Source organism: Caretta caretta, chromosome 3 (assembly GCF_965140235.1).
Source record: "Caretta caretta isolate rCarCar2 chromosome 3, rCarCar1.hap1, whole genome shotgun sequence".
Taxonomy (NCBI): domain Eukaryota; kingdom Metazoa; phylum Chordata; order Testudines; family Cheloniidae; genus Caretta; species Caretta caretta.
The window spans coordinates 131,921,022-132,027,246 of record NC_134208.1 but is presented as its reverse complement, the minus strand read 5'-3'; the positions used below and the strand labels follow the sequence as shown (position 1 = coordinate 132,027,246).

Sequence of the window (106,225 nt, the reverse complement as noted above, 5' to 3'; positions counted from 1 at the left end):
GATGTGGATAAATTGGAGAGAGTCCAGTGAAGGGCAACAAAAATGATTAGGGGTCTGGAACACATGACTTATGAGGAGAGGCTGAGGGAACTGGGATTGTTTAGTCTGCAGAAGAGAAGAATGAGGGGGGATTTGATAGCTGCTTTCAACTACCGGAGAGGTGGTTCCAGAGAGGATGGTTCTAGACTATTCTCAGTGGTAGAAGAGGACAGGACAAGGAGTAATGGTCTCAAGTTGCAGTGGGGGAGGTTTAGGTTGGACATTAGGAAAAACTTTTTCACTAGGAGGGTGGTGAAACACTGGAATGCGTTACTTAAGGAGGTGGTGGAATCTCCTTTCTTAGAAGTTTTTAAGGTCAGGCTTGACAAAGCCCTGGCTGGGATGATTTAATGGGGGATTGGTCCTGCTTTGAGCAGGGGATTGGACTAGATGACCTCCTGAGGTCCCTTCCAACCCTGATATTCTATGAAAGTCAATAGGTACTTGGTTAGTGAAGAGGCAGTTACATTCACAAAACTATACCCCCCCCCCCCCGCATCTTCTGTCTGTACCACTGTTTAAATCAAAAAGAAAAAGGAGTACTTATGGCACCTTAGAGACTAACCAATTTATTTGAGCATAAGCTTTCGTGAACTACAGCTCACTTCATCGGATGTATACTGTGGAAAGTGTAGAAGATTTTTATATACACACAAAGCATGAAAAAATACCTCCTCCCACCCCACTCTCCTGCTGGTAATAGCTTATCTAAAGCGATCACTCTCCTTACAATGTGTATGATAATCAAGTTGGGCCATTTCCAGCACAAATCCAGGGTTTAAACAAGAACGTTTAGGAAAAAACAAGGGGAAATAGCCACTCCCAGTATGTATTCAAGCCTAAGTCATTATGCAAGGTAACTTAAGTTAATTGTATCCAATTTGCAAATGAATTCCAATTCGACAGTTTCTCACTGGAGTCTGGAGTTGAAGATTTTTTGTTTTAGTATTGCGACCTTCAGGTCTGAGATCGAGTGACCAGAAAGATTGAAGTGTTCTCCAACTGGTTTATGAATGTTATAATTCTTAACATCTGATTTGTGTCCATTTATTCTTTTACGTAGAGACTGTCCAGTTTGACCAATGTACATGGCAGAGGAGCATTGCTGGCACATGATGGCATATATCACATTGGTGGATGTGCAGGTGAATGAGCCTCTGATAGTGTGGCTGATGTGATTAGGCCCTATGATGGTGTCACCTGAATAGATATGTGGGCACAGTTGGCAACGGGCTTTGTTGCAAGGAGAGGTTCCTGGGTTGGTGGTTCTGTTGTGTGGTATGTGGCTGCTGGTGAGTATTTGCTTCAGGTTGGGGGGCTGTCTGTAGGCAAGGACTGGCCTGTCTCCCAAGATTTGTGAGAGTGTTGGGTCATCCTTCAGGATAGGTTGTAGATCCTTAATGCATTGGAGGGGTTTTAGTTGGGGGCTGAAGGTGACGGCTAGTGGCGTTCTGTTATTTTCTTTGTTGGGCCTGTCCTGTAGTAGGTGACTTCTGGGAAGCCTTCTGGCTTTATCAATCTGTTTCTTCACTTCTGCAGGTGGGTATTGTAGTTGTAAGAATGCTTGATAGAGATCTTGTAGGTGTCTGTCTCTGTCTGAGGGGTTGGAGCAAATGCGGTTGTATCGCAGAGCTTGGCTGTAGACAATGGATCGTGTGGTGTGGTCAGGGTGAAAGCTGGAGGCATGTAGGTAGGAATTGCGGTCAGTAGGTTTCTGGTATAGGGTGGTGTTTATGTGACCATCATTTATTAGCACTGTAGTGTCCAGGAAGTAGATCTCTTGTGTGGACTGGACCTGGCTGAGGTTGATGGTGGGATGGAAATTGTTGAAATCATGGTGGAATTCCTCAAGGGAATCTTTTCCATGGGTCCAGATGATGAAGATGTCATCAATATAGCACAAGTAGAGTAGGGGGGTTAGGGGACTAGAGCTGAGGAAGCGTTGTTCTAAGTCAGCCATAAAAATGTTGGCATACTGTGGGGCCATGCAGGTACCCATAGCAGTGCCGCTGATCTGAAGGTATACATTGTCCCCAAATGTAAAATAGTTATGGGTAAGGACAAAGTCACAAAGTTCAGCCACCAGGTTTGCCGTGACATTATCGGGGATAGTGTTCTTGACGGCTTGTAGTCCATCTTTGTGTGGAACGTTGGTGTAGAGGGCTTCTACATCCATAGTGGCCAGGATGGTGTTATCAGGAAGATAACCGATGGATTGTAGTTTCCTCAGGAAGTCAGTGGTGTCTCGAAGGTAGCTGGGAGTGCTGGTAGCATAGGGCCTGAGGAGGGAGTCTACATAGCCAGACAATCCTGCTGTCAGGGTGCCCGAGATGATGGGGCACCCAGGATTTCCAGGTTTATGGATCTCGGGTAGTAGATAGAATATCCCAGGTTGGGGTTCCAGGGGTGTGTCTGTGTAGATTTGATCTTGTGCTTTTTCAGGGAGTTTCTTGAGCAAATGCTGTAGTTTCTTTTGGTAACTCTCAGTGGGATCAGAGGGTAATCGCTTGTAGAAAGTGGTGTTGGAGAGCTGCCGAGCAGCCTCTTGTTCATATTCTGACCTATTCATGACGACAACAGCACCTTCTTTGTCAGCCTTTTTGATTATGATGTCAGAGTTGTTTCTGAGGCTGTGGATGGCATTGTGTTCCGCACGGCTGAGGTTGTGGGGCAAGTGATGCTGCTTTTCCACAATTTTAGCCCGTGCACATCAGCGGAAGCACTCTATGCTGTTTCGACCTTTAGGAGGAGTCCACCTAGAATCCCTCTTTTTGTAGTGTTGGTAAGGAGGTCTCTGTGGATTAGTATGTTGTTCAGAGGTATGTTGGAAACGTTCCTTGAGTCAGAGACGTCGAAAATAGGATTCTAGGTCACCACAGAACTGTATCATGTTTGTGGGGGTGGAGGGGCAGAAGGAGAGGCCCCGAGATAGGGCAGCTGCTTCTGCTGCACTGAGAGTATAGTTGGATAGGTTAACAATATTGCTGGGTGGGTTGAGGGAACCATTGTGACCTACTACAGGACAGGCCTAACAAAGAAAATAACAGAACGCCACTAGCCATCACCTTCAGCCCCCATCTAAAACCCCTCCAATGTATTATTAAGGATCTACAACCTATCCTGAAGGATGATCCAACACTCTCACAAATCTGGGGAGACAGGCCTTTCCTTGCCTACAGACAGCCCCCCAACCTGAAGCAAATACTCACCAGCAACCACATACCACACAACAGAACCATTAACCCAGGAACCTATCCTTGCAACAAAGCCCGTTGCCAACTGTGCCCACATATCTATTCAGGGGACACCATCGAAGGGCCTAATAACATCAGCCACGCTATCAGAGGCTCGTTCACCTGCACATCCACCAATGTGATATATGCCATCATGTGCCAGCAATGCCCCTCTGCCATGTACATTGGTCAGACTGGACAGTCTCTACATAAAAGAATAAATGGACACAAATCAGATGTCAAGAATTATAACATTCATAAACCAGTCAGAGAAGACTTCAATCTCTCTGGTCACGTTATTACAGACATGAAAGTTGCTATATTACAACAAAAAACTTCAAATCCAGACTCCAGCGAGAAACTGTTGAATTGGAATTCATTTGCAAAATGATACAATTAACTTAGGCTTGAATAGAGACTGGGAGTGGCTAAGTCATTATGCAAGGTAACCTATTTCCCCTTGTTTTTTCCTACCCCCCACCCCCCCAGATGTTCTTGTTAAACCCTGGATTTGTGCTGGAAATGGCCCAACTTGATCATCATACACATTGTAAGGAGAGTGATCATTTTAGATAAGCTATTACCAGCAGGAGAGTGGGGTGGGGGGGGGGGAGTATTTTTTCATGCTTTGTGTGTATATAAAAAGATCTTCTACACTTTCCACAGTATACATCTGATGAAGTAAGCTGTAGCTCACGAAAGCTTATGCTCAGATAAATTGGTTAGTCTCTAAGGTGCCACAAGTACTCCTTTTCTTTTTGCGAATACAGACTAACACGGCTGTTACACTGTTTAAATCAGAGTCTAAGCCAGTTAACAATCACTCAGTTTTATTCACATGTACAAGTTGACATAGTGTTAAATACAAATACAGAAGCTCTAAAAACAAAATACTGTTTAAAAACATTCTAAAAAAAGTCACATATTGCTTCAAGCTTAGATGGTATTTTCCCCATAGTTCTTAAAGTGAATTCAGTGCTCACAAAAGCTAACAAAACAGCATGAGGCAGCTTTCCCTCCTTCTACCCCTATTTTTAGAGGAGCTAACTGTAGAGTTGAGGGTCAGGCTCCATTTATGGCTTTGCTGTTGAGTGATCTAGGAATGGACTGAAACCAACAATTCATTGCACGTAGATCCTCAGATTAACAACTTGTGGTCACTATAACCATTTGTCCAACTCAGAGAGACTTTCAATGCTGGTGCATTACATTATAAAATTTATATATTTAAAGACAGATGTACTTTTGCCAGGATGAAAAATTGGATGGTGTACAGCTGCTGCCTCAATTAAAGTGGATCAAAACAAGTTACTAGGAATACAAGACTGTTCATTATAAGTCAAATTTGGCTCTACAGCTAGACAACGTACCTTTCAGCATCTTAAACTTGGATATTTGTTACACTGAAATTTAGATAATTACAGGATGCAAGGAAGATGTGACAGCATGATTCAACACAAGCATGCTACTCTATTGTATAAAGCCATTCTTTTACAGTTTTCATTGCAACACTGTACACAAAGTACACCAAACTAGTCTTCATAGAACTTGTGAAGTTGACAAACTGCAGCATTGTATTAGTGAAATCTATTGAGTGTCACATAATGCTGTTAAGTATCTGGTGAATGAAGGGACACCCTTCAGAGTTTTAGTGAAGACTTAGCAAAAATACTATGAAATATTTACCACAAAGTATAATAAACACAAGTCTTGTCTTCAAAACGAGGGTTCATTAAGCTGGTAGATTTACTTTTTCTTTAAAATCAACTCAGTGCAAGACAAGCTTCTGTCTCCTCTAAACAGAGGGTTGGGACATTTAGTCTAGCTAGATGTTTTTAAGTTTCTCATCTAAGAGAGAGTGCTTCAGCGAATCCATCTCTAATGCAGGCCGCAAGTGTTGTGACTGATGTGTTTATTTTCAAAAGGTTATCTTGAAGAGTCAGAGAAGGATCAGCAGCTTTCCCAATTAAAAAAAAAAGTCTTCAGGAAAAACCTGCCTCTCAACTCAGGCTTTACCTGAGTTACCAAAAAAGTCAGTCAATGCACATAATTCAGTGCCGTTTTTAGCCACAGCCTTGTACTGCAGAACCATCCAACTGACAGGCATACGACCTGATTTTGTGACACTACTGCCTTTTAGCAAGTTAGCCAACAGCTGTTCCTGTCAAAATGAACTTGGCCAGAGGGTGAAAACAGAACAATCCCTTTAAAAAAAAAAGTCAACGAAGAGAAACTGATGCTGTAGCTTAGGTAGGGCATAAACCTTATATAGGATATTTAAACAAATCTACTGAATCTTTAAATACTAGAAGACCAAGGCAGTAGTTTGGCTGATTTGATATCTGCACTGAAAGTATGGAACAAAAAGACTAAACATTAGGTACTTCAGAATATTCCAGCAAAGCCAGAGATGCACCCAATGTTCTGAGTAAAAGCAGTTTTTAGAGAAGGCAGTGGAGAAACGGGCACCACCACTTTTGTTTATCCAATGCAGTTGTTAGTATAGGGCTATTGGAGCTTCTGTGCTGCTGTCTGCGGGGAGATAAATTAACCCTGAGAACAGAAGAGGGCATTTGGAACTAGACCATGTTTTCAGCAGATGTATCTTGAGGGAAAGTAAACTAGGCCCCAGATAGTGGAAAGATGTCAAGTTAAGTTAAAAATTTGACATGCAGTGGACTAGGATGGCCTCAATACTGCGCGCTGATCTGGAGGAAGGGAGATCTACTAAGCAGCTCAATTTTAGTCAATGTTACTGGCCACAAATAAAGTTACAGAATATTTTCAATTGTAAGCAAATGGTCCGTCTATTAAAAAACCCTTTAGTGACTAGTTTTAGAAGGCGAGGCTTTTAGAAGGTTGTATAAAATCTATTAGGTGTTTTGATTCCTTTTTGTAATTCTATTGTAAGTGAAAAGTTTTTAAAGCCAGAAAATGAGGCCATGTCTTAGTGTTATTAAAATACAGGAGGATTTAATAAGTTAGTTTTAATTATCTCTGGCCTCAGTGACATACAACTTTCAAAATATTATTTAGCCTAATAGTAACCATTTAAACTTAAATATTACTGAGCAAGCATGGCTTTCAATTTGGCTAGTTTCAGCCAGCCTTTCATTGAGGAAAGCCTGACTATTCTAGACTGAGTCACACCAACTCCTATATTACTACTAACCTTAGATTTTTGGATTCCAGTTTACTTATTGCCATTTGTTTACTTTACTTTCTGCATTTCACTACAGTGAAGTTAAGCAGACTGCTCAAATGCATTAAGCACACAGTTACAACACTTCCAATAATAGGGGCATAACATTTCTCATAACAGATTTTAAAAGTTTTGTTTAAAACAATCTGAAATGTTAAGTGTGATCAAGCTATGTCAAAAGCGGTCAGTGATTCCAAAGCAGCCTGTAAAAGAATGAACCTCAGAACTATTACATTACCACCACCGCACTTCAAAGAGATCTCAAAAAGCGTGCAACTATTGCAAGGATCTGTTTAAGCTCACATTTACTACAAAACTAAAAATTCCATTTAGAACTACTGAGTAAAGAAACAAATTGAGGAGCCAACCTCAATTACTGGCAGTCCTACATTATACAAAAAACAGATCCACCAAGTAAAAATAGTCAAGAGATTTCATTAGTCTCCAGTTACTAAGGGGTTTGTTTTCCTTTCCCCTTGGTAGGGAGTTACGAATGCGCCTCCAGGACAGATATGACCCCATGAAAACTTCATTTGCAAATGTTTATCAAAATTGTTCTGCAAATCTAAAACCTCAAAGTATTATTAACCATACTAAACCAAATGGAATGCATACCAGTGAAATACTCTCTCCACTCTCCAGATACAAACGTTAAAAATAAACAAGACTAATGAATCGGCTGGTGTCTGGTCAATGAAGTGTATTTTGAAATATATACAGTCTTCATTGAGAGGCTGGTATTGAAATAATTAAGCACAAAATGGGTGTTTTTACTAACTCAGTATGATGGTATCAGGTCAAGACTGGTACAGCAAGCAACTGTCTATTGACCAACAGCCATCAGATAATGATTGTCAACATCCATCATTTGGTGTAATAGTCACAGTAATCGCAAATTAATCCTGTGACTTCTCACTTGGAAATAAGTCACCACAATAACTAGATCATATTAATCTATTCCACTGACATTTTAAAAAACAGCAATGAAACTCAATTGAAGAATATCTGCATGATTCACTAATTACTGAAAGTTTAGACAAATATCAAGTATTTAAAAAAGTCTCCACTATATAATAGACAATCCCTAACAGCTGTTTTCATGAGCCCAGTATTCATTGGGTCTCAGATTATTGTGTACCAGAGCCACTAGCTTCCAGGTTAGATATTGGAGTCTACATGGTATTTTGGACATGTTGAATCAAGTATTTTAAATAATGCAATGGCACATACATCACACCCTACGAAAGATTTCCAACACATCACTATGATCACATGATTTGGGAGTAAAAAAAAAGGGGGGGGGGTCTTTTTATAGGGGCAGTTGAAAGTTTGTGAAATGAACCAATTCTATAAAAGATTTTGTAAAAATTCACTTAGACTTTCAGTATTTTGAAATGGTCTCAAAAGGTTCATTGAAATGCCTCTTAAAAAGACTTCAGAAAAGGAGAAATATTTAAAAATTTAAGGAACTATATTTAAAAACCATCTTCAAATGTTATGGCTCCAGCTCTACGCTCTACTGATGAGGTAGGTAGCCAAAATACAAACAAACATTGTAACAGACTGCTGGAAACCCCCTATAAAAACCTTGCATAAGTAGTTTGCACCAATGTCCTGATTTAATATAAATATTTGAGAGATGTCCAAGCAAGGTTTGATTCACCGAGCTCTTGCCGAGTAGCATCTCATGTACTCTGTCATCCAGGGATTATCTGGCGGGGAAGGCTTTACTCTCCAGGTTCGATCCACATCTGTAGAGTGCACTCGCCTTTGAGACAATTTCCTTTTCTCCACTTGCCTTCTGTTCTTTGCTCGTAGTGCAGACTCATGAATCTATCAAGAATTTAGAATTACAGTCAATTTTGTGGAAAAAGTAAGAAGTCTAATTTTTATTCAAGAAAACAAAGTTGTTTAAAAATTTATCCTCAACCTTCACTCCCCAAGCCAACAAGGGAACAATCTGATTCCCCATTACTACAGGATTCCAAAGAGATTATAGAACAGCCTGGGGTAAATATGTTGCTGCCACTAATCACAAAAGGGAGGTATTTTAGTGTTTGTGGTCTCAGATTAGATTAAACTGAACTTTACAAAACAATTGGGATTTCCACCCTCACTCTTTTTCCTCCCTTCATGATTTCACTCCAAGGTAGAGTTGAGGTTGCTTGGTAGCTTTGAGTTTGCATTTCCATACCTTAACATGTTTGAATCTGTGACACGTAATCCTAACTGAATTTCCTGCATTTGCAGTGCTTGTTTTTTTTTTAAGAATTACAACACCCCTGTAATTTTATCTTACCCTTAAAATACAGTTACAGTCGAGTACATCTTTAACTTAATTTTCCCCTTCCTTTTGGAAATTTTGGTTTTTAAAAATTCATACGTAAACACCAAAACCCAAAAGAATGCAATCATAAGATATTTCTATTGATCTGAAGATGAATTAACAAGCTTATTTTTATTTTAATTTAAGGGCAGCTTCACCAGTACACCACAGCAGTCCTTAAAATTCAAAGCATACTGTACTTACAAAATTGATCCTTAGTTTGCAACTGACATATTGGTTTAAAGGGCAGTGTTTGGGAGACCAAAAGTATCTAAGTGAGAGAAATGGGAGTGAGCCCCCAAGTCCCAACATCTGGGCCTGCACTCCTTCCTCAGTTATCCCAACAGTGCTCCTTCTGTGCATAGCAGAGCCCTAGGGAACCTTTCAAACACTGATGCCCAAGTTAGTAGGCTGTTGGAGAACCTTGAAGGAGGAGGTGTCAAGTCTCCCTCATACTAACGAGTCAATACAATCTATAGAATGATCGCATGCAAGTAAACTGTAGAGTAAGGCTGACGGTTGGCTTGAGTTGCGGCCAGTGTGAACGGCCCCACTTCAGAGTCCCTTGAGCTGTTGAACTGACCCTGTAGAATCATAACAGTTAGATACGGTAATTAAATGTAGCTTAATTACAGCCTAATTTCTTCAAATATAATTATGCACAAGATTTCCATGAGCTTTAACTATATGGAAAATTAAGAGTGTTATTCCATTCCTAACATCATTCAGGAAAAAAGAAAGACTAACAGTGGGTCCTAAGAAATTTTTGCTGTAGTTAATTTTAAAACTCTAACTGATTTGCTTGTACATTTTAAAAGAATGTCATGGTGTACTTGAGTGCTATAGGCTCAGAGCATTTTTCACAAATCAAAGATAATCTCAGTGTAAGAGCAAGACAGAACTCAACCTTAACTATGGACTCACAACCAGCATCTCCATAATTTGGCCAGCATCCATGAGTACCCCAAGATTAGCCTAATAAGGTTCTACATTCTACAGGATAGACTAAGGAACATGCTGTAGAAGAGAAAAAACAAGCAAGCCTTTTTTTATATTAAGAATGATTAATATGTGGACTTCCAAAAAGTTGATTTGGGGGATCATGCAGGCTGCTATGCAATAAAATACACATTTGCACCTATTTTCAGTGGCATTGGTCATAGTCAGCCTCCTCCCCATCCCAAAAACCTGTGGAACTATGGTTCTGGAACACATGTATTCAAGAACAAAGTGATACCGTATCCCAGCAGATCTAAGTGGCAATAGTTACACCTAATTAAAAGGCAACATGACTGTACATAAAGGCCTTGTATGTAGAGATTATGCAGCTGCACAAACCACTACCCACTTGCAGCTGTTTGATCATAAGCCTTCAGAAACATCTGCTTTTTCATGAAGAGTTCTGGAAGAAAAGCTAGTCATCCCAGGTCTGCATGATGTGATCCCACCAATCCGTGCTTGTAGTCCTGCTCCAGAAGGATCAGCCTACATATGGGTAATCTGCGACTATGACAATAGGCATGAGCAGCTTCAGTCAGGTTGCAGCTGCCATATCTGTGACCCTCTGCCAAGAGATGCCATCAGTAGGACAATTACCGCTGCCAAAACATCCATCAGTGTATCTCAGATACTCTGCCCAATTCCCAAAATAGGAGAGAGTGTGAGCTGGAGAAGGTCTTCCTCCAGTGCTGGATCCAAGTTGCAGACCCAAATGGCTTGCCTGAATGCATTGGTAGGCTCCAGTCAAGTTCCACAGGATGGGCAGAGACGTTCTCCTGCAATACATAATGACCCAAGCCCTAAGCCCTAGAGTGTCTGTAGCTACCTAGGGTGCTGAGAAACCTGGGATATGCCCCAGAAACCTCAATGTCTGACTCTGGTCTAACTCTGGTCTCTGTATGCAGTGTGGATGCATCAGCATGCCTGAGAGACTCGCATAGCAATGCAATGTGGACATTTGCGTGAGAGCTTGGAAAGAATGGGTCCCAAAGACCCAGGTGTGCTATGCAGCATAGCCATACCCTTGGTCCACTGTCATGGGACATCAGGACTTGACATACTATGATGATGTAAAGCCTAGTCTTTGTGCACCAAAAAACACCCGTTGACTTGAGCAGGAGTTTTGGGTGAACAAGGAATAAAGGGCTCAGGCCCAAACAAGGTCAAGGTCAGCCATTCTGTAAGATAGTGTGTTACAACAGTCAGAAGTGTCACCATTTTGGAATAATGAGTTGTTCTTCAGACATAATATTTTACTATCCAGCAATACTATCAGGTTCAACATTTACAACTTCATAATGTTACTCAGCTTCCAAGGGACTGACGCAGAGGGATTCACTCATCAATAGCTGAGCCACTTATTCCTAGGCTTGAGCTTGTCTACCTGTCTGTTTGCTTTGGGACACTTGCTGCTAACTGCCCACTTCTGATCGACTTTCAGTTATGGAGTTCAGACCGTGGGGGTACATTTATTTCATCCACTTTGTCTTATTTCAGCGCTACTGGAAAAAAAAAAAGAAGAAGAACTATGCATTAATCAGAGGCTGCACCAAGGGGTCATTTAGTCTGGAACCTTTCAAAGTGATTGGCAGTTTAGAAATTAGGGGACATTTAAAGCTTCTATCTGCACATCTATGTCAGTCAGGGGGTGTGAAAAAACCACACCCCTGATTGACCAGATATGCAGACAAAAGCCCTGGTATAGACACAGCTGTACTGACAGAAGCGTGTTTCTGTTGGCATAGCTATCATCATTTGGGTGGGGGTGTTCCCATACCAGCATAAAAACTTGTCAGCACAGGCTGTGTCTACACTCGGGTAGGCTGCAGCAGTATTCTTAGATCCAACCAAAACCAGCTACAGATTTAGTCACTAGTTTTCTTACAGTAGAAGTAATCTGTTTGCTTGAAAAATTAGTGATGGGACCAAAGTATTGGTCCAAGTTCATTTGGATTCTTCAGACAGGAGACTGATTCTTCATAAGCAGTTGCTCTCCCCACCCAAGTTCTATAATGAGACATTACCATGTCCAATGACAGTTGGATAATTGGCATCTACATAGAGAACAGGACCCCATCTTCAGCATCTCACAGGAGCAGGCCCTTAATGAAGAGGGGAAGGGAGGGGAGGGTTGGGATGGGATGTGCATTCACTATATTATTTGTCTAGGAAGAAGTTTATAAATTATGTACTGTATGACAGAGTGGCACAACCACTACAGTTAAGACCAAAGCATTTTAGTTCTTGTGGTCATCACTGAAATAAAGCCTTGATTGTGAATTTGATTTTCTTCAGGGTAGAATTAAGGTAGGTTGTGTTCCTTGTTTGAAGAGTGCAACCTTAACTGAATTTCCTGGAGTTTTTTAAATTCTAACATTCTTTAAACGTACCGTGCACTCAAACCATTGGTATGACTCCAACCTTAGAGTTTGAATTGAAATGTATATAAAGAATGTATGCATTTACACACTGGGGCAAAAGGTGAAAGCCAATGAAACGAAAGGCATCTATTAGAAGAGCCATTCTGATGTCCTTAGGACAAGATTTTCCTAAAGCAATCAGTGATTTTGGGTGCCTATGTTTTTAGATGCCCAGTTTGTCACCTCAACAACCTGAGTTTCAGAGGGTGGGTACTTAACACTACCTGACAGTCAGGCCTGCAGGATGTGCAAGTGGGCACCCAAATATTTTTAAGAAGTGACTGATTTTTTGCTTCTTAAGCCTTAACGTTGCATTCATAGGGCAGGGGACACCTACTGTTTAACTGAAAGAACACGTTACATAGAACTCAATTTTCCTAAACTTGGAAAAGATAAGTCCAAGTGAGTCCTGTAGGATTCAAGCCTGGAGCTCTAGAGAATTTAGGTATTTCAAATCTAGTGTCTCCCAGTCCACCACTCCCAAAGTGTCATTCCTTCTGACTAATACAGAGTGACAAAATAGCATAGCACAACTAAGCAAGGAAAACTTTTCAAGACACTAATGCCCCAAAGAAGTCCTGGATGCAGGTTAAAGAAGATTATAACATTGGTAACTAGTAACAATAAGAGGATAGTGAATTTTATTTATGGATAATCAGTATTATTCCTCTTTCCCTATAGACGTGGGGGGAAACTAAACTGTAAAAAAATATTTGAATGTTTTGCTTACTTCATGTGCTGAAGCAGAAGCACAGACGTTGTGAGTTTTCTGGCTCCCTGTATCTGTACGTTTTTCTCCCCAGCCATATAAAGCAAATGGATGTTTATGCTCCTTTGCTGCATCTGTCCTTTGAGGACTTTTAGCTGATCTTCGATCTTTCTGACTGGACAAGGCACTTCGACTTGGATGTTGTCCTGTACAGCTGGTTGATTTGTCAGTTTCTTTTACCAAAGTCTGTTCTGCATCTTTTTCTTGGTTGTCTCCCTCTGTTTCTTTCTCTAAGGAGAAAAGAAGAACGCAGTTTGACTTTAAAACATTTAGCGACAAAGACTGCATACATATACATGCCTGAACAACAGTTAAAAAAAATCTCTTCTTGAAGTTGTATTGAAAGATAAAAAGGAACAGTCCGCAGTTGCATGACTGCAGATACACCCCCATTAAGTCTCATTTATACAAAACATCTTCCCCTCATTAGTGTCAGACTGGCATTAGGAGTATGCTAGTCATTTTGTAGTTTTGGACATCAAGTATCAAATACTTAAAACAAGTGCATTCAATATAAGCGTGTGACCAAAGCCACCTAGCAGCACTTGACGGCTGTCACGGTACTCAGTCTATCAGCAGCATTTCCACCGACTCCCTAGCCTACCTATTCCATCATCTTCTTGCAACTTTTTTCAAGTAGCTAACAAATATGTGGACATATGGCATTTAAACTCTACCAGGCACACTGAAGATAGCGACAGATTTGATCAGAGTATGTGAAACAGGACCTCACGCTTAATTTGGGCTTCCTCATGTGAAAGCTTTCGTGTTTCCCGATTACACACTTTTGCCAACTGTATCCTGCTGATATTTCCATGGGAAAAAACGCTTCCCAAAATAGCTTTCTGTAAGTGTCCCACTTAACACACTGTGCCATGCTTGGCGCAGAGCCTATAATACTGCTTTCTGCAGATTCCTTTCAAAACCCCAAAAGTCAACAGGGTTATATTTTTCCCCAGGTATTTGAGGGTTTGTTCTCTTTTTGCTGATGACGTTTTACGTAAATTATTTTACACAAGTGTACTTAATATGGAATCAAAAGAATGGCCAGCAAATTCAACTGTCCAGCACTGCAGGACTTCAGTGTTAGAGAAGCCATCTTGCTCCTGAAAATCAAGTTTTATTTCATTTCACAACCTGCCTTTGCAAGAAAAGTTAGACTATCCCTTGCCTTCAGATTACCTGAGCTTAGTTAGAAAGCCTATGCTCATTCTCCCCTACCTCCATCGGATCACGAACATTCAAACTGAGCCCCAGCCTCCAGCATGCCCAACTGTGTGCACTGCTCCATCATACTCCACTCTAATTGGCAGCTCTGCTCTGGTGTTCGCCTCATTCTTCCACCTCCACAGCTGTTTATTGTGCTCCACTTCCACTCAGACATCCCCCACTCAGACTGCCAACTCATTGCTGTTGTCCCTGATGTTAACCATCTGTTGACCATGCACAGTGGGAAGGAAAAGTGACACTTTAGAAAAGCAGTTCAATACTTGTCCTGAGTGGACACTAGGATTTCTCCCCAGCCTGGTCAGCACAGTTCCAAAGAGCGTTCTACGTGCGTTCAAGAAGGGCCTTTCAAGGTTCTATCTGTGACACAGACCCCTGGTTCACAGTACACAGATGAATTAACTGTTAGAAAGTTTGCTCAAATGTCAGAAGGCTTCCCTCTTTCTTGTAAGAGAACAAAACCATTTCCATCCCAGAAAATGAACCCTCCCCCCCCAAAAAATCCTTGTGTAGTTCTCCCTGCCTTGAGTTGTTATATTTTGCCCAGACCAGTAACAAATATGTATAATGAAAATTTCTTTGAAATTTACAGTAAAAGCCAAACGGTTTTAAAAGTTAATGACAAAAATATTAGGGCACAAGAGGAGATTATGAAAGGACCTTAGAACAGACTATTCTGCGAGTTCTACTTTAAATAAAAGTCATTTTTCTGTTATGAAGACACAGTGATCACAATGTAAATCAAAGTACTGCTATCCTGCTGGTGGTCTCTATGCCCAAATGCAAGCTAACCCCCTACCCCCAAGCATCCAGTTTTAAACTCCACAATGGCACCTGGTGGGCAGCGGCACATACATCCCTCACCCCAAGACTCATGAACTTATGCCAGGTTTGCGCTGTAGAGCAGACTGGGAGCTTGCCTTCCATTCCCGTTCTCCAGATGCCAACACTATGCACAGAGATCTACCCTCAAATCAGAAGGTGCGAGCAAGCCAATAAAAAAAATTCATCGAGATCAGAAAATTTAATGGAGTATTTTGGCTTTAAAATGTGTATGGGTATCTCTTTACCTTCAACCATAGTTTAGACAGAGCTCCTATTGGACCCAACTTTCAAAAGCAAGCTTATGATTTCACTGAGCATGTAAACTCTAGTACAGTTTGGGTACTTAGCTAGCGCAGGAAAAGGCAGTCACGTAAGAGGAAATAGTCAACGTTATTTTTAGGCTTGGTGGTTTTGGCCATAGGTTGTCACCACAGCTTACCAGCTTTTTCAAAGACACCATCTGCCCACTATGAAAATTAAGAACACAAATTCTGTAGCCAATAGAGATGAACTGCCTGGGAAGTGGGATAGCATATACAAACATATGGTGTTTGATTATTACTATTTCTTAGCACTTTTAAACACCATGTGAAATGGGAAAATTCATCTAGCTTGAGGATGGAGTAGCTAGTGGACTGGAGAAGTCAATGGGGGTTGGGGGGTGCGGAGGGGGAATTTAAGAAAGTTACCAAAAGAAGAAACAGATTCAGTAATATACTTGCCTGCAAAGCTTCACAAACAAAAGGGCAGCATGGAAGACTACAAGAAGGTAGGGGTGAGAGAAAGAATATCCTCCATACACATGGAGTACAGGATGCAGAGTCTGTAGAGTGCAATTCCCACAGTCAACAGCAGTCATTCTTCCCTGCCTCTTCTCCAGCACAGTGCTATCATCAGGTCAACACCTCTTTAAGCCACTTGACTGTGAATTGGGTCACACTACAGCTACACAGCATTTGAATAATTCTCCAGCACAGGCCTTGTCTGCACAAGAACCTGCACCAGTAAAAATTACACTTAATAAAACCGAGTCCTCATGTTAACACATCCATATGTTGTAGGAGGCAACAGGGGATTCTTTAAGGAGGATGAAAAGTGAGCCATCAATCTGTATCCATCAGTGCCATCAACACCTCCACACCAGAACCTTGTTTATGACCTGTATCTAATGAGTCAGTGTGGTGCAGTTGCTAAAGTGGTTTATATTCTGGGATGTACTAAACAGGTGTGTGTGTGTGTGTATGTAAGACATGGGAGGTAGCTGCCTGCTTAGCACTGGAGTACTGTATCCAATTCTGGGGGCCACACTAAGATAGATATGGAAAAATTGGAGAGAGTCCAGAGGTGATTAGCAAAAAAGTGATAAAGGCTTTAGAAAACCTGACCTATGAGGAAATGTTTAAAACCTGGGCACGTTTAATCTGGAGAGAAGACAACTGAGTGAGGACCTGATAAGTCTTCAAATACGCTAACAGCTGTTGATCAATTGATCTCCATGTCCATTGAAGATAGAATCATAGAATATCAGGGTTGGAAGGGACGTCAGGAAATCTAGTCCAACCCCCTGCTCAAAGCAGGACCAATCCCCAATTTTTGCCCCAGATCCCTAAATGGCCCCCTCAAGGATTGAACTCACAACCCTAGGTTTAAGCAAGCCAATGCTCAAACCACTGAGCTATCCATCCCCCCTTGGGACAAGAAGTAATGGGCTTAATCTGCAGCAAGGGATATTTAGGTTAGCTATTAGGAAAATCTTTATAACTAGAAGGGAAGTTAAACATTGGAATAGTCTTCTAAAGGAGGTTGTGGAATTCCAGTCATTGGCGTTTTTAAATGAACAGGTTAGACAAACATCTGTCAGAAATAGTCTAGGTATACTTGATCCTGCCTCAGCACAAGGGGCTGAACTAAATGACTGAGATCCCTTCCAGCCCCACATTTCTATGATTCTATAGAACGTGTAATGTGGATGCAGACCATGTTAAGGAAAGAAACAGTTTTCAAGTTAGTTGACAAAGGCCATGCGGACGGAATCTTTATTTGGCACTCCAACTCTTGTGTTAAGTGGCTCCCTTCCAAATGAACATAAGCCTGTGTGACAACTTTCTATGCGATAAGTTGTAAGACGTGCACTAACCAGCACTGAAATCTAAATAGGACTTATTTCTTCAGGAAAGACTGCTACACAAAAGGACCAAGGAAGGAAGAAGCAGTAGTCCCCATAAATGTCGCTACAACAGTGAAATATTCCTAAATTAGAACAAGAAGTGCTAACCACAAGCAATGCACAAATCTCACAATAGCCATACAAAAAAAGGCACAAGATTTTTAGTACAAAATTAAACTAATGAATAAAGTTGCAGTCTTAGCTCTTAAAAATAAAAAAAGAGAAATGCATAGTACATGATAAACAAGCACATCTTCTTGTAAGACCCTATCATATAACTGCAGTGTGTGGGTGGATGTCAGTCACAAAGCTTGGAAGAGCTAAGTAAAGAAAATGCTGATATTTAGCTACCCACACAGCACTTCTAATTAAATTGTTCAAGAGAAGTGACTGGAAAGTGTAGATACTACCTCTTCATAAATTTTCCTCTCCTTGTGCTTTGAAAATACCCAGCATAACCGTTCACAGTATGACCAGAGAAGAGGGACTTTTCCTTAAACAAAAACAAAACAAAAAAAAAACACGCACAAACAACTTATTCTGCCTTTATTGAGATGCTAAAAATCTCATTTGAAAAATTATGTTTCAGATTCTCTTGCTAAGGCTCATGAGTGCATGAACAGTTGCCACAAAAGGATGTCATGTAGTCAGTCATGGCAAGTTAGCAGGAACCATAGGGGTGTGTTTTTCTGGAAACCGGTACATCTTGTGAGAAGTGTGTGTTGCTTATTTGCATCATGTCAGCCTCGTGTGACAGGTTGTTTTCATCACTCAAAAGCCCTCCAAGCAGTTTTAAGGTGATGGCATCTCAAAGTGTTGGTTCATATAGTTCATAGAATCATAGAATATAAGGGTTGGAAGGGACCCCAGAAGGTCATCTAGTCCAACCCCCTGCTCAAAGCAGGACCAATTCCCAGTTAAATCATCATTCCCAGTTAAATCATTCCCCAAAACATAAATTAGATGTTAATGTAGGGCTGCGTGCACCTCTAAATTAACAAGATGTGTATACCAACTTCTGCACTACATTGCAGCAAAGTATTCCATTGGAACAAATATCAGCGCTAGGACTGATGTTTGTAGAATATTTGCCTCTGCTCCCCAGGACGTTCCTGCTAGCTTCTGGATCAAGGCAGTGCAGGAGGAGATCTTTTCTTTAAGTGTTCTAGATGGGAACGATATGTTAGACTATGGTGCAATTTGACTCCTAAATGAGTGTCAACTGACTGGAAAGGGAATGAACAATCCTCAACACAGATTGTAAGGGGCTGATTGGTCTGATGATGGAAAGTTGTGGCCACTATTTTAGATTCACTTAGTGTAAGTAGCCAAAGCATTCATGTCCTGGCTAAGCAACCCTTGGATATCGTGTAGATCAGAGGAGGGAAAACTACGGCCCGCGGGCCACATCCAGCCCATGGAACCATCCTACCTAGCATTTGAGCTCCCAGCCGGGAAGGCCAGCCCTGGCCCCTCCCCAGCTGTTCCTTCTCCCCCACAGCCATGCCGCTGTGTGGACAGCGCTCTGGCCCACCGTGCCTGTAGTACTGCTTGTGCCCGCCCACATCCCAGGCTTTCCAATAAGCCCGTCCTGCCGCTCTGAGCGGCATGGTTAGGGGGTGGGAAGCAGAGGGAGGCAGGGTTGGATAAGGGGCAGGAGGCCCTGGGGGGCAGTCGGCATTTCTGCAGGGGGGGGAAGTGGCACACGTGCGGTCAGGAGACAGGGAGCAGGGGGAATTGGATAGAGGGTGGGATCGGGGGGGTGGTCGGGGACAAGGAGCAGGGTTGGATGGGTCAGAGGTTCTGAGGGCAGCAGTCAGGGGACGGGAAGTAGGAGGGGGCGGGGCCAGGCTGTTTGGGAAGGCACAGCCTTCCCTACTGCGCCATCCATACCGTTTCAGAATCCTGATGTGGCCCTCGGGCCAAAAAGTGTAGACAGTTACCCACATCAGCGAGGGAGACCTACATATATGTACTTATTCTGTCGCTCCCCTGCTGTGGGGAAAAACTCTAGCAGCTCCCCGCCACAGGGAAAGGCTCCAGCAGCTCCCCTCTACCAGAGTTTTTCCTCACTGCCTCCCCATACCAGAGCCTTTTACTATCGTGCGTAGGTACACACGGTAGTGTCAACACAGCCTGATTTCACAACAGCACATAGCTACACACACCATTGATGGTGGTATGTGGCATAGAGATACTCTAAAGATACAATGTTCTCAGAACTCCAGTAACTAGCATGTAGCTTTCCTTGCTGCTGCTTTTTGCCACAGAACCTGCTTATGTAATTATAAAGATACACGGATACCATAGCAACAATTTACATAAGTAGCTGTGAATCAGGAGAAGAGTTTGTTTCTTTAAAGATACTCCACAAATGCCGCAGTTACAGTTTCCCACTAGCCAGGGTCATCACAATGCGTGATTTACAGTCATCAATGTACCTGGTACTTCAGTACCATATTCACTTTACAAAAAATGCTGCAAGAAAAGTGGTGTTAAAAGGAATACGTGGAACTTCTGTGGTTAAAGCGTTTCGCCTCACAAAGCACTTAACAGTATAGATGCCCTAATACATCCATATACATAGTATGGCTGCTTATCACATCTTCTATTTTGAGTTTCATATTTTTACTTAATTTACATGTTAGTATATTGTATATCTGTCAGAGTCTGACTTTGAGGCACAGTAACTCCTCGCTCAACATTGTAGTCATGTTTCTGAAAAAATGTGACTTTAAGCAAAATGACGTTAAACGAATCCAATTTCCCCATAAGAATTCATGTAAATAGGGGGAGTTAGGTTCCAGGGAAAAAATTTTCACCAGACGAAAGAGACACATACATACACACAACAATTTTTAAGCAATTTAATACTGTACACAGCAACGATGATCGTGAAGCTTGGATGAGGTGGTGAAGTCAGAGGGTGGGATATTTCCCAGGGGGTGCCTTAGTGCTAAATTATGAACTAGCAATCAGCTGAGCCCTCAAGAGTTAACCCATTGTTGTTAATGTAGCCTCACAAACTACAAGGCAGCAGAATGAAGGGAGGGGAGACAGCATGGCAGACAGAGAGAGACACATACCATGTGAAAGAGATGCGCATTGCCCCTTTAACTACGCTGACTCCACTCAGTATGCTGCCTTTTTAAGTAGATCAGCAAGTTGAGACAGAAGCTGCTATCAGGAAGCTCTCTCTGTCCTGAGCCCGGTCCCTGTCCTGTCCCCACCCCTGCTCTATGGAAATGGGATAAGCTGGGTGCAGGAGCAGGGAGGAGGGGGACACCCTGACATTAGTACCACCCCCCCGCCCACACACACCCCCCAAGCAGGAGGCTCCAGGGAGCAGCTCCAAGGCAGAGGGCAAGAGCAGCACATGGCAGTGGAGGGAGGGACAGCTAAACTGCTGGCAACTGATAGCCTGCTGAGCAGCTGCTGCACAGGGAACTTAGGGGAACAGGGAGCTGATAGGGGGGCTGCTAGTCCACCCTGGTTCCAATCCCCCACCAGCTATTGCAAGGGGCTGCTCTTCCTGCAAGCAGTGGACAAAGCAGACAGCTGCCAAACGACATAAGGGAGCATTGCACAACTTTAAACAAGCATGTTCCCTAATTAATCAGCAACAAAACAACGTTAACCAGGATGACTTTAAGTGAGGAGTTACTGTATTGTAGGTGCCAGGTACCCATTCACTGCAATGGGAGATTCTAGTGCTCAGGAACTCCCAAGGATTAGGCCCTATGGTGTCTGCACGAAACACACTTGCACTTGTGTGACTGGCTAGAATACAATACAGTTCAGGAATAACTGAATGTAGTTACTACACAATGCTGGGTGACAAGAATTGGTAGTGGACAAGGGTCCACACAGCCGGTTATCACAACTAGCACCTGTGTTGGCAGTCTTGACAGAACATAAGCAATGAATGATCATGAGAATCAGCTGCACTTGCCCTAGAAATAGCCTCTCTGGGGTACGCAAGGCACATCAACAGGGCAGAGCAGGAAGATGTGCACAGGTGCTGCCCATATGACGCACAGAGCGCTTCAATTTCCAAGGTTATTGTGTTTATGAAACATACCAGACATTCGCTTAATCTGGAATTATATAATTCCCTGAGCTACAAACATACAATACAATGCAATTTAACATCCCATGCTGTTGTTTTTCATAGTCTTATTATTGCAAGGATAAACTAGAGGATTGTCTATACTTCATTATAGATAGGACTCAAAAGAAAAAGACAGGATTTTTTAAAGAATTATTTACAGTGCCACACCACCAAGATTCATTGTTTTCACAAACCAAAATATTCTCAATATTAAATAAAATCTCTCCACATTTCTAATTTTGGAGTTTTCTAAATATATCACAGTAGCATGTGGACACTGAAAATAAGGTAAAATGAAAAATAAAAGACTCAAGCAGACCAGAGCCTAGGGTACAGTCACTTATACTTGCACTTCCCCATTCCATCCCAAATCACCACCTCTGTTATCAGGAATAAACTTCAACATTGCTCCTGCACCAGGCTCTGAAGGTGGGAAGATTAGAATACAATCTGATCTTTGGCAAACTGTTCTACAGTAATGGATTAGCACCTAAAATACTTTGTCTCCAGCTACCAGTGGCTTCATTCTGGGTTCTTCCAGATCATTAACACAGGGGTCTTGGAGGAGAGTTGGGAACCAAGTGGCAGGCACAGAGGTAGCTTGGTCCAAGCTCTTTAAGAATTATAATTTAATTGAACTCAGAAGCAAGGGGAAAAGCCAGCAAGAAGGTGTGGAAAATTGGTACAGTGTGTTCTTTGGTTAGCCAGGTAAAGGGTATTGAAACCTTACGAAAGGGTATTGAATTAAGTAGGAGTCAACTGCTAGACCAATTAGCTTCCAAGCCAACAATAAGTTAGGAGGCTGCAAGTAACTAGAAATCGCTTGAGCCAGGGAGCTTAAAAAAAACACCTATTTGTGCATCACCCTTGGCAAGCAGGAAAGTTATGTCAAGTGGGGAGACCTACACAGGCAGTTCTTGTAGAATTTAAGCCTTACAAGGAAAAACGTGGGTCATAAAAAAGCCTTCCAAATGGGAACGGAGCATAACCAAAGCAGCATTATCTGTCTGAGCCTACAGGCAGTCCTCCCAACAGGCCCCAGCCAGGAACAGCTTTAAGAAGAGTGAAATTAACGAAACCTTCACATGGCAGCTGCTCTGGGCACCAAATCACCACATTCATGGGCACCAATTCACAGGAGGGTTGGGGTTGTTTGGTTTTTGTTTGCTTGCTCCTTGCACCTTTTGCGTGGGGCACTGAAAGCGCTTGCTGCTTTGGGTGATAAGGGACCCGGATCCTCATCAGTTTCAGCGATGCCTTGCGGGCATCAGCCAAGCTGTCAAGAATCACATGATTCTCCTGCTGCGGAAAGCGGTGAGCGACAGCGGAGACCACCATGGCTGGAGGCCCCACCACAAGAGAGACGCAGAGGGGACAGTGTAACAGATTCTCCGCTCCCCCACCCACGGGCGAGCAGAAAGGCCCGTGCCTTACATCAGCCAGGCCAGGAGCAAGGGAAGGCAGGAAGCGCCTTCCCCTTGCACCACCCAGAGCAGGGATAGCGATGGGGGATTTTAATCAGAAACCCGCTAGTGGAGGCTGCTATGGCCGACAGGGCTGCAGAGTCTGGCAGCTTCCCAGGGGCCGCCCGACGCGCCCAGGAGCAGCCCGAGAGGGGGAGCCGGGCGGTTTGACACCTGCCTCCCACCCTGGCTCTCCCGGCCCGATACCACGGGCGGGGAGCACCTGCCCACGGGCAGTCAGGGCGCGGCCCCTCCAGAGCCGGGCTCCCGCCGCCCCCGGCCCCGCCTGCTACCTACCCGCCGCGCTCAGGGGCTCCGCCAGGCTCGCCTTCCCCGCTACTCCCGGCTCCCCAACGCGGCTGCGGCCGCCGGGACCGGACGCGATTGGCTCTGCCGCCTCCTGCTGCTGCTGCGCGGCCGGGGGGCTGGTGCTGGGGGGCGAGGGGGAGCCGGCGCTGCTGCCGCTGCTGCCCGGCTCCCAGCCGTCCCAGAGCCAGGGCCGGTGCGCCTGCTCCAGCAAGCGGCGGCTGAGGCGGTAGCGCAGCAGCTCCCAGTAGCAGGGGCCGCACGACTCCCACTTGGGCTCCTTGAAGCGCTTCATGTACTCGCTCTTCACCCGGGGCCGCGCGGGCACCATGCCGGGGCCGCTCCCAGGAGCCCGCTCGAGAGACCCCGCTCGGCTTCGCCGCCCCCACCTCCCGCCGCAAACAGCGCCTAGGCCCGCCCCTCCCGCTGGAACGTTTAAACCCAAACAGCGACGTTCTGTGCCCGCCCCTGCCCTGCTCTGGCCAATCACCGCGGAGGCAGAGCGTCACACTCTCTCTCTCCCCCCCCCATCTACGTCACAAAGGGGCCCCGTGGAACAGGGCGGAGGGAGAACGCTACAACCTGCCTCTGGCCCCGCACGTTCTCCCTGCCGGGGCTTCCCTCCCACTAGGGCTGTGATGGGGGCTGCAGACACTGTTGTCCCGGCGGGCGTCGGGGCGACTGGGCCCCGTACGGGCTGGAGCGGCGCATCCCCCCATTCCTCCCGACGTCACAGGCGGGACTGTCCTTGGACGACGGTCACGGGCAGATGCCCCCCCGCTGCCGATCAGGGGCTGCCCCTGAGCCTGAAGGGGCAGCCAGGGGCACTAGCAGTTGATACTGCTTGATAGCGGAGGGGGCTGGAGCTCAAAGTCGGATTAATGCACCAGGAGACAAAAGCGAAGTACAGCTGGCAGCCTGGCTCCTCCCTGACCTGCCCCTCTCCCTCCAGGGCCATGGGGTACAATCTACAGCCCCCCTCCTTTGTGTCTCCCCATCAGCCCTCTTTTAACATACTCTTTCATTAACGCTAGTCCCAGGGATAGAATTGGGCCCAGGTCAGCAACCCAGTGCTTTAAAAAAAATGATGCCAACCTCTTCTCCAGAATTTCAGCTTTCACTGGAATAATAATAATAATAATAACGAAACCCTTTAGCCCTCACGATTGCAATGAAAACCTTTACAACTTGAACAGCATGTAAAGGATGCAGTGATGTCTGCCTGAGTCTGCAGGCAACCTGAAACAATCGCTCTGGGAGGTTTAAGCTGCTCCATTGACCTCTTTGAGATAGTAACTGAGATGCCTTGCCTTTAAATGTCAACAGTGTTGACTATTTCACTACTGTTCAATGCATGTCAGACAGGAGGGGAACAATGAAATGAAGATCTGCACAATCTACAACTCAGTTTGGTGCCATGAATGAGTGGCACTTGGGAAAGTACCATTTCCCCCCATCAAAAAAAATTGCCCTGTGGGGGTCAAAGGGAAGGACTGGAGCCCAGGAGGGCATCTAGTGAGCCCCACTAAGTAAGAGCCGATCCTGTAGAGTCTAATGGGATAGCTAAGTCCTCCTCAACCAGCCCCTTTCTACCTCCTTAGAGCAGTGAGGGCCTAGCCTGCCCTGGGGTTGAGTGTGGAGCTATACAGTTTCCTTTCTGGCTCAGTGGGCGCTGTTCCTGGGTGCCTTCAGACTCAGGGGAAAAAACATTATGAACTTAATGTAATTGTTTTCAAGCCATTTTTTTTGCAACCCTGGAGACAAGAAACAATGATGCTGTGAGTGGAGACCCTAAAGCATTTGCCTAAAATGTAAGTCAGGTCTACACTGAAAACTTTTGACAGCACCAGCTAAATTAGTCACAGATCACACCCCTTACCAAAATAGCTAAGCTGGCAAAAGCCCCTAGTTTTACATTCAGTTATACCAGAAAAACTACACTTTTTGTGGTATATCCTATTTCACTTGGGAGGGGTGTAGTGTATGCTATACTAGCAAAAAGGAGTACTTGTGGCACCTTAGAGACTAACCAATTTATCTCAGCATAAGCTTTCGTGAGCTACAGCTCACTGCATCCGATGCATCACGAAAGCTTATCCTCAAATAAATTGATTAGTCTCTAAGGTGCCACAAGTCCTCCTTTTCTTTTTGCAAATACAGACTAACACGGCTGCTACTCTGAAACCTGTCATTATACTAGCAAAAGCACAGTTTTGCTGATACAAGCTGCATCCACAGTAGAAGTGTATGATTGCTGGTATAGTATACCCCTATGGTTATTCCAGCAAAGTGCTCATCGCACAGGCATAGTCTTAATTGGGCTCTGCCTAGTATCAAAACTCCATTGAGGAGAAGCAAAAAGCCAACAGAGCACAACTGAGCTTATTTTGAATATCTTCACAATCTTCTGAGTGGTGTCTCATTTTAGTGTCTGCGGTAGGTAGAGCTTGCTTTAGGGGTGGAGTTTGAGGAAAGTACCACTACATTTTTTTCCTTCCCAGTTCAAGCCCTCACGACCTATCAAGTTGTGGAATAACCTAGGCTCACTGCTTGTAGCATTTTAAAATGGATTGGTCTAAACAATAGAAAATAAACCATAGGGCAGGGGTCTCAGACTCAATTTACCTTCGGGCCAGTGCCAGTCGTCAAATCCTCCCAGTGGGCCAATAATGTCCCCCGTGCCGCCCAAAACTCCGCCCCCCACCTGCCGAAGGCTCTGGGAGGGAGTTTGGGTGGGGGAGGAGGTCTGGGGTAGGGGATTGGGGTGCAGGCTCTGGGAGGGAGTTTGGGTGCTGGGTGCAGGCTCTGGGCTGGGGCAGGTGGTGGGGATGCAGGCTCGGAGAGGAAGTTTGAGGGCTGGGGAGGTGTGGAGAGGGTGCAGGCTCTGGGAGGGAGTTTGGGTGGGGGAGGAGGTCAGGGGTAGGGGATTGGGGTGCAGGCTCTGGGAGGGAGTTTGGGTGCTGGGTGCAGACTCTGGGCTGGGGCAGGTGGTGGGGATGCAGGCTCGGAGAGGAAGTTTGAGGGCTGGGGAGGTGTGGGGAGAGGGTGCAGGCTCTGGGAGGGAGTTTGGGTGGGGGAGGAGGTCTGGGGTAGGGGATTGGGGTGCAGGCTCTGGGAGGGAGTTTGGGTGCTAGGTGCAGGCTCTGGGCTGGGGCAGGTGGTGGGGATGCAGGCTCGGAGAGGAAGTTTGAGGGCTGGGGAGGTGTGGGGAGAGGGTGCAGGCTCTGGGAGGGAGTTTGGGTGGGGGAGGAGGTCTGGGGTAGGGGATTGGGGTGCAGGCTCTGGGAGGGAGTTTGGGTGCTAGGTGCAGGCTCTGGGCTGGGGCAGGTGGTGGGGATGCAGGCTCGGAGAGGAAGTTTGAGGGCTGGGGAGGTGTGGGGAGAGGGTGCAGGCTCTGGGAGGGAGTTTGGGTGGGGGAGGAGGTCAGGGGTAGGAGATTGGGGTGCAGGCTCTGGGCTGGGGCAGGTGGTGGGGGTGCAGGCTCGGGGAGGGAGTTTGGGGACTAGGAGGGTGTGGGGACGGGGTGCAGGCTCGGGGAGGAAGTTTGGGGGCGGGAAGGGGAATATGGGGGGGTGAAGATTCAGGCTCTGGGAGAGGGTCGGGGTGTGCGGCGCCTTCGTCGGGCTCCAAGGCGGGTCGGGACTGGGCGCATCCCTGCGCCGCTACGCCCAGGCACCGCCCCCACAGCTTCCCATTGGCCGCAGAGGCGCTCGGGGCGGGGGCAGCACGCGGAGGCACCGCCCCAGGGCCGCAGGGCGGGGCCGGCAGCCACTGGAGCGAGCAGGCAGAACCCGCTCAGCTCCGCTGCGCTGCCGGAGACCCTAGCTGGGGAGAGCCCGGGGCGGAAGGTGGGGCCAAGGAAGAGACCTGCCCCCAAAACTGCCACATTGGGGAGGTTCATGAGCCACAGATGGCCCGCGGGTCGGGAGTTTGAGACGCCTGCCATAGGGGATAACCCTGCAGTGGCAGAAGGATGGATTGGATAATACAATACACTCATGAATTCAATTCAAACTAAAGGGGGAATTTAAGGAAGCAGAATGTTATTACCTACGTGTTGCACATTCTCATGGGAAAAAAAGTTTGTAAAGTGCTTTGAGAGCTTCAACAGGGCACAGTATTGCCCCATTACGGAAAATACTGTAGCAAAACTGAATGTAACATAAATGGAATGAATTAGTTTTACAAACGTGAGGTTAGATGGGAAGTGGAGACAGCTCCTTTGCACTGTAGGCCTTTCGCTGCTAACTTTTTAAATTGTGTTTCATGTTTATTTAGAACCTTTTATTGTTAGTGAATGCTGGCTGTATGTTTCAAATTTAGTTGATTTAGCTGGGGTTGGTCCTGCTTTGAGCAGGGGGTTGGACCAGATGACCTCCTGAGGTCTCTTCCAAACTAATCATCTATGATTCTTCTATGAAATGCCATTTGTAAAGGGACAAAATTAGGTTAAAAATCACATTTAAAAGTACTTTCTTCCCTCTGCTACTAACACCAACTTAGATTAACAAAAACCGAAAAATTTTCAGATATAATTTTCTATTTAACACTTATGTGCTAATAAGGACTGGGCTAAATGACCCAAGAGTTCCCTTCAAGTCATATGTCCCATGGTGTGTGCATTTTGCCCTTCATTCACCATAGACCATTTTTTCTGTTGTTACATCATGAAAATGTTTCTTCTAAAATGTGTGTTTGTGATTTGGGCTAACAAAGCCCATATTTTTGGCCTTAGCCTGACAAGCATCCCTCTCCACAGATGTAGATCATATGAAAAAGCATTTTTTTTAAACCATGAAGTCCTATTTATTCACTGAATAAAAGGATAGGTAGAGAAGCAGAATGATGATATACCATCTTGCTTGTTTAACTTTATTTTATTTGCTCTTGAGTTAAAATAAAACTAGAAAGGCTCCATATTTTCCCATAAGAATCCTTTGCAAAATATACAACTGGGAAATAAAATGTTGTTTTTCTACAGCTTAACTCGCTATCATGAACCTGCTGTTGGAACCAGAACACTTTAAAATTTACCCACTTGAGGTCCTCAGGAGACTTTGCGTTTCTTTTTCCTCCCATCATTGTTTCTACATTGAGTTGCACAGACTATGCAGTAGTACTTGACACTCAATATTTATAATGTAAATTATGTTACAGAAAGTATCATAACTAGGTATCTGTTTCTTCTCTACTGAGTTTCTGAAGTAATATCCACTTAACCATGGTCAATAATTCATTGTTTCTCCTCTATAAATGACTTTAAATATCCCAAAGCTCTTTTGGATATGTCTGCATGAAAGGTACTATATAAGTATAAAGGTATTATTTATTATTCTTAGATTGGAGTAGGCATCTCAGTTGTCCAATACATTTATATTCAACTGTCTTGTCTGGGGTTCTTTTTTGCTGAGCAATGGATTGTTTCTCCTCTGCTGGCACAAAATATTTGAAGTGTGGGAATGGCAGATTTCTCATAAAAATTATTCTAGATAGAATAGTGTTGTTGTAGCCATGTTGGTCCCAGGATATTAGAGACGCAAAGTGGGTGAGGTAATTTCTTTTCTTCAACCAATTTCTGTTGGTGAGAGAGACTGACTTTTGAGCTTACACAGAGTTCTTTTTCAGGTCTGGGACTGAATAGAGACACACAGAGCAATATCAGTATAACCGTTGCTCAGGAGTGTGAAAGATCCACACCCCTAAGTGACATAGTTATACCAACCTAATCCCCGGTGTAGACAGCATTATGTCAACGGGAAGGCTTCTTCTGCCGGCATAGCTACCGCCTGTCATGGAGGTGGAGTAACTGTGCCAACGGGAGAAGCTCTCCTGTCGGTGTAGGAGTGTTTTCACTTAAGCACTACAGAGGCACTACTGCCTGGAGTAGACAGGAGATATTGGATCTCCTGGGCCTGTGGGGAGAAGAGGCTGTGCAAGCATAGCTCCGAACCAGCCATAGAAATGTGGACATCTAGGAGCAGATTGCTCAGGGGATGCAAGAGAAGGGCTATGACAGGCACCAGCAGCAGTGCCTTGTGAAAGCCAAGGAACTGTGGCAGGCGTACCAGAAGGGTGGGAGGCCAACAGCTGATGTGGGGCTGAGTCGCAAACCTGCTGCTTTTACAATGAGCTGCATGCCATACTTGACGGAGACCCCACCACGGCCTCACACACCACCGTGAATACCTCCAAGAAGCCTGAGTCAGAGGCCCCTGCCGTGAACAGCAAAGAGGAGGAGGTAGACGAGGAAGAGAAGGAAGAGGAAGACAGGCAACTGGGGAAACCTGCTGTGTAGTGAGCCAGGAGCTGTTTTTGATTCTACTGCAGTCCAGCCCATCCCGCCACTGAGCACAGCTGAGCCCGATGCAGGGGAAAGAACCTCAAGTAAGTGTAAGCAGTGTCAGGATGAGCTCCACCCTGACATCTGGTGGTGAGGTGTGGCAAGTTGTGGAAAAGAACTTCAGGGGCCGATCTCATTTGCATAGGCACACCCACCCCACCTAGAATGAGACCATAGCTGCCCAAATGGTCACTTTGGCTGCTGTGGGGTCCCCAGTGTCTCTGTTATTGGGGCAGGAAGAATAAATTGTTATTACCCTGATTATGGGAACTGTGCTTGGAACTGTACGTGGCCTTTTGTTATGATGGAGGGATTCACCATCAACTAAGTAGCACTCGCTAGGCAAGGGTCATGGGTTCCAAAACTGTGTGAATGGAGAGAGGCTGGGGACAAGTATTAATACTTGGTGGCATGGGCCCCTTGGTGAGGGCCTTACATGCTAATTGCACTTCCTCCTCTCTCCACTGTGGAATATCAGAGCTAATTTTGATTTCATTAGAAGTCTAGTTATAGGCTGCTGAGCTCACTTTGGGCTGACAGTGCACCAGCACTGGGGCTTCCCTACTACAAGCTGAATTCACCTAAGAGCTGAAATCACTGAGTGTTGTGTTAAGTAGTGGGGGAGCCTGAAGATATATTGTGGAGCAGTTTGCGGGACGGCTGGTGAAGCAGTTCGACGCGGAGCAGTGTGTGGATGGCAGGAGTGGCTTGTGGGCCGTGGAGCTGAGTGAAGGAGTTCGTGGGGCGGCTGGCGGAGCAGAGCGCAGCTGAGTGAAGGAGTTCGTGGGGCGGCTGGCGGAGTGGAGCGGAGCGAAGGAGTTCGTGGGGCGGCTGGCGGAGCGGAGTGCAGCTGAGCGAAGGAGTTTGTGGGGCGGCTGGCGGAGCGGAGTGCTGCTATGGAGCTATGGGGCAGTCAGCTTCAGATCACGTAAGGTGCCTCTTACCCCCGTCCCATTTCCACCCAGGTTGGGAGGTAAAGCTCCGCAGATAAACTTTCGAACTCTGGGGCTGCCCTGACCAGGGACAGAGACTTTTGGGGCATTGGACTTTTGGGACTTTGGGTGATTTGGGGTTGCTGGACTCAAGAACCAAAGGGAAAAGGGCATGCCCCAATTTGCCTGGGGTGGGTTCTTTTTTTTGCTCATGGGTTGTGTTATGAATCCTGTTGGTGGTGTTTCCCCAACATAATGCCACATTGTTTCTCTCTGTTATTAAAAGGCTTTTGCTACACTCAGACTATGTGCTTGCGAGAGGGGAAGTATTGCCTCTTGGAGGCACCCAGCAGGGGTGGTATATATTTGTCCCAGGTCACTGGGTGGGGGCTCGAGCCGGTTTGCATTGTGTTATTGGAATGGAACCCCTAGATATTGAACCCGGCCCTTGTTGCTGCCAACTCTGACGGGCAGAAGGGTTACATAAGTGTGTAAATAAATTTCCCATTCCAGGGATGGCACCCACAAATTAGCACGACACAGGTTTTGACTTTTCATTAATTTACTCGTGCTAGAAGAGGACGCGGTACAACCAAGAGTGGTAGCGGTGCTATCTGCTTCTCATATGGAACAGTTTGTTTATGGACACAGGGATGTCCCTTGAATCCTCCTGAGAGATCTTGATGAAAACTTCCATGAAGGTACACTGCAATCCATCTCCTCTAAGGATGGCAGCCTTATTTCTTCCTCCACAGTAGGGCACTTTCCCACGCTAGGCAGTGATCACTTCAGCAGGCACCACTGCAGTACACAGGCTAGCAGCATACGGGCCCAGGTGGCTTTGGGACGCCAGCAGCAGCTGTGCTCACGGTGCCTGTTTTACTCTCAGGAGTGAGATATCAGCGAACACCACCGTTGCCCGTGGAAAATGGTGCCAGTATTCAGTGACATTGCCCTATACGCACAGTTTCATACATCTGAGCAATACCCTCTTTGTTTCCTTTACCCCTGGTGACCACAGCTTAAGCTGAGAGTAGCACCAGGGATCAGGAACTCCAAAGCAGAAGTGTCAATGAGCTTGTTTTGTTTAACACTTTAGGAAGCAAGGGCAGGGAGGAGTTCTGAATCTTAAGTTTCATTTTCTGTTTCTACTATCCTGACAATAGTACTGTACCTTGCTGTGTTTTATCTGTAGCTGCGGCCTGGAGATGTACCCAGGAATGACTGACCCGGGGAAAGAGGAGGAAAAAAAAGGATGCAGGAGGACATGTTCTGCAAGATCCTGCAAGCCAGTGCCTCATTCGACCTTGGAGAGAAGGCCTGGAGTGTGAATATTGCAGACTGCATGGAGAAGGAAAGAGCACACAGGAGAAAGGCTCAGGAAAAGGAGAAGGAGGTGTGCTAGGACATAATAGGGCTTCTCCAACAACAAACTCAGAGGCTGAAGACTTTTATGGTCTTCTGGTTCAACAAACCCAGGCTCAACTCTCATTGTAGTCTGTGGACAACTGCAGCATAGTGCATCTCTATACCCCCCACCCTCAGAATCTCTCAGGGCCAGCATGCCCACACCTACCTCTCCACACTGGGGGGAAAGCATGGACAACCACAACTTCATGTACATTGACCTGTGAGAGCCACAGTTGATGTATGTGTAGCTACAGCGGCCAATGTTCCTTCCTCTGGTTTATTTATTAAGGTTCCTAAAAAATTTTTAAGTTAAAATATATTTACTATTATGTTCTTCAGGGGTATTTTTGGAGATGTTTTCGTTAGTGAATAAAACGCTTTTGTTTTGAAAGTGATTCATCTCTATTAGTTTACAACACATGGTGTATAATACCTGGGCTTGTTTAGTCTGCAGAAGAGAAGAGTGAGGCAAGATTTGATAGCAGCCTTCAACTACCTGAAGCGGGGTTCCAAAGAGGATGGAGCTAGGCTGTTCTCAGTGGTGACAGACGACAGAACAAGGAGCAATGGTCTCAAGTTGCAGTGAGGGAGGTCTAGGTTGGATATTAGGAAACACTATTTCACTAGGAGAGTGGTGAAGCACTGGAATGGGTTACCTAGGGAGGTGGGGGAATCTCCTTCCTTAGCGGTTTTAAAGGCCCGGCTTGACAAAGCCCTGGCTGGGATAATTTAGTTGGGATTGGTCCTGCTTTGAGCAGGGGGTTGGACTAGATGACCTCCTGAGGTCTCTTCCAATCTTAATCTTCTATGATTCTATGACCTGCTGGCAGTGAAAGTAATGCTCTTGTTCACTCACTGCCCATCAGATCCGTGCCAAATAATGCAGTTGTCACAAATGTGCAGTAAATCCCCCAACATTAATAGGTACACTATCACTGATATATGCACAGGTATGCACCAAGCACCACAAAATTCCGAACAGTTCCCCAGAATGCCTCCTCAGGTAGAACACAGCACATCACAACACATTACTGTGGCTCCCTGTTAAAGTGCTCTTTCAAAGCCTCCCTAAGCCATGTAGCACCACACTGAGCTCTTCTGATAGCCCTTGTGTCTGGCTGCTCATATTCAGCAGACAGCTACTCCACCTCCACCCCTGCGGCAAGCTTTCCCCCTTTGCTTCACAAATATTATGCAGGACACAGCAGGAAGTTTCAACCATTGGGATATTTTGCACACTGAGATTCAATCTGCTGCGTAAACAATGCCAGCACCTTTTTAATCTACCAAAAACACATACAGCTGTCATTCTGCACCTGCTGAGCCTGTAGCTGAGCCCTGGTCTACACTAGGACTTTAGGTCGAATTTAGCAGCGTTAAATCGATTTAAACCTGCACCCGTCCACACAATGAAGCCCTTTATTTCGACTTAAAGGGCTCTTAAAATCGATTTCCTTACTCCACCCCTGACAAGTGGATTAGCGCTTAAATCGACGTTGCCGGCTCGAATTTGGGGTACTGTGGACACAATTCGATGGTATTGGCCTCCGGGAGCTATCCCAGAGTGCTCCATTCTGACCGCTCTGGACAGCGCTCTCAACTCAGATGCACTGGCCAGGTAGACAGGAAAAGAACCGCGAACTTTTGAATCTCATTTCCTGTTTGGCCAGCGTGGCAAGCTGCAGGTGACCATGCAGAGCTCATCAGCAGAGGTGACCATGATGGAGTCCCAGAATCGCAAAAGAGCTCCAGCATGGACTGAACGGGAGGTACGGGATCTGATCGCTGTTTGGGGAGAGGAATCCGTGCTATCAGAACTCCGTTCCAGTTTTCGAAATGCCAAAACCTTTCTGAAAATCTCCCAGGGCATGAAGGACAGAGGCCATAACAGGGACCCGAAGCAGTGCCGCGTGAAACTGAAGGAGCTGAGGCAAGCCTACCAGAAAACCAGAGAGGCGAACAGCCGCTCTGGGTCAGAGCCCCAAACATGCCGCTTCTATGATGAGCTGCATGCCATTTTAGGGGGTTCAGCCACCACTACCCCAGCCGTGTTGTTTGACTCCTTCAATGGAGATGGAGGCAATACAGAAGTAGGTTTTGGGGACGAAGAAGATGATGATGAGGAGGTTGTAGATAGCTCACAGCAAGCAAGCGGAGAAACCGGTTTTCCCGACAGCCAGGAACTGTTTCTCACCCTAGACCTGGAGCCAGTACCCCCCGAACCCACCCAAGGCTGCCTCCTGGACTCAGCAGGCGGAGAAGGGACCTCTGGTGAGTGTACCTTTTAAAATGCTATACATGGTTTAAAAGCAAGCATGTGAAAGGATTACTTTGCCCTGGCATTTGCGGTTCTGCCTTTGCAAAAGGTTTCTGGGGAGGGCAGCCTTATTTCGTCCTTCATGGTAGGACACTTTACCACTCCAGGCCAGCAACACGTACTGGGGAATCACTGTAGAACAAAGCATTGCAGTGTATGTTTGCTGGCATTCAACCAAAATCACGCGGTGGGAGGAGGCAAAATGCGACCTTGTAACGAAAGCACATGTGCTATGTATGTAATGTTAACAGCAAGGTTTACCCTGAAAGAGTGTAGCCACTGTTTTATAAAATGTGTCTTTTTAAATACCGCTGTCCCTTTTTTTTTCTCCACCAGCTGCATGTGTTTCAATGATCACAGGATCTTCTCCTTCCCAGAGGCTAGTGAAGCTTAGAAAGAAAAAAAAACGCACTCGCGATGAAATGTTCTCCGAGCTCATGCTGTCCTCCCACACTGACAGAGCACAGACGAATGCGTGGAGGCAAATAATGTCAGAGTGCAGGAAAGCACAAAATGACCGGGAGGAGAGGTGGAGGGCTGAAGAGAGTAAGTGGCGGGCTGAAGAGAGTAAGTGGCGGGCTGAAGAGAGGGCTGAAGCTCAAAGGTGGCGGCAGCGTGATGAGAGGAGGCAGGATTCAATGCTGAGGCTGCTGCAGGACCAAACCAGTATGCTCCAGTGTATGGTTGAGCTGCAGCAAAGGCAGCTGGAGCACAGACTGCCACTGCAGCCCCTCTGTAACCAACCGCCCTCCTCCCCAAGTTCCATAGCCTCCACACCCAGACGCCCAAGAACGCGGTGGGGAGGCCTCCGGCCAACCAGCCACTCCCCCACAGAGGATTGCCCAAAAAAAAGAAGGCTGTCATTCAATAAATTTTAAAGTTGTAAACTTTTAAAGTGCTGTGCTTAAAGTGCTGTGTGGCATTTTCCTTCCCTCCTCCACCACCCCTCCTGGGATACCTTGGTAGTCATCCCCCTATTTGTGTGATGAATGAATAACGAATGCATGACTGTGAAGCAGCAATGACTTTATTGGCTCTGCAAGCAATGATTAAAGGGAGGAGGGGAGGGTGGTTAGCTTACAGGGAAGTAGAGTGAACCAAGGGGTGGGGGGGTTCATCAAGGAGAAACAAACAGAACTTTCACACCGTAGCCTGGCCAGTCATAAAACTGTTTTTCAAAGCTTCTCTGATGCGTACCGCGCCCTCCTGTGCTCTTCTAACCGCCCTGGTGTCTGGCTGCGCGTAACCAGCAGCCAGGCGATTTGCCTCAACCTCCCACCCCGCCATAAACGTCTCCCCCTTACTCTCACAGATATTGTGGAGCACACAGCAAGCAGTAATAACAGTGGGAATATTGGTTTCGCTGAGGTCTAAGCGAGTCAATAAACTGCGCCAGCGCGCCTTTAAACGTCCAAATGCACATTCTACCACCATTCTGCACTTGCTCAGCCTGTAGTTGAACAGCTCCTGACCACTGTCCAGGCTGCCTGTGTACGGCTTCATGAGCCATGGCATTAAGGGGTAGGCTGGGTCCCCAAGGATACATATAGGCATTTCAACATCCCCAACAGTTATTTTCTGGTCTGGGAATAAAGTCCCTTCCTGCAGCTTTTGAAACAGACCAGAGTTCCTGAAGATGCGAGCATCATGCACCTTTCCCGGCCATCCCACGTTGATGTTGGTGAAACGTCCCTTGTGATCCACCAGAGCTTGCAGCACTATCGAAAAGTACCCCTTGCGGTTTATGTACTCGGCGGCTTGGTGCTCCGGTGCCAAGATAGGGATATGGGTTCCGTCTATAGCCCCACCACAGTTAGGGAATCCCATTGCAGCAAAGCCATCCACTATGACCTGCACATTTCCCAGGGTCACTACCCTTGATATCAGCAGATCTTTGATTGCGTGGGCTACTTGCATCACAGCAGCCCCCACAGTAGATTTGCCCACTCCAAATTGATTCCCAACTGACCGGTAGCTGTCTGGCGTTGCAAGCTTCCACAGGGCTATCGCCACTCGCTTCTCAACTGTGAGGGCTGCTCTCATCTTGGTATTCATGCGCTTCAGGACAGGGGAAAGCAAGTCACAAAGTTCCATGAAAGTGCCCTTACGCATGCGAAAGTTTCGTAGCCACTGGGAATCGTCCCAGACCTGCAACACTATGCGGTCCCACCAGTCTGTGCTTGTTTCCCGAGCCCAGAATCGGCGTTCCACAGCATGAACCTGCCCCATTAGCACCATGATGCATGCATTGTCAGGGCCCATGCTTTCAGAGAAATCTGTGTCCATGTCCTGATCACTCACGGGACCGCGCTGACGTCGCCTCCTCGCCCGGTATCGCGTTGCCATGTTCTGGTGCTGCATATACTGCTGAATAATGCGTGTGGTGGTTAATGTGCTCCTAATTGCCAAAGTGAGCTGAGCGGGCTCCATGCTTGCCGTGGTATGGCGTCCGCACAGAAAAAAGGCGCGGAACGATTGTCTGCCGTTGCTCTGACGGAGGGAGGGGCGACTGACGACACGGCTTACAGGGTTGGCTTCAGGAAGCTAAAATCAACAAAGGGGGTGCCTGTACATCAAGGAGTATTTCAGGCAGGACTGCACGGAGGGTTCCAATAAGAAATGGTGCACCTAAGTTATCGTTGTTATTGGAACAAGGAGGTTAGCCTGGCCTCTGATTGATACATGGCTAGATTTACCTCGCTGCACCTTCTCTGTGAGTGACTGCAGTGTGACCTAGAGGAATGAGTCCCCTAGACAGGGGAGGAGGCAAATGAGTACAAAACAAATCTGGTCTATTTCTTGTTTTGACCCACTCCATCTATCTTTTACATCTTTGGCTGGCAGCAGACGGTGCAGAAGGACTGCATGCCATCCACATCTCATGGCTGCTCGGCAGAAGATGGTACAGTACGCCTGCTAGCCATCCCCATCTCTTGCCTGCCTGGCAGAAGATGGTGCAATACGACTGCTAGCAATCCTCATCTCTTGCCTGCCTGGCAGAAGATGGTACAGTACGACTGCTAGCAGTCCGTATCGCCTGCCTGCTCACCATAAGACGGTTCAATAGGACTGACTGCAGGACTAAAGAGAATGACCTGGTCAAGTCACTCCAAATTTAGTCCCTGCGCCCATGTCTGCCCAGGCGCTCCCAGCCGACGTGGCCAGGAGCACCTCGGACACGATGAGGACGACTACCAATCGTATTGCACCGTCTGCTGCCAGAAGGCAAGGGGTTGCTGCTACTGTGCAGCAAAGCCGTACCGCGTCTGCCAGCACCCAGGAGACATAGGGTGACGGTTACCTGAGCGGGCTCCATGCTTGCTGTGGTATGGCGTCTGCACAGGTAACTCAGGAAAAAAGGCGCGAAATGATTGTCTGCCCTTGCTTTCACGGGGGGAGGGAGGGAACGGGAGGCTGACGATATGTACCCAGAACCACCCGCGACAATGTTTTAGCCCCATCAGGCATTGGGATCTCAACCCAGAATTCCAATGGGCAGCGGAGACTGCGGGAACTGTGGGATAGCTACCCACAGTGCAACGCTCCGGAAGTCGACGCTTGCCTCGGTACTGTGGAAGCGCTCCGCCGAGTTAATGCACTTAATGCACTTAGAGCATTTTCTGTGGGGACACACACACTCGAATTTATAAAACCGATTTCTAAAAAACCGACTTCTATAAATTCGACCTTATTCCGTAGTGTAGACATACCCTAGGTCTTTCTTTAGTGTTGTCGAGGGGGCCAGTGTACTGCTTCATGAGCCAGGAGAAGGGGTAGGCTGGGTCCCCCAGGGTCACTATTGGCATTTCAACATCACCAATGGTAATCATTCAGTTGGCAAATAAGGTCTCTGCTTGTAGCTTCCTGAACAGGCCTGTGTTCTTAAAGAAGCAAGTGTCATGCACCTTCCCATGCCAGCCAACATTGATGTCAGTGAAGCATTCCCATGCATAACCATGGAAAAGCAGCCCTTTCTGCTGATGTACTCTGTAGCATGGTGCTCAAGGGTCAAAATAGGGATATGTGTGCCGTCTATTGCTCCACCACAGTTCAGGAATCCCAGAGCTGCAAATCCATCCACTATGTCCAACATATTGCCGAGAGTCACAGTCCTGCGTAGCAGGAGGTGATTAATGGCCCTGCACACTTGCATGACAACAGCCCCCACAGTGGGTTTTCCCACTCCAAAATGACTTCCCACTGACTGGTAGCAATCCGGCATGGCTAGTTTCCACAGTCATAGGTGCCGACGCCGTGGGTGCTCCAGGGTTGAAGCACCCACAGGGAAAAGTTAGCGGGTACTCCGCATCGACCAGCAGCCAAGCTCCCCCCTCCTCGCCTTCTTCTCTCCCCCACCAGCACTTCCCACCACCCCGCCACCTAACAGCTGTTTGGCGGAGCTTAGGACTTTCCAGGAGGGAGCTGGAGGAGCAGGGACGCAGCACACTCAGGGGAGGAGGCAAGGCAGGTGCGGGGACTTTGGGGAAGGGGTGGAATGGGGTGGGGCATAGTCGGGGCCAGGGGCGGGGGTCAAGCACCCACCGGGCAGAGGGGAAGTCAGCGCCTATATCTACAGTGCAATCGCCACTCACTTCTCCACTGTCAGTGCAGTTCTCATTTTGGTATCTCTTCACTGGAGGGCTGGGGGCGAGCTCACCACACAGATCCAGGAATGGGGCCTTGCACACCTGAAAGTTCTGCAAACCTGCATTACAATGCGATCCCACCAGTTAGTGCTCATTTCTTGGGCCCAGAAGTGGCGCTCCACTGTTTGAAGCTGCTCTGTGAACACCACCAACAATGTTGGTTCTTGTTATGTCCCACAGCAAAATCACTGCCAGGAAATCATGTTCGCCACGGCTCTCCTTGGGGCTCTGCAAATACCAAAGGATTATGTGTCCTGTACTTGCAAAACTCATGACAACAGTGCAGAACTGTGCAGACTTCATGCTACTGTTAGAGATGGCAGGCAGCGACAAGTCCTGCACGGCTTCATGGAAAATTGAAAATAGGCATGAAAATTATAGGATAGAGATATTGTGGGACTCTAGAACATTGCATTATTGGAAGTTGACACGGTGCTCGCAGTAACCCCCATACAAGTTGTTTCTGCCCCACCATGCATTTCCAAAACTACCCAAAAGACAGTGCACTAAACAGTGGCAAGTTTCACACTGGGATACCTACCGATGGTGCACTGGACTGTGCATCGACACAAGCACTCCTGGCGAGTATGTACTGAACTAATGCAAGAAGCCAAGTATCACAGGCACAAGCGATATACTAACTGTGGCAACTATATGCTGATATAATTTGCCGTGGCAAAAACTTTGTAGTGTACATGGCCTATCCAAGTTAAGGGTCCTGCTATACTCCACTCATGCACCAGTAATCTGCATTCTGGCAACTGTGTGATTTGGAAGAGACCTTTACTACTTGAATATGGGTCCTACAGCCTACACAGGGACAAAAGGCATAAAAAGAAGCAGGGGCAAACACAACAATCCAAATCTAGGGCCCAATTCACTGTTGGCATAAGCAGGCACAACTCACTGGCTACACCAGTGTACAGATGTCTGCATGCACATGCACACAGCAAATATGTGCCACTTACTGACCCCTTTGGATTCATCCTCCTTGATCAAGGCAGCAACACCAGCACCCTGCCTCTGAGGAGAGGCAGGATTGTCTTGTAGGTGCGGTTTACAGAAGGGTTTCAGTAACTAGGCAAGGGGGGGGGCTGGAGGGGTGTTATACAGCCCACCCACCCCCACTCGCCTTGTGGTGCCAGTTTCAGTCCCATAAGGCTGGCTGGGCTCAGCTTCTTGCTCTGGGTGTTGCGACATGGTGCATGGGGTTTACAGATGGGTCCTGAGCTGAGAAAGGTTGAGAACCACTGGTTTACAGCCTTCCCATAGCACCATACATCCTGTCCTCCGCCATCCCAGCCAGGATGAAAACAGAAGCTGCAGTCTGTGTCTCAAAAATAAGGCACCCACCTGCTACATCTTTCTAACCACAGGACTAATAGCAAAATTAATGGGGAATCATAACGAACAGAGATTCGAGTGAGTGTTTGGATGCTATGGAAAAGGCCTATTTTTAACACCCCTGGTGTACCCACCACTGTGGTATCTATCCTCTGAAACCTCTGTAAGCCGTGACTTCCTCTGTTATTTTTGCTGGAAGGCTTGTGTGGCCATATAGAGAGGGGATTTGGTTTTAAGTGGTAAAACAGCACTGGAGGAGGGTTTGCTGAGGTTAGCGTTAGCTGGGCGGTGGGGAAAGTGCTCTGACAATTGTGTCAGCTGCAGGGAGGCAGGAAAATTAGCTGCCATCTGCGACCCTTGTATCCTTTACCCTCAGGAGGAATTGGAGGAGGGAGCACTCACCAGTTCCTTCCCTCTACCTAACACCATCTGCCAGCTGTGGAGACAGATACATTACATGTTAATTGTGACAGATATGGCAACTTCCTGCAATATCCTTGGGGACCATGTTGTATTACGTTTATGAATCATTGCAGGCCAGGGATTCTATGCAACTCTAGGATCATAGAGTTACCACAGCTCCTCCAGGAACTTAAGGTGAATCACCCAGGTTGTGAGCACCTCCAGAGGGGCACACCCCTACCCTCCAGGGAGACTTGCATATGGTGGTTCAAGAGATGAAAAGACAAAGAAAGGGTTTTTGGTATAGAAAGGCTGGTTTACATTTACTTAGGGCCTGCTTTCTGATCCACCAAATAAACAGGACTTTCTGTCCAAGGGGGCCCCAACCCTTGTGAAACAGTTGGAAAGACTTAGGCCCAATAGGGCCCCATAAGATAGTTGGGTGACCCCAGTATGATCAGTGTGCATTTAAATCTGTTTCTTGTTATTATTATGTTTTCTCTTAAATGCTTTTACATTAACAATAACTGTGCTTGCTTACAAAGGGTGGTGTAGTAAGTAGTTACTGCTGGCAATACACTGTGCCTAGCCCTCAGAGTCAAGAGAGAGTAGCACACAGGCACTGGCCATTAGGAAGACTGGCTTGTTGGGGATATCACAGTGTAAGGCAGGGAGCTGTGCAGCCTTAAAACCCCCTGGTCAGAAGAGAGAGACACAAGGATCTCTGCCCAAGAGAGATGATGGCTCAGAGTCGGAAATTTTAAGTGGGTGCCCTCAAAGGATGACAGAGGGGGAATACAGGTGCAGTTACCCTGAAGCTGTGACATTAGTAATCTAGGTTTTGATACCAGTCAGGAGCATGGTCTCTGAATCACTTGGCTCTCAGGGGGTGTTTTGCTATTGATTTCAACAGACACAGGATCAGGCCATCAGGTAGCACATCTAGTAGAAGTTGTAGCAGTATCAGAGCGCTGAAAGCACGCTCAGTCCTGTACCGAGCATACAGCACGATGCACCTCCTGCCCTGACGAGCTGAAAGGTGGAAGAACATTTCCTCTGAAGAGCTCAAAGAGCTTTACAAACATTAATTCAGTCTCACAACACCCGTCAGGTTGTTCTAGCAATTTTATAGGTGGGCCAGCTGTTAACATTCAGAAGGGAAATAACTTGCCTGAGGCCACATAGCAAATGAATGTCAGCCAGGAAGAAAATATAGGAGTAATTCCTAATTCTGTCCATTATTAACCACTGGGAAAGTCTCTCTTATGCCTGATAGATACTATACTCTATGCTCCAATTGATGCACTAAAGCATGGTGTATATTTACAGACAAAAAACTGTGTCATGTACTTAAGGTTGCTCTCATCAGTAAACTAAGCCATAACAAATTAGGAAACACAATGTTAAGGATTAAAAAGTGGCAAAGGCAAGCAATCTCAGATTAGGAAGTGCCAGAATGTACATTGCTCATGCAGCCTTAATTCAGCCCCCTTGTGCCTATGCATTATGATTAAGGTTACGATTTAGTCATGGGTATTTTTAATAAAAGTCATGGACAGGTCATGGGCAATAAATAAAAATTCAAAGCCCATGACCTGTCCATGACTTTTACAATAAATACCCCTGACTAAATCTTAGCTGGGGGGGAGGGCTCATGGGGAGCTGCTGCTCTGGGGAGTCCACAGGGGGGCTGCTGCTGGACAGGGCCTAGGGGGGAGCTGCTGCTGCTCTGGGGGGTCCCCCAGAGACCACTGCTGGGCAGGGTCCTACTGTGGGGGGGAGTCCAGGGAGCTGCTGCTCTGGGGGTATCCAGGGGGCCAGCAGCACCAGCTGCCAAGGGCCACTGAACAGCAGCTGCTCCAGCTGACACTGGGGCCACCCACCTGCTACTGCTCTGGCCGTCCCCAGGACCACTGCCGGGGGCTGCTCCCACCACCCCTGGGACCACTGCTCAGGCGGTCCTTGGGGCCAGCTGCACCGGCCGCTTCAGAAGTCATGGAGATTGCAGAAATTCACAGAATCTGTAACTTCCACAGCCTCCCTGACAGACAAGGAGCCCTAATTATGATACCGCCTTTAGTTACATGCAAAAGTGACTACCTGTGAAAAGTCTGGTGTAAATGACAGTTTCACATAGGAACATGGTGGCAGAGGCCAGGATAGAGTCCAAGTCTGCAGAGTGGCATTCAGCTGCTCTATAAAGTGACTATAAAACAGCTTTGCAGGTTTTATTGGAATTGTACTGCTTCCCTATCACATTTACACTGTTTACAAGTAAAATGGAGGTTTCCTCCCTCACTCCTAGGCCAATAAATTCACTTTGGGATGGAGCATCAAGCTGGGTGTTTCCTTTTTATGCATCATCTCCAGTAGTAAAGATAATGCAGTGATGCCCCCAGTGACTTCTGGGCAATTCCCATTGTCTTCAGCTCATGTCCCCAACTGCACCTGTGCAATCCCATTGTCTTCCAGCTATGTCCTCAGTCACATCTTTTGCAACAGAGCATGTTTATTGGAAAATAAGAGGCTGCACAGCTGTATCTGAAGACATAATTTGGCCTCCAGCATCTTTACATTTGGGCAAACCCAGATGAAACTGAGAGAATAATCAGTGATTAAAGAATGAAATAAGTTACTTCATTTGCAGTAACCTCCATAGGTTTAGGGGTGAACAGACTATTCTAATTAAGAGTGAGAGAGAGAGAGAAAATTATGGCTTGTTGCTGGCTGGTGACCTTCTGTGATGTTCCAGAAGGCTAGGGGATGAGGATTACTAACAGATTTAATGTAAGAGGGCAGGCCCCAGAACTAGCAATTTTTGTTTCATTTGTGGCTAGAAAAGATGTCAAGTTTATGAACAAAAGAGTACCAAATATCTCCCTGGCAGTCGTGACTCAGAGAAAGCCATTCATGGAATACATTATTTTAGAAATATTAATCACTCTTTTCCCTAAGAGAAAGCCCCCACCAATTCCAGAGGAGATAGTGGCTGTAAGGTACAGGGATGCCATCGGGTGACTTACAGCTGACATTTTGCAAGCCAAATGTGCGTCTTGTATAACTCTGTTAACTTGAGTGGACTCTACTGAAAACACACTTCTTCCAGGAAGCCTCTATATCCTAGTCCTTCCCTCTAAGTCATTAACAAAAATGAATGGTTTAAAACAAGTCACCAGACCCAAAAAGGTAGGAACAACAAGTGTGCACTAAACCTTACAGTTCTGTCACTTCCATTGTGTCGCTTCCCATTCCCTATCCTTCATCTATATGTCGTCTGTTTAGACTGGACGCTCTTCAGGACAGGTACCTTATCTCCATATTTGTCTGCAAAGTGTCAGCACTATATAAATAATGCAAAACTTTTGCTAGCTACTTTCATGAATCCTTTCCAACCACATACTATTTACCTTTATGTTGTTTTTCCTTGGTAGTATGAAAAATCAGGATTCATATAACACTGTCCACTGTAAAAAGCTGTGGTATCACTCTAGGACCAGTGGTCTCTCACTTTTATCCATACGCCTTTGGTTTTCCAAATTTACTGCTTGCATGTAGATACCACACTGATAGATTTCTTAGTAAAATCTAGGATAGATCATAATCAACTAACATGCACTTCAGAAGAGAACACAAAACCTTTTGTTCTAGAAACATAAGCTGCTGTTGGCTGAACTGAAAGAGCAGTTTTGTTAGCTCAGCATGAACAGGGACCAGAGACACATGAGGAAGCAAGTCTAATATATTCCACCCAGTAGATGGCAGCAGTAATCATGCACAAGCCACTACACATCATATTCTCCTGTATAGTAATTGATCAGTGCTGAAACAAGAGACGCTATTTTAAGATTTTATTTTTAATGGCTTCTTGAGCACCCTACAGAAACATGTGTCCACATGTGACTTGACAGCAATAACCCAGATACACAGCCCAGTGTGCTTTGTGACAAAGTTCCTCCTCTACCTTGGTGGGTCTGTCGCTTCTTGGCAGATTTGCTCGCCTTGGAGCTTCACGGCATCCCTTAGTTTGGCTGTTTTTGTGAACCCACAGTCCAGATCAACTCCTCCTGTGTCTGACCAGGAGTTGGGAGGATTTGTGGGGAACCCAGGCCCGCCCTCTACTCCGGGTTCCAGCCCAGGGCCCTGTGGAATGCAGCTGTCTAGAGTGCCTCCTGGAACAGCTGTGCGACAGTACAACTCCCTGGGCTACTTCCCCATGGCCTCCTCCCAACACCTTCTTTATCCTCACCATAGGACCTTCCTCCTGGTGTCTGATAATGCTTGTACTCCTCAGTCCTCCAACAGTCCATGTTCTCACTCTCAGCTTCTAGCGCCTCTTGCTCCCAGATCCTTACACACACACACCACAAACTGAAGTGAGCTCCTTTTTAAACCCAGGTGCCCTGATTAGCCTGCCTTAATTGATTCTAGCAGCTTCTTGATTGGCTGCAGGTGTTCTAATCAGCCTGTCTGTCTTAATTGTCTCCAGAAGGTTCCTGATTGTTCTGTTACCTTACCCAGGGAAAAGGGACCTACTTAACCTGGGGCTAATATATCTGCCTTCTATTACTCTCCTGTAGCCATCTGGCCCGACCCTGTCACAGCTTGTATCTATGGCACCCAAGAAGTTTCTGGTGAAAGAAGGAGAACGTTAGGGGGATGGATAAATTTTGACCTTCATACTTGCAAGGTAGAACAGCTTTCAAGTACTGATCTTTGGGGTGTATGGTGAACTTCTTGAGATAGACAGTATTCCTTTAACTAATTAAAATGTTTTCACTTTCCTGCCCACTTCATTGGGAATATGCCTTCGATTTCAATAGTGTTTGCACTGTTGTTGCACCCAGTATATTAGAGACACAAAAAGGTGAGTGAGGTAATATCTTTTATTGGACCAACATCTGTTGGTGAGAGAGACAAGCTTTTGAGTTGCACTGACTGAAGAAGAGCTCTGTGTAGCTCAAAAACTTGTGTCTTTCACCAACAGAAAAAATGGTCCAATAAAACACATTACCTCATCCACTTTGTCTCCCATATTTCAATAGTCATCAGCCTTAGGAACATAGGAATTGCCAGACTGGATCAGACCAAGGTCCATCTAGTCCAGTGTCCTGTCTTACAGCGACCAACCCCAGTTGCTTCAGAGGAAGAGTCAAGAAACCCCACAGTTGGCAGTTAGGGAACACCCATGCTCAAAAGGAAGATTCTTTTGGAACCCCTTCTGTAAGAGTTGATGCTTCAGTGAGTGTCCAAATCCCTTCCAATAGTTGTTTTCTCAGTCTTACTGCTGTAATTCTGGGTGTTTTCATTTATCCATACAAATGTCCAATTTTTTTTAATCCTGCTGAGCTCAATGATATCTTGTGGCAGTGAGTTTCACATGCTAATTGTATCAAACTCTTAAGTAACTCCAGCTACATAGTTTCCAGGATAAGAAATGATGATACTGGGACACTTTCATAAATGAAGAGATATTAGAATTATGACATTAGAATTCAAATGATACTTAGCACTTTTACAGCACCTTTTATTTGAAGATATTAATCCACTTTACAGACCCTAACTAAGCTTTACAACACCCCTCTATTCTATTTTACAAGTGGGAAAACAACAGCCCAGGTAAGATAAGTGCCTTGCTAGGTTTGCACACCAAGCCAGCAGCAGAGCTGGGAACAAAACCAAGGAGCCATGACACCTATTCATGTCCTACCCAATTCTAAACAGAATACGGCTTCCCATTATAAAAGGAAGAGAGACAAGAAAGCTACATGGACTGGAAACAGTATCATTTGCAACTGGAAGGTCAGCAGATGCAAGGAGGATATAAAATGATTATTAGAAAGGGGAAGTAACAGAAAAGTAAGCACAGATCTCTTTTCTCACAGGTAACTTCTAGGAAGAGTAAATATAATCACGTATACTATATGCCAAAGTGCCTATTTGCAATCCTAAGTGATAAGAGAGGATAGCAGCTGCACTATATGTAGTAGAGGTGGAAAAATTATTTGTCATTATAACTTTTCAAGCTACAGCCTGGCTCTAAGCCAAAACCAGGAATGATGGTGATCTGAAATGGGACTGCTGAACAAGCCCTTTGGATAATGGCTGGGTGAGAGAGTGAGCCACAGAGGGGACAAATCATACTGTTTCTTAGAAACAGATTTTTTTAGTGCCTGCCTGGTTCACTAAGCAAATTAAGCAGCAGGAAAATCCAACAAATGAGCAAAATAAGGCCAGTAGATAGATAAACTGCCTAGACCTGCATCCACCAATTAAACTCTGCCAAAAACTAGAACAAGCTGTCTCAGTCCCAGGCAATCACACTGGTAATAGAAGGCTTGTTAATCCAGCAATCGCTGGGCTTTTCATTTCATGGACTGTTTATCCCTTTAGGCTTGTACCAACTGTGCAAAGAGTAATGATGTCCTGGGGGAAGGCTCAAGGGAGCTGCTGCAGGTACCGTACAAAGCAGTTTAGCAGAAAGCAATGTATTTTGGTGCAAAAAGTACCTCAGACACAGGGCTGGTTCTAGGGGTGAGCAAGCAGGGCAGTCCCTCTGCAGCCAACTTCCAGGGGGTGCTGAACTGCTGTGCTGTTTGGCTTCTTTTCTGTGCTCTGCTCCTTATTGGCCAGCTTGGGGAAGAGGGGTGCTCAGCTGCTCAGGGGGGTGCTGAAAATGTTTTCCACCCTGGCCAGCAAAACAGCTTGGGCCACTCCTTTCCTACAACAAACCAGAGAGCTTAGACATGGTAAGTGCAAGCTTATTGTGACCTGAACAAGTCACTTGTGACTCCACCATGCCTACAGTCTTTACCTAGCTAAATTCCTATGTCACAGTTATTGTGAATCTCACACTCTTTCCATATCATGGTCAAGCTTTTCACCCTCACCTTTACAGCTCTGAAGGACTCTTTCCCTCCTTACATGTCTGATCATTGCTTCCTATTTCCCCTCTTGTTCCCTCCCGCTACAAGAACCCCCCAGGAGCTGGCCCTTGCGCTTTGATTTGGAGAAATTAGAAATGCAAAGCAAAATTCATCTTTCATTTAAACAGTCACACACACACACACGATGCTAAGCACCCACCATTCCCATTAAAGTCTGTGGATCCAATTCACCAGTGCCTTGCACCTTAGCTAGTTTTCACATCAGTGCCAAGTAGGTAGAAAATGCTATCAAATGAGAATGGTGCTGTTTTACACTGGGCAACATGACAGCACAGTGTGCTGGGCCCAATGGGGACACCTTGCAAGATTGGGCCCATTCTTCCCAAGAGGTAATGTGGCTGCTCTAATCTACATTAGCTTTGAAAGAGTTTCACTAGCAAGAGAGATCTCTTTGCCTGTCTCAAAAATGATTTACAATGGTATTAAGTGATGAAGGAATGCAGCGATGGCTGCATCTTGGACCATCTAAATTGATCTAGTTTACAGCAGTCTAGCCAGCCTTTGATCCTCCAAGCCTTGTCTGTAAGAGCTCGTTTTTCTGCATTGCATTTTTAAAAATGTGGAAACCATGAGAGACTCTAGGCCTGTGTCTACAGAAGACTTCATGGGGAAATCTCCCACCATTGTGCTGCCCTCTGGGAAGTGTATTAGCACAGGCACACCAGGTACAACTGCAAAAAGGGTCAACCATAAGACTGTCACCCTCCTCCAAGGATCTGGGACATGGTTTTAAAACTGTAACCTCTGAAACAGCTTGTGTTTCTATAGCAACTGTCACAGCCATATCTCACACCAGGACATTGTACTATTAACTATAACAGAATGATTAGCACTTAAGACAGTAGTTCAATTTCTTATTAACAGCCCTCTTTGCAATAACTTGGTGGCTAGGCATCCCCTTTACCTACCCCCATATCTCCCTGCACCATGAATTGTCTCTTATCGTCCATTCTTTCTTATTTTCTCTTTTATTCCCCCTGTTCATTCTGGTTATTTGCTCCTCTTGGCTGCTGGTTCCCTCTGTTACTAGAAGGCTACCAACTGCTATTAGTGACTCTGGGGGGCTGGCACAGGGGCTTTCACAGCTGGGCTGTGTATTGCAAAAGCAGAGACAGTCTGGCAAGCTGAGCTGCTTCCTGAGCGTGAACAGCAAGGAGTACTTGTGGCACCTTAGAGAATAACAAATTTATTTGGGCATAAACTTTCTTGGGCTAAAATCCACTTCATCAGATGCATGGAGCGGAAGATACAGTAGAAGGTTATATATATACATAGTACATAAAAAGGTGGGGGTTGCTTTACCAATTCTAACTAGACAATTCAATTAAAGTGGGCTATTATCAACAGGAGGAAAAATCACTTTTGCAGTGGTAATCAGGGTGACCCATTTCACACAGTGGACAAGGTGTGAGTAACACTAGCAGGAAATTAGCATGGGGAATTTAGTTTTTAGTTTTTATAATGACCTATCCACTCCCAGTCTTTATTCAGGCCTAATTTGATGGTGTCCAGTTTGCAAATTAATTCCAGTTCTGCAGTTTCTCGTTGGAGTCTGTTTTTGAAGTTTTTTTGTTGAAGAATTGCCACTTTTAAGTCTGTTATTGAGTGTCCAGGGAGGTTGAAGTGTTCTCCTACTGGTTTTTGAATGTCATAATTCTTGACATCTGATTTGTGCCTATTTATTCTTTTGCATTGAGACTGTCCGGTTTGGCCAATGTACAGGGCAGAGGGGCATTCCTGGCACATGATGGCATATATCACACTGGTAGATGTGCAGGTGAACAAGCTCCTGATGGTGTGGTTGATGTGGTTAGGTCCTATGATGGTGTCCCTTGAATAGATGTGAATAGAGTTGGCAACAGGGTTTGTTGCAGGGATAGGTTCCTGGGTTAGTGTTTTTGTGGTGTGGTGTGTAGTTGCTGGTGAGTATTTGCTTCAGGTTGGGGGCTGTCTGTAAGCGAGGACTGGCCTGTCTCCCAAGGTCTGTGAGAGTGATGGGTCGTCCTTCAGGATAGGTTGTAGATCCCTGATGATGCACTGGAGAGGTCTAACCTTCTTGAGCACGTACTCCATAGGCAGGAGCAGTTTCTGGGGCAGCCTCAGGAGGGAAGGTGCATTCGAAAGGCTTGCCTGCTGCTTTCCCCACCCCACAGCACCACATTTTCAGGGGGTAACCATGGGTGTAGTTTGGCGGGTGTTGGAGGGGGGGCATTGCCCCCCCCCCCCACTGGAAGCCTCAGGGAGGTGCAGAATCCCCACACACACACACATGTAGCCCTGACTGGTGCTGCCCCACCGAATGAAGACATCGAACTATGCCTGTGGGGCGGAACTGAAGTGGATCCAAGCCCATGAAGTTCTCCACACCCACATTGCTCCCTTCTTGTGCACCTGTCTCTTGCCCTCTCCTGGGCTGATCTGTCAGCACCCTGTCTGGGAAACACTGACTCAAATTAAAGTCATAGTAAACATGGGGTGGATTCTCTGCCCTGTTCTGCTCCATTTGTGCCACTCAGCCTCAGGCAGCACAAGGAGTGGAAATAACCCAGGCCTAGCAATCAGATATCCTTTATAAGAACTAAGGGTGAAATCAGCCCATGGTATGGAGGGCCCCAGCAGGAGGGTCTCCACACCACATATATCCCATGTAAAGGCTGCCTGACAGGGACCATGATTGGAGCAGTTGTACAAGGGGCTTCTGAACTTCCAGTGTGCCGCAGAAAGTTCTCTGTGCCAGCACCACATGGGCTGACCTGGAAAACTATGATGAGGCATGCTGGAGTCAGGCCACAGGGCCCTCATGCAGCTCTGTAGCCTTAGCAACTCACACAAGTAGCACAGAGGAGCTGAGGTTGCTTCGCCAGCCCTAGGAGAATAGCAGCCATGGGGTGAGAGCCTACACAGCAGGCGCACACACTGGTCTTGGGTATAAGGGGTGGTGGATATATCTCCTTTCCAACCTCTCCACTCCCCTTCTGCCTCCCCTCCCTCCCTCCGCCAGCACAAACATGCTGGCTTTAGGGAGGTGAAGCCAGGTTTGCCCCAAGTTTTTTAGTAAACTGCACATTTAAACAAAGTGCACTAAAACCAGCTTGTTTAGTGCATGTAACCGTCATTGGACCAGACCCTGATCTGGGTTACACTGGGATAAATGTGCACAAACTCCCAGGGGCGGCGAGTTATATATCTCCACGTGGTGCCTTAGCACCAGCAATATTCAGAGCCCAGGGGCCCAGCTCCACCAATATTTGGGCCCGGGTGCCCCCCCCCAGCCCCACCTGCCACCCCCGAGTGTCCCCCAGCCCCCTCTTGCTGCCCCCAGCTCCCCACGCACCTCCCCGGGCCCCGGAGCAGAGCGTCCCTGCCTCTACCTCTTCCCTGCAGCTCCATGCTGACTCCCTGCAGCAACTACTGCCGCAGGGTCCTAATGCCCCCCCTTCATCTCGACTGTCAGGGCAGACTGACTGAGCCTGCCCTTCCACCTCAGACCCTTCCCTTTTCATAGAATATCAGGGTTGGAAGGGACCGCAGGAGGTCATCTAGTCCAACCCCCTGCTCAAAGCAGGACCAATCCCCAATTTTTGCCCCAGATCCCTAAATGGCCCCCTCAAGGATTGAACTCACAACCCTGGGTTTAGCAGGCCAATGCTTAAACCACTGAGCAGATTTTTACTCCTGCTGATAATAGCTCATCTTAATTAATTAGTGTCTTACAGTTTGTATGGCAAATTCCACCTTCTCTGTATTCGTGAGCTACAGCTCACTTCATCGGATGCTGTAGCTCATGAAAGCTCATGCTCAAATAAATTGGTTAGTCTCTAAGGTGCCACAAATAGTCCGTTTCTTTTTGCGAATACAGACTAACATGGCTGCTACTCTGAAACTTCTCTGTATGTATATATATCTTCTTACTATATGTTCCATTCAATGCATCTGATGAAGTGAGCTGTAGCCCACAAAAGCTTATGCTCTAATAAATTTGTTAGTCTCTAAGGTGCTACAAGTACACCTGATTTTTGTTTGTTTTTTAATTTATAGACAGGAATCTGCTATGGAGATTCAACTCTGCCATATCCCAAAACAGCACTATTGCCCATAATCATCTGGCACACATAATGATCTGCTGTCTTGGTCCTTTGCCTGTGGCCAGTGACTTACCCCTAAAATCCTGATCCAACTATTCACAGCAAACCAGAACACACTCCTTTTCTGTCTCCTAACCAGCCATCTCATTAAACCCTTGGTCCACTTTTCTGTGATGTTACTTAACTACGAGAGTTGTGTTTTCAGACCCATCCAGCTCCTCGGCTTCCCTCTGAATACACACCCTCCCCACCTCCTAGCAGACTAATCCTTGCTGTCAAGTTTGCCTGTTTCCCCCTGGGTTGTGATGTGATGTGACACCCTGCTGTTTCCTGTAGAGTGAAACACACTGGATTCACCAGCATGGATTCACCAAGGGAAGGTCATGCCTGACTAATCTAATCGCCTTCTATGATGAGATTACTGGTTCTGTGGATGAAGGGAAAGCAGTGGATGTATTGTTTCTTGACTTTAGCAAAGCTTTTGACACGGTCTCCCACAGTATTCTTGTCAGCAAGTTAAGGAAGTATGGGCTGGAAGAATGCACTATAAGGTGGGTAGAAAGCTGGCTAGATTGTCGGGCTCAACGGGTAGTGATCAATGGCTCCATGTCTAGTTGGCAGCCGGTATCAAGTGGAGTGCCCCAAGGGTCGGTCCTGGGGCCGGTTTTGTTCAATATCTTCATAAATGATCTGGAGGATGGTGTGGATTGCACTCTCAGCAAATTTGCGGATGATACTAAACTGGGAGGAGTGGTAGATACGCTGGAGGGGAGGGATAGGATACAGAAGGACCTAGACAAATTGGAGGATTGGGCCAAAAGAAATCTGATGAGGTTCAATAAGGATAAGTGCAGGGTCCTGCACTTAGGACGGAAGAACCCAATGCACAGCTACAGACTAGGGACCGAATGGCTAGGCAGCAGTTCTGCGGAAAAGGACCTAGGGGTGACAGTGGACGAGAAGCTGGATATGAGTCAGCAGTGTGCCCTTGTTGCCAAGAAGGCCAATGGCATTTTGGGATGTATAAGTAGGGGCATAGCGAGCAGATCGAGGGACGTGATCGTTCCCCTCTATTCGACATTGGTGAGGCCTCATCTGGAGTACTGTGTCCAGTTTTGGGCCCCACACTTCAAGAAGGATGTGGATAAATTGGAGAGAGTCCAGCAAAGGGCAACAAAAATGATTAGGGGTCTGGAACACATGAGTTATGAGGAGAGGCTGAGGGAGCTGGGATTGTTTAGCCTGCAGAAGAGAAGAATGAGGGGGGATTTGATAGCTGCTTTCAACTACCTGAAAGGGGGTTCCAAAGAGGATGGCTCTAGACTGTTCTCAATGGTATCAGATGACAGAACGAGGAGTAATGGTCTCAAGCTGCAGTGGGGGAGGTTTAGATTGGATATTAGGAAAAACTTTTTCACTAAGAGGGTGGTGAAACACTGGAATGCGTTACCTAGGGAGGTGGTAGAATCTCCTTCCTTAGAGGTTTTTAAGGTCAGGCTTGACAAAGCCCTGGCTGGGATGATTTAACTGGGAATTGGTCCTGCTTCGAGCAGGGGGTTGGACTAGATGACCTTCTGGGGTCCCTTCCAACCCTTATATTCTATGATTCTATGATTCTACACTTGATAAATTGCAAAAAGAAAAGGAGTACTTGTGGCACCTTAGAGACTAACCAATTTATTTGAGCATAAGCTTTCGTGAGCTCACTTCATCCGATGAAGTGAGCTGTAGCTCACGAAAGCTTATGCTCAAATAAATTGGTTAGTCTCTAAGGTGCCACAAGTACTCCTTTTCTTTTTGCGAATACAGACTAACACGGCTGTTACTCAAACTTGATAAATTGGTCACCACAGCTATAAGATCATGGGCAGACTCAGCCACTGCTGGATCCCTTGTGTCTAGACACAATTATCATTCTCTAGAAAAGCAACCCTGAGTGATCAGTGAACTGATACCTCCCCAGCCTGTCCCCCTAGTTGTTCTGGCCTATGATCCTTTCATCTTTCTCATGCATGCCTCCACCTGAAAGTGTGCAGGCCAGACCCTCAGCTGGTAGAAATCGGCTCATCCCCACTGCAGTAAATCAGCCAAGCTGCATTGACACCAGCTGAGGCTCTGGCCCAGTGTGGCTGTCTCCTGCTCACTGCCCTCTCCCGAAGGGAATAGCAGGCCAGCTCCAGCATGCTGGATCATGTTGCCACAAGCAGAGCTGCCAAGTTCCAGTCAAAGGTGAGAGATTTGCTTGGATGCAGGAAGGTGATTCTATTTGTGTCTCCCTTTTGTTCCTCCCCCCTGGCCCCATTTTGGCTTCCTCTTTGCTTTTATCTCTTCCCCTTTACTAGCTTTCCCACACACATAGTGTCTTCTCACTGGGGCTGTAATCAAACGCACAAGACCAGAGGCAGCACTGGCCCCAAAGAGCTTGTGATTCTGGACCAGTTTCTGCCACTGTTCCTCACACTGAGCAACACCTTGCTCCCGAAGTAGTCCCAGTGTTGCCGGCACCCAGTGCCGAGAGGCTGAACAACAGCTTGAGTTGGTTCGTTACCCGGTGTGCTACACCCAATAATCACAACGGGGTGGAGAAGCAGAAAAGTTTATTTGAAGCTTCAAAAAGGTACAGGGAGATTTGAATCTCAAATCCTGTACCACAGAGCAGGAAGTTACACAGGCTTTTATACATCCTTTTTCCCAGCATACTTATCCCATAGCAAGCTGCTCCAAGTATCCATATAGCCAGCCAATCCAGTTCCCAGCTAGTTCCCTGATTCTCTGTGTGTGTATGGGGGTGGGGGGGATGTGAGAAAACCTGGATTTATGCAGGAAATAGCCCGACTTGATTATGTAAAGAGTTGTCACTTTGGATGGGCTAGCACCAGCAGGAGAGTGAATTTGTGGGGGGGGGGGGTGGAGGGTGAGAAAACATGGATTTGTGCTGGAAATGGCCCACCTGTTGATCACTTTAGATAAGCTGTTACCAGCAGGACAGTGGGGTGGGAGGAGGTATTGTTTCATATTCTCTGTGTATATATAAAGTCTGCTGCAGTTTCCATGGTATGCATCTGATGAAGTGAGCTGTAGCTCACGAAAGCTCATGCTCAAATAAATTGGTTAGTCTCTAAGGTGCCACAAGTACTCCTTTTCTTTCTGTATCATTTGTTAAACTATACATAAAGCTGCTTTATTCAGCATTGTTCTTCCATATCTCCCCTGTTTGGCCTTGCTTAGTTTCAGGCAGTCTGACTCTGCAACATACTATTGCAGATTCTCAGCATAACTGCTGTGTGTGCCTCCAGGCGGGGGGGCCAAGGACACTTGGGCCTAGCACGCAGAGCTGCTGCGAGTGCCTCCAGGCGGGGGGGGGGGGGCAAGGACACCGGGGCCTAGTGCGAGGGGGCTTCATCGACACTCGTGGTCTTCCATCCCCTCGAGTTACCTAGTGGCCATGCCCCAGTGTTCCCAACACCAGTGATATCAATATGCCACTCAAGGAGTAAGGTGTCTCTCACTGTGGGCAGCAGAACCTCACCCTACCTAGGCAGATGTTATCACACTGGGCACCACACTGGGCACCACTACGGGAGAGGGGCAGAAGTTGGACTTGTATCTGATCCTACCCATCTTCCTCCTCCCTCACTCTGGACATGAGGACAATGCAGCCGTTCACTCCTTTCTCCCCTTCTCATGCCAGTAATCTGTACTCTCCCCACACTGCCTAAGAGGCAGGGCCAGAGCATGGAGCCAAGCACTGTTCCAAGGAACGTTCCCATCTGTTAAGCAAAGTGAAGAGCTCTCATCTCATCCAGGTGAGAAACAGGAGCAGACCCCTGGCAGCCTAGTTTAGCAACAATAAAATTAATTTATCTGGAATCCTTCACCAAAAGTATCTGACCAATGCAACCCAACATAACTATCCATAACCAGAGTTACATTTGGGGGAAGGGGAAGGAAAGTGCTACTCAAGCTCTGGATGTTTCTACTAAATTAAGTGCAGTAAATACATAACAAAGCTGCTATTTAAATTGGTCAGCACTGGACTTCAGGGTTAGAACTCAGCTGAGCTGAATGGGTGCAGTTCCCATCACTCAGAACTGTTCTTTCAGGCTGGCTGGCTGTGTACATTCAGACCCATGAAGGGTAAATATTTATCTTGTTTTATGTGACATCCTACATTCTGCAGAAACTAAAGGGGCCACTAGAGAAGGGCTGGTTACAACATAATGCCTCCTAAAAGCTCAGTCCAAGCTCTGTGGTCATTTAGAGAGAGGGGACGGGCCTTCTTCTTTGGTCTAAGCACAGGTGCAGAAGCCAAGAACTCCTTGGGACCTCATCACTACATCAGTTTCCCCCGGTACACTTCTGGTGCCCAGCTGCCATATGAGCCCCCAAGTACTGATCCTGAATTTAATATTGACACCTTGTTTGGTCTTGGGCAAGTCACATAACCTCTGTTTCTCTCTACCCATCTGTAAAGTGGAGGCAATAATACTACACATACACATCATGAGCGTTGTGAAAATTAAAGAGGCTAATGTTTCCAAAGGACTTTAAAGATGCTAAGTACTAATTATTAAGAACAGTTATGCAATTGAGCAGCAGCAAACGTATTCCTAAATATCAATTTGAAATGGCAGAAATTGAGCAGGCATTTCTGAATAGTAATTCTCCGCTGCTTTTGTTGTTGGTTGTCTTTTTAAATAAGGATCAAATCCATATAATTTACGCTTATCTGAAATTTACATGTTTGTTTCTTTCTAAACATAGTCTCTTCACCCCAGCATTGAGAGCCTGCATACAACTCCACTTACAGACCTGAGTGGTATATCTTGGGCTTTGAGATCCTTGATTGGAAGGTGTATTGAAATTTACATTATTATGAGGCACTCAGATAGCACCACAGAAATGCCTACACACCAGTGGTATGGCAGGCTCTTTCACCTTGGTGAAAAGTAGTTTTAAAACAATTCCTAGTTCTTTAAGTAAAGTATGGAGCATGAGCGGTAAGTTTGAATAGTCTGACGCGTGCTGCCTTTAGACCAATGACAATTGCAAAGAAGAAAACAATTTTTACTGGGCTGTATTATCAGAGGAAGGCAGTACAAATATTTGGGAGTGGTATGTTCTTATAGAGGGCAATGATTAGCCTTAATTTCCAGCATGGCATGCAGCATGAATGTGTTACCTTTGTGCTTCCTGGAGGGGGTTTAGTTTAAAGCAACTCAAATAATTTTAACTGGGCGTAATGAATGGGCCATCCAGTGCGGTTCTGGCTGGATGCAAGAGGACTCTGTTGCGGTTTCTAAAGGAGGAAAGAAAATGCACGTTACACTTGTACAAAGAAAGAATACATTGCCAGCAGAAAGAAAAGGAGTACTTGTGGCACCTTAGAGACTAACCAATTTATTTGAGCATGAGCTTTCGTGAGCTACAGCTCACTTCATCGGATGCATACCGTGGAAACTGCAGCAGACTTTATATATACACAGAGAATATGAAACAATACCTCCTCCCACCCCACTGTCCTGCTGGTAAGGCATTGCCAGCAGAGGAAAGTGAGAATTTCCCCCGTCTCTAGCTGCTGGTTTAGTAGCTTGTCTTATCTTTCATTTGGGAGCAATGCTGGTTTGGGAGATTAGCAGACAGCCAATTGATGTGACTTTAAGAGCCTATGGACATATACTTCCTCTCACTCCTACACACCTCTTGACTGCTGCTTTCACTACCTCTTTAGTCAGACTAGAGCAGGGGTGGGCAAACTTGTTGGCCTGAGGGCCACATTGGGGTTCCGAAACTGCATGGAGGGCCGAGTGGGGAAGGCTGTGCCACCCCAAACAGCCTAGCCCCACCCCCTATCCACCCCCCTCCCACTTCACACTCCCTGACTGCCCCCCTCAGAACCCCCAACCCATCCAACCCCCACTGCTCCTTGTCCCCTGACCGCCCCACCCGGGACCCCCTGCCCCAACTGCCCCCCCAGGACCACACCCCCATCCAAACCCCCTGCTCCCTATCCTCTGACTGCCTCAACCACTATCCACACCCCCACCCCCTGACAGGCCCCCTGGGACTCCCACACCTATCCAACCCCCCTGTCCCCTGACTGCCCCCACCCCCAAACCTCTGCCCCATCCAACCACCCCTGCTCCCTGTCCCCTGACTGCCCCCTGGGACCTCCTGCCCCTTATCCAACCTCCCTGCTCCCTGCCTCCTTACCATACTGCTCAGAGCAGCAGGACTGGCAGCTGTGCCACCCAGACAGAGCCCGCCACACTGCCCAGCAGGAGCTCGCAGCCCCGCCGCCCAGAGCGCTGGCAGCACGGTGAGCTGAAGCTGCGGGGGAGGGGAGACAGCAGGGGAGGGCCCGGGGGCTAGCCTCCCCGGCTGGGAGCTCAAGGGCCAGGCAGGAGGGTCCCGCTGGCCGGATATGGCCCACGGGCCATAGTTTGCCCACCTCTGGACTAGAGGGAACTTCACTGATTGCTGCATTGACTGGGAGTTATACTGTGGGAAATGTGAGAGAGTAGACTTGCTACTGAGATTTGGTGAATGGAGTTCCATATATGGTAGTAGCTTCTGTGATTGGTGGTAGGGTGCTTGAGGGTAGAATGTAGTCCCTTATAAAAGCATCCAGGTCCTAACATGAATGCAAACCTTCCTGGGTTTTAGCAGAGATAGGGTGAGGCTGGCTTGATATGTGAACCAAGTGTGCCTCTTGGATATTATCCAGGCTCTCTTGGGTTTCAGCACAGCAGTAAGTGGTTGTCTGGAAGACTATGCATAGCTTATGATATTGACCAGAATTTGATGGACTTCAGCAAAGAAAATCCTTGTATCCTTTTTCAAGTAATGCTTAACTTCTGACAGCAACTCTCTTCTACTATAGTAAGTCACCCTGATAGAACATCTACTTATAAAGTAATAATTGTGGCTATGAAGTCACTGTGCTGCATTTTGAGCTCAATCATACCTGTGTAAATACAGATAAATCTATTCATTTTGGTAGAGTTTCTCTGGATTTACACCCTTATAAGTGATCTTATACCTTGTCTATATGAGAAAAGTTGCACCAGTTTACTAATCATTTTAAAATTAAACTAGTTAAACTGGTGCTAGCCAATAGCGTTGAGTCTCTCAAAGTAGTTTAACCCTTCCTGAAATCAGTGTAGCTTAATTTGGTAATATATTGACCCAAACTGAACTGATTTAAATGTAGGTTAAACTAAACTGGTTAAGTGAGGTTATGGCTACACTAGAGAGCTCTCCCGTCGACGTAATCCACCCCCAATGAGCAGCAGTGGGAAGTTCTCCTGCCCACACAGAGCTGTCCACACTGATGTTTAGGTCGATGTGACTTATGTCCCTTGGGGGGTGATTTATTCACACTCCTGACCGACATCAGTTATGCCAACATAAGTGGTAGTGTAAACATGGCCTAAGGCTACATTAGTGGCTTGCACCAGTTAGTTAAAATGGCACAAATTTGCTTGTATTATTTGCATTACTGTAGTGCCTAGGAGCCCTAGTCATGGAGCAGGACCCCAATGTGCAAAGCTCTGTACAAACACAGAACAAAAAGACAGTGTACGCTGGCCATGTACACACTACATCTTAAGTTGGTAGGAGTTATGTCGCTCAGGGGTGTGAATAAACCAGCCCTTTGATCGCCATAAGTTACACGGACCTAAGCGCTGGTGTGGACAGTGCTACGTTGGCAGAAGAGTTTCTCCCACCGATGGAGCTGTCACCGCTCACGGGGGCTGGAGTGAGTCAGTCCCTGGAGAGCCCTCTCCCATCGGCTGAAGTGTCACACTAGCTACGCTACAGCTGTGCAGATACAGCTGTGCCGCTGTAAGCTCTGTAGTGTAGCCATAGCCTTAGAGAAGGCCTTTGAATCTGGCCCTCTGTGTTAAAAGCTTAGCTACCGTTGGTTTGCTGATCCTCGTTATTCTGCCTTGTGCACCCTCTCTCCTTCAGTTAATGGTCTTAGAAGTGCTTGGCCTCGGGAGAAGTGAATTCTCAAACTTGGTTTTGCTTTTTTCCCTTCCTCTGGCTTTCCATTTGCCTCCCCTGGCTGTAGCTGTGATGAGTGGGTTCTCTGACCCCTTCTCTTTCCATAATTCCCATATTTATAAATCTGCCTATTCCCTACTGACACCCACTTCTCTGTGGCCTTTCCAAGTTCAGCTGTCCCAACTTCAGTAGATGCAGAATGCTGCTGCTAGCTGTCTCCTCAAATGTACAGAGTATACCATGTGTCTCCTGGCTCCAGCAACGCCACTGGCTCCCCATGCATTGCAGGATCCAGATCCAACTGGCCTTTGTTTCTTTTATTAAATGCTCCATGGACTTGCTCCTCATCTGATGGACTTTGTCTCTCTTTACTCCCAGGCTTCCTCATGTAGTTTTGGTCACCTCCTCGGTCCTGTCACACCCTCTCCCCTCTGTTGGTGTGCGAACCTTCCCCTTTGCAGGCTATGCCATTTGGAACAGCCTTCCCGTGTCACTCCAATTTGCTGACACCTCATCTCATTTCAACATCTGTTCTCCTTTGACTAAACCTCAAAAAGGATGCATCTTCACTACAGTAGTAGCAGGGGCTCTTGCCTGCGGGTTTTCCCTAGTTCCCACTTCCATCCACACCAAAAAACCCCTATCACTCAAGTTTGGTGGTGCTTTCAATCCACGCTAGCTGCCATGGCTGGAGTTATAGGCTACAGTGCCCCTGCCATTTACTTTTGGGTTGATAACCCACCCACTTGGCAGTGAGGATACATGCTAAATCACTGGAGTGCTGAGTGTCTTTCAGTGCCTTCCCACAATTCCCTCCAGGTGCCCAGGAAAGACAAGTTCTCCCACACTTCATTGGGAAAGAACCAGAGTGGCTCAGCTTCGTGAAGCTCAGAGAACCATGGGATGTGCCTCCAGAAGTCCTAGTGATGCCATAACAGAGTTTGAGGGGTGTAATCCAGACCAGTGGGGGGTTTTGTCACCATTTTCCCTGCAACCATGGGCACCTCACAATGCCTTGCTGCTGTAGCACTCTGCCTAGGACACTCACAGTCAGCAACAATAATGCAGGTTACACCCTGAGTGTCTGTGTGCTATGCAGCCATTCCTGGTTCAGCAGCTCTGACCCCAACAGTCTGTCTACAGCCTCACAGTCCCACCTTGGCTTCCACCAGTCTTGGCTACAACCAGCAAGGTGACCCCAACACACTCCGTGTCCTGAATTTCCCCAAACCAGGTGCCCTGAGTAGTCCAGGAGAGGGCTGGACACTTCAGAGAAGAGACAAAAGCACAATACAGCTTATTAACGTCACTGGGGTAAATACACCCTTCCCTTCACACACAGTACTGAGTTGGTTTATAGTAAAAATAAAACAAATGTATTAACAGTAGGACTTAGGTTAAGTGATGCCAAGTAAAAGGAATAATCTTAGAAAGGGTAAGAAGCAAATAAAAGTGAAAACATGCATCTCAAAGTGTGAAAGGTAATCCAGCAAGGTGCAGGCTTTGTTCAAGATGGTTTCTCTCACCAATCATTCTTCTTCCCAGCCATGGCTGACTTTCCCTCAGTCAGGACCTTCCACAGAAGCACAAGAGGCTGGCTTCCCTTTGTCTTCCAAGGTGAAAGATCTTTGCCACAGCAGGTTTCTCACCTATTTTCAGTTTCCAGACTTCAAACCTCCACCCCTTACCTGAAGGATCCATCTTTCTCAGTTTGTAAGAGCTCTGTTCCCTTGTGTATGTCTAGTTATCAATGCCAAAGAGCGTTTCTGTCTTTGCTTATATCTTCCAAAGTTCAATGACCTTATTTCAAGAGGCATGATGATCTTATGCTGTTTTTCCCTTCTTGTTGGCTTCCCATCTCCCTCTATGTAAATAGGGCTTCCATTATTTCTGGTCATACCTTGCTCATTGGAGACAGCTAGATAGCTGCCTTCCCTCCTGTCTGGGGAGACCTGTTTCTCCCTTTTGTTCAGACACAGACTGTAAAGCCTAATATCAATGAGGATCTATAATTCTTTATATAGTGTTAATATATTTTATGATATCACCAGTGTGTCATAGGTTTACATAAAATACCTCACTCAGTACACTTTTATAATAAAGTAATATTGTATCCAATCAGTTGATTCAATTGCTTATCACTTGAGGATCAGCCAAGCCCCTTTATAAACCAGTACACTTTTGCAATACAGTCTATCACAAGCAAACCCAGACCAAGCTTCTCTCTCATGCAGTATGTAGACACCCTGCTGTCTCCTCCCCTATTTGTTAGCTTGATAGCTTTGTTTACCTGATATGTAAATGTACCTTCACTGTCTTTGCCCGGTGACCCAGCTGGACAGAAAAGCAAATACATTCCTTTCGGTTTACCAACTTCCCCTGACTTGCCTGTTTTAAACACATTTAGTCATCATTGCAGCATACATCCATAACTCTTAATGCACACCACATCCATCCATCATGCAAGAGTATTAATGGGTGGTGAGTTATTATTTTTCCAGTGATACCTCACAAGGCATATTTTGTACAAAGATTATTACCACAGCATGTAGGTATCTGTTATCCTGAGGGGTGCTTAGGATAACAGATACATATGGGGGAATAAGAAAAGGAGTAAGCTGTAGCTCACGAAAGCTCATGCTCAAATAAATTGGTTAGTCTCTAAGGTGCCACAAGTCCTCCTTTTCTTTTTGTGAATACAGACTAACACGGCTGTTCCTCTGAAACCTGTCATATGGGGGAATGCGGCACCAGTGAGGACGCAATAACTCAAGAGTGGCATTGCAGTGTGGCCACTCACCCAGATGAGGCTACGCCAGGTGCCGATCACCAGAGTTAACGCTGCAGTGAAGACAAACCTAAAGTTCCTTCTGCTAACTCTCAGGAGACACGTTGTTTGAAAGACTCTTTACACAATACCTGGGTATTGCATGTTCATTTTGGTTATACCCAGTACAATTTACCACCAAACAGCCCGAGGAAGACATAATTGATTGCAGGAACTGACAGCAATTATCTGAACAAATATTCACTGTGCTAAAGCACCAAAAAGGAACAAGGCAGAGGTCTGTGACTGGAGAAAGGTGCAAAAGGGCAAAATCTATAATGGAAAAGGTTCACATTGTTGTATAAAACAGCAAAAAGACCCTGTCTTGCTATACCATCAGCGGAGATGCATAAAATAATTACCTCCTGAATGTGTGCCAATGTCTCTAATTGACCGCATAGCAGGCACCACACATGTAGCAGTGGAGAGAACCGGAAATGTGCTGGCAAACACAGTTTATTTCCCAGTTTAAAACAAGACAAATGGATGGCAAACACACTCCTACAGAAACAACCTTTGGAAGGGACACTATCCTACATACATATTGTTTCTTTTTTTTTAAATCATAAAAAGATCTTGATCAAAATGCCATTGCTAAGACGCTTCCTCAGATCTGGCAGAGGAGTATTAGAATGGAAAGCATGTCACACCTTTAAATGGACATGAAATGAGCCACAAAGGGGTGGGCTTTATTTTTAACTCTTTGGAGTCCGCAGATGTATGTGTATATCTGTAGCTAGAGAGAGGCACTAAATCAGTCATTTGGCTTGACTAACAGTCTGGAAAAATGCTACTAGAACAGAGGATTAAAGTCTTAGAGTGTATCTTCTTTTGGGTTTATCAAGATCCCGGCTGGCTGGCTGCCTGCATGCGCTAAGCGCTCCTACTCCTACAGTTCATCAGCTTTGCAGTTCTGCCTTCCAAAGTCTTCTGTTTAGTCGGAGTTCCTAACCTACGTGTTCAGCCTGACAGCGTCTGTGTGACTGAGACAACAGCTGCAGGATGCCAGGGAGCCCCAAGAAGGGTGAAACATATATCTGTGGCTTGCTAGTTGCCGTTTCAGTCTGGATAGGGCTATTGTGGAGGCTTCTGATGTCTATCAGCATTGCTATGAAGTTAGCATTACTTGACATTGGCTTTTTTGGCCTATTGCATAGCATTACTCAGAATACTAAGAGGTTGTACTGGTACAGTTCCTGCCCTGGCATAGGGATGGACTAGATGACCTAATAGTTCTTTTCCAGCTCTAGTGCTATAATTAAACAGGAGACCTACGTTTAGGTGAAGGAGAGAGGGCTCACATACAATATTACAAGTTGCTCTCTGCCCGAATATATTCATGTGAAGGTTTCTATATCTTGTCATGAGCCTTGCCTTCTTAGTGATGAAAAAAGTCTACACAGGCAGCATAATTGCTCATAGAAAGATAGACATGTTATAAATAGCACTGATCAAACACTGCAATAAGTTTTCTATGACTATCTGTTCACATTTTTAATGAATTCACCTCAGCTATGTTTGTGCCCTTTTTGCATTCTCTACGTACAAATATTCTAGCAAACTAGTCTCCCAACAAGAATGATCACAAAAGCAGTGACAGTTGCAGAAGCTGCAATATCCTCATGGAAAGCAAATTTCAAATTTGTGATCACTCACATTGGTTCCAGAGGTTTGATTCTGAAATTTAAAAACTCTTCCACTCAGGGAAGAGATATATATCATGTGACTTGCATGTCCAATGAAAGACAGATTAATTTCAGATGCTCGATTCTCCCAAGGAATGTTGGAGAGGTGTCCACAAAGGATTCTTGGAAGAATGATTTTGAGTAACAAATATGTTTGACAAAATCATGCTATATTCATGAACAATTTGTGATGAGACAGATCTGACATTTGTCAGTTACATCCGATGAAGTGAGCTGTAGCTCACGAAAGCTTATGCTCAAATAAATTGGTTAGTCTCTAACGTGCCACAAGTACTCCTTTTCTTTTTGCGAATACAGACTAACACGGCTGCTACTCTGAAACCCATTGTTTATTGTGAGGTATTTACCCAGCAGCAGGAACTGGATAGCTTTGGGGGCTTGAATTACAAAACCTTTCATCTCTAAGTAGCTGGTTTGAATCCAGCCTAGACCACTAGTGACCAAAAACTGTTACAGTCTGAGGCCCAGTCCCACCCTTGAAGTGTGTTTGCTGACCTGTGTGCAATGAGCTGGTGGTCACCAAGCCCCCTACCACAACTGGTAACCTTGCTGAGGAGCCTCAGCAGTAGGGTGACCAGATAACAAGTGTGAAAAATTGGGACAGGGGGTGGGGGATAATAGGTATCTACATAAGAAAAAGCCCCAAATATCGGGACTGTACCTATAAAATCGGGACATCTGGTCACCCTACTCAGCAGGGAGACCTAGAACTCAATAAGCACAGAGAATTAAAATGTTTTCTGGCTCCCAGAGGTGCTCCCCTTCAGAAGAGGAGAAAAGCTTGCCCATGCTGGATCAGTACCTGTTCTGCGGAAGCAGAGAGGACTTTGCCCTGGAGCATGTCAAACTGATATCTTCCCTTCTGGCACAGAATTCACTTGAAAGCTATACTAGAAACAAATGGCTTCAGTCAGGGAGCGCTTCGTGTAGAGAATTCAAGAAATAACAGACATTGATCTAAAGAGAAGCTCAGTTTAAAGAGCAAGAAGAGATCGTTCTCATACATATTTATCTGAGGTGTAAGGTAAAGCTAAGCATTATCCACAAACAGATGTGAACTGCCCATTTCACTAGCAGCTACCAAGGAGCTGGATGGGCTTTTAGCTAAAGCACAGAATTGGGCGTCATGAGAGCTGGGTTCTATTCCTGGCTCTGTCACAGGCTTTTGTAACATTAGGAAAGTGGCTAAACTTCTCCATGCCTCAATTTTCCCATCTGTAAAAGAGGAACAGAAAAGACCTGGAAAAATGAGCCCTGGGTAGGGATGATTGGCGTTGTTTGACTTCTGCTTTAAGCAGCTGATGATGCAAGAAGAGTGGCAATGAAAAGGGTGATAATACCACTTTCCCTCACAGGGAGATTGTGTTAAGTCATTAGTCTTTCCAAAGCACTATGAGACTCGACTGAAAGGCATTTATGGAAGTGCAAAGCATTATACAATCATGTTTGTGCCTAGGACATTATGGGGCCCTTGCCTTGCTGACCCAGAGATAATTAACTACACTCATTAATACTAAAGTTACAGACATAGGTGACAACATCTACAGTGCAATTGCTTTTCACACAAGAACACATCTGTGTCTGACGTTCCTAAATTGGGTTTGCTCATTGGTGAGCTCACTGCGTGGAAGGAGGCAAGGACACGTGATATGGGTTTTAGCCAGGCTGCAACTTTATAAGTCAAATTACATCCAGGGGCCCACTGGGGGACAGCCCCACACAGTCACTCACACCCCATTGATCCTTTCCCAACTCTTGGGGGCTCCCACCACATGGGGAGCCAATCATCACACTAGGAGGGTCTCCACTAGCATCCCTCCCCCTTGGGGGGGTCAAGGCAAGAGGGGGCCTCAACCCCCAGCCAGTACCACTCTCAAGTGTATTGGTCCCCCCAGCCCCTGGTTCACATTTGCCCTCAGGGGGTTAGATACAATGCCCCAAGCTCATAAGGAGGTGCCCCCTGGATGCCCACTATGTTACCTTATTGGATCTGGAAGCTAAATCACTGAGTTCCTGTGCTGGGCACTGGCCATGGGAAGGAACCAGCAGCAGCTTGGCTGCCTCCACCCCATCTTGCAGGGGCTACCCAGAAATTCGTCCAACCCAATATCAAGATCATCCAGGAACAAATCAGCACCTACAGGTGCACTCCGTCCTCTCGGTAAAGCTCAGCCACACTCTGGGCTTTAACCTGAGCCACTTCAGGACTCCAGCTGCGTCACTACTTTCCAGTTGGCTTCCATCAGGCCCTATCCACCTTTTCCATGGGTGGATTGCCATGGGTTGTCTGCCGAACCTGTGAGCTGATAGTGCCAGCTATACTATCCCCACGCCAGGAAACCATGTCCACCCGCAGTCCAATAGCCTGCTTAGAACTTCCAAATCAGCTGGAGCCCGGAGCATATTGTCAGGTTGTCCCCCCCTAGGTGCTAACACTGATGTCTGGTGTGTACTCATGGGGCATCAGCCCATGCAAAGGAGGCATGAGCTGGTCCCAATGTATGCTCCATCTGCTGCACCAAGACAAAATTCGCACCAGCCTGAAGCCCAGCTGCGAGCCCCTTGCTGAATGACATTACATCTCTTGTAAGCCCAGTGCACAGCGCTGTGCCCACAAATCCATGTCCTCACCCATAGGCATGCTCCAATACATTCTCTAGGATAGACATGGGGAAGGAAGCAGATCTGGTTAAAACATGGGGTGCTTATGGCCCCCACCTGTGTCGGCCTCCCCTCAGGTAGCTGCACGTAGGATTTATAAACTCTGGATCACCCACACCCTGTAGCCAGGGCCTCTGATGCCCCAGACCTGACTGGGTAGCTGCTGTTGTAGCTCCTATACGGAACAAGTGAGAGCAATACTATCCCAATGGCAAGCTCGAGAATGACAGTCCCTTCCTAAACACTCCCACAAACTGGAATTTGGTTTGGAAGGAGTAGTCCCCCAGGCAGGAACAGGGGACCTTCACTGGGTGACCACTGAGCCAGATATGCCCATATTGCCCATACAGGACAAAGGTGCCCCTCACCAAAGCAGTGCAAAGCAACAGCCTCACCCACCCCCATCCGATTGGTTTTTGATCTGTGGACCTTGAGCCATAGAGAATCACCTTCCCGCTGCATGTCTTATAGTTCGAGAGCCTGCCCTGAAGAGTCTCCTCTGGCTGAAGGGAACACCTCACTGACGCAGAAGGCCCCAGAGAAAGCCAACAGAAAGGCTGCCTTCAAGAGTACAGGCTCACCCCCTGAAAGGAAAACCTGAGGAAGAACTTCAACTAATTGCCTAAGGATAGAGTTGCCAACTTTGTAAGATTTTAAAAACTGGACACTCCAGCAGGAGTCCTGGAACCTCCCCTTCCCTGCCCCTTCCCTCTGAGACCCTGCCCCTTTCCCCAGGCCTCACTCCTGCCCCACCCCTTCCCCTGATGCCCTGCCCCATTCACTCATCTTTCCCCCTCTCCGTTTCACTCACTACTCTTCCCCTCCCTCCCCCAACCTCTGCCTGGGTCTGGAAGGACTTGCCTGCAGAGCCGGGGCTGCGAGCTGCAGCTGCCTGACAAAGGTAGGAGATGGCCCCAGCTGAGTAGGGGCTGGAACGCATGATGACTTGGCACCTCCACACCTTCCCCGCCCGCAGTAACCAAGTGTCCAGTTAGTAGATCTGACCGGACACTGAGGTCCCCTTTTCAACCGGACTTTCCAGTCAAAAACCGGGCACCCAGCCACCCTACCCAAGGAGCTGCAAGGTCACTGTCTTTCTAACGTTGCTGCACATCCTGGCAGCCCAGGCCCACCCCTCTCGCATTCTTCGGATCATGAATTCCTGATAGGGCTCTGGATGACCTGCAGACCTGCAGTAAAAGGCCACCCTGGATAACTGATTAGCTATAGCAAAACCATCAACTGCCAGATTTGGGGTTCTGGGATAGGCCAGGCTGTGGTAGACCCTCAGCCCCCCTGAAACTCCTCCCACGCCGTTGTATATGCTAAACCGGTGCATGGTGCAATTGCTCCCTTGGCCATGGATACTGCTTCTAGCAACCGAAATTCCACAGGGCTGCCGGCCTCTGTTCTGGCACATCATTGGCCTCCAGTGCTAGTGCTCAGAATCTCCCGACTGGCAATCGAGAGAGCGTTGGCTATGCCGCTGTTACACCAGGCACATGCTTGGCAGTGAAATGAATATTGCAGGCACATTTCTGGTTGGTGGTGCTAATTGTTAAACATCTGTAGCCAGAAGCGAGTGCCTTGAAAGCCTTGGTCCTGTTAAGGATTCCACACAGGAGGAGTCACTCCTTCCCCTCCCTGAGAAGGGCTGCTGTGCCCCCGGCTAGCAAGGGAAATCCCTGTTCCACAGGGTGATAGGTGAGACATGATGGGAATAAGCCCGGGTGTCCTGCCCTTAAATCATTGCAGCCAGAGTGGAGTGAAGTGCATTCCAGTTCCTGTCAGGGAGGACAGATCCAGACAAGCCCCTGTTCAGAGCACAGTGGACACATTTCACAAGCACAGACCACTTGGAGCAAGTAGGACTCCATCCCTGGGGTGTCTCTGCTCATTTCAGCCCCTGAACTGCACTCCTCCTGCCCATTCCAGGGCGCACAAGGAGGAAGATGGAGGAAATTCCAAAGTCGAGCCATCTCCCATTCAGAAAGCTGAGAGTTCAGTTCATCCAGCGAGGGACTGGTGCACTCACACTAGCCAGTCTGTGGGTCCATGGAACACCTATCGGACAGGAAAAATTCCGCATTGGCACTGACTGATGTGCTTGGGCAGGACTGGTATACAAGGACGGAGATGGACCCACTGAAAGCCATTTAAGGCATAGTCTAATAATCCAGACATTCGTTGCGGAGGGGGAGTTAAGCTCCCACCCACAATAATGCTTTGCCTTGGGGCCCCGTTAACACATGGGGCTCAGAAGAACTCCCTTTAGATTCTCCCATTTAACAGGCCAGACTGCAGCCCTGCAATGCTTAAGGCTCTGGGGACATGGATCAGTCTCATGAGCACTGAAGGACAGAAGTACACCAAGGGCTACCATGTTTATTCATATCCCCTGCATGGCAGAGATCCTAGCATAGAGGTGGCTTCTTACCGAACAAGCAGATTTGCTTTAGCACAACAAGTGATGGTACCTTGGAGGAGAATGTCTCTGCTCAGACATTACACCAGCCAAAATAAGCCAACAACCAGATCAGTTCTGCACAACTTCACTTGCAAGCCCCTTCCCACAGCTCATACCTGTGGTTGCTCAATGCAGGGTTATCACAGGCTTTTCAAGCACCTGTCACTAGATTATCTATTCATACCTCCATTGTCTTGGCTTCCCTTGGAAGGGCTGGGGCTCAACAAGGTCGGGGGGGGTGGTAGCCATTTGCCTTCCAGTACCGGATGATTGTCTTCCCCCAGCTCCATTTGTGAAGCCACCAAATCACAACCCTGGCTAGACTTGGGCTCTTTTTTAACGTTATCTAGTTAGAACACCAAGGAAGAACAAAGAAGAGAGATAATGAAGAGTACTTACTGGAAAACAAAAAACCCCACAATTTTCCAGTAGAGAGTGAGAGAGGGCCAGATGAACTCTGGGTGTAACTCCATTGACATTCCACCGGGGACTAATTTGGCCAAGAGATAAAAGTAAAGAGAAGGGACCGAGAGACTTTTTCCATTGGACCATATGAACTGGAACCATAAACTCACTGAACATTAAATCTTACCAAATGAGAGTCAATCGTCATCATCGTATCCACTCATTATACTCCACACCTGAACATAGCCATTATATGAACAACATACCCTCATACCTCAATGTCTGTACTTTGACCCATTAACCTTTTACCCCCAATTGCGGATATTGCAGATTATGTATTCCTTACACCATCCAATCTTAAACTGAACTTCACTCCCCTTGATAATCTGTACGTTATTCCCTGATAACCAGAAACTTCTACGCTTAAACTCTGTACCATTCACTTTTTTTTTAAACATCGACTTAATAAAATTTTAAAACCTGTTCTTATCAGTTTAATAAAAGAGCAGGTAATTTCAGCTCCAAGCTCTGACATCTGTGCAAAAATTTTAGCTGTGTGAATACAGCATAAGGCTCCATGGCTAATAATGGCACAAGGACATCATACCTGACTGCTTCAGGGTCCCCAGAGGTTATAAACAGACAGGCCAGCAGTACAAAGGAGACATGCGGAGCGGGGCTTGCTGATCCGAGAGGCTGGAACACAGTGTGTGAGTGAGAGAGAAACAGATGGGATTTAATAGCCTGGAGGCTCTAATCAGGGTCCCTAAAGAGGTCTCTGATTTTTTTCCACTCCAATGGTTTTACTTGCTCTGGTGAGACCAAGAGCTGACCAAGGGTTCCATCTCATAAGGTGCTGTCAGCATTTTGGCTCCAGTCACTCTAAAGCCCAGAAAAAGCTAAAAGACTACAGCTGAGAAAGGAGGGGCTAATGTTCAACCACATCTTTATAAAGTTATTTAATGTCACTGTCCCGCTTGGCACTTTCAGTCTGGAGAGCAGCCAGTGTAAAACAGAAAGAATTGTTCCTATTGCATTAATGACATTGTCACTATGCTGCCTGCATGTTATTTTCATTATATGGCTTATATATCCTTCCTTTCATAAGGATCAAGGGCAGCTTTTTTACTAAGTCTAATGTGAATGCAATAAAGATAAATTGTGACTTTTAAATAAAGCAACCACTTTAGCTCATGTATTCTTTACTCCTGAGGAGATAATCTCCTCTTTCATGTCTCCAAGAAAGCTTATACAGTAGAATGATGGTAAAAATGCATGGAATATTTTACTGTAGTAATTATATAGAGCATTCCAGCTGATGGGGGAGATTTTCCCTGCCTCTGGTGCAGATACTACAATGATGGGTGCTTTATAAATGTCAGAGATAAATAGTTTATTCCTCTCCCTAGGCATTGCAAAACTATTTTTGCCAAGGAAGGCTATTATTCCTAGCTCAAATAAAAGACCTCTCAAGAGGGATATTTTTTGCCCTTGGTCTGAGCCAGATCACATCAAATGATGTGAAGTTTGAAACAATTTTCCTATGGAAGGATACCAGCACAAAGACTTACTAGTTGTATAGTTAGATTTAATAGCTTGTGAGTTGCTTGTTGGCTAGTTTTTAGCTTGTAGCTTGTTGCTTCTTTTTTTTTTAATCGGCTCCTGGCAAGTAGGGGCAAGTGGGGGCAAGCAGGGGCAAGAGGGGAAGAGAGTCAGGGGTGCACAGTGGGCCAACCACAGTCCCAGACTGCACGCCGGGAGGATCTAGTCACATAGAGTGTTGGGGTTCTTAGGGATTGGCTTGTTTTGGCCTTTTTTTGAAATGGGATTAGCTTGAATTTTGGCTTATTGTGAAAGTTGGGGTGCTTATTTACCACGTGAAAGTTGGCAACTGTGGAGTACCTACATGTAACACAAAGGCCCATTGGTGCCAACTGGCAAAGGGTTCACTGAACTTCACAAGCAAGTTGAAGCAACTCCTGTCTCAGACCTGAAAAAACTCACTACACCTAATACACCACTTTCATGGTATTTATCCATGAGGGGTAATATGTGAGGTCTCTACTGAAAGCGTGTAACTTATCAGTACTCATAATCAGTATGAGATGTATGTGTGAGTAATATTTAAGGAATAATATAACTATACTGAAAATTATGCCCTTGTGGTCTTGGCATAAGTGAGTCACCAGGGAATCATATGTCTCGGTGTGCAGTCACAGAATTGCGGACAGTCTCTGCCCCAAGGAGCTTACAGCCTAAATAGACAAGAAGGACATGGGGTAGAGGAAGGGGACAGAACATATCAGCAGGGGGAACAGAATAATAGGTTGAAAACAGCATATATTAGTGCCATGATTAATTGGTTGAGGTTTCATTAAGGAGGCAGCAATAGCTAAATAGAAAGATAAAGGAAGGGAGAGGAGAGGATGTAAAGGTGTGACAGACTGCTGAGGTCTAGTGGATGGGTCAGTACACTGATAGCTGTAGTCTCCATTAATTTTGACGGCTGATTGAGAAAATAGGGAGGAATTAGTTACTCAGAGAAGGAAGCTGGGTGAGCAAAGGAATTAAGTAGCTCGTCAGATGACGAGCTGGATAAAAGGTAGGAAGACAGCATTAAGGGGAGGGCTGGTCTGAATTAGATTAGATTCAATTGGATTGAAGGAGATTCCAAGAAAGAGACTCTCATAGCATCCCAGGGCCCTGATGAATAGGGGCTGCAGGTCATAGGGATTAGGACTGTCGTGTTGCTCTGTAAAGGTGTGGCTGGAGGAGACTTGAATTAATTATACCTAGTGAACACTAAAAGAACAGAGTCTGAGCAATTCCTGGGGTAGCCAAGGATGGATGGAGTGGGGGCATGTGTCCTGTCACAAGTGGGAGCTTGTCCAAGATCTTGATTTTTCCCCCAACACATGGTGAGTGAAAATTAATGGGGGGAAGCTGGTGAAGATTCAGCATCCAGACATGGAGCAGGCTCTGCAGCAGTTGGAGCTGCAAAAGACGATGCAGACCTTCCAGCAATCCCACCACATTGAAAGGCAGTCCCTATTGGCGTGGCAGGCAGAGCAGCAGAAGAGCCTGCAGGCATAGGCGCCAACTCCTTGGAGTTTCTCTCATTTCTACCCCATTAATCTAGCTACCCCCAGCTTCTCTGTGCCCTCCACAGATCCCAACTTCCCTTATAGCACCTGCTTCTCCCAGCAGCCTCCACCCAAACAATTCCTCTGTCAGCTGCCTCCATCTTCTTCCCAGACCTCTCCCTCTCCCCCCAAACCAAGCTGTCCCACCTTTTCCCCTCCACAGCTAGCTCTCCTGCAGCACCCCTCAGCACTCAGCCACCCACCTGTCACGTCCTGTGAAGCTCCATGCCCTATCACCAGTACTGCTGGGGGAGAGCTCATGGGCCTAAAGCTGAAGTTTAGGTCAGCTCAACAGGTGACAGCTGAAGCCTGACTGCACACAGGGGCTGATCAGGGACTACAGCCCACCTGAAACCTGGGGTAGAGAGAGAGTGTGTGACAGGCCCTGGGAGCGGGAGTGAAACCCAGGAACTGGGACTGGTATTGGGATGGCTTGAAGCTGGGGCTAACTTGCAAACAAGATACCTACCAGCTGGGCTGAAGATTTAGTTGTTTTGCTGTTTTCTATCAGACTTTAAGTGAAGGGCTTTGAGGCCATGCAAAGGGCTGGACTCTGTTACCTGACTTGGTTGGACAGTCAGGTCATTAAACAACCAAAATAGGCCAGAGAAGACACTGAGGAAACTGAAGCACACCTCTTGCAAAGCCACATATAACCACTAGGGGGCATGGTCTGGTGGCTACTTTGCCTCAAGTATCATTGACTTTACAGGGATGCTTTCACAGATTAGCCTCACTTTCACCCTCTCTCCTAAAACATGTGCAATTTGTACTGTGACAATGACAAAACACAGCTAGGAAGAAGGAATATTTGCACAGATTTGCTGTGCCTTTTATAATTACACTTACTCTTCTAAATTATTTCCTAGGTCCTATAATATACCACCAGAGTCCCATCCACACTTTGGAATGCTTATTTAACAAGTCAGATATAGCAAGGCATGAATTTATAAATAGAGAGGGGCATGGTTTGGGGACTGTGCAATGTGAATCACAAATCAAACTGCCAGGGAGCAACTTATCAGGCATTGGCTTTAAACATTCAGTTCACAATTCCAAACATGGCTTGTCGTTACACTCACACTTGCCATAAAAGCACCATACACTTGTTCAATCAATTTGATTTAGGGTGATTTCTCCATAACTAGTGTGAAACCATTTATCATCTTGCTGTTGAGATATAAACCATGATGTAAAAGACAACCTCAGCATCTGATCCTGCTCTCACTTCCACCAATGTGAGGCCTGATCTACACTCAGAAATTATATCAACCTGGCTATGTTGCTGAGGGCTGTGAAGAATTTTGCACACTGAGCACTGTAGTTAGGTGTAGACATGGTGTAGACATGGCCTGGTGTAGACATAGCTGGGTCAAGGGAAGAGATCTGTCAACCTAGCTACCACTGCTCAGAGGGGTAGATTAACTACATGAAAGGAAAAACCCTTTCCATCGATGCAGGAAGCCTCTATGCTACACCTGTTGCACTGTAGGTGTGCCACTCTAGTGGCTGTAGTGTAGACATAGCGTAAATCAGTTGAAGTCCGTGGTGTTATACAGGTATAAAATAGCTGAGAGCAGAACGAGGCCTTATGCATGTACTCCGATTTCTTCTTTACAGCATCTTACCTGCCAAGCTCTACGAAATATTTGTAGCCTGATTGTTTTTACGTACATACTGCTTACCTTTTCATTTTATTGCATGCCCTTTTGCACTCTGTTTCTGTGATATAAAATAGAGAGAAAGAGACAGGTTTGAAACTTAATTTTAAGAAAACGGGAAACAGGCGGAGGTTTAAAAATTACCAAAAAAATAAATAAATAAAAGAACCAGGCAGAGGGCTTTTTATTTTTTTAACTAATCATTTCATATACTCAAGTTGTGCCCATTACTGGACTGCATAACTAATTATATTACTCTTCCCTTCTTGCTGCTATTGTTTTTGGTTCTGTTGGGGTACCGTTAATAGCAACTAAATTGAGACACCCCTCAAAATGTATTCACAGGAAAATTTCTAATGAAGTTTCTTTGTAATGATGCATAAACAAAATTGGAATTTGAATGAAAAACCCATCTTTAAGGAAGATAAGAAATGTTAACACTAAAGAATCATCATGTTTTCTTTAACGCCTCCTCTCCTTTCTAACCCATCAAGGATAGCACAGAATGACTTATAACATTGAAATATAAGGAAGAATTGTTAATGGTAAAATTAAAAGTTTTCTTAGTTATATGTTAACAATTTGTAGTTATGGATAGTGAATGAGTACAGCTGAGAACACTTAGGCCAAGTCCTTGCTGGCATAAGTGTGGTTTTGCCAATTCTTCTTTTATATAGAATTGCTAATCTGCTTAAAATGTCATTACTGACAGACCAAAAGTAAGATGTTGTGTTAGAAGATGTAAGTAAAAGATACACAGACAGGGAATAATAAATAAACACCCACTTTCTCTGGGAGTGGCAGGGTGGCATACATTAACGTGACCCAGAAACTGCAAAACCTGCCGGAAAAACGCACAAGTTAGATAATTGAAGCTTGAGCATGCATAATATACAGGTTACCTAAAACCCAAAGGGCTGATATCCTAAAAGCCAATTGGATAAAGATGAATTAATGTAGAAATGTATAAAGGACCTAAGTGAACTTGGGCCCAAACCGGACTAGAAACTGAAGAATGTGACTGAAAGACCACACAAGGGAATAAAAGAAGATGACAACTATCATGGATGGTGGAAGGACTCCCACTGCCCCAGAATGTCTGTTATTATTTGTCTGGCACACGTGTATGGCCAGGCACTGTCTGAACTTGTACAAAATAAAGGTGAAAATTGATTAAGCCTAAATTGGGTGGACTTGTGACTCGGTTTCCCAACTTTTACCCCCAGCAGCTCTCACTTATTGCATCTATGGCCTGATCCTGCCCATACTTTTGCATGGGAGTTATTATAGTCATGTGAGTTTTTTCCTATTTGCTTCAGTTAAGACTGTTCCTGAATCAAGCTACTCACATTTCTAAGTGTGTACGTCAAATAGAGGGTTTGGGTCTGACGCTGCAAAATTCCAAGTGTCTTTAAAGCACTTTGGGCCAAATCCAGCTCTGTCAATTCACACCCGCTGACTATATAATAATACTCACCGGAACAGAGTTAATAGGAGCACTCAGTTGACCTTCTCTATCATTTTATATCCCTCTTTCATACCTTCTGTGTTGCGGTTCAATGACAAGACAGCACAGAGCTTTAAGCAAGCAAGCAAGCTGGTCTGCTAACGGGCTTCTGACTGTCAGCTTTCCACCTTCCCCTTTATTCTTTCTCTCCCCCCGCGCATTACATTCTCCAACAGATAAAAGGAATACACTGGCTTTGTTTAACATTCTTATTTACCAGTTTCTATCTACCGCATTCCTTGCTCTCGGGCCTTGAGCCCAGTCCTGGGAGGCTTCCCACGGTTCATGTCATCTGGGCGAGATTCCAAGGTTCATGCCCTTGAGAAGAGCTGTGTGTGCACAGCTCCTATACAACACTCCGGGTGTGCCCTGAATGTTGCCAAGCGCATAAACTTTGTATGAATCCTACACTTCTGTGTTCTGTCCCTTGGCCTTTCCAAACAAAGAGCCAGACTCAGATCACCTTATTCACACAGATAATTCTGTCATGTAAGTAAAGTGAGTAGGATTTGGCTCTCAGTGACCCCAGGATTTTTCCTCTCTCCTCGAAAGGAATCTTCCCCATGACTCCAGTCACTTTCACTGTGTCTCTCAGGAGTTTTTCCTGTCTTTGTTGAGATGACTGTATCAAAATTCAGTACAGTATCCAAGGGGAGGGTGTTCCATCAATGCATATGCTGACCTTACAATATTCTTATTCTTATTCTTTGTTCTCTCCTCACAGCAACCTATTCCCTTTGTTTTTTACGCAATGATCCACGATGACTAGATGTTCTCACTGAGCTGTCCATGCGGATGTTTAACGCTCTGTGCGGAGAAGTTGCAATAATTCAGAAATCAATGTTGTTTACAAGTAGGTTAACGTATACCTTCTAATGCATATTACCTTTCACTTGTCTCTGCTAAATTTCATCTGGTATCACATTGCCTAATCACCCAGTTTTAACAGCTATGTTTGGAGTACTTCACAAGCCACCATACTATTTACTAACAAGTAATTTTGCAGTAGTACATATATTACTGGCTCTTCTAGATCATTTATAAACATATGGACAACCTGACTCTGAACCCAGCTGGGTCAGCCAACTCTTTTAAAATGATGAACGTCTTCTTAACATAGTGACTTGTACACAGACAAAAAAATGCCACAGCTAGGACTGGAGCTTCATGGCATAGCAGTCCTGCCCTTGTCCTGCCCCTCCCTCACTGCCTGGAGTGTACTCAACTAGAGCTGGCTGAAAAAAGGGGACACATTTTTGTGAAAAAGTTGTGCCACATTTTATTGAAAAGTTGCTAAATTTTGGATTTTTTAAAAACCCAGCTCCAGAGCTCTGGCTCCTCACACCCTCACTGGCTCCATCCGCTATGTGGCATTGGAGAGCTGGAACTCAGGATTTGGACCGTGACCCTTGTGTGTTGTAAGACATCACCAGCTCCAGTTGTTTGTGCCCATGGAGTGACCAGATCTGTTAAAAGAGCTTCTGGGATACTCAGCAGTCAGACAGAAAAGGAGTGTATAGTGTTGTATCCATTTGTTGGGGCCCAAAAGAAGAGACACGCAGCCTGGGATTCCATAAGATGATCAATATTGCAGCACCTCATAACCAAAGCAGTGCCCTATTTTCAGCCAGTGGTGAGTTTTAGAACTTTTATTTGTACTGTGAAAATGGGACCTGACTTGTGGAGCTGAATTTGGAATGACTAAGGCTTGGTCTACACTTGAACGTGATATGGGCATAGCTACAGGGAAAAAAACCCACATCCCTGACCGACATAGCGATGCTGACGAAACTCCAGTATGGATTCAGCTATGTCAACGGAAGAGAGCTTCCATCAACATGCCAACGGAAAACATCCCCTCACCCTTGAACGTCAGCATAGCTATGCCAGTATAATTTCTGTAGTTTAGACATATCTTAATACTCTGCATTACTATAGCTACTTCCTTGCCAAGATCTCAAAATCCTTCACAAATGTTAATTAATCCTCATAATCCTCCTGTGTGGTAGGTATTATTAGCCCCATTTTACAGATGGGGAAAACTGCAGCACAGAAAGCCACTTCTCCCAGCCCACATGCTCTCCCAGCAAGTCTGTGGCAAAACTGGGATTATAAACAGTTTTCAGGATTCCCACTTGTTTGCCTTTACCACAAAGCCACTGTTCCTGGCTAAGGAGCCCAATCCTGCTCTCACAAAAATGCAGCTGTAGAATCCCTCTTGGATTTGATGATAATAATAGTTTCATTATATCAGAAGCTTTGAAATGCCTAGACAAGAAACTACAGAGGCACAAAATATTATTTATTATGACTAATTATTAAAAGAAATTTTTGAAGGCAAAAAAAAAAAGTTTTCTTCTGCAACAATTTTACATTCCTCAGCATTCTTAAAGATGACCCCATGAAAACACTCCCACAAATAGTTAGTGACACATTCAAAAGCACTAGTTCTGCACCTGGGCACTACTTCAGTTTTAGCATGGTGCTTGTCAGCAGACTGTTGTGAAACCTCTGCCCTAAGGCTCATATGCACCAAGCAGGATGAACTAAGGATGGAGTGATAGCAGCTGACTCTGAACTGCCTGACTCAGCATAGTTTGGCCCATAACCTCCGTGTCATATTAACCATTTTTTTATTATTTCCACTGGTTATGGTAATTAAGACACCAAAGGTGAAACCTTATTCGGTCTGAAGGATCTAAATCTGATTTTGGATCTCTTTGTTTGCGTGTCACCTCTCCATCTAGCTGGATTTCTTTGGCCAGGGGATCATTTAGGCAGGGCAGGACCAGTTAGCATGATATAGTTTTCATAATTAACGTTGAGTACCTAAATACTATTGCCAGAGACTAGGTTTTTCAAAAGAGCCTGTGACCAATTCCCATTGAATTTCAGTGGGATTTGGGTGCCTGCCTCATCCCTCAGCCCTAGGCTACACACATTGTACCACTTAACTATACCAATTAGAGCTAGTCAGAAAAATTCTGATGAAAATTTGTTGTTGTTGTTGGAATTGGCTAATTTGTCAGAATAGAAACATTCTGTGGAGATGGTTTGATTTTGATGATGTTCCAATAGAACCCTGCCTGCTTTTCTGCCAGCTCAGCCTCTCAGCAGCCTGCCTGAAGGTCTGGTGGGGAGCTGGGAGCCTGGAAACCCCAGCTTGTGGCTCCTTGGCAGCCCGACCTCTCAGGATCCCTGAGGCAGGCTGCCTTGGAGATGGGGACTGCAAGGCTTCCAGGATCTGCAACTCTAGGGCAACCACCAGGGATCCATTTCCTTTTGAAGAGAACTTTGAAATGTTTGGGTTTCATTCTCAATTGGAACAAAACCAGATGTTGATATATCAAAATCCTCTGGAAAATGGAGTTACCTTTCGCCACCCAGCTCTAACAGTGATATAGTTGAAGTGAAAAGAAAAGGAGTACTTGTGGCACCTTAGAGACTAACCAATTTATTTGAGCATGAGCTTTCGTGAGCTACAGCTCACTTCATCAGATGTATACCGTGGAAACTGCAGCAGACTTTATATACACACAGAGAATATGAAACAATACCTCCTCCCACCCCACTGTCCTGCTGGTAATAGCTTATCTAAAGTGATCAACAGGTGGGCCATTTCCAGCACAAATCCAGGTTTTCTCACCCTCCACCCCCCCACACAAATTCACTCTCCTGCCGGTGATAGCCCATCCAAAGTGACAACTCTTTACATAATCAAGTGGGGCTATTTCCTGCATAGATCCAGGTTTTCTCACATCCCCCCACCCCCATACACACACAAACTCACTCTCCTGCTGGTAATAGCTCATCTAAACTGACCACTCTCCAAGTTTAAATCCAAGTTAAACCAGAACATCTGGGGGGGGGTAGGAAAAAACAAGAGGAAACAGGCTACCTTGCATAATGACTTAGCCACTCCCAGTCTCTATTTAAGCCTAAATTAATAGTATCCAATTTGCAAATGAATTCCAATTCAGCAGTTTCTCGCTGGAGTCTGGATTTGAAGTTTTTTTGTTTTAAGATAGCGACCTTCATGTCTGTGATTGCGTGACCAGAGAGATTGAAGTGTTCTCCGACTGGTTTATGAATGTTATAATTCTTGACATCTGATTTGTGTCCATTTATTCTTTTACGTAGAGACTGTCCCGTTTGACCAATGTACATGGCAGAGGGGCATTGCTGGCACATGATGGCATATATCACATTGGTGGATGTGCAGGTGAACGAGCCTCTGATAGTGTGGCTGATGTTATTAGGCCCTGTGATGGTGTCCCCTGAATAGATATGTGGGCACAATTGGCAACGGGCTTTGTTGCAAGGATAAGTTCCTGGGTTAGTGGTTCTGTTGTGTGGTATGTGGTTGTTGGTGAGTATTTGCTTCAGGTTGGGGGGCTGTCTGTAGGCAAGGACTGGCCTGTCTCCCAAGATTTGTGAGAGTGTTGGGTCATCCTTCAGGATAGGTTGTAGATCCTTAATAATGCGTTGGAGGGGTTTTAGTTGGGGGCTGAAGGTGACCGCTAGTGGCGGCTGTTCCTCTGAAACCTGTCATAGTTGAAGTGGTAGAAGACTGTTGAGCAGACATGCAGTTATAGCACAATTTAAAGCACTTTACACGAGTACAGATATTTTTGTGAGGGGAAGGAAATAAGCTATAGCAGTGTAAGGCACCTTTATATTGGTGTAAGTGGCTACACTAGGGGTTGTTTTGGTATAACTGTGATTTGAGTGGTTTGGGTTTTTTTGTTATTTTTTTTTAGAAAACCCCCAAACACCACACCCCTAACTGAAACAGTTAATTTGGTTCAAAAACTGTGTAGAGACCAGGCCTCAGGTACCTTTGAAAATCCCAACCAGAGTCTCTGGGTATGCCTACACTGCAATAAAACACCCACGGCTGACCCATATCCGCTGACTCAGCCTTGCAGGGCTCGAGCAGTGGAGCTATGAAATTGTAAGGTAGCCATTCAGGCTCAAGCTGGAGCCCAGGCTCCGGGACCCTCCCCCCTCGTGCGGTCTCACAGCCTGGTCTCCAGCCCTCGCCCAATGTCTACACTGCCATTTTTAAGCTCTGCAGCCCGAGCCCCACAAGCCTAAGTCAGATGACTAGGGCAGGGGTTCTCAAACTGGGGGTCGGGACCCCTCAGGGGGTCGTGAGGTTATTACGTTGGGGGTCGTGAGCTGTCAACCTCCACCCCAAACCCTACTTTGCCTCCAGCATGTATAATAATGGTGTTAAATATATAAAAAAGTGTTTTTAATTTATAAGGGGGGGGGTCACACGCAGAGACTTGCTATGTGAAAGGGGTCACCAGGAAAAAAGTTTGAGAGCCACTGGACTAGGGTGACCAGCTGTCCCAATTTTATAGGGACAGTCCTGATATTCAAGGTTTTGTCTTCTATAGGTGTCTATTACCCCCCACCCCCTATCCCAGTGTGTCAGACTTGCTATCTGGTCACCCCAGCTGACACAGGCCAGCCGCGAGTGTCTCTTGCCGTGTAGACGTACCCAGATCTATGGCCGAGGCTAATCTACTTCCCACTGCGCTTGATGACAAAACTCCTATTGACTTTCATGCTCCAGGCGCAGCCCATTAGACACAAAATAAACGCCTGTTTCTACGGGTACGGGTCTGTCCAGGGCCCTCCTTAGGCATACGCAGCTGTGTAGGGCACCATGAAACTTGGGGCACCAAATTTGCTCCGAATTTCATGGTGCCCTAGGCAGCTGCGTGCTCCATACGCCGCAGCACCAGCCCCGGCGACCAGCCCTACCCCTCGCCCGCCCTCGGGCCGCGCCCACTGCAAGGGGCAGGGCCCTCCCTACAGGCGTGTGGGGCCCCCGACAACTCCCTCCGCCCCGCCTCTTCCCCTTCCCCCCTGCTCCGCCCCCGGCCCGCCTCTTCCCCCAGCGAGCCCGCGCTCCCCGGCAGTGGCGGGAAGCGGAGCAGCCCGGCCCCAGCCCGCTCCACTCCGCCAGCTCCCAGCCGCCGCGCTCCGCTTCCCGCCGCCGGTGAGCGCGAGGAAAGGACCGCCCCGCCCCCCTCACCGGCGGCGGCGGGAAGCGGAGCGACGCGGCTGGGAGCTGGCGGAGTGGAGCGGGCTGGGGCCGGGCTGCTCCGCTTCCCGCCGCCGGTGAGTGCGGGGGGTGGGCGACTTTCCCCCCCCCCCACTCCCTCGAGCGACGCGGCTGGGGCCGGGGCGAGGGAAGCGGAGCGGGCTGCTCCCGGCCCCCGCCAATCCCCCAGGCCGCTCTCGGCCTGTGGGGCCCCCAAAAGTGCCCCCTCCCCCCCCACAGTTCCTGCCTCCCAGACCCTAGGAGGCCTGGAGCCCTACGGGGGGGCTGCGTAGGGCACCCGAATGGCTGGGGACGGCGCTGGGTCTGTCAGTCTTTCTCCGTTGCACAGCAATCCTTCCCTCTTTTCTCCCCTCGCCAGGGGGCTCCCTCAGCTTCCAAGAGTCATTGGCTTTGGAGCCAATAAATAAGCTGCTGGCGGTTTTTTTGTAAATCTCTCCATAGCTCAGAGAGCCGTGTTGGGGGCCTGCGGTTGGAGTGTACTGCTGGTGGGAGGGGAGCTGCTTTCAGCATGCCATATATACGGAGCTCTCTGGGGTGTGGCTAAAAGGCTGGCTCATGCCTTGGCTGCTTAGGATGCTCCCTAGATGCTCAGGGCCAGATTCCGATCCCAGTTACACTGTGCGATTCCCAAGTAACGTCAGTGGGGTTACTCTGGATTTACACGGGTGTAACTAAGAGCAGAATCTGGCCGTACACTTTTTGGGACAAAGTTATGTGAAACTGGGTGGGAACTTCCTATGTCTGGCTGTGATCCCGGCAGGCAGAGTGGAGCTCAGCTGTCTGCAAGAACGGCTGTTCCATAGCCTGTCCCAAAGCCTACCCTTAGTAGCATTTATTGTGCATCATTAAAGTTAGCATGACACTTTTTTTTCTTGCAAAATAAAGAGCTTCATCCTGCTAGGGTGACCAGCTGTCCTGATTTTATAGGGACAGTCCCAATATTCGAACTTTGTCTTATATAGGTGCCAATTACCCCCACCCCCATCCTGATTTTTCACACTTGCTATCTGGTCACCCTATTCATGCAACAAAGTCCCACACCTGTGCTAGTCTGTGTCATGAAATGGACATAGCCTTGCCAGTTGCATAGCAATAAGGAGCTGTCTGACTACTGGGGAGTTTGATACATTGATGTAACCAAGGCTCTTAAATGCTGGAGTTTGCATTTGGACAGGGGTTAACTAAACAAAGTCTTCACTCTTCACCCAGAACATAGTGCAGAGTCCACTCAGAGAGGTGCTGCATCAACCTCCCCTTCCACAGGGGCCCAGATCTAGTCAGTGCAACCCCAGAAGTGTGGGGTGCTGTTCTAGGACAGGATATGGCCAGGAGACCCTCTGAATTAATCCATCTGCCAATCAGTCCTTCCTGACAGGGCTTTTTATTCAAGCCATCCTTCCAGAAGGAATTCTCTACACCTAGCCCGCCCTTGCAACAGCAAGTGTCAATTAAGAGCATCATGTGGATTTGCAACACCACCTTGTAGGAACCCATAAGCCAATCAATAGGCCACACTCACCCAGCTGTGCTGTTTCTCCATCTGTGACAAATACTTTCTGGAAGCGATTTTGCAGAGCTGGCTGAATTGTTATAATCAAAACTTTGCCCCAAAATGGCTTTTTGGACAAAACAAAAATTTTTGTAGAAAATGTTCATTTGGGGTAAATTTGGAAAAAACAAACTGAAAATCATTTTTTTGTCAGTAAAGTAAAACCAACATTTTCCAGTTTTCAAGAACCAAAATTTTGGAAGGGTGGTGGTTGTTTTCATTTTTTTTAAAAAAAAGTTTCCACAGGAAATCTGTTTAAAAAGTGATTTTTTTCTCTTTTTTTTTTTTTTTGTGAAAAATAATTGACAGTTTCCAACCGGCTCTCCTGTTTTGATTTTTAATGTGTAATAATAAGCCCTCATTGGATAACTAATCTAGGCCTGATGCTGATCTCTCCATGGTGTAAATCAGGCATGACTGATGGAGTTACATTGACATAAAACCTGTGAGAGAGGCAATTCCAGCCCTGGGAGCATAGGTCAATACTAACAACTAATGTGGGTTAAAATGCTTTTCAGTTTAACATTTTCAGATCACCATGGGAGAGAGAAGAACAGGGTACAAATTCCCAATTCAGAACATGAAAAGGGGTGTGGCATTCATGGCATGTGGTCTGCCTCTCAGGAAAGGAAGACACACATTGGACCAGATTCTGCTGTCAGTGTAGTGCTGATTTTTACTTCAGCAGAGTCACCCTGGAGTCACAGCATCATTGAGAAGTGAGTTTGGTCCCTAAGCCTTGACTCTTCAGCTTCCTCGATATTTGTGAGAAGTGCTATGTAAAAGATTAAATAACACCAGTATAATGATCAAAGCAGGGAAGGGGCTGTGTTAGAGCTCTGGAGTGACAATGCGGCCTGGTTTACATTTAAAATTAGGTCAACACAGCTACAGCACTCAGGGTGTGAAAAATCCACACCACATCCCCCTCCCCCCCCAAACTATGTAGCTGTGCTGACCTTACCCGTAGCATGGATGTTGCTAGGTCAATGAAGAATGTTTCCATTGATCTGGCTGCTGTCATTCAGGAAGGTGGTGCTCCTCCAGCAACAGACATACCCAGTCTGTCGCTGTACTACAGCTGCGTCTACACTACCAGGTTGGGGGAAGCTCACATCTACAGCTACTCAGGATGGTGCAATCTGAGCCCATGTCCAATTTAAATGTTTCTCTGAATCTTCTTCTCTAAAATCTTCTTTTTTCAAAACTTTTTGCTGGATTTAGCCTCTCTTTCCTATCTATTTTTACCTTCCAGGGTAGATTCTCAGCTATGCCCATGGATCATTGGGCCCAGTTGAAGAGGAGGACTGACGTGTGGGCCTGGCCCAGCATATGGTAGAGCAGCCTAGGGATTTTCTCAAAACTATATCAGCTGGCTATGGCCCCAGGGGGACACACCTCCAGCAAAGAATAGCCCCAGCAAAGTGGTGCTCTGGCCTTACCCCCACCCTATACCAGCTCTCTATACCAGGGGCTGCAGAGATGGGTGGTGTAGAAGTTCGTGTAACCAGATGCTTCCTGAGCTGGTGACCCCTGCCACACACACACACACACGCACTCCCCATCTGATGTGCTCTGGCCGCTTTCTACCACCAGACTGGCACAAAAAAGCTGGATCACAAGAGTGAATCTGGTCCTCAGCATTTTCTTTCTCCTCTTTGCCTCAATCTCGCCCCACCATTATCCCCCTCTGCTGTGTTTCTAACTTCCCCAGGGTCTCCTCTCACCTCCATTTCTATCTCCCATGTTCTCTCTATTCCATTTCATCCCACCACCACCCTTCCCTTGCCCCTCTCAGAATAGGAGCACAAATACTGGTCCGGCCGACCCTTCCAGCACAGCTGATGGGAGTGTTTCAAAAAGGGGTGGGTGGCACAGGGAATGTGTGGGTGTCATCCTCCGAAGGCGCGTGAGTTGACAGCCCTGTATTAATGACACATAGACGGGACATAGGCATGGGCGTAACACCAACCTTATTTGGCAGAAGCATGGAGCTGGAAACAGCCTACAGCCACATTCACACATACTGATCTGCTCTAACAAAATAGAGTAGATTGTACATAGTACAATGGCTGCCCTCACAGAGCAATTCAATGGGGATTCGGTGACAAGGATGTATTCAGCATCCAATCAAGAATACAAATTTATAATCACGAAAAAGGATGATTAACAATGGAAACTGCCAAAGACTAGCTTAAAGGATTAGAGGAGAGATTTCACAGGTTGTCCAATGAGGTAAATTTATAGATTTTAAGGTCAGGAGAAACCATTATGATCATTCTGGTCTGACCTCCTGCAAGGGCTTCAAACATTATTTTGAAAACATAGTGGAGTGCCTCAGTTTTGAGGAAGGAAACAAAATATGCATGGACAAAGGGTTTTACCCAGCGAAATCTGACCATTTCAGTTGAACCCTTGTTGTATTCAAACTGCCTCGGAAGCTGTTTGTAAATGTTTCCAGTCCTGTTTTGCTTGTGTTGTTATAACCAGAAGCAGAAATAGCTCCCAGGTGAAATACACACCAGGCGCTAAAGTCCCATCTGGTGAAAGCAAGTGAAACGCCACAGAAAGCTATGCTGTTGCATCCACGTATACCCAGTTGGAATTTGATTCCCTGATTTACTCTCTGACCATATAAGAAGGAAAACAGGCATTTGGATTTTGTAATAATACCATAATGAGCTAAGTTCCCCCATAGACATAAACGAGGATGCAGGTACCTGGCTTCCCCAAAGTGAAGAGAATGTGGTAGCTTAGAGACCAATCCTGCTTCCATCTAAATCAGTGGGATCAGTCAGGATGGAGCCCATAAGCACTCATTTAACATTTAAATCAGAGATCCCAATTCTTCCCATTGACTTCAGTAGGAATAGAACTAGGACAATGGCAGTTAGATACAGAATGGGAGAATCTGGTTGTAAGAACATGGCATCTTCAGGGCAATTACTATGTATATGAGTAATACACTGAATTTTGCTGTTAGGGACAGTAAGGACTGAGATGTCAAGAGAATTATTAGGCTTTCTCCAATGACATGGAGCATATGTAATTCACTGACAGGGATAATAAAGCCATTGAGTCAAATTCTGCCTGCAGATAAGCACACACAAATCCCAATGAAATTAGTAACATTCACACATAGGTGCCTAAAGTTAGGCTCTTGACTCCATATTTGGGCACCTGAATAAGTGGCCTGAATTTTAGCAGTGCTGAGCACCTAGCTCCCGTTGACTTCAGTCAGAATGGAGGGTGCTCAGCACCTCTGAAAATCAGGCCACTTAATCAGATGCCTGAACATGGAGTCAAGAGCCTAACTTTAGGTCCCCACTTTGGAAAGTTTAGTCTGCATGCATAGATCTGACAGCAGCATTTGTCCCATCATGAAGAGCAGCTGCTCTTCTAGATTAACCTTTTTTCCCCAGCAATTTAAAAATTTTTAAACCTGCTAACAAAAGCTTGAACTAAGACTGAAATTCACATCAGCACATAGTTCCCAGGTAAGCTCCTATGCCCCGCTTAAACCCTGCATTAGGGTGAATACCACTGCAAATGCCAGCAAAATTCTTATTTGTCTAGGCATTTATCCAAGGCTCATCACTGCAATATGTGGACACTTATGCCAATTTTTAATATAGAATTTAAGGGGTACCAGAAAACCTTTTAAAAAAGAAAAAGGGTCATATCCTCTAAGGCCTTACAGTTCAGGGGGGATAGCTCTGCAGGGGTCTGACAGGACGGTGTCCTATGTATTTCATTGTGTCTGGAGTTATCAGAATGGTTACCAGCTCTTAGCAAAATAGATGTATAAAAGATTTTTTTTTGTTTTGGAGGGTTGAGGTTGTTACTTTTAAGATGGAAGCAAACTAAAGCAACTGAAATGTAACCCCCTGAGAAGTGGGTTACCAACCAAGTCTAATGGTGACATTTTACCTAGCTAGCTGTTTATAGTATATGAGGTTAGGGCAGTTGTAGAAAAGCTGCCCAAAGAGCTAAAAGGAAATGTGAACCCTTCCCAAACTTTTGGCTAACAGATCAAACCTTTCTTATGCCTTAACGTTATTTACACTTTACAGACATCATTAAAAAAGCAAAATATTCTACAGGCTTAAAGATCATGTGCATTTCATATTACATACCTTATGTTGAAGTATGTAGATTTCAAAACATTTGTAGCCGTTGATAACAATGGTAACCAGTTTAAAACCTTTTTTCAAGCGGACATTAAATCCACCCAGTCTTTCCTTACAAATAATGTACATACTGTGAAAGTAGAATGAATTATATTGAAATTATAATTCATTAAAGAAATGCTACTTGAAGGGTTTGTTGAAATATAGTTATCAAGAAGAGAAACATTAAGGAATGTGAGACAATGGGTCCTCAAACTAATTAACTTAGAGCTCCTACTGAGCTAGGAGATTGGTAAACGTTAGTATGCAAATAAGATATGTATGTATATTTGTCAGTTTCTGCTTTCTTTTGTCTCTTATGTTAAATTAGCTTTGGCTTAGCTGTATAAATAAGTTATCTTGAGCCTCAGAAAGGGGCTCACATCTGGGTGCATTAGCAAAGCGCTTTGCTAATAAACAGAGCGGTCTGACAAATTATGTGAGTCCTGAATCTGACTTTGACAATTTGGAGGTTCCACCGAGATGGCAACCGTCTTCTCTGGGGCTGTGTGACTCCTGACTGTTCTTAGGACGGCCATGGCAAGCCGGCACCTGGGCATTTGGCCCAAGCGGTCCTTCTCCAGAACAGAAGGGTGCATGACCACAGTGAAGTCTACGCCATCGAACCTGTTGGTTCCCACTCTGTTCTGGTAGGGATCCCGGGATCTGACATCAGGAATCTGGTCAGGTAATTATTTCTGTGTTTTGTCCGGACTGAGGACTGTCTTGTCTCTGTGTCTATCCGTCCTTCCTGTGGTGTGTTTGAGTCTGGGCGCTGTCTCCATCCGGGGATCGGCTGACCAAAGGGTTCCTGTCCCCACGGTCTGAGTGAGTGAAATCTGCACCATCGCAGCCACACCGCACCTTGGGTAAAACCCTTGGTGTGAAAGCAAGGGCGATTGAGGCAGTAGCCTGTGGGCTCCTTTTGTGTGTTGCACTGGGCATCGCTCTGACGAACCCGACTTTCCTTCTTGTGTGATTGGTGTATAAAGTCCTCCTGTATGGATAACCAGACGTCTAAGTCGGGACAGTTCCCTGAAAGAATGCCGGCTCAGTTTATGTATTTTAGGAAGAGTCCGGACTCCTGTAAATTTCTGGAAAAATGGTCTAGGCTAAGGGGGTCAGGTAGAGTGGCTACTACCACCACTATGCTTCTGTCCCCAGAAGCCTTTACAGCTATTCTGAGGGAAAATGGGCCCTTTTCCCACAGAAAGGGACTGCTGCAGGCAGAGAGAGAATCTGATCAAAATTGTTTGACTATTGGGTAATGTAATCAAAATCACTAAAGGATGTAAGGGGTTTCTATTGGAACTTAACTTGGCTGCTCCTGGTTGTGTCTAGTTGTACAAGATGGAAGTGTAATCGGGGTACAGTTGTGTAAAAGAGTAATCACAGTGCAAGGGATGTTAGGCAAAAGAAAATTTTGTGTGTGTGTGTATAGTGCTAAAATCTGAAGCTGTGTCTCAGCTATTACCTGAGAATAAACTTATAGCTTGGTACAGCAGAGAAACTATTGCAAACATGATCTGTTGCACAAGAGGGGAAACTGAGGCACACCACCTCATGAATTTCATAAATGATCAGTGCGTGGGGTAATTCACTAGCCTGACTATAGAACAGCCTGACTATAGAACAAAATAAGTACAGCCTGGAGGTAATTCTTCTGTTTTTCCTGCAGTTAGCAAGGAAATTTGTAAAAGAAAGTAGTATTATTATTAAGCAATAATCTGTCCCCACCAGGGCGGTGGAAATTGTTTCTTTTGTTTTTAGACTCTACAAGCAAGCTGGCGCCAGTGGAAGAATAACTCAGAATACCATGGATCTATGTTTTGTGTTGTTTGTCTGTGGTGTTTGTCTTGTTGCTAGCATTCTTGTGTTTTAATGAACAGAAAACCTCATGACATGGGTGGGGGATAGCTTCAAAAGGCTGTGTATGGGAATGCAAAAGGCTAACTCAGGAGAATCCCAAAATTCAGTGGCCACTGTTAGGATCTTGGGACAAAGACCGAGTAGACGTCTTAAAAGACAAACTCGGCCAACCTAAAACTAAATTGGCAAAAGAAGAAGTTGATTGTTTCATGCAGTGGTGGGGAAGAGGCAAATCACAGGTGGACAGAATCAAAACTTGCCTCTCTCAAAGATTCTGGCTTCTATCCCACCAGATGCAACTCATTTTACTGTTGTTGATTTGTGCTCTGCTTTCTTTTCTGTCCCGGTTCACCCTGGCTCCCAGTTCCTGTTTGCCTTTTCTTACAAGGGGCAACAGTACACATGGACCACACTGCCCCAGGGGTATACTGAAAGCCCGTCATATTTTTCCCAAGCATTTGCCCGAGACCTTGCTGACCTTGTTTTCCCTTCCAGGTCCACGCTAGTCCAATATGTAGATGATCTACTCCTCTGTTCCCCTTCATTGTCTGCCTCTGAAACTGACTCTTTAGTGCTCCTTACTGCCCTAGCAAATAAGGGTCACAAAGCTTCTCGCTCTGAACTACAACTCTGTCAAGCTTCTGTCACATACCTTGGCTTTCTCCTCTCCCAGGGTTCCCGTGCACTTTCTCCCCCCGCGTCCAAGCTATCCTTAGCTTTCCCCGACCCCACTCCCCACGCCAGATCCAGAAGTTTTCAGGCATGGCTGGATTTTGCAGACAAATGGATTCCCCAATATGCCTCCCTTGCAAAACCTCTCCAGGAACTCACTCGATTCTCTGTGCCTGACCCCATGCCGTGGCCCCCTAAGGCCAATTCTGCCTTTGTTTCCCTCAAACAGGGTTTGGCTTCTGCCCCTGCCTTAGGGCTGCCTGACTACTCTAAGCCTTTTACCCTTTTCTGCCACAAACAATCTGGGTGTGCACTTGGAGTTCTCACTCAGATGCACGGAAAAAAGAACCGCCCAGTGGCTTATTTCTCTGCCACTTTAGACCCTGTTGCCCAAGGCTTACCCCCCTGCCTGCATGCTGTGGCTGCTGCAGCACGCCTAGTCGAAATGTCTGATTCCCTTGTTCTCCGCTCGCCTCTTACCCTCCTGGTCCCTCACTGACCTCACCCTGCTCCAAGACTCTGCCCCAGAAACCAAGAGAGAATCCTGGGTTGCCCAGGGTTGCTCTCTACATCCCGATTCCTTTTGGCGCTCGCCTACTGGCACCTTTGTAGCCCCCTTTTCACTCTACCCATCTCTGGCTGCCCTGCTACACAGTGTTTCACATGTCGAAAAGGAGGGGATGGTCTCTGCTGTAACTAAGACAGGATGGTGGGCCCCCCATTTTAGCTCTTTTGCAGCCCGCCACTGTGCAGCTTGTACCATTTGCCAAAGCCATAATATTGGTAAACCTGTAAAAGTGGCCCAGGGGTTCCGGGGCCTGCCTCAAGCACCGTTCTTGCACAAATGCCTAAGTGTCAACAATATGAATTTGTATTGGTTATGGTATGTTTATTCTCTGGTTGGATTGAAGCCTTTCCTTGTCGCAAGGCTGACTCACTGTCTGTTGCCAAATGTTTGTTAAATCATATTATGCCTGCCAAGGGAATTCCTGCTACTCTGTCCAGTGATCGGGGTACACATTTTACTGGACAACTTGTTCAACACCTGGACCGTATATTGCATATCAAACACCTGTTGCACTGTCCCTACCACCCACAGAGTGCAGGTGCAGTTGAAAGATGAAATGGTGTACTTAAGAATAAGCTTGCTAAAATTTGTAACTCTACAGGATTAAGCTGGCCAGTAGCCCTTATGGACATGAGATCCACTCCATCCCAAAGGCATAAATTAAGTCCCTTTGAAATTGTTTTGGGACGCCCTATGCAAGCTATGACTACCATTACTCCCATTCCAGATTTGAACTTGACTCACAGTGCGCTCCTTCAGTATTGCAAGGGACTAATGCAAGCTGTATGTCACTTCCATTCACAGGTTCAAGTCGCCTGGCCCACGGAACCCACCTCCGATGCTTGCCACAACCTTGAGCCAGGTGATTGGGTCTACGTATGGCGCCATCATTGAAAGCACGCCTTGGAGCCCTGGTGGAAGGGTCCTCATCAGGTACTGCTTACTACACAGACAGCTGTTAAACTATCTGGCATTGCAGTGTGGATACATGCTTCACAGTATAAGAAGGCACCATCCCCAGAGAACCAACCATCGCCTCAGGACAACGCAGAGTCAATTTTGACTTCAGAAGAAGACGTAGAGGAACAGTCTGCAATACCTTACAATCTACGCTCTTGTAAGGGTTGCCAGAAGCAGACGACGAGCAAAAAAAAAAAAAGCAGTAGCGAGCCTAGCACCTACTGCCTGGTGGGCATAAAACCGTGACTGTGGTTCCCTCAGTTGAGGTTGTCAGAACCAGAAGAGCCTTGCCTCCAACATACGCCTCTGCCTGTTCCTCGGCTGCTGGTAGCTTATGGTCTGGGGAGACCACGATGACAATTCTTTTATCCAGCAGCAGGTGTGGATAGCGCAGAACCTTAATATTTCTAATTGCTGGGTCTGCAGCCACATCCCAGCCCACTCTCAAACTGGTGTTCCTGTCCTGGCTATCCCACTCAATTCCCCAGACCTCACTGGAGGGCCTTGTCCGTTTAACAAAATATGGAACAGCAATGACACTTGGGATGCGGTGGGAATAAATGCATCTAAATGGATAAGTGTGGCGGAGGGAAAAGGTCATTGGTGTTGGGTATGTAATGGGACAGGGCTGGATCTGGGGAAAAGCCGTTGCCTTCAGCATATTGTGGCCAATGTTGTATGGGATTATTCAAACAAAACTAAAAAGTGGCGGGCTGGGTATGGAGATATGAATTTTTTTCTCAACCTGGGATCAAACAGAGAAATCAATCTCATGTTCCCCCTACAGTAACCTTAGTGAAAACAATACAATCTTTCAATGTCATGCAAATAACACCACTCCTCGTAAGGAGAATGACCCTGTACCCTTTGTGGGATACTCCTCCTCCTTTGCAAACACCTATACGACAAATGGGTGCAACTGACCCTTCCTGGCCTTAATAGGCCATCACTGGGTGTGTGGGACCAGAGCTTATACCGCACTACCAGCTAATTGGTCAGGAATCTGTTATCCCGCCCGACTCTTCCCACAATTCCGAGTGCTTGGAACCTTCCCTCGAGAACGCCTCCGCAATTTTAGGCGAAAAAGAAGGGACTTAACAGATGCCCAATGGTATGTAAACAACATAAGCCCCTTAACCTGGGAAGAGGCCATTGGCGGTTCCTTAATACCATTAGGGGGAGTAATACATCATGCAAAAAGTATCCTAAGGTTACAAGCAGCAGTTGAAATAATGGCAAATGAAACTGGAGAAAGTTTAAGAGACCTGGCCAAAGAAACAGATGGCCCTCCAAAACCGTCAGGCATTGGACATAGTGCTGGCGGCAAAAGGAGGGACTTGTACTCTCATTGGAAAAGACTGCTGTGTGTATATACCAGACAACACCAATGAAGTAATAGATTGTGCTAGCCACTTAGAACAAATAGCATATCTTCCCTGCGAAGAGCCAAGTTCTTTATGGAAGTGGCTAAGTAACCTTTTCAATTTCTGTGACATAGGAAACTGGTTGTTTCAGGGAGCCCTAACTCTCCTGTTTGGAATCCTAATAATTTTTGTATATTTTCAGTTACTTTCCTGTTGTATCCAAAATTGTGTCAGGCATGCTACACAGATAGCTGCCCCAAACCAGAGTGCTAATTTGATGATTTTAAATATCATTGATGAACAAAGAGATAAAGAACGATTGATATGTGGAACCCAGTCATTATTGGTCATTGCGTAGCTTGACCAAAAGGAGGGATTGTGAAAGTAGAATGAATTATATTGAAATTATAATTCATTAAAGAAATGCTACTTGAAGGGTTTGTTGAAATATAGTTATCAAGAAGAGAAACATTAAGGAGTGTGAGACAATGGGTCCTCAAACTAATTAACTTAGAGCTCCTACTGAGCTAGGAGATTGGTAAACGTTACTATGCAAATAAGATATGTATGTACATTTGTCAGTTTCTGCTTTCTTTTGTCTCTTATGTTAAATTGGCTTTGGCTTAGCTGTATAAATAAGTTATCTTGAGCCTCAGAGAGGGGTTCACATCTGGGTGCATTAGCAAAGCGCTTTGCTAATAAATAGAGTGGTCTGACAAATTATGTGAGTCCTGAATCTGACTTTGACAATACTTTGAAGACACTAAATGGTCTAGACCTGAAAACACTCAGCCACACGACTAAAGCTTGTAGGATTGAGTCCTATACCAGTGTGAATCCCTTTGTGATCATCTTTTATTCTAACAATCATTTACACACATGCACATACCTTATGTCTCTAAAAACCCTTATCTAAAACAAATGCAGTATTTGGGGATCTTTGTGATCTCTTTGATTTTACTGTGCAATTATTTCAATGGGATCATGACCAAGAAATCCATATCAAATAAGGCTCTTAGAGATTCATTTCTGTCTAACAGAATCATGCCACGATGGTTAAAGGAACCCATTTCAGTCATTCCAGGGTATGAGGGAGGAACACACAGGGGACAGGGTTACTGGCTTCCTATTTTACCTCCATTAGGGTGATACTGTCAAAACTGGTTGTTTTGTCACTTACCATTTTCCAGCCTACCAACTCCGCATTAAGGAGGATCCATAGCTCCTTCAGGACCTCTAGGGTGCATCCCCACAACCACAACACTCCCCATCTCCGTTTTCCTACTAGAAGGACAAACAGGGGGTCTGGGCTATTAGGAGTGGACTGAAAGACTTGGCCACTCCCAGTTACATTTCCAATCCCCTCATACTGCCGGGTCCATGAGAGTGGAGCACCTGAAGAGTGAGTGGTCAGGAGTTCCTGAGCAGAGGGGAAAGAATTTGGATTTTTGCTGAAGCTGAATTAATAAGGGCAGCCAAGTCCCATCCCCTAATCAAGGGCTAAAAGGTGTGGCTTCCTCTCAGGGAAGAAATGCTGTGGCTAATGAAAGGGAGCTTGAACAGTTAGCTCTGGCTTATCCATAGGCCTCCTAATTGTATCCATAGTTGGGTTTGGATCTTATGATTCAGTCTTTACTATTTACTGACAGCCAAACGAGGGCCACCAGATTGACTCAGAGTCTGAAGCCATTGAACAAGAACTACAACAGTAAGTTTCTGACCCCTTCTCAAAGAGGGATCTCCCTCAGGCACCCAAGTCCCTTGCCTAACTTGTGAGGAAGCTCCCAAGGCTCATCTGGGCACTGCCCCTGTTTCCCAAGAGGGGGTGTAGTTGATATTTGCCTGTGTATAATAGAGTGGAATGATCTATATTTAAGCCCCACTCCCTGTCTGCCACTGGGCATTTACGTTATGCAGTGTTTCAGGGCAGTCACAGAATGGCCAAATAAAGAGTGAAGGGCTCAGCTAAGTTATATATAGTTTAGCCCAGTGATTTACTAGTAGTTCTAAAGGAAAACCCTCTCCTGTCAGTTCCACTTAGAAATGGGTTATAAAAAACTTACTATTTACATTCTGTTCCAATGAGGCATTTGCAACACATGTGTTGCATAGGATCATTTGTCCAGTGAAATCTCTTTGGCGTTGGGCCAGCGTAAGACTGCATCTCCTTCAAAAGGAGTTTTGTTTTTGTTGAGTTTAGGCAACGCCTACAACCCAACAGCCTTTTTAAAAAGTTAGAAAAAGGTGTCTAGGCTGAGATGGGCACATTACAGCTATGACCATTTTTTTTAGAGCCAGGCTGTAATCTGGTGAAAAAGAGATTTTACGCAGAAAATGTGAACCTGAACTTGAGGCCAGGGCAGTACCTGTATGATAGCACAGAATAGGAAGATCAGGTGTAATTCTAAAAATTAGAGATGTTTAAGTATTTCTCAGAACCAAGAAAGCAGTTTCAGGTTTATATTTAAACTGGAAAAAAAGGACACCAAAGCCTTTTAAAATATATTTTGAAAACTAATTGTGAAGCACTCTGACCTTCTATAACCCAGTGTGTTTGTTTAATGTAGCATTGCTACTGTGTACAATAACCCTGCATCATTATTATGTCAATTTAAAGTGTCGTAACCTTTTTTTCCTCCCTAAGTTGTAACCAGTTCGAAAGAACAGGATAAATGTATGTAGAGATTTCAGCTCCAGAAACAGAAATAATCATGACATAACCAACTCCAATGGGGTGTGACAGAATGACTGATTTAATGCTTCTTGAAGTTTTTGGTTTCCTTCCACAGGGCATGGTTTTAAAAATAAACAAAACGAGATAATACATTAATTTATGTACACTTTACATACACTCTGTGTCACTTGGAGTTTGCAGCAACAGTAACAGAAATTGTTACAAAATAGAAAGTTACATGGCTGTTGCAGGTATTCAACAACCTACAACTTACAACAGTGTCATCCTGAGAGTGGTTAGCATGGTGATCATGTAAACATGCTTAGAAGCATTTACGGTGGACAATGGATGGGCCAGCTTCATCATATTCCTGTTTTGTGATCCACATCTGCTGGAAGGTAGACAGGGAAGCCAGGATAGAGCCACCAATCCAGACAGAGTACTTACGCTCAGGTGGTGCAATGATCTACAAGAGTAAGCAGAGCTCTGATCAGTAAACAAACCATATATGGGCACAGAAAACATTTTATGATTTACTACACCTAACTTAACATGTTAAGGGAGGTGAAATGGCATTTGCCAAAGAGGTAGAGTTAGTTCGAATAGGTGCATCTGATTGTTTGTAAAGTGCTTTGAAGATCAGCAGTGTTAAGTATTACATATTATTCCACTGTACTTGTCTGAAAATAAGTCTTATCTGAATATAAGAGTCAATAATCATATAGTCAAATGTACCTTGATCTTCATTGTGCTTGGAGCCAGAGCTGTGATTTCCTTCTGCATGCGGTCAGCAATACCAGGGTACATGGTGGTACCACCAGACATGACATTGTTAGCATACAGGTCCTTCCTGATGTCAATATCACACTTCATGATGCTGTTGTAAGTTGTCTCATGAATACCAGCAGATTCCATACCTGGTGACATGAGGAGATAAAGGAATACAGAGGTAAGTGCACTTAATTCACCAGTGAAGCAGAAGGATCAGTAACACTGAAGGGAAGGACTTCTTTGGAGAGAGAGGATTATATACCAATGAAGGATGGCTGGAAGAGGGTCTCTGGGCAACGGAAACGTTCATTGCCAATAGTGATGACCTGCCCATCAGGCAATTCATAGCTCTTTTCCAGGGAGGAGGAGGAAGCTGCAGTTGCCATCTCATTCTCGAAGTCCAGAGCCACATAGCACAGCTTCTCCTTGATGTCGCGCACAATCTCACGCTCAGCTGTCACAGGGAAAAACAAGATGTTAGAAGGTTGGAACAGGAGAGAGGAGAAAACAGCACAGCCAGAGGTCAAGGGGAACAGGCAAGGGCTCCAAAAGAACGTGCCTACATGTTTTCTGGCTCTGGGGGAGACTGTGGAGAGTCAGTCAACAATATGACTGGAGAGGGGAGTCAAATCATGATCCCAGATTTTCAACATGGAACATCAGATACAGATCCCTGTGTTTAACATTAAATCTATCAAACAAGACCACACTGAGCAAATACACACCAGGTATCCCCAGCTCAGGTTGTGTCTATCAAGTACAAACCTGTGCCAATTAACAAGCAAGTAGCTAAGTACAAGTGCCCATTGCACTGAGTGGTGATCCCTAGTCACACAAAGGAGTGCAGGTTTGCAGGATTTGGCCATCCCCATGGAAATTAAACAAGTCAGCCTCGAGCGTGACTGCTGTGTGCTGCCGATCAGAGGTGGTGGTGGGCGTGCAGGCTCCACTTACCAGTGGTGACAAAAGAGTAGCCACGCTCTGTCAGGATCTTCATCAGGTAGTCAGTGAGGTCCCGACCGGCCAGGTCCAAGCGCATGATGGCATGTGGCAGAGCATACCCCTCATAGATGGGCACGTTGTGTGTGACACCATCACCAGAGTCCAGCACAATACCTGCGAGGGGGTGGGAGAGTGAGTGAGACCGAGCACCTCCCTAGGCCAACACAAGGCAAGGCTGGGGAAATGGTCACAAGGGAAGGAGCAAACCCTGCAGGACCTCACGGAAAAGGGGCAGGCAAAGTTTGTTTTTACTAGTGGCAACATCAATCTAAAGCAGAATGGGGGGCCTCTCTTCATGTCTAAGAGTCTATGCCAGGGGGTCGGTGCCCTCACTAGGTGAGGGTGGGTGGCACCTATGCTGGTAGGTGGATGCCCCCCAGGTGAGGGTGGGTGCTGTTTGAGGCCCATTACCCTCACTTACCAGTGGTACGGCCGGAGGCGTACAGTGACAGAACAGCCTGGATGGCCACATACATGGCGGGCACGTTGAAGGTCTCAAACATGATCTGGGTCATCTTTTCACGGTTGGCCTTGGGGTTGAGGGGGGCCTCAGTGAGCAGGGTGGGGTGTTCCTCGGGGGCCACACGCAGCTCATTGTAGAAAGTGTGGTGCCAGATCTTCTCCATGTCATCCCAGTTGGTGATGATGCCGTGTTCAATGGGGTACTTAAGGGTCAGGATACCTCTCTTGCTCTGAGCTTCATCCCCCACGTAGGAGTCTTTCTGACCCATACCCACCATGACACCCTAGAGAGGAACAAAAGGGGGTTGGGAAGCTTAACATCTCTCCGGGGAAGGAGGGAGAGAGTCACACGTTATCCACCCTGGGGAGTGACAGCCAGCTCAGGTCAGAAGAGGAGAAGGCTCCCAAGTCACAGGGCACAGCTAGGGCAAATCCAGCCTATTGTAAGAGCAGGTGTGTCTGCATGGAGCACAGAGCACATTTGTGGGGCACTGATGGCGTATTATATAAGTGTTAGTAAGTAATATATATATATGCTAGTTTCATGATGGGAGGAAGGGTGATTGGGTCACAGCTGGTGTGACAGCAGGCAATTGTAGCACAGCTGGCATATAAAGTACTCAGTCCCATTATGGAGGGGGGTCAGCCTCTCCCACGTGATTAGGGACTTTCCCCAGAAAGCAGGGGTTGGTTTTTCACCACTACCTCTGTGAAGCTGCAGTCCTGGAACGGCTAGAAGCCAGGGCATCGTACCTGATGGCGAGGGCGGCCCACAATGGAGGGGAACACAGCCCTGGGAGCATCATCCCCGGCGAAGCCAGCCTTCACCAGGCCAGAGCCGTTGTCGCATACGAGCGCGGTGGTCTCATCCTCATCACACATGGTGTCGGCTTTCTGGGGAACGGCAAGAAAATCAAACCACCATAAGAGCCGACGAGAGACAATGCAAGACAGCCGCAGTCTCACCACTCATGATCCACTGTCCCAGAGGAGCCAGGCTCTCCCCACCCACAGAAGGTGCGGGGTAAAGTGGGGCGTGGCTTCAGAATGGGGCTGCAAGGTCCAATGGGCATCTCAAAGGGTTTGATTTAAAACAAAAAACTTCTATGGTACTTTAAAGTGGTTAATTAAAATCACATTTTCAACTCAAAGTAGATCCAGCCTTCCCTTCAATGTTATAACTCTATTTTAAAATCTTTATTCCACTCAGTATGGGTTATAGGAAATTGTAAATTAGCTCAAAGAACTAATAGAATTAATCCACCACATCCTCAGTAAACTGCATTCTTTATTCCTTGATCCTCATTTTATCAAGTTTAGAGATTGTCACCATGTAATCTGGTAGTTTTAATATATACAGTTAAGCTACACACAGTGATTATATTTGGTGGTGGGGGGAGGGTAAAAATTGTGATCCTATAATCATCTTCAATTGATTTAAAAATCTCATCAGTCTGGAACACAAGTTAAAGTAGATCATAGCGGCCAAGAGTATTTAGGAGAAATTATTATAAACCTTTATCAGGATAACAATAGTAAGCCACAGTTTTAAAATAAAGGCCAGGCACTTTGATTCAATAGTGTGGTAAAAACTGGAGACAGGAAGAATAAACTTTCAAAAGTTACTTTTCGCCTAGTTATTAAAGGATTTTAAAAGTTTGAAACAATACACGTGCTGCTTTCAATTGGATGGAATTAAGAAACTGCGAAGTAATCCAAGTTCCAGTACCATCTTGGATGGCACAAATAGTTAAAATCCAAATAGTAAAAATCTATGGTACTGTGCTTTTCCTTAAAATCTGAACCCCCGCCCCGCCGGGCTACAATCAAAGAGAAGACTGGCTCAGCAGGAGCCACTTAAACGATGTCCCTGTTCATTACGATCAGTAACGAGGTCCTGGAGAGGTAGGTAACGCGTACCTGCTAGCACTCTCTCCCTCCACCCAGCGCCAGCTCAGCTCCAGGGAAGTTGCCCGGCAGATCGGCCGCAGTCCAGGCAAGAGGCGCTAGTTTCTCGCTGCCTGGCGAGGGATCCGAGCTGTGCCCCCGCGTGTAGACGCGATCCCTCCCCAGCAGCACGAGGGCAGAAGCCTGGCGAGCCAGCCCGGCCTGCTCGCTCGCTCTCCGCAGCGGAGGGGAGGCTCCCGCCTCGGGGGGCTGGCGCTTTGGCGGCTCCCCAGACACTGTTTAGTCTCGGGCCCCGGCTGGGCGTTTGGCGGCGCGCCGCGCTCCCTGGGCTTTGCGGACTCAGCCCCCGCCCCCCCCGGCTCACCTCGGGTGGCTCCTGGCTCTCCGCTCCGGCTCAGGCTCCTCGCGGCTCTCCAGCTCGGTGAGCTGCCCGGCCCCGGCAGGTCTTTATAGGGCCGCCGCCGCCGCCGCCTCCCCCGCCGGCCGGAGGAATGTCTCCCCGTCTGTCTCCATATTTGGGTGTTGGGCAGCGAGCTGGCCCGGCCGGAGCCCCCCAGACCCGCCGCGCGGCCGCGGGGCTGCCCAAAGAAGGAGCTCCTGGCCCGGGCCCAGGGACCAGAGGCCGGGCCGTATAAGGAGCGTCTGCCGGGCCCTCCCCGGCCCCCGCCTCGGGCCAGGGGAAGGGGCCGGGAGGGCCCGTGTCCGAAATAATCCCGACCCCGCGCTACCCAGAAAGGAGAAGGCGGCGCAGGGAGCCACCGGCCCGGGGCAGCCAGGGGGAGGCGAGCCCGGCTCAGCCCGAGGAAGAGGGGCGGAGAGCTGCGCCGCGGGGTGAGCGGCCTGGGCTGGCCGGGGGCAAGGGGCTCTGACGCCGGCCCGCCGGGAGCCAAGCGGCGGGGACCTCTCCAGCGCCGCTCGGGCCCCCCAGCAAGGCCCCTGCCTTTGGCCGGGCACTTCCCGCTCCCCACTTTCATGCCGGCCGCCTAGCGCACAGCGCCCTGGCGAGCCAGGCACACTTGCGTAGGGTCTCTTGAAGCGGCCCCTTTGTGTCAGACACACCGGCAGCTCGGGGGACGCTGCCTCCTAATGAGCATTCTCCATCCCAGGGGGAAGGGCCCGCGCAGGGGGCCACGTTTCCTTGTCTTAATCACGGCAGTTTGTTTTTTTTTTTTTTGGTAGAAAAATTCAATCTTGCACAGCAGCAGCTTTTTATCATAATAATAAAAACTGTGCAAAATCAGTTTTATATATAGATGAGAAAGACCCACGTTCTGGCTCGTTGCCAGTATGGGTTGGACAGCTCCCATGCACAGTGGGTCTGCTGTTGTTTATGCTATTTGTACCACTGATACATTCAGATATATTTAAAAAGAATTCTCCAGGGATTTGAATCTACTTATGGTCACGTAGAGGTTTAATGGTCATTTTGGGTTGGGGAAGGCTGGAAGTCCAGCTGGTAGTTGTCGAACTTCTGTTAGGATAGGAAACACAGCAGCTGCTTACGGAGAGAATTGAAATAAATGGATCGTTTAGCGGGACAGGAAAGCCAGATATGGTGACAAAAGTTAGTGGAAGAGAGAGGCAGCCTCACTTAGAGCAATGGTAACCAACATCTACTTTTCTAAAGTACATAATGTACACATATGCTGGAAGGAATCCATATGCTCACCAGGGTTTTTCTCTATGGAAGATAAAGGTAGAAGCGTTTCCACCATAAAATATCCTTTTATAGGCTATTTCTCTGTAAAATTAGGTAGAAGAAACTGCTCCTACATTTCCTACTTATAGTTTCAGCAACCAGCAAGATAGCCTAGATACGTAATTAACAAAGGCCTGGCTGCATCTACCACAAGACTTATTGAGGAAGAGAGGTTTCAGAGTAGCAACCGTGGTAGTCTGTATCCGCAAAAAGAAAAGGAGGACTTGTGGCACCTTAGAGACTAACCAATTTATTTGAGCATAAGCTTTCGTGAGCTACATGCATCCAATGAAGTGAGCTGTAGCTCACGAAAGCTTATGCTCAAAGAAATTGGTTAGTCTCTAAGGTGCCACAAGTCCTTTTCTTTTTGAGGAGGAGAGGTTTGTAACTTTCAGGCATCCTGAAAAAATGCTTGTAATTAAATTTTAAAGGTAGGGATCACAGAACATTATTAAGTACCCATTCAATTCTTGTACAATTCTTTGCCAAATCAGGGAAGGGTCAGTTCTTCCTCCATAAATAGGAATTGTATTTACCCCAACAGAGAATAGACATAAAAGGGGGAAAACACATTTAGAAAAGTAACAGATTGTGTAGGTAAGAAGGGGAGTTAGCACAGATGAAAATCTAACACTGAAAAGGAAACAGTAGATTATGATTTACTTATACACAATGCCCCCCTCATAGTTTCATTTGCCCTATATGGGATCTGACCTTACATTTAAAAATCAGTTTCATATTAGTGAGCTCTTTAAAGCACACAGATTTTATTGGGTCTGGTTTAAAGCTGCATATGAAAAAAATGCATAGGGTAGCGGTGGATGATTGCTAAAGAAACCCTTCAAGAGATATTGGTCCTGGGAAAATTTATATCAGTGACTATTTCTAATACCAGAAGGCTGATGTAGATTTAACCACTAGCTGTTGGATCCTGGTGCACTCCAACTGCAGTTATGAACTGTATCCATTATTGACCTGCTGAGTTCTGATTGGCTTAGAACACAGACTTGATGTGTGACTCAGAATAGCTCATCCATAAGGGTTTTAAAAAGGTATATTAGTCTTACTGATAAGCTGCCTCTGACAGGATGAAACTACTCCATAGTTAAATAAAGGGGAATTAACGATTCATCTAGCCAGGCTCTGAATAAGCAGAGATTCTATTTGGCATAGGTGAAAGACTTTCTTTAGAAATTTCTGTTACAATTAGAAGGAAGAATCAGGTAAAGGAGATGAAGAAAGCAGGTCTGGTTTGTAGCAACCAACTATGGAGAAATTAGGGTAGGAGTAACCAAAGGAAAATCTTTCTGAAAAAAAGGACAACTAAAATGTGGGGTAGAGAAAGAAGTGCGAGAAGGAAGTCTCTGTGCTACCAGGAACCACTATGAAGGAGAAGGCATTTTCTGCAGTTGGATTTCCCCAGCTGCAAGACAGCAGCAAGGTTTATCAGGAGACAGGTGACTTTTCTTCTTCTCGAACATTTAATCTCTGCAACTCCTAGTCTGGCAGCTCTTCCCTTCGCCTCTGGCTGCACCCTATGTCTTTTTGCTGCTGCTTTCCATTTCCACTTCCTGCCATGCTATTGTTGTAAAACAGGCTGGGGGAATAATGATTTTTTCCTCTTCCTTCTTCCCAAACTCTGACTAAAACTGAACCTACATAAATTCACCATAAAAAGAAACTACCTTTCCTGAGGATTTTAAGGAATCACAATCAGATATTAAAAAAAGATGCTCAGAAGCAGACTAAAGTACAGGTTAGTTATTTCAAGAGAGATGTATTTGTAGTCCAGTCATCCATATGTGGTGGCATAAACCATGCTTAAAATATTAACAATGGAAGCATTGTCAGTGACCTTTTATTGTAAGTTTTGAAAAAAAATTACTGGACATATACCATTTTGGTTTTCCTACAACAAATCTCATGGTATCTCAAACTGATACTATCGCTAAATATGATAAATAGCAATTCAATATAGACAAAAGCCTGGTGGCAATATTATTTTTCCACATAAAAGGCCACTTCCCCTGTATACATTCTCTGGGATTAAAACCTAGGATAGGCACAAGGGGCTAAACCAATATTTATTTATTTTTTCAGTGGTCAGCCACCACAGCAACAAGTCAGTTCACATTTCAGCAATAAGACCAGGGCAAGAATAAAACTGATCTCCGTAGTGGAATGTCCAATTTCTTCCACTTATCTTGATACAAATCTCAACTTCACACCCTTTCCCATTATTCTTAAACTTGTGATTTTACAAGTGAGGGTTGGACATTTAAAATGATTTGTATCCTCTACCAGGAAAGAAATGCTTAATACATTCTTTAATTATAAAACTTATGTAACACCCCCCCCCCAAACATTTGAGAACATTTTCTCCCCTGTTTAATTTAACCACATGGCTAACTGAAAACTTTCTTGCAGGAACAGGTAGTAGTCTATACTTATTGTAACGGTTTCCCTTCATTGCAATTTTTTTAGATCTATTATGAAGCAAAATAGGAGACCCGTGACATTCATATGTAGTGCTAAATGAAGACATCTTCTCTGTGCCCCTATTTGAGAGAAGTCTATTCTATAAGAGAAGTGTTCACCATAAAGTTTTGTTTTAGTGAACAGATTATCAGAAAAGCTTGGAAATAGGAGCAAACACCAAATCTTAACTCTGTAACTCTTGCAATTTACACTTTGGACCCCATTTGCCCTAATAGAAGCAGATCTCCAACAGGAATCACGGAGTTCTGACTGCATAGAATGAACAAGCAGCTGCAAAGGGACAATAACCCAATAATTTTGACCTTTCAAATTTTATACTGACATGGTGAACACATTGAACATTCCTAATATCCAAATATTGAACTTCAGTTTGAGTATGGAAGTTATTAAAATAAGTTTTGTTTTAAATCTACTGCCTACAGCCTAGTGCTTTAGAGATCCTCAGATGAAAGGTACTATATCAATGCAAAGTACCTTTTACACCAGCACAAGACCAAAGAGCCTTAGCTGTGAACATTACACAGTTCATTTGTTGAGGACGTATACTCCATGCTGCGCAGGACAAACAATCTGCCTGCAGGAGCTTACAACCTATAAATATTGACTTTCTGCAAAACAGAATGCTTAAATAACCCTTTCTTTGGAGTAGATTAAGGGCTAACAGCAATCTATAGTTATACATAAACTTTAGCCAGTCTAACAGCTATTGAGATGTCTCTCTTGGCATACGCTGTGGATTATGACTGGGTACAGGTGGTTTGATTGTATGGAGATGAGTCGGAAGGGCAGGGGCTGAGAAATCCCATCAGTACGTTCAAGGCTTGACCAGAAATGTCCACATTACTAGACACTTCAAGCTAATTTTAACAAAGCTAAAGCCCAGGAATAAGATACCCCTACAAAGAGTGCCAGTCCTTTGATATACCATTTCCCATCTCCTAAATGTTTAGTTTAGTTTTTAAATAATTTGAGATCCCGTTTCCATTTAAAATTGTGTTTTACATGAGTAAGTAAATTTCCAATACTTTGAATTATTCCCCTTTTGTAAAGTCAAAGCTGTAAATTCTACCTGCTGCTCTCACAGCCATGTAATACTGTACAAACAGGTGATGTTTAATTGTGTTGACTTTTTACAAGGTTGCTAATGAGTATCTCTTCCATATTAGTTAGAACACCTCTAGCTAAGTCTATTCTTCCAAACATGTTCAGCCTTTCAGCCGAGCACTGTATTAGCACAGGGAGGGGGGAAGCAATGGTGCGATAGCTGTGCTTTTTAAACTAGAAATTGGATTCTCTTCAACTGATTTAACTTATGACCTTCTCAGCTGTTGGATCAAGTTGTTTTAGCAGGCACCTAGCCAGGGCAAGTAGAGCATAAGGGTATGCAAGTTGCTCTGCATTCAATCTCTGGACATTAAACTATTTGTAAAAGAAAAGCTCCTCCTGCGATTTGTCAGATTAAAGCAATTTTTATATGATTTTAAATTAAACCTGTTATTTCAGTATGAGAACCATTACAATGTTTTAAGAGTTACATGGACTTTTTTTTTTTTATCATCGTGTCAGAGATAAGTGAACTGGGGTAAGTTGGCATCTACTAGTAAAGAACGAGTCTTCGAATAAGGAAGGTCTTCCTGGACTCTCACTTTGGTAACTGCTTTCTAGGTTTCTTGTGAGCTTAGGTTCTAGGCATTTATTGTCAATTACTGTAGGGTGAAAACGTCAATCTCAGTTTTAAAAATGTAAAAATCTATAGATAACTTTTGTATTTGTAATCTTAATCTAAAAAATTGCTCTGGATTTGTTGAAAATTTATGTGAAAAACTGCATTTATGTACAAGTTGAAAGACTGATGTATTTGCTAGGCCAGGGGATTTTTGAGTCAGGAGATCTGGGTTCTATTCCCGTCTGCCACTGACAAGGAGTGACCTTGTGCAAGTCACTTATCCTTTCTGTGCCAGTTTCCTTTTCTGTAAAGGGGGACTACTTACCTATCCATTTTTGCATGGATCTCTTCAGATGGAAGGTGCTGTATCAATGCAAAGTTTTATACCAAAAGCCTATTTTCTAAGCAGAGTGCTTTACA

At 46.0% G+C, this 106,225-nt stretch overlaps 2 protein-coding genes and 3 long non-coding RNA genes across 9 annotated transcripts; 1 reads left to right on the top strand and 4 right to left on the bottom strand.

The window, feature by feature from the left end:
- Positions 1 to 4,085: 4,085 nt before the first annotated feature.
- On the bottom strand, positions 4,086 to 23,487 carry CCSAP (centriole, cilia and spindle associated protein). The gene is made up of 3 exons (XM_048843893.2): positions 23,079 to 23,487; positions 12,950 to 13,218; positions 4,086 to 8,307 (listed from the first exon to the last, which is right to left on the bottom strand). Exons 1-3 carry the CDS (start codon positions 23,416 to 23,418, stop codon positions 8,134 to 8,136), a joined length of 783 nt encoding a protein of 260 aa, XP_048699850.1. The 5' UTR covers positions 23,419 to 23,487; the 3' UTR covers positions 4,086 to 8,133.
- A 25,105-nt stretch (positions 23,488 to 48,592) lies between these two features.
- On the bottom strand, positions 48,593 to 50,819 carry LOC142071595 (uncharacterized). Its single transcript, XR_012667722.1, has 2 exons — positions 50,757 to 50,819; positions 48,593 to 49,851 (listed from the first exon to the last, which is right to left on the bottom strand). It is a non-coding gene; the product is annotated as an uncharacterized LOC142071595 (long non-coding RNA).
- A 5,734-nt stretch (positions 50,820 to 56,553) lies between these two features.
- On the bottom strand, positions 56,554 to 76,270 carry LOC125634961 (uncharacterized). Of its 3 annotated transcripts, none has more exons than XR_012667723.1 (5): positions 75,865 to 76,270; positions 75,174 to 75,228; positions 74,412 to 74,448; positions 57,721 to 61,379; positions 56,554 to 56,806 (listed from the first exon to the last, which is right to left on the bottom strand). It is a non-coding gene; the product is annotated as an uncharacterized LOC125634961 (long non-coding RNA). The 3 variants fall into 3 exon arrangements; XR_012667725.1 differs by having other exon boundaries at positions 61,206 to 61,379; XR_012667724.1 differs by lacking the exon at positions 57,721 to 61,379.
- Positions 76,271 to 81,942: 5,672 nt separating this feature from the next.
- On the top strand, positions 81,943 to 93,845 carry LOC142071594 (uncharacterized). 2 transcript variants are annotated; one of them, XR_012667720.1, is made up of 2 exons: positions 81,943 to 82,029; positions 91,605 to 93,845. It is a non-coding gene; the product is annotated as an uncharacterized LOC142071594 (long non-coding RNA). The 2 variants fall into 2 exon arrangements; XR_012667721.1 differs by lacking the exon at positions 81,943 to 82,029 and adding an exon at positions 83,793 to 84,241.
- A 2,009-nt stretch (positions 93,846 to 95,854) lies between these two features.
- On the bottom strand, positions 95,855 to 100,583 carry ACTA1 (actin alpha 1, skeletal muscle). 2 transcript variants are annotated; one of them, XM_048843894.2, is made up of 7 exons: positions 100,306 to 100,583; positions 98,787 to 98,927; positions 97,993 to 98,317; positions 97,524 to 97,685; positions 96,832 to 97,023; positions 96,534 to 96,715; positions 95,855 to 96,264 (listed from the first exon to the last, which is right to left on the bottom strand). In XM_048843894.2, exons 2-7 carry the CDS (start codon positions 98,913 to 98,915, stop codon positions 96,121 to 96,123), a joined length of 1,134 nt encoding a protein of 377 aa, XP_048699851.1. In that variant the 5' UTR covers positions 98,916 to 98,927; positions 100,306 to 100,583; the 3' UTR covers positions 95,855 to 96,120. The 2 variants fall into 2 exon arrangements, with proteins under 2 accessions (XP_048699851.1, XP_048699852.1); XM_048843895.2 differs by lacking the exon at positions 100,306 to 100,583 and adding an exon at positions 99,954 to 100,208.
- Between the last annotated feature and the right edge of the window lie 5,642 nt (positions 100,584 to 106,225).

Excerpts from the sequence above, each read along its gene's own strand:
- CCSAP (XM_048843893.2), bottom strand. The coding sequence starts at position 23,418 with ATGGTGCCCGCGCGGCCCCGGGTGAAGAGCGAGTACATGAAGCGCTTC. Across the intron at positions 13,219-23,078 it reads GGAGCCCCTGAGCGCGGCGG|AGAAAGAAACAGAGGGAGAC; the intron begins GTAGGTAGCAGG and ends TTTTCTCCTTAG. Across the intron at positions 8,308-12,949 it reads CTTCTGCTTCAGCACATGAA|ATTCATGAGTCTGCACTACG; the intron begins GTAAGCAAAACA and ends AATTCTTGATAG.
- ACTA1 (XM_048843894.2), bottom strand. The coding sequence starts at position 98,915 with ATGTGTGATGAGGATGAGACCACCGCGCTCGTATGCGACAACGGCTCT. Across the intron at positions 96,716-96,831 it reads CTTCCAGCCATCCTTCATTG|GTATGGAATCTGCTGGTATT; the intron begins GTATATAATCCT and ends TCATGTCACCAG. Across the intron at positions 96,265-96,533 it reads CAAGCACAATGAAGATCAAG|ATCATTGCACCACCTGAGCG; the intron begins GTACATTTGACT and ends TTACTCTTGTAG.